This window comes from Labeo rohita, chromosome 6, assembly GCF_022985175.1.
Source record: "Labeo rohita strain BAU-BD-2019 chromosome 6, IGBB_LRoh.1.0, whole genome shotgun sequence".
NCBI lineage: Eukaryota > Metazoa > Chordata > Actinopteri > Cypriniformes > Cyprinidae > Labeo > Labeo rohita.
In genome coordinates this window covers 11,208,085-11,329,980 of record NC_066874.1, presented here as the reverse complement: position 1 = coordinate 11,329,980, position 121,896 = coordinate 11,208,085, and the positions used below count along the sequence as shown (strand labels likewise).

Below are 121,896 nucleotides of genomic sequence, written 5' to 3'. Positions count from 1 at the left end.
GTTGCATAGCCTGCACTGCAAATAAGATGAGATCTGGATGTCACATTTTGTGCTTTATTGTATGAAGGATCAGCCACTGGAGAGTGCATTCTCAGAATAATATAATGAGTGAATAACATGTTCTGTAGGTGGGATATAAATTTTATATCTGCATTATGTAATTTGAATCAGGTGTTGTACAGAGCAGGAATTCAATTATTTCACAGATGTTTTTACAAATGCCTGACCTCAGCATTGCCTTTAAGTGAAAACCTGATATTCAGGGGAGCCTGTGTAACCTGAAAACTAACTCAAGGAGAAGGAGAGACCTATTTTCATGAAAAAACCTTCTGTCCAAATAACACACAATCTCTGGAGAGCAACAATCTAAAAAATCAAAGCAAATTATAATTTTTAATGATAATAACTTATAAAATACATATATTACTAATCTAACTTTTTCACATAAATGACAAATACTCTTCCTGTTTAAAGCATAGGCTCATCATTGTACACGTCTTGTAAAATATGTCTATACAAATGTCTATACAAAACAATAGTTTGACAAAAATGCATCATTTTTGTTCTAAAGTGTTCTGTCAGAGAGCAGATTCCTTTATGTGACTGCGTACACACAAACACATTTCGTTTCATGTTTTATGGGGATATTCCATTGATGTAATGATTTTTATACTGTACAAATTAAGTATATCGGGTTAGGGGTAGGTGTAATGCGGGCTATATTGTCCCAATAAGGCGGCATCCATTTGGTAATTTTAATACGTATAATTATTTACACTCTACACTACCGTTCAAAAGTTTGGGGTCAGTACATTTTTATTGTTTCTTTCTTTTTTTTTTTTTAAGAAATTAATACTTTTATTCACCAAGGATGTATTAAGTTAATAATTAAAAGTTTATTAAAAGTTAATAATAAATAATTTACATTGTTATAAAATATTTATATTTTGAATAAACACTGTACTTTTTAAACTTGTTATTCATGAAAGAATCCTGAAAAAAAAAAATCACAGGTTCCAAAAAATATTTGGCAGCACAACTGTTGATATTATCCAACATTGATCATTCTAATAATAAATCTGCATATTAGAATGATTTCTGAAGGATCATGTGACACTTAAGACTGGAGTAACAGCTGATAAAAATTCAGCTTTTCATCACAGGAATAAATTCTATTTTAAAGTATGTTAAAATAAAAAACATTATTTTATATTGTAAAAACATTTTGCAATATAACTGTTTTTTGAGCCTTCTTTAAGGACTTTCTGAGCCTTCTTTAAGGACTATTACAAGTCTTACTGACCCCACACTTTTGAACGGTAGTGTATGTTACTATTGCATCCTGTACAATAGTACCTGCAAATAGTATATACCATACCATAACAATACCATACCTATATATATATATATATATATATATATGGACTCTTTGCACATACAGTATTATTGCTGCTGAATTATTTTATAACACTGTTTCTCGTGGCCACGTTAACCAGTGATTCTCAATTCCAGTCCTGGAGACCCACTGCTCTGCACATTTTGTATGTCTCTCTTATGGGACATAAACATAAACATGACATAAGCAATGTTTTAAAGCTAAAATTTGGGCTTTGTACTAGAATTAATGGTCTAACAATATTACTAATTTTAAATAGCTTTTACTGCACCAGGCCTTTTAAATGACTTTAAATGTGCATATCTATATAAATGACTTGTCAAAAATGTCAAAAATTTGGATTTCGTTAGACCATTACCTCTGGTATAAGTCCTCAGCTTTAATGCATACTCTGTAGTTACCAAGAAAGGGAGCAGGAGATTCCGTTGTGATGTGGCTTTTCCATTGTGTTGTGGCAATTATATTCTGTTGTGTCTTTTCTGTTGTGTTGTGCTAATTTAGTTGTGTTGTGGTTGTTTGGTTTAAATGAAGGAAACTGTTGAAAATGAATGGGTTAACTCAGGTATGGGCAACATTGGTCCTGGAGGGCTGATGTTCTGCAGAGTTTAGTTCCAACCCTTAAAAAAAAAAAACTCACCTGCCTGTAGATCTAGTAATCCTGAAGACCTTGATTAGCTTGTCCAGGTGTGTTTGATTAGAGTTGGAACTAAACTCTGCAGGTCTTTGGCTCTCCAGAACCGATGTCATAGGCACTCCAGTACCTATCCTGGGGCTAACTCATAAATAAGCACTCTTTCAGATGTCATCATTTTTAGTCATGTCCAAAAATCTAAATGAACTTGAAAATACATCAAATTATGGTGTGAATAAGTTTGTTTTTAATTACCTTTAAGCTTAGGTTAAAGGGGACACCAGATGCCCATTTTCCACAAGTTATGATTTTTTTAGGATCTTGAAATGTCTGCAACATACTTTGGTTAAAATGTCTCAATCTTCACATAAAAAAAAAAAAAAAAAAAAAAAAAAAAAAAACACGTTTTACCTTGTCAAAAACAGTGACCTGTTTTGGTACTTGTCTCTTTAACGGATAATGAGCTACTGCTTACCCACCCCTCTTTTCTATTTTATTGTTTATTTGGTGGCGTGTTGCCATTAAAAACAAAACTAATCCACTGTATCCTCAGTGGCTTTGATGTCAGAAGAAAATTATGCTCACTTTCACATCCAACTACACAACACCTGCATTGCTTACGAAACACTTGTATAGCCCTTGCATTTCTTGGGAGGTAATGTCTATTTGTGGATGTTATATAGATTTACTTAATTTTGCTTCCTTGTTTCATAGTGTCTCTGTTTTATAGGGAGGATCTTTTGTTTAGGATCTTTCAGCATTAAAGAAAGGCTGAACTTCAGCAATAAGGTTATGACTTGAAGGATATTTGAGTTTCTGTCTGGGAGTCTTACTCTAAGGACTGTAATTTTGAGTGGCAGCAGGTTTTCATTGTTTCTTGTGATAGCCTTTGCAAATGTCCATAGCAGGTCGGGTTGCAGTCCCAGTCTCGTTGGAGTTTGATGATTAGTATGGTAACCTGGGTGATTAGCTTTTTTTCCCCTACTATTCCAGGCCATCGCTCAGTAGATGGAGAATAGTGGTATGAATCTTCCTGGCTCCAAAGCAACAACAGACCTTTCCAAAGATCTCTGCCTTAAAGTCATAAGCAAAAGATGTGGATCTAAACATCCTGATGGCATCCAGCTCAAGGTAACCAGTTCCTCAGATGTCTTAAAATCTTTGCCACTCAAAAGTGGTTGGTCCCCACCAATCCATAGACCATCTGCAGAATTTTAGGTTTTATATAGCTGGACACCATTAGCTGCAGGTGAGTAGCTTTCCCACTTGGCAATTACAATTGGTATTACTGCAGTCTATAATGAAAAGTAAGTGGGTAATCCTACTTGGGGTAATTGACAATATGCACGGATTACTTCCTTGTTTTAGACAAGCCAGCTCAGTCATTTATGGTCAACTGCACTGTGCCAAAATAGGAGTGTCCTTTGCTCGTTTTCTGTACATAAAACATTCACAATTCAAAGAAAAGTTTTGTTTGTCTCAGGACCAAACGTCCATGTATACCGTTTCAAGAATGACAAACGCGAGTGTAAAACATTATGCTAGTAAATGCATGAGTCATTGCTATGATTGACAGTAATAACCGAATGAAACATCTGACAAGCCGATGTCAAAAACAGAGCTGTGTATTAAATGATTCAGACTAAATTCAGAGTAAGAAAACTATAGCAGTAACAAGTTTGTGTTGGTTGAATATAGGCTATTTAATAGCTTTTACAGTTCAAGATAAAACTTAAAAGATGTAGTTATTAAATTAAATATAATATATTTCAAATTTATATTGATTCACATTGAATGCATTATTTAATTCTTATACCATTAATATTTAACTTATTTAATTTGTAGTGAACTATATATAAGTATTTAAATAATTCACCCTTATAGTCTGTTTGTGTCTGAGCTTATTTATTCATTTATTTATTTTATTGACTTTCTGCAATTGCTATACAATATACTTAAGCGCGGTAAAAGTACTAAAATTTGTTATATTAGTAATTTTATAATAAATCGAAAATAATAATAAGTGATCCTCTACTGCCATCTTCTGGTTATAAGGGTAATTTCATATCATTTTCATCTTAAAAAGTTGTTGTTTTCCATGAAAATAATTTTTTTTCATCTTGTCTTCATGAATGAAATGTGAATTTTGAAGTGAATTTTACTGAAAAGATGTAGAGTTGCAAAATAATAAAGGCTTTAAAACATTACAAGATTTTAAAAATGTGGTCATGACTATGAAGAAAAGTTATTGATTATCAAGAATACTATTAAGATGTCACTGAAGAGAAGCATCGTTGGTTACCTAACATTAGCCTAAACAGTTACGATAGTGTTTAACTGTCAGCATTTAAATGTACAACTATGTGTCTAGGTACTCTCCTGGGATTACCAGGCTCGTTATATGTTGTTAAAAAACATGAAACTGAATGTTCTTGCTGCTATCAGTATTTACAATGTCGCAGTTAGTATTTTTTTCAGTTTTTGATAAGAACGAGACAGGAGGGGAGTCTCAAGGGTCTCCACTTACATACAGGTGCATCTCAAAAAATTAGAATATTGTGAAAAAGTTAATTTTTTGTTTGTAACTTATTTCAAAAACTGAAACTTTCATATGTTCTAGATTTATTACATGTAAAGTAAAACAAAGTTGTTTTTTTTTTTATTATTTTGATGATTAGAGCTTATAGCTCATGAAAGTCAAAAATCCAGTATCTCAAAATATTAGAATATTTACATTTGAATTTCATTAAATGTCCATCCCTACAGTATAAATTCCGGGTATCTCTTGTTCCTTGAAACCACAATAATGGGGAAGACTGCTGACATGACAATGGTCCAGAAGACAATCATTGACACCCTCCACAAAGAGGATAAGTCACAGAAGGTCATTACTGAAAGGGGTGGCTGTTTACAAAGTGCTGTATCAAAGCATATTGCTTCTGAATCAGAAACAATGTCAGAAGCATCTTACCTGGGCTAAGGAGAAAATGAACTGGACTGTTGTTCAGTGGTCCAAAGTTCTCTTTTCAGATAAAAGTAAATTTTGCATTTCATGTTGAAATCATGATCCCAGAGTCTGGAGGAAGACTGGAGAGGCACAGAATCCAAGCTGCTTGAAGTCCAGTGTGAAGTTTCTGAAGTCAATGATGATTTGGGGTCCCATGACATCTGCTGGTGTTGGTTTACTGTGTTTAATCAAGTCCAAAGTCAATGCAGCTGTCAATCTTCCATCTTCTGACAAGCTTTATGGAGATGCTGATTTCCTTTTCCAGAAGGACTTTAGCACCTGCCCACAGTGCAAAAACCACTTCCAAGTGGTTTGCTGACCACGATATTACTGTGCTTTATTGGCCAGACAACATGCCTGACCTGAACCCCATAGAGAATCTATGGCTTGATATTTTCAAGAGAAAGATGAGAAACAGTCGATCCAACAATATACAGACGATCTGAAGGCTCAATAGTGCCTCAACAGTGCCACAGGCTGATTGCTTACGTCACGCTTTACTGATGCTGTCATTTGTGCTAGGAGCAAGGAATTTGCTGTAATATGTGCTGCCGACGAAGTATTGAGTGTGTAAATGAACATACTTTAGAAAATTTGGACTTTTCTGTTTTGCAGATCTGTTTTTTGATTAATCTTAAGAAATTTTCTAATATTTTGAGATACTGGATTTTTGACTTTCATGAGCTGTAAGCTGTAATCATCAAAATTAAAACTAAAAAACTTTAGAAATGTTTTACATGTAATGAATCGAGAATATATGAAAGTTTCAGTTTTTCAAATAAGTTACAAACAAAAAATTAACTTTTTCACAATATTCTAATTTTTTGAGATGCACCTGAATAGCACATATAAAATGAGCTTCACTGAAAGTTTACGAGCTGGCTTATCATTATGCAGAAGTTTTAAAGAATGTTCCGTGCATATGGTCAGTTGGCCTTCAGGAGGTGTCAGGTTCCAAAGCTAACACTTCTTCCCACTCTGCACTCTGACAAAAAGGTGAGTAGCTGAATTAGCAGACTTTGGTTCACAATAAAATACAGACCTAGAAAAACAAATTCCAATGCTGATGGGCTGTCCAGAATGCCGCTGAACATGGAAAATCATAAACAGTCCTGTACTGAAGAAGCTCCATCTGAGGTAATTTCCAGTGTGACGAAAGTGTTATTTGCAAATAGAGATGATAGTGAGCCATGGTTGTGTCCAGCAAACATGCATTACCTGTAGCACAAATATCCAGTGAGACCCAAAGAGGAGGATCTGTTCATCTTGCAGTATCTGAAGACATATCAGTAGCCTAGGGTAAAAAACAGTGATGAGACCACAACGGCATTCATAGGTTATACAGCTGGTACTGTCTAAAAATTTTCATAATTTATTTCTCCAACAGCTACACCAGGAAATGGGTCATTCGGGAGTGGAGCTGACACTTCACTTAATCAGGAACCATTTTTATTGGCAAACCTTTCAGAGATCCAGTTACCAACATTGTGAGTACCTACCCCCTTGAGTCTCTGTCCATTGATTTCCAGCATTTAAAGAGATGTAAAGGATGCTATAAGTATATACCTGATGGACCATTTTACCTAGTTCGTACAGGCTTATGCTTGCACTAACAAAGCTGTTAAAAGTGGGGCAGAGGAAAGGAGAGGTGTGACAGGAAGGTTCATGGATGCAGAGTTTTTGTCCGAAATCTCACAGAGAATGGTGATCCAGATCTTTCTGTGAGGAAACAGTTTATATAGTAACTGAAAACAAATCCAGAAAATAGTGAAAACAAGTGCTTCATGGAAATCTGCTGCTACATCAATAGAACTACATCAATGGAGTTCCACTGGAGTCTCTGATGAGCAATCTCAGAGTAGACACAGAGGATTCCAGCCACGAAATGCAATGACAGCCATAGAACAGAATGACTGGGATAGAGAACAGCTCCAGACAACATAAGAGAAGGAAACAAAGAGCATCCTGAAAAGGAAGAAGAGGAACTACAGAAGGACACTGTATAAACAAGCAGGTTGAAGAGGATGTGTAGCTGAAATTCACCTTGGACCAAGAAGAAAGAAAGAATACAGAGGATTAAGAGCTTACCAGTGATGACAGTCATGAAGAGCACTATCAGCAGTAAAAGTATCCTTTGAGAACTAGAAGAAAAAAAAATTTTTTTTTACATATTATATCGTAGGGAAAAACTGTCATTTACAGTTAAAGTGTAAAACTCAAGTTCTTAGAATAGAAATGTATTTATTGTGTTTAGTTGCCATTAATTATTTAATGGCCTCTATTTAAAGTTGCTGAATGAACATTCATGTTAATTGATGCAATTCAGTTTCTGTAGGTGCTGGACACAAATTCAAGATGACATAATGTGATTGTATGTTGCAATTTGTGAGGTAAAAATAATAATAATAAAAAATATTCAGGTCAAGAGATTAAACCTATTTTCAGTATGAGTACATTACCTGTTAGCATTCTATTGTGAGTGGTGGTTTATCATAGTGCATGATGATACCTGCGACAAACATGTTACATTGAATGGGGTTAAACACAATTTGAATATGATATGAATCTGTAGGCAGCACTCAGCAATTGACTCCTGTAACCTGTTTTTATCATTCATTAGAAATGTCAAGGACATGGTGTGCTGAGATAAATGTATAATAATGTCAGGGTGACATTAAAGAGAGTGGCAACCATTGCAATAATGGTGACAATTTGTGAACCCCACCTTAAAAAAAAATTACAAGTGCACGTTATTTTAATTTGTTATTTAATTTAATTTATTTTAATGTTATTTTATTTGCAGTGATTCATTCGTTTTAATTCAAGGTCATTGTGAATAGATATACAGCGTTAACAGGCATAGGTTGGCCAGCTAGAGAAAAAGTTTCAGGGTCCTAAAGACTACTCAGTAAAATGTGTGTGAGAGATGGGCCATGTTTGTGCTTCGTTTTGTCATTTTTGTTTTGTTTAATAAATGCAAACGTAGTCTTGAAGAAGAATGCCAAAAGAACTATCACCAGAGTGACGCAAGAAGTCATTTATGCCTACTCTTACGTTGTGACTGGCGGGATTAGATGTACGTTTTCTGCCCAAACTTTTGTTTCAGTAATCTTCATCCTTTTAATGAAGCACATTTTTCAAAACCCCAAAAGAATCTATTCCAAGGCAAATCAGATCTGCAATGCAAATGTGTGGTACATGTCATCTAGACTATGGTAACAGGCAGCTTTATTGGCAAGGGAGCTTGGGAGATTCATGTTTCTCTGATCTGGCACAAGGTCTGTTCATATAAAAAAGCACCCCACGTTCAAAGTGAATGTGACAGCACAGTCAATATGGCGGCACACTGATTATGGGAGTCGGTTGTGTTTAATGATAGATTTAGCTTGGATGAAGTAGATTCTGCAGCTGGGCTAAAAAGCGTACATGCAGCACTCAATCACATATATTTTCTGATGTTTTACACCCACTTCCTTGATTCCGTTTTTGTCTATACTTACTGATGATATGGTGTTCACTAGTGCCATGGAATTTGTCTTTTTAAGGGGAATCCATATCTGTAATAGAAAAAAAAAGATATTGGGGCAAATGAAGAAAAAGAGAGTGTTTGAATATGCATCTGTATCTCTTCCCCCATTTCTGCCTTTTCCTCTTGGCAATTTTTGGCATCTCTTTTTTTCTCAGTCTCTGCTTGCTCTCTACTAATCCTGTCCCCCTCCCCCCACCCTCTATGCAGTGAGAGGGTACGTTTGTTAGCGAAGCGTGGCGACTCTGCAGTGGTGCGGTGCACCTGCAGTTGGATGAGCACTTGACACCAGAGAACGTATTACACAGAGCTCACACATGCATTCACAAAGGCACACATATAGAGGTAAAAGAAGACACACATAAACGCTTTCCACAGAAACCCAGTTGCACACGGCACGTTATTTGTCCCCCCTTGTTCGTACAGCCTCGTGTGAGGCTGCATGTGTGCGTCTGTGTGCATGTATGCGTGTGAGGCTGCCTGATGACATGCACTCTTTATCTGCTTTGAAATTCACTTTATATCTGGCTTCCTCACTCACTCTCCCTTTTGCGCTCTATCTCTCTTTTCCCCCTGTCTTTCTGTATCCTAGCCTACCTCCTATCCTGTTTTCATCTCCTTTTTTTAAAATTGTGATGCCTTGTTTTTCCTGTTAATTACTGAAATGTTTTCTCCTTCAAAGCGTATTCCTCTCTCACACGCATTAATTTTCTTCTCAAACCTTTTTCTCCTTTTCTACCTCCTCCTCATCAAAAGCAACTTGCCTCTCTGCTATTTCTAGTTTTTCCCACTGCATGTTCCGCTCTCTCTCTCTCTCTCTCTCTCTCTCTCCCTCCCTCTCTCTGCTTTTTTCTCTCACACCCTCCCTCTTTCCTCCTCATCCTCCTTCGACAGACAGAATGCTGCAGCATCCACTGAGTAAGGTAACGTGTGTGCAGGCAAGAGTAGGGTAATTCTTGCTACCTGCTCTGCAGCTAAAGGGATCTGTCCTCCCGTCAGCTCTCTGCTATTGGATTTACCTGGACAATAAGCACAGAATAGAAAGGGCGATTTTAAGGAAGCAAAAGAGTGATAGAAGGAGGCAACCATGGCCCGGCTGAACTGGTGTCTGGCAGCAGTGATTAGCTGGGGGAAGTTCCTCTTCTCTTGTTTCTTTCCATTGAGAGCAGCTAGAAGAGACAAGGTAAGGCTGCATTTGTTTGACCTACTCTGCACTGACTCGTTCCGATACATACAACACAAACTGGGGTCACCTTTCACAGCTGATTGTGAGTGCTACCAGACAACAATCTGGTCATTTAGACATGCCCTATTTTCTAAACCTTCCTTTACCTGTGATGGGTTTTCAGCTGCTCAGTGCATCTTAAAATCTGTCTAAGCAAAGTGTACTTTGTGGTCCTGTCCTGCTTCCATTGGTTTCCAGAGTGCTGTGTTCAAGAAACTGTCCTATTGTACATTGTGTATAGTCACTTTAATTTAACTCTTCTTGAAAAAATAGTGTTACTAGTGACAAGTGTTGAATCACATATCCAGTTTTGCTGATATAATAACAAAACCTGACAGGTACAACACCCCCACTTCCCCACTTTCCTCCACCCCCATTTTTTGTTATTGCCAACATTTTAGAGATTCAAAGGACACTGCCGCAAAGACTCCCTTAGGTTTATGCTGAGTTAATGGCTGCCATTTTTAAAGAAGGAGAAATTCTGAGGGTACATTGTGTATCCTTTGCACCAGATTGTTTGGTTTTCTTAATGCAGTAGAGTATTACGGGGTGTTTTTTTCCGAACCAACCTCAGAGCATGTTAGGAGAGTGTTTGGTGGTGCCTGCTAGCATTGTAGCGTGAGATTCCCAGTCTGAAGTTAATGAGAGCGGTCAGATTAGGGGTCAAGTTTTCATTATTTTGCTCATTTCATGCCTCAGTGGTTTTGTCAGTGCTGATGTGCCTGCAGAAAAAAAAAACCCTTTTGCCGCAGAACCACTGCTTTTTCTTGTACCAATCACCCCACCCCCAAATTTCAATCTGTCCCAGCACACGTTCCCATCCTTCAGATCTTGCCAAGACCATAACCCAGCGTTATTCATCCAACTTCCCCTATCACAGCAACAAATCACCATTTCTTTCTCTTCGTAGACACTTTTCCTTCATCCCTTACTGAAGCCTCCTTCTTCAGCTACAGTGTTGTGTTGCAATACTTAGATCTCAGTCAAATCAAACCACTGGCAATATCCTAACCATATTACCAGTTATTACCATGATACATACACAGGCAAATATAGGAGGAAAAAAAACTGCATTACTAACAACTCTATCAATCTCTATTAACAACAGTCCTTGAAAATATGCAAAGTGCATGATATGGATTAATTTTAAAAACCTTAGACCATAAATTCAGTGCTGTTAAATAAATAAATAAACCCCATTAAAATGTTAAATTATGTGTCAATTTTTTTTTTTTTTAATTTTTTGTCTGCTTTAGGGCCTAGGACATTATACCACATTATTCTCAAACCTGTTTGAGGAGAAAAAGAGGGTTTTGAACTGCTGTAGGTCATGCTTAACCCCACAAATACAAAACAATTAAAAAAATTCTGAAGAAATTGCCATTTTTACAGCACTGTGTGTATATATATAAATGTATGTATGTATGTATATATATATATATATATATATATATTACTATGAAGTCTCAGTAGGGATATTCCACCTGCATAAAGATCTTTCCTGAAAAGAAAAGAAAAGAAAAGAAAAGAAAAGAAAAGAAAAGAAAAGAAAAGAAAGAAAGAAAAACAAAACCGATCTGGAGACATGCATTACATAAAACGTCATTCTGAACTACAGTACAACATTTTATATTTAAACAGATGGCCACATACCCATGCTAATATAAAATGTACAACCATTAAAGCATTTTGAAGTGCAAGCAAACATGCACAATTATTGTTAATATTATTATTATTATTATTATTATTATTATTATTATTACTTTCATCAGCATGGCAGCCGACTTGAATAATAAGTAAACTGATGTCTTACCTAATGCAGCAAAATGGCATCAAATGTGATTATATGCAATCACCACTAAAAATGAGGTTACAAATTTTTTAAAGTAGTAACTTCTAGAGGTTTAAAACTAATTGTCTGTTATTGCGTTTATTGCAGTGCAACAGTGTAAGTGATAACAGGCTACTTTAAAGCTGGTACATATTATACAATACATGGTACAATACAGTGAAATAGTTGTTGTGCGTCCAGCTCACACAGAGAACAAGACTATTTGCTGTATAAAATTCCTCTTTGTAGACAAAAGTTAAATGGTCATAGAAAAATGCTGATTTCTCAGAATAGGTTTTTAGTTACATGTGCTGATATATATCTAATATATACTGTATATATATATATATATATATATATATAATCAGACAAGTTAACCATTTCATTTGTGTATCAGTTGTAAAGACTAGTAAGAAAAGGCCAAGAAACAGAAACATCAGCATCTAAATCTGTTCAATACATATACACAGTAAGTTACTCTTTCCACGTTTTTGTAGCTCTACTATTTATTTGGTGAAAATCTATTTGATTTTCACAGACAGGCCAGCTTTATTGTCATTTCAGCAATATACCGCTTGCATATGGTGAAATGATTCCTACAGTTACTCCGGTGCATAAAATCAACACAGGACTATGGGACTGAACTAGACTATACTGACTAAATTAGATTAAATAAACTAAATGAATTAAATAAGAACTAAATGAAAACTAGAAGTAAGAATTAAATAAACTAAGAAATAAATTAGATAAGATTGCACAGTACAATTTCACAGAACAAAGTCCAGTACAAAAGAACATTGCAAGGTAGCACTAAGGTTAAATCTGATCATCAACAGATATAGCAGAACAAAAGTAGCAGTTTGTTTACTATGTTGTGGCAACAATTTTCAGAAGAAATGTGCAAAAATCACAAGTGGAGTGGGGCTAATAATCAGTGAGTGTGAAGACATTAAATCTGCAAAAATGCTAATGTAAAATGTGGCAAAAGAATGTTGCTGGAGTAAACTAACGTAGGTGTAAATATGTGAATAATATAGACAAAATAGTATTACAAATTTAAAGCAGAAGTGTGAATGTTTGCAAATTTTATGCAAACGTGCTAAAGACTTTTTAAAGCTCTTTTTCTGTGACTTTAATTCAATAATGTTATCTCAGCCTTGTGCTCAAATCATGTAGTTTATTAGTAGTTACAGAATCCATCAGTGGTTTAGGCTGGTTACTAAAACCCGCTTTAAGTGCAAAGAATTCCATCACCTTTGTGTGTAGCTCCACAGAAGTGCTTTGTTTAAGTATTTAGTTTGAAAAGGCCTTGCAACCATCCTAATGCAGACTCACACTCCAGTCTGCTAACTGCACACATTTAATTTACATTGAGTCAGGCTGGATATGACTCTTGTCTACCCTGAACTTTACCTCTCATTGCTTTTCTGCAAGAGGAGCTCTTTTGCTAGAATTGGAATGCATGCCAAAGAACCACAGGCAGACAGGATTTGGCTAGTAGAGTAGAAATGTACACCTTGTGGGTGGTTAAAGATCTGTGTTGTTATACTGCGTTCAGATATTTGAAAGGGATCCATAAATATGACACTCTGAGCTCAACTACCATTAACGTCCCTTGAGCAATCCATTTAACCTCGGGCTGCTCAGGAGGGATTGTCCCTGTTGTAAGTGCACAGGATAATAAAATCTCCCTTCTCCCAACCCCCCTTTCTTCAACCTCCAGTAGAGATCTGTCAGCCCATTCATCCCAGAACTTATTTAATTATGTCAAAGAGAAAGACAGAGTAGACTCCATCCCAGATGTACTAATCACTCTCACTGGGAAGGAGGAGGTTTGGTAAAAAGTGGGAGAGGGAGTTAAAAAGGGAGGGGAACTAAGATGCATGTTTATTTTTTAACCCTGAAAATAAACTGTCTGTCCATTAAGAGCTTTGTGAAATCTCCCACTACACATCTCTCCCAGTGGCTAGTTGAACAAACTCTGAGTTTCAGAGTAGGTTTAGAGTTGACAAAACCAAAAAAATCCAACCCCAAGTTCAGTAGCCTCACAATGCTTGCTATAAACATTCCATCAACTCAGGGTTTGATCCAGATTTTTTAATTAACTGAATTTATTTAATTAATAATTTATATGTTCAACAAAGAGCTTAAAAGAAATTATTTAAGCCTAGTCATTTTCTAAGCTTTTTATATACTAAAGCATATTATTATTATGTACATATTTAATTTAAACTAAACATTTAATATTTATGTTTAATATGCAAATGCAATTTGTTGCAAGAGATACAAGGGGAGTCACTTTTTTGCATCAGATATGTCACTTTGCCCACAGCTGATTGGTCAAGTTTTGATTCGTGATCTCCCACCCAGAATAAAACCTTCTCCAGAGTAGGTTGGCTGTGTAGTGTAAGTTACAATGGTGATAAACACTGCTAAAAATCTATCTACTTTCTTGAGTTTGCTCAAACTAAACTCAAATGTAACTGAGAAGCCACTTAAATGGCTTTGTGCAAACTGTTGTTCATGCTTATTTTCATGTTATTAATGCTTATTTTGCAAGAAAATATTTTATCAAAACTTGTTACACACCTATAACGAACTAATGATAACTAATGATATGTTAATGCTCATTAATATAATACAAATAAAATATATATCCTAGTATATAAAAAAATGTAAAAAATAAAAAATAAAAAGAAATCTAAATATGATTTTATTTGCAATAATAAATTCTAAAATTTAGCATTATCACCTTACATTTCGTGCCATCAGTCATGATCGTACTCAAATTTCGAGAATCTCCCATTCCTGGCACATTTTGAATCAGACTTTCATTCAGTAAACTGTAAACTGTTAACTGGAGACTTGTTTGACTAGATCATTTGAATCAGTTAGTTGTTGACTTGAGAACACATGTAATCGAATCAGTCCAATTCACAAATTAATCGTTCAGTGTGATTTGTGAACTGATTTACAAATCAGACACCGCTATCACGAAGAAAGGTGATTTAAGTGTCTTGAATGTGACATGGTTGTTGGTGCAGGTGGGCTGTTCTGAGTATTTCAGAAACTGCCATCTCTGGTTTACAGAAAAGGAGAAAATATTAAGTGAATGGCAGTTCTGTGGGCAAAAATGCCTTGTTGATATGAGAGGAAAATGGCCAGACTCAAATAACCTTTTGTTACAACAGAGGTATGCAGAAGAGCATCTCTAAGAACAGGAAACTGAGGATACAGTTCGCTCTGGCTTACCAAAACAGAAAAAAGGTTAACTTGTCTTGGTCTAAACAACATGACAGCATGGATCCATCCATTCTTGTATCAACAATTCAAACTGTTAGTGGTGGTGTAATAGTTTCACATACTCTCAAGTGGCCAATAACACAAATGTGGGTATTTGGACAAGCCCTTTGTCTCTGGTAGCAGAGACTATAGGATTGACCTGAATATGATGTCTGTGATCAATCCTGCTCCTGGAGAACTAATATCCTGCAGAGTTCAGCTTCACACCTGCTTGGACATGTCTAATGATCCTGGAGACCTTGATTAGCTGGTTCAAGTGTGTTCTAAACTCAGGATAGTGGCCCTCCAGGAACAGAACAGAGCACCCCTCTTATAGTCAATGTTAGGAAAACATTAAAATACATAAGTCACAAAATATTAAACACAACGATACTCAAAAACTATTAAGAAATATTAAGAGAGATATAAGAGTTATATAAAAAAAGATAAAATAGCAATATATAGGCTAGTAAACACTGCATTAGACATAAGGTACAGCTTTGTAGAACTTTACACAATTATTTCAGATATGACCAGAATTGTTTATGTAATACAGGCTTAATTACTGTTTGAGTAATAGTTTGTAATCTAGAAATATATAAAATTAGTAAACCTTTTTTCCCCATTCATAGAAATTCTTCCTTCTACTAGTGGAACTGATTTTGTAGAGACGTTGTATAAGTCAAGGAGTGCAAACAGATCATTTTTCAGTCAATAAAGTTACTCATGATACTCATGAGTCATATTAAAGATAATCATGAAAGGAATTACCAACAAGGTTTTACTCTAAACAGTACTGCTCCAACATATAATAGGGGTGTAATGATACATGAATTCGCACCGAACGGTCACGGTCCAGGCATTTCGGTTCGGTGCATGAGGCCTTACAACAAATACAGGCAATTCAGATTCAATTCAGAAGGGGGCGCCCACAGTAATGCAACAAATGCCAGGCCCACTTGAAAACAAAGCCCACTAGACAGTGACCATGTGCTGATTCTGAACACGTCTCTCACTGCCAAGGGAGTATAACGTTACTTTAAAGGCTTGAGCACTCAACTGTTTGCGAAATGGAGCTTTATGCTCTTGTATCCTACCTCTCTCATTCGGCACAAATCTAAATATTCCATAATATTTTCATACTGACCATGTATCCAAAAGCTAACGTGTTCCTACGGTGACACCGTGAGGTGGGCGCGCTCATATATATGTTTTGTGTTTGTGTGCGCCGGCGCGATTACTTCAGCTTTCCTCATACCAGCAAAATCAACTTAAAAAAACAACAATAACAACAACAACAAAACAAATAGGATGTCGCTTTCTGCCATTTGAGTTTCCTTTCTGTCAGAAAACTGAACTGAAACTCAGCAAATATAGGCTACGTTACATGTTTTTCCCCCTTGTCTAACAGTTAACTAAATTAAATATATGTCAGGTATTTATTCCTTGTATGTATATATGAACTGCATATTTTATAGCTTTATATATGATGTTATAATGTGATATAATATTAAGTATTTCCACATGTAGGTGGATTTTTTTTTTATTTGTACTACTGTCTCTTAAAAATAAATGAAAAGAAATCTAGCACAGTAGATTTGTTTTTTTGTTTTTTCTGTTGTACCAAAATTGTATCGAACCGTGACCACCGAACCGAGGTACGTACCGAACCGTGACATCTGTGTACCGTTACACCCCTAATATATAGTCAACAAAAGGTAGTGCTACATATGTTTGATATCAAAATAGCTAAAAATGAAATAAATAGCTGCCAGCAGCACTTAGAGAGGCAAGCATGAGTGGCCTAAATACAGACCCCAAGTTCCATTTCAGATGATTAAATGGACAGTGCTAAATACAAGTGTATACACAGTCCAAAACATTTTTGATCCAGTTACTGAAACAACATATACTGTAGGCTGTGTTTACACTTGGCATTAACATGCAATCACCGTGATCTGATCAAGCCGATCGACTTCTCCATCTGGATATCCGATAGGATCTGTCTTTCCAGTACAATATTTAAATAAGTCTGAAGAGGATGGCCCTGGTGCAAAGTTGACCTGAAGTGGTGGGTTTTCTTTTGAAAACCATTTTCAATCACGGGACATTTTACAAACCAAATAAGTGTACAATTCTCACTAACGCTCCACGGCTTGGTGTTCTCCATCTCTATTCTGACAGTTCAGGAGAGAGTGGGCAGGGTTTTGCGTGACATCGACCTGCGAATGCAGACACAATGGCTGGATTGTGTTTACATCACACTGAGATCTGATCACAGTGTGTCCTCGACCACCTCTGGACCAGCACACGCTGATCGGATAACATTCCAATCAGAAGTGTGTTTACACTTGTCTTTTTAATGTGTATGTGGACAACATTCGGATACAGGCCGCATGTTAATGCCAAGTGTAAACACAGCCATAGAGGTAGTCAGAAACACATTTGACAACATTGCATCTATAGTTTAAGTGAGCCTTCAGCAGAGACACCTGTGTCATCCTGGGAAATGATGATTTCCCAAGCAGAGCAGCTTAATTATCCACACCTGCACTGCATCTATTTTAACACTCCACAAAGAACACATTACTGAGCACTGTCTCCAGGTGAACTCTTGTGTCTGTCTTTGTTCTGTTCAGACTGACCATGCACTTTGGAAATCTACCTTCTCTAGCTTACCTATCTTGGAAAATTATCTCCACCTCTCTACCAGACTTCTAACCAGAATACTCTACCAGACTTTCTTGTCAGACAGTCCATCCGTTCTTGACAAAACTCAAACAACAATGATAGGGTAGCATACTTCAACATCTTTAAATGGATCATCATGAGCGAGAGGTAGGACTATTAAGAGTGGGTGGATATTATATCTCTTTCTGGAGTGGCTCAGTGTACTTTTAACACAGCAGACAGCAGAGGACAATAATGTGTCGTTTATCAATGTTACTGAAGGAGTACACACCAGGGAGCCCAGGGGTAAATAGTTGTCAAGTAACCTTGTATTAAATACCCAAGTCGGCATACCACAGGGGACCCACCGGCAGAGGTCTGGGCTTCTGAACATCAAACATATTATCCCATACCCAGTATTGTGTTTAGGCACCACACAAACCACGCAATTGCGTGAAGCCCCGTGGTCCAGGGGTAAACACCCCTAGAACGTATAATAACGAAGGCATAATATTGGATCACATGCTTCCACTGACCTAGATTAGAGTAATGTCAAGCTGTTCTGCTGGTTGCAAGCTGCAAGGGGTCTGCCACTAAAGGTTCCTCAATTACCTTTATGCTTTCCCACTAATACCATTTCCTATTATCACTGTGCCCTTCATGCATATAGAAATGGATCTAATATGGCTGCTACAACTACCACCAGCTTGAACTGTTGATACAAGGCAGGGATGGAGTTGTTTACCATCTGAATGTCACAGCAGAAATCAAAACTTATCTGATCAGATAACTTTCTTTAATCTTCTATTTTCCAAATTTTGGTGAGCCGGTACAAACTATGGCCTCAGTTTCCTGTTCTTAGCTGACAAGAGTTGGCCCCAATGTAGGCTTCTGCTGCTGTAGCCCATCTTAACTTGTTGTGCAATTGGAGATGCTCCTGCATAATGGTTGTGTGTGAAAATCCCAGTAGATCAGTTTCTGAAATACTCAGACCAGTCCATTTGGCACCAACAACCATGCCATATTCAAAGACACTTATATCTAATTTTTTCCCCATTCTGATGCTCACTTTGAACCTCAGCAGATAGTCTTGACCAGGGGTGTCAATATCACGTTCTGGAGGTCTGCAGCCCTGCAGAGTTTAGCTCTAACCCTGCTTCAACACAAATACCACATAGTTTTCAAGTAAGCCTGAAGGACTTGATTAGCTGGATCAGATACATTTAACGCCTTAGCGTTCCTGTAAAATTGAACTAAATGCAAAGTGCACCAGTGCTACAGTGGAACACTAACAGGTTAATTTCAGCTTCTGCGATTTTCATAAGTTATTGCAGTCTCTACCGTCAGAAATTGATTCAATTTGTCATGTGTTCTCAGTTTGTCCTTTTGTCCATATATACCTATGATGGGTTTGAAATAGAAGGCTTTTAAACCAGTGTGAAGTCCTAAAATTTAATTGGTTTATTCAAAAGGTTGTGTCTGTAAAGCCTTTAAGCCCATACTGTACAATATATTTACCATTTCTCAAAGAGTCTGCACCGAAGACTGAGGCATTTATTTAGTAGCTGGTTAAAGTATGACAGCGATTAATTGTTTTTACATTTACCACATTTATATATTTCCATTTACTACTAATTACACACCTGTCTATTTGTTTATTTATTTATTTGTTGGTTTGTTTATCAAATTGTATCATTATAAGTAGTAGTAGTAGTATGATACCAGATTGTGTTGTCTGATTGATTGATTGACTGATTTACGTACATACTTACTTTCTGCATTCTGTGTTTTGTTTTAATTGTCACCAAAAGTGATGGTAATCAAACAGATACATAACACTAATCAATTAAATAAATTTAATGAATAAAAATATAGCAATTGCTTTACAACAAAAATTTTATTTAAAACAATATTTCTGTGTGTATTTGACAATAGTTTTTATGAAACTAAATGTATTTGCTTTTTTATATTTTTTAAATATTTCTTATTATTTTTATTTTATATTTTTTTAATCATTTTCCTGTGAGCTCACAACAATAAATAAAACTCAAAGGCTCATTTGATTTGCATATTTATAAGGAAACGTGGGGGAGTAGTTTGGTAACTGTGGTATTGTAGGTGTTTCCACAATTGGTTCTGTTTATTTAAATACTTTTAACTCCAAAAAATGTATCTTTGAAACAGACAACACTACAGATTTGGCTATGTAGTGACAAATCAATCATTTGCTGAAGGTGACGATGCTTAGTTTTATCAGTAGTTAATTATTCTGAGTGAGAATTCCTAATGGTTGCACAGGATGTTGATAAAGCATCAGCTTGCAGAAGGGAAAAGCCTTCTGTTCAGTTAATATACTTCTTTGACAGAGACGGTAGCTTCCATTCCTCTATTCCTTTTTTAAAACTGGCAGATGCTTCAGTGATGGGCTGCTCAGGGAATTCAGGCAGGCTAAGCAGAGGAAGGAAAGAGAGTATCAAAAGATAGCAAGTAGAGGGGCAATGAAAAATTTAAGTAACGTTAGCAGGGACATAAGCAAGCAGGCATGCAGGCGAGATGGAAGAAAGTGAGGCCTGGCAGAGAAGGGAGGAGGGAAACAGAAAAAGGGAACTAAACATTGGGGGTGGGAAGCTTAAAAGAAAGAGCTGCACTTGAATAAGAGAGGAAAAAGAAAAGATAGAGAGAGAAAGAGAGAGAGAAAGAGAGAGAGAAAGGAAGGGGAGAGGGAACACACAGAATAGGAGTGTAAAGGAAAAGGGGAAGGCACAAACAATGTAGCTGCCTTGTCTTTGCTACATCACAGATCTCTTAAACCACAAATGGATGTTTTTTTGCATTTGATTCAAGAGAATATTGACTTTTTCAGAATGCCACCAGTATCTATGGGGGTGTCATGAGCACAGGAATGGAACCTGGGTCTGCATGCATTGTCATCATCCCAACAACATGGATGGCCAACATAAGTGGGAAAAAACAGATAGTTTCTACCTTCCTAAATGAAGAACAAATTTGTTGCCTATAACAACCACTTCAACATTTTTAAAGAAGGGCTCAGAGAACAGTGAAGAACACAATACACCTTTCCTAGAGGATGATATCATTATGATGTCCATGGTAACTGTAAGATAAAATGTCCAACAGAGCCACAATATAGCAGACTCTTTTTGATTTTGTAAAATATATTATTTCTATAATCACCTAAGGACACATCTTTCATTAAACCAAATTTTTTAAGAAATTCATTAAGGGCAATTTTTCCACTTAAAGATCTACTGGCTAAATACAAATTGCTATACAAAAAGTAAGAGCTGCTTTTGTCCACCTTTGTCCGCAGATTTCAGCTTTAACCCTAATGAAGCACCTGAATCAAGGTGTTCAGTGTTACTTGATAATTACAGGCAGGTGTGTTGGAGCGGGGTTGGAACTGAAGTCTGTTTGTGTGTGTAATTAGTGAGCATTTTGCCCCCTTTATGGAATATTATACAAAGCAGTTAGTCTATTGAGTCTTTATACACAATTAAATTATACACTATTATACAATCTTTGGTGTAACAAATGTTTGTGCTTACAATAATGCAATCATTTCTCTTCTAGTTTTGTTAGTCTATATGAATTACGGAGTAAGAGAGTAGCTGTCTTTAAGTTATTTTTGTTCCATTCTGCTCGTGTATAATTTAATCTGCTGGTTGCTGTTTGCACAACACAGAGTGCACTTTGTCCACGGGGCTCGCAAACCCTAGGAGACAGCCAGGGCCGAAGGGCAAGCAAAAGGGACCCATTATTTCCAGATTCTACCCTGTGCATGAACTGCATCTCCAGGGCTGATCTGAGAGTTCATTTCATGTACATTTCAACATCTCATTTGAGAAAACTATAGTCAAATACATACAGAAACACAAAGAACTTCACTACAACAGTTTGGTTTAACTTGAAGAAATTATGACAGAAAATAATGTACATAATCGTAAAACAGTACTACAAATACTCATAAACAGTCACTAAATACTTGGGGTGATCCAATATTCAGTACTGGTATTGCTCAGATACTAGCATTTTCTTTCAGATCAGGGTATCGGTCACACAAGACCAGTCCAAATCCGATATTGTGCGTATACTATTCTGTGTTATTGTTCATCCCCACAAAAGCCACAAACGCACCATAAAGCACCATAAAGTTTTTGTGCATTGTATTTCAAGTGTTCTAAAGCTGTTTAATGTCTGGTACAGATGAGTATTTAAGTCAAGCCTGTCATCCTCCATTCCGCATTCAAACTGTGTGTCACGTTCGGTTACAACAGTCAAGGCGATAAAACTCTCTCCACTGTTTCTATTATACTTTATTTTGCATAAAAGGACTTTATCTTGCTGAAGTTTACTGTTAAATCATATTACTTTCTACAGAATGTCTGTTAGATCACAACACTGGATTAGAGAGCACTATGTTCTTCACAAACACAGTAACTGAAGTAACTGAAAACTATTAAAAGAAAAGGCTCAATCAACTATCGCACAGAGTTAATACACTACGGATTAATATCTTGTCACTTTGTACTTTGAACTTTTCTATGTGGAACGCTGCGCACTGTGACTCTGTGTTACTTCGAACACATTACACATCGTTTTGTGCCGCTCTGTATTAGAGCCTTTCTTATTATAATGTTTTTGATAAAAACAATGAAAGATAATTAATAGCCTTTCCTGTTCATCTCATCTGTCATTGTCACGCCTTTAAACTGTCTGTGTGTGTGTTTTTTTTCTTTTTTCCTCGCATGGATACTTTGGCTGCCTTTACCCACCCTGAATACCTTCTTCTCCTGCTGGAGCAGGGGTAGAGACTTCTCAAGGGCCATACCAGACTGTTCCTGGAGATCGCTCACCACACCAGCTACACGGACAGCGCACTCTGAGTGTTCCATGACGCTAGTTTGAACACCGTGTGCATAGCGCTGTCGTCTGAAGATGGCCCTCAGGAGATTTCGCCTTTTTTGGATTTTGCCGGAGCTGTTTGTAACATCAGACCAGGTGCGAGAGCTGGCTACAACACCAGCCACGAGGGAAAAAGCCGTGGAGAGCTCCGCTCACTGCACCATGACAGAGGATGAGCTTATTGTGGATCTGGGGCTGTTGGAGGTTGAGGGGGTTTCTGATATGGACATGTATACCAACCTGCCCCCTCTGTTCTCACCTTCGTCTGAGCCTCTTGTCAGTCCTGTTTCAGACATGTAGGCTGTTTGTGAGCTGTCTGCCCACCAAATGCCCACCAACCCTCCCGCTCCTGCCTTCTTCACCGCTGTCGTCTGACAGCCCTTCTGCTCACCCTCAGCCCAATATCTGTGCAGTGGCATCATTGTGGATCTGGCAGTCTCCATCGGTGTCTTGGCTGGAGGATCCCCTGTCTCCGCCTCCAGCCTCTGAGTCCAGAACTCTGCCTCGGCTTGTCGATCCAGCGGTTCCACCATGGCTTCTAGCTCCCTCCTCTCTGCCATGGCCCGGTAGTCCACTGGCTCTGCGGGGCTTCCCTGTCCCTCCGACACCTTGGTTTGTCGTCGCCCATCCATTGGATCGGTAGCTCACTCCTCTGGCTGCGCCTCGTCCCTCCAGCTCTGTCAGGCTCCTCTTTCCCTTCGGCTCCACCTTAGTCCTCTGTCGCTCTGGCTCCACCACGGCCTTCCAGATCCACGCCTCCGCCTCGGTCGCCTGAGCAATCTGTTCCACCTTGGCCCTCCTCGTCACCCTGGCTAAATACAGTCACAGCTGAATATTTAGCCATAACTATCAATATAACAAGTTAATGAATACAGCCTTACGTTAGTTTTTTTTTAATGATTGTAAAAAGGATAGGGAAGAGCTAATGAATTACTATAGAAACTAATGATGTTAACTAAGGGGACTGACAAGGTAGGCAACAATACAAAGGAAACACAAAGTAAACATTTCAGGAAGTATGAGAACACAGGAACAACAGGAACCCAGAAACATTTAAACACTCTAAACACACCTGTCTGTAATTATCAAGTAGCCCTGGACACCTTGATTAGCTGATTCAGGTGTGCTTAATTGGGTTTGGAGCTGAAATCTGCAAGACGGTAGATCTCAAGGAGAAAGGTTGGTAACATATGTCTAGGAGGGTGGTGGAGTGGAAGCAGACCATAGGGAAGGACATAAGGCCAGGCCTGCAAGGTGGAAGAGGGTCTGGAGACACAGATAGAACATTTAACCAGGGTGAAACTGGAGGAGCTCGTGACCAGGGCGGGGCTAGAGACCAATGTGAAGCTGGCAAAGCAGGATGCTTAGGTTAGGCCAGCAGAGCAGGGGACAGAGTAAGAGGCCAGGGCAGATCAGGTGGCCAAGGTGGAACTGGAGACCAAGGTGGAGTCAGCAGATCAGGTGGCCCAGACAGAGCTGGAGACCGGGGCTTCGCCAGAAGAAAAGGAGACCAGGGCAGAGCAGAAAAGAATGTAGACTCCTAGAGTGGAGCAGAAGACCATCGCAGCAGAGTAAACAGGACTAAAGATCCCCATAGAAGAGATGACCACCAAGGCAAATCAGATGGAGCTTTCAGTGGTTGTCTTCAGTCTTCAGAGTTGATGGTGCTGAGGACCATCAAAGTGGAGCAGGTGACCTCCATGGAGGGTCATCACAGGCAATACAACTGACAGAAGGAGAACCACCAGGTTTGAGAGTGTTGAGGACACAGGGACGCCGGCCACTTGCACGACATCATTGGTGGGTCCATCACACTGGAATCAGTCTCAATCACTTTGGTAGCTTGGTAGCTTCAGGTGCAACGTCCATGACAGCTGAGGACCCTGGCTTGGTAGCCATGAAGGCTGAGGACTATGGTTCTGGCATGTTGGCCATGACAGAACAAGGCACTGGAATGGTAGCCATGACGGGACGAGATTCAGGACTGGCAGTCATGTCATGAAGTTTCTTGCTTGGTGGCTATGAGAGGACAAGGCTCCAGAGTGGTAGCTATGACAGGACGAGACTTTGAAGTGGCAGTCATGAAAAGACGATGCTCTGTAATTGTGGCCACGTGAAGGTCCTCCTCCACCTCCCCTACATCCACAAAACTGCAGAACAAAGTCAATATACAGTGCAAGGGTGCAGCTAGGACGTTCCTCTGGCAACTTTAGGCTATTGTCCAAATATAGTCCACTCCAAAGACAGTCCCTCAATAAAACCTCCTCAACGTAGTCTTCAGTGGCATGGCAATTTTATAAAATGGTACAGAGATGATGCAAAGGGTCACCATTAAATCCTGCTGATTCTACACTGTGGTCAAATATTGCTGCTAGATCCATACTGGTACTTTGTTCTGTTATGTTAGAGCAAGAGAATCTAATTGCAGCAAGACTAAATGAAGAAAACATGCAAAAACAGAAAATCCAGACAGGGTAGAAAATCCAGAAGAGGGAAAATCCTAACAGTAAGAAAACAGAAGACAAGACAAGTCCCAGGTTGGGTTGAGAATAAATAGCCATGCCAGATGAAGCCTCAATTCAAGGCTTGTGTTGTTAATGTAGAAATTTCTGTCCAAATTACATGCGCGATTTATTTTGTGTGTCAAAATGTTCGAACTCCAAATCTTACTTAATGAATTAGTTTTGATTCAGACTTATTTAACCACATTTTTTGGGGGGGAGGGGGGTTAAGACAACAACCAGCAACTCACAACTGGGTATAACAGCAGGGTATAAATACACAAGGGGAACAAAAGTATTAATGAGTTGTCATGGATAGTAACAAGAATAGGGAGGAGCTAATTAATTACTATAGAAACTAATGAGGGTAACTAAGGAGAAAGACAAGGTAGGCAAAGAACAAAAGAAACAGAACTAAACATAGTAAGTATGAGAATACAGAAACAATAGGAACCAAGAAACATTTCAACATAAAAGCCCTAAACACAAGACAGGGGAACACAAAAGTTTGAATTTAATAGTTTAGACTCTGCTGTTTATTTTAACTTTTAATATTGTGGTAATGTACCAACTGGCGGGGTATCTTATACAGTAGCTGATAGATTGTGTTCCTGTACTTCACTTGATACATATCCAAACAAACTGATAATGAATCAAATTGAAATCAGAATGTAATAAAATCAAAAGCTTGTGAATCAGAATTAAAGCAATTCATGAAATGTGCCAATACCCAGCCCTAATGTTTATGTGCTCAAGGAGACTGACACCTATTGCATTATGGTCCAAAAAAAGAGATCAGAGTCAGGCTGACCACAAGGCCATGGCTCAGATAGTTGAACTATTTCATTATTTAATATTGATGCAAATTACAAAATTAGGGGGTGCTACAAAGAAAGAAAGAAAGAAAGAAAGAAAGAAAGAAAAATACTTCCCAACTACTTGATTGAAAAAGCTGGTCAAAACTCAGCAGCGAGTTAATCAATTAATCATTGTCTTAAAACTTTCAATATACATGCAGGTTGCCTGAATGACACTGTGTACTGGACTAGAATCTAAATTCCTCTTTTAATAATTGATTATGCCTGGAGGTTTTCAACTGTTCAAGAAAAAAATTCTGTCATTGTGAACTTGAAATCCTTTTTTTTAACTCTTCCAAGGCCAGTTGCCCAATTTAACTAGAAAAAAAGTAAGCACTTCAATAAGGTCACTATAACACACAGATCTTTCCCATTCTGAATAAATGCTGTGGTTGATGGTCCTAAGTTAAGCAAAGATAAGCATATTTTAGTGAATGTCCAATGAGTGTCCACCCTTCCCTCTGGTTTTCCACAGCCAAGGTCACCCATGCCAGGCTGTGCCGTCCTGCATTTAATGGTCTTGTCAATGTGTGACAAAAGTCATTAAGATTTAGGGAGATAGTACAGCTGAAAATGCTGAGGATCACACTTTTCATTACCTTGACCAAATGGCTTTGCAGCACAAGGACTTAATACATGTGTAGTATGTTTGTGTGTGTGGAACAGTAATGTTTACTTCTTTCTGTCATTCTAACCAAACAAAACAAAACAAAACAAACAAAAAAGACATCTGTGAAGTTTTGTAAAACTTAAAATAGAGATACAAGGTTCCAAAACTGAATTACATCAAAGCGCTTGTTCCACTCATTGAATGCATTTCTCTCTCTCTCTCTCTCTCTCTCTCTCTCTCTCTCTCTCTCTCTCTCTCTCTCTCTCTCTCCTTGCCCCTTTAGCCAGAAGACTTTGAGGCTGTTCATTCCCACACCTTCAAGGCTAAGTCCTTTAAAAAGGCCAAGAGTTGTGCAGTATGCAAGCAGGCTTTGACGAAGGAGGGCCTGGTCTGCAAAGGTCAGTACTGCCATCAGAACAGATTCTATTACGTTACTAATATGTTGGTGATATACAGTTCTAGACTATTTGTGTTTTTGATATAGATTTTCAAAAAAAAAAAAAAGTTAAACAACAAAACACCCATATTTTTATTACGTTTAGTTATATCTGTGCGCAACTATTAGCCATACATATGTATGTTATTAGTTGCATTAGCCTGCTGTTTTACCTTACCTAGTGTTAAAAAAAAAAAAAAAAAAAAAGGCAGACATGCAAGATTGAAGTGGGGTAGCTACTGTAGCTTGACTAAAACACCACAGAGCTGGACTAACTCACTAGCCATCTATTACTCTTTTGTTCCTTCCATCATCACACTGTCCTTGCCTGTTTTCTCTTTTTTCTACTAATTGATAACATTTGTGATACAGTGAAGTTTATTAAAATTGATGCAGAACAGAGATTCAAGCACAGCAGAAAACATAGAAACATCTGGGACCAGATCTCCTTAACAGTGCAAATTAGCATCAGAGTGCAATCCCATAAAAATGGCAATGGGAGTGGAAAATTCTACTAACAATGTGGAAAAAGAACACAGACGCAGCCAGCACATCTCCATAATGACGAATAACTGAATCTATGAAAAACTGCACAAATTAGAGGACGTCCCAAATGAGCAGAGCCGATGATAATCAGTTGCAAGTAATGTAACAACACAGGTGCAAAATGAGCTGAGACATACTTTTTTTGGGCTTTAGATAATGGCACAAAAACCAGTAAGCTGATTACTCTAAACTTGATAAATCACCTTGGATGATTCAATTAAATAGTCTCCTCTCATACATTTTTTTTTAAAAGGAAAACTTCTACAATTGCATATGCAAGAGCGTTTAGTTTAATGCCAAAAGCTGTTGGTAAATCTGGTCCCTGGAGCATTATTGTAATGTACAGCAAGTTTAAATTATTTTGAAACTAACAAAACAACAAATGAAGAGTTTGGTTCCGAAATGTGATAAATGGCTTTTTTTTTTTTTTTTTTTTTTTTTTTTTGTTTAATTGAGTTTCTGCCAAATTCAATATTGTGTCTGGTCGGTATTAAAAGGTCTATTTTTAATTTTACGCAAAATGCGATATCCGCCGTGTTATTCCGTTATGTTTTCTATCTCTTTCCAAACCATGTCAACCAATCACAGCGCACCATTCCACGCACAGTAAACAGTAAAGGCGTTTTGAATACACCTGGCATCCTAGTTTTCCTCATCTACTTTGTACTTTGTAATCAACAAACAAAAAATTTATAATTTGCGACTGAAAACTACTGCATACGACTGTGAAAAAATATTTAGGAGCACAAGTGCAACTGACCCAATCAGCATATTTGTGTTTGCGCTGAGGGGAGCTTCAAAGGTGTCAACGTGTTTTTGCAACGTTGAGTAACGTATCACAAACATATCTGATGAATCCTTTCATAAACAAAGTGTAGAGTGAGTGTAAATAAGAGATTCATTGTGCAGTGTAGAGAGCTTTGTTGATTATAATTGAACTTAATGGAATGTGAGATCACGATGAACTAAGATGAGTGAAAGTGATTTTTAAGGGAGTTTGTAAATGCGATACTGATTTAATACAACAGTTAAATAAACAAGAAGTTAATATTAAGTGACTTACATTGTCTGACTATAACACTATTGCCTATTGACTATTTCGTCGTCAAAAATAGTTTAAAACAAAGTCACAACTGAGCCACTGCGCATCTCCACAGGGCTGTTTTGTTGTAGGAATGAATGTGCGTTTTTAAACTAATCTAGTCAACGACTCAATTACCCATTCATTAAGACAGTCACTTGCTTTATTCCTGAATGAATGAGCCGTTCAAATGAATCAAATGAATGAATGATTCAGTATTTAAATCAGTGACTTACCGCCACCTACTGGCAGTTTTAGGGTCATTTTTAAAGTATCTTTTCAGTTATTTAAATAATTTTATATGTTTAAAACATTCATCTCAACATGAATTTATGAATTTGATTGCAAGCATGGCATCACTGAGCCTCGTTAAACATATGAAAATACATCTACAAGCCATTTTTGTGTTCTTCTGTGCCACCTCGGTAGTACAAATTAATTGTAATACTGATTTCATTTGAGTAGTAACTTATTCTTATTCTACTTGTTCTTATTCTGTTGTTTAATTAGAAATTTTAAAAAGCTTATAAAATATGATTTTTCCCTTTAATTCACTTTAAGGAGTCAAATATTACGTTGTAATGGGAAGGCTAATTTTTTATCTGATATTTTTTTTTTTGTTTGTTTGTTTTTGATTAGAAGGTGCTCCTAAAATTTTGACTGTGCTTCTAAATTTTTTACATTTTTTGATCCAAAAACAAAAGTAGGCATAGAGCCCTGATGGATTTATTGCATTTAAAAAAAAAAAAAAAAAAAAAAAAAATAGTTTTTATAATAAATCTTTAAAAATCAAAATCTGGATTTGAATTTTTTATGTTATTTTTTAATTTTTTGTGAAAGTTTGAAACACAAAACAGTTATTTTCATCTTGCCACTTTCTTGGTAAAGAAAATACTCAATTTTTACTCAAATTAATCAAAATGGATTTATAGCATTTTAGAATCAAACTCTTCTAATCTTTTAGGGATTAAATCTATTGTTTCTGATTTGTTTTCATGAGAATTCAAGGAAGAGATTTTCTTATATGAGAAGATCCATTGCTTTAACACTGGAGAAAGCAAGTTTACAACAGTCAATCAATATTTATGGCTATTTTAGAAACAAATAAGTAGTGTCATAAACTAAATTGTTCCTCACTTCCCTTGAACATTTTTCAGTGTAAAATAAATATTTGCGAAAGACTGAAGATTAGCGGACACTCTGTCAATTCATTAACCCTTTAACTGTCGCTCCCTATCTTAAACACAGACATGAAAATGCACTATCCAATGTTACATTTTTATAATTCATGAACGAAAACATTTTGTAATATGATTTTGATGTACAATTTCCATGGTAATGCAATGTCTGATTTTAAAATGGTTTTAAGTTTTCAGTTGATATATAATTTCTTAAGAATTCTATTGCATTATAGGGAAAAAGGCAACAAAGAAAGTCTTTTTGTGGCAAAGGTCAAAATTCCTGTTATAATGTAGATTTTTGAGGTGCACTCTTGTCATAAATTAATCTATTACTTTTCCTACATAATTTGTAACACAAAAGAGTGGTAAAATATCTATTTAGGAGTCTTAGAACTTCCCAACGATATATAGTTTGTCATGATTAGAATTTATTTGTAATATGGTGAAGTAAACTTAGGTGTCCCACAGAGCGGACTGTGACAATTAAAGGGTTAAACAATAAGCTATTTCCTCACAAAAGTAGTTTGTTCAGCTTACTGATTCTCTCCTCAACATTAGGGATAGGCATGAGAACATGAGTACTCAAGTACTCGGAAGTGACAGCAATGAATATGAAAAATGAAACAATTAATCCAGGACAAAAATTTACAGATAACTTGCTCACCCCCTTGTCATCTTTCTTCAGTCGTAAAGAAATTACGTTTTTTTAAGAAAAACATTTCAGGATTTCTCTCCATATAGTGGACTTCTATGGTGCCCGCAAGCTTGAACTTCCAAAATGCAGTTTAAATGCAGCTTCAAAGGGCTCTAAACGATCCCAGCCGAGGAAGAAGGGTCTTATCTAGTGAAACGATTGGCTATTTTCTAAAAAAAAAGTACAATATATATACTTTTTAACCTCAAATGCTTGTCTTGTCTAGCTCTGCGTGTACTCTGTGTATTCTGGTTTGAGACATTTAGGGTATGTCGAAAAACTCCCATCTCATTTTCTCCTCCTACTTTAAAATCATCCTACATCGCTGTTTTAGCTTTTTTTTTTTTTGTTAAGGGGCGTTTGATCTTCTTTGCACATTCACTTTGTAAACACTGGGTTGGTACTTCATTTAGGATCGTTTAGAGCCCATAGAAGTCTACTATATGGGGAACATTCCTGAGAGGTTTTCCTCAAAAACATATATATATTTTTTTATGACTGATGAAAGAAAGACACCTTGGATGACAAGGGGGTGAGTAAATTATCTGTACATTTTTGTTCTGGAAGTGAACTTCTCTTTTAACTGTCTGCTCTACCCTGAAGTCACCTCGAAATGGCTCAAAATGGGATCTGACGAAAGAGCACAGAGAGTGGATTGCCTAAGGCAGCTCTACACTCTCATGCTCTTCCAACGTCGATTGGCAAATTACCGTGTCAACTATGCTAGTCAACACATGCTACTTCCGTTGAAAGACTTTTGCCGCTGAATCTCTAAGAAATTACTTTACCTCTTAGTCGGGTCTCCTAAGGAATGGGTTGATCTACCTTCAGTGTAAACCGGAGGAGCTACTAAGAGAGTGGGGAGCTGTAGTGCCTCTCCAAGTTTTCTCTCCCTCATGGCCCTCATTAGCTGATGGTTGTGTACCTCCTCATCTGGACTTAGATACTATGTCTTACCTTGTTGAATTGGAGGAGGGTAACAGACAGATCAGTGGGACGCTGAGCGGCGAAGCTCAATCTTCCAATTCTGTAACTACACCTTCTCTTGCATATCACATGGGAAGTACTTCCATCCTTACGAATGTAAATACATCAGATGCACATCTCCCTTCACACTCCAAAAAATGGCAACTGCTGAGGAAGTGGAACGCAAGTGGCAATATTGCTTAGTTTCTTCCACTGTCCCCTATGTGATAACAAGGGAAACACATTAAAACTTCCTCCATACCTTTCAACCTTATTTATCATATGATGCAATATGTGCGTACAGAGGGAGCGTATAACTATCACTCCCATACTGCCAGTACAGGAGAGGATGTCAGACAAAGGAAATGGGATGCAAGCTGTGGCAAGGATACTGAAACTGTGTAATGTAAGTGGTGACATTGCCAAATTTCTTCATCAGAACTTGCACCATGCTGCCTCAGCAGTAGCAGAACCTGAACCGCAGGGTGTAGTCGCCTGGCTCCCATCCTCCTTAAAGAGAGTGAAGTGGGAGTGGAGCTTCCTTACTGTGAAATTGTCACAGAGCACACAGCCCACAGTCCAAGCCTGCACCGATCCTAAAGAGATGACACACAATTTGTGTGTATCATTTGCTGTAATGCATCTTTTGCATGGCGTGACACACTTCCTTAAAGTGCTCCTATTATGCCTTTTCAAATATGATCCTTCATGTAGTGTGTCATGTAGCTGTATGTAAACATAAACTATCTGCAAAGTTGTGAAGCCGACAGTGCACGATAAATAATGTTATTGTCTATCAAAAAAAGAGCCGGCTCACATTTGCCTGAACAAGTCGTCAGGAATTAGAATCTTTTTCTGTTACTGCCGCACATCACGAAGTAACGCATTTGCATAATATCTACCCACGTTCTACGTCACGAACAACTTGCCCGCCCACAAACTGTAAAATTTACATGTGGTTTACATCACATGGAAATTTACACGTACATTATACAGAAGACGCTGTATCCTACGCTGTGAGTAAAAGTGTTTTATATTCACCTCCAAAAGATAAATCTACAAAGATTGTATTTTCTAGCGATCATTCAAAATATGTAGTTGTGTATGTTATGTTGTGTAACAACCCTGCACATGTCTTGCTAACTGGCTAACTCATGCTTCTGTAGTTCTCTTGTTCAGCTGTGGACCCACTGTAGTCTGACAATTTGTGATTGATGCAGCTTGACTGTCTGTCTGTGTCATTAGTTGGAGTAATGTTAAAGGGTGGCGCATGAAGCGGCTTTTACACTGAATGCGGAAAGCGCTGTGCTATGAAACCCATTCGTTTCAATTGTTTCTGCCCCGCGAGGATGGCTTGTTTCTACATCGACCAAAACGCACGTGCAGGCACGTCCTGATTTTGCTGAGTTAGATGTGTTCCTGGGTCAACACATTTTGTTGACCCTGGAACAACATTTTAATCCAAATATTTAATTTAAACATTTTAATCAAATATTTATTTAACCCTTTAACTGTCACCCCCCCATTTTTTAAAATAGGCTTGAAAGTGCACAGGTTGGTCTCTTTTTAAAGAAGGCAGTCAGCAGATTATGTCTTTTTTTTTTTCAAAAAAATAAAATATTAATAAGTTATAGAAGTTTAAATTTACTAAAAAGAAAATGCTCTGTACCATTTTTATTATATTTTATATAAAATACAACAGGTTTTACCCTAAATTTGATATCAAATTGAAGCCTTATGTCTAAATAAGTTATGTTCCAAATTTGAAGTTGATATGAAAAAAATTGAGGTTCCTGTAAAAGTTTGTTTAGGGCGTTATACCACAAACAGCCACCGGGTGCCATACAAACTCTATAGATTTTCTTAAAATGCATTTTTCTGTCACAAACGTCTAAATTTCTCTGTCAATTTTTCTTCTGTCACAAAATAAATTAACCAAATATGAAATCCTGAGACTTTCCAATGACGTGTTTTTTGTCAAGATTATAAAAATTTTGGATTCTAAAAGACCATAATGCATTTTGTAATTTGATACTTTGGCTGCTAAGGGGGAGGAGACCGCCAAAAGATTCAGTATCATGTCCATGGTAACATCATAGAATGACTCTTGGGCTTCTAAGCTTTCAAATAATATATAATTTGTGATGATTGAAGGATAATGAAAAAAAGAGCGCCAAGCGTCCCACAGGTGGGACGATGACAGTTAAAGGGTTAAACCACATCCCTACACCTAAACCTAACCTTACCCATGAGTAATCCCTAAAATCAGAGGAAATGATAGATGAATGACACTGATATACAAGCACCAAACACTGATTGTAAGCCTAAACTTCACAAAAACTATAAACTCGTTTTTTCAAATCTGACTGGTTAATCACAATGTTGTTCCAGGGTCAAAAGGGTAAAATCAGGTTCTGCGCGCGTGCAGCGGAGCGCGAAAGGCGCACACGCCGCCGACAAAGTCCAAATGAGTTGTTCAAATGAACTTTTGCCACTGCGCTCTGAAGGGCTGCACTGAACCCAGCGGCCAGCGCAATGCTTTCCACGTTCGGTGTGAAAGCCACCTTATTGCGTTATACAATGTTGAAGTTTACAACATAGAGGTGTGCCAGATTCGCTTGTATAAGCAAATTGCGAGCACTTTCCACAGTAGTCCGTGCTAACTTGTGGATCAGCCACTTCAACCGTTTCATTGTCAGACTCTGGCTCGAATTGGTATGGTAAAATCGATGCCATCTTTTCTATGTATTGACAAATATCCAGGCCTGTCAATCAGTTATGGCAATGGGCGTTTCGTTTTCCGACACGCTGTACGCGGTAGACCAATCATAAAGGACTGCCCAATCTGACCAGTCACAGCAGTGAGGGCTCACGGAAAGGAGGGGTTTAGAGAGACTGATTCTTCGAACTGCTTCGCACGAGTCATTTACGAAATGGGGTAAAATTAAATCTATTTTTGGACAAAACTGAAGTGGTAAACATGTAAACCTGTTTTGGGAGTCTATTAAAACAATATTAGCAACATTTAAAATGGCATAATAGGAGCACTTTAATTTTACAGACAAGGCTGATACTTTGTTTTTCAAACACACTGTGTTCTTTACACACACACAAGAAACATAGTTTCTAAAGACAAAATAGCTGGGGATTCCATGACATGGGTGCTCTTTTATGGCACTGCATCCGCGTCATGCTCTGTCATGACTGCCGTCAGCCAGTTGAATTGGCATGTTTGCACACATGCTTCAGACACCAGCATCTCTTTCCCAGCATTCTCATAACATCTGCCCTGATGCAGTATTGAAGTTCCACTTTGAAAAGGAAACAAACATATTCCAATAAAGTTTCTTTTTCAATAGTAGTGCTATTTTTCCTCATATTTGTTAACAGTATGGTGTAAAATTTTACCAAATTTAACAAAAATAAACATCCCTAGTTAAAAAAAGCACCCTTGTCAGAACCGACATTCTTGTCGGCAAATTGCTCTTCAAACAAAAGTTCAAGTCTTGGCTTGTGGCCCTTTACAGATCCCGTACCCCTCTCTCTACCACCTTGCTTCCTATCAGTTACTAAATGCTAAACCGCCTGATTATGCTGTTTATTCAACATTGTGTAAGGTCATGTAAATGCCTGAACTTTTTTTTTTAAATCAGTTATAAGGTAACTAAAAAAAAAAATTTCCATGCCAAAAACATTTTGATAAAAATTATTGTCATCATTTTGAGTAATAATAGTACTTAATTTTGAATGTTTAAAATAATGTACACTCAAATAAGTTACAGTGCCTTGCAAAAGTATTCATTTTTTCATGTTTTGTTACATTGCAGCTTTATGTTAAACTGCTTTAAATGACTTTTTTTCCACATCTACACTCCATACACCATAATGACAAAACACAAAACTGATTTGTGAAAACTTTGCAAGTTTATTATAAATAAGACACTGAAATAAGTACATTGCATAAGTATTCATACCCTTAACTCAGTACTTAGTTGAAGCACCTTTACAGCCTCAAGTCTCTTTGTATAATGCGACATGTTTTGCACATCTTCATTTGGCAATTATCTGCCATTCTTCTTCTCACCTCTTCACTTCTCAAGCTCTGGCAGCATGAATGGGGCTGGCAGACACTTTCAGTTTTTTTCCAGAAATGTTTGATTGGGTTCAAAACCAGGCTGTGGCTGGGCCACTCAAGGACATTCACCAAGCTGTCTATAAGCCATTCTTGCTGTGTGCTTAGGGTCATTGTCCTGTTGGAAGGTGAACCTTCTGCCCAGTCTGAGGTTTTGAATACTCTGGACTAGGCTTTCATTAAAGCTGTCTCTATATTTTGCAGTGTTAATCCTTCCTTCAACTCAGTCTTTTAGTCCCTGCTGCTGAAAAACAGCCCAACAGCATGAAGCTGTTACCCCCACACTGTACTGTTGGGATGCTACTGTGCAAGAGATAAGCTGTGCCTGGTTTCCTCCATACATAAAGCTTGAAATTGAGATTTATCAGACCAGATAATCTTGTTTCAATCTGAGAGTTCTTTAGGTGTTTTGTTGCAATCCATGGGGATTTCATGTGTCCTTACTGAGGAAAGAATTGAGTTTGGACACACCACCATTAAGCCCAGATCTGTGGAGTGTTGCAGTGATGTTTGTCCCTCTGTAAGTTTCTCCTATCTGCATATATGATAATGGAGCTCATCTAGAGTGACCATCAGCTTCTGGTCACCACTCTAACCAAAGTCCTTCTCTATCAGTTGCTCAGTTTCTGCTCTAGGAAAAGTCCTGGTGGTTCCAAACGTCTTCCATTATGGATAATAGAGGCTACATGCTTCTGTGAACCTTCAACAATTTTCTTCTGAACTCTTCCCCAGATCTGTGCTTTGACTGAATCCTGTCTCTGAGCTCTACAGGCAGTTCTTTTGACCTCAGGGCTTGGTTTTTGGTCTCATATGGATTTTCAGCTGTTAGACCTTTTTATTGAGAGGTGTGTGCCTTTCCAAATCATACTCATTCAAATGAATTTGCCACAGGTAAACTCTGCTTGAAGTGTAGTAACATCTACAAACAGTATGAATGCTCCTGAGCTAAATTTCAAGTGTCAAGGATGTATTGGATGAATACTTATGCAATAAAATCATTTCAGTTTTTTATTTCTTATAAATTTGCAAAATTGTTACAAACCTGTTTTTGCTTTGTCATTATGGTGTATGAAGTGTAGATTTATTGGGGAAAAAGTTATTTAAAGCAGTTTAACATCAGGCTGCAACAACAAAAGTGGAAAAAAATGAAGTGGCATGAATACAAGGCACTACACAAGGCACTGTAAAGGTTCCAGTCACATCAGAAGCCTAATGAAAGCGGTTTTATTTAATGTGGAGCAGGTCACCTCTAGGGACTGGCATAACCAGCTGAATTCTGTCCACTTTTTTTATCCTGTAATATCCATGAAGAACCATGGCCAAATAGCACATAAAGTATATAACTGTAGTTAAAGTAGTGCATTTCTACAATGGCAGGGTACAGTTTTTTTTTCTTTCTTTCTTTTTTTTCAGTAGAAACACAATACAATAATATTCAACATCAAAAATAGAATAATTATTATAGATGTAATATTTGTAAGTTACATATATACTAAGTCTAACTATACATGGCACAAGCTCTTAGGTCCTTGACTTCTACTTGCCAATCAGCTTTCTTGCTCCCTCTTCTAATATTTATTTATCATTTTGGTAATTTTCTAGTAAGCTAGTAATACGTTACTTATGGTATTAATCTGAATCTATTATAAAACCCAATATTCTTTAAACTAAACTCAAATAAACAACAAAAAAATATAAATTCTGCTTGATGAAATGATTGCTAGAAGTCTTTTTTCAGACACTAGATACAATAGATGCATATTGACAACCTGGCTTTCTAGAGAGCAGGTAATGAGGGTTGTGTTTTATGTTCAAGTGTGTATTTTTGCAACCACAGCAGCATGTTGACATGCTAACTGGTGCATGTTTGTGCATGTGTTAGCAGTTTTGTAACAGCTTTGTACTCGACATGTATCAGCAGCATAAGCAGATCTAGTCCACTGTAACCAGCCCTACTAACTTGTCATATCCATAATGACATGCTAAATTTTTATCATGAGAGTTGTCATTACTGCATTTTTTTAAATTAATTAATTTATCTATTTATTTATTTATTGTTTGATTGTTAGAAAATTCTGCATGGTGCATGCTGATCGGTTTTTCACTTGTAACCTGCTGGCTAGTCACAATAAATACTTACACTGTGTAAGCTGACAGGTCCTTAATCTGTTAGTCAAACAGTTTTTCTTTTATTCACTCTTTTTCACTCTCACATTTGACAGTTTTGCCTTGAATATTCCTTTGATGGTAAGCTGATCTCACTGTGGCTTGTTACGGGGGTTCTCTCTCTGATATCATTTCCCTTCCCAGCACCACTTGTGTAGATCTGCTTTTGGAAATTTGGGTACTGTATGTCTACTTGTTCAACTAAACAGTGTAAGTGTGTTATGCACTCACTGCAGCATATCTGTGTATGATATGTGACGTAGCTTGAGCTGTGAGAATATAGGGCATAGCAGCTAGGCACATCTCAGTGGGCCTCATTCTGTTTGAATTCTTACAGACAACCAGAATTCACACAACCACAGTTGCATACATATATGGGCACAAGCTCATTTACGGTTTATAGGAGAATACTTCAGTCTCATCTAACCCAGGTTATGACTGTATCAGTGCAACACTTTTTGTTCATCCAGCCAGATTCTTTTATTCCCATCCTTTATGGAAATCAAGTTGCCAGGATCCAAGCAATGAAAGGAACCCTGTATGTTTCCTAGACATGCAGGAGACTTGCCATTCAATTTGCAGCAAGCACAACTCTTTCATGAATAGGAAATAACAGGCAACAGAAGGCAACCCTTCTTTCATTGAATTTTTAGTTGTGAAAGGAAAAAAAAAAAAAAAAAAAAAAAAAAACAGAGCAAGAGAGAGTTTGAAGCTCATGCAAATAAACATTTCAGTAAGCAAAAACATATCAGCCATTACAGTGGATTCTGAAAATGTTGTTACTGTCTGCTCAATTAACCCTTAAATGCATGAATGTTTCACCAATTATTATTATGTATCTGGGTCTTTAGCAACCCGGACCTATGTCTAACACAGATATGCTAAGAACAGCAAGGATTTAAGTCCAAAACCTGACATAAACCTAACAAATTAACAAATCAATCGCTAAAGTGGTTTTATAAAATCTCACTAATTCGACCCAGATTCAATGAGTCAAAATAATTTGATGTGGACTCTATTCTTAAGCAACCTTAAATGTTGATCATGGATCAGATCGATCTACCATGGGAAACGGAATATATTTGAGCTTTTTAATGCATTAGAGACATTTAGTTTTCCTCAGTGCATTACTGACATGTCACAGGTATATTCTGTAAATGTTAGAAAGCCATGCAAATATATCCATTTTGCTCTCTGGAGTGAACAAGGCTTTTGTGAGTGAGCGAGCATGCTGCGCACATGCACTAAACTAACACAATAGAATAGGAATGCAATCATTTAGAGTAAAATATAATTTTTTATAAAATGTTTGTTGTTGGACATTAAAATGTGCCTCATGTACAATTTTAAACCTACAAGTAACTGTATTTTTATGATAACAGTAACTGTAAAGGTACTATTGTACTGGGTAAATCAAACATTAGCTAATACAGTCCTAATTACTAAGTCCTAGTTAGTGTGTTCTGCTGATTAACTGAATGTGCAAGAAGCAACCATGTTAAAATGTTTTCATGCATCTTAAAACAATGTCATAAAATTATGGGCGCAACACATTAAATTCAGTCGGTTGTAGCCTATTTTTTATTTGATTTATTACTTAAGTTTATTTTCTGTATGCTAATATTTTTGGACTGATAGTGGTCAATAAAGTCAAATAATTGCATGTGAGAGAGCCAGTGGTAATATCATTGCGTTTCTGTTGGTTAGTGTTAGAGGCTTAGCCTGACACTTAGTGAGTTTAAATTGTTGTTTATGGAACTGCTTTAGGTTATTTAAAGGAGACCTATTATGCTCCTTTTTAAAATATATAGTATACACTGATCAGGCATAATATTATGACCACCTTCCTAATATTGTATTGGTCCCCCTTTTGCCACCAAAACAGCCCGTCAAGGCATGGCCTCCACTAGACCCCTAAAGGTGTGCTGTGGTATCTGGTACCAAGATGTTAGTAGCAGATTCTTCAAATCAGGGGTGCTCAGCCCTGGTCCTGGAGATTGACCTTCCTGCAGAGTTTAGCTCCAACCCTGACCAAACACACCTGAACCAGCTAATTAGGATCTGAAGGAGCACTTGATAATTACAGACAAGTGTGTTTGATTGGGGTTGGAACTAAACTCTGCAGGAAGGTCGATCCACAGGGTTGGGCACCCCTACTTTAAATCCTGTAAGTTGTGAGGTGGGGCCTCCATAGATCGGACTTGTTTGTTCACCACATCCCACAGATGCTCGATTGGATTAAGATCTGGGGAATTTGGAGGCCAAGTCAACACCTCAAACTCGTTGTTGTTCCTCAAACCATTTCTGAACCATTTTTGCTTTGTGGCAAGACGCATTATCCTGCTGAAAGAGGCCACACCCACCATGGAATACCATTTTCATGAAAGGGTTTAGGTAGGTGGTACGTGTAAAGTAACATCCACATGGATGGCAGGACCCAAAGTTTCCCAGCAGAACATAGCCCAAAGCATCACACTGCCTCTGCCAGCTTGCCTTCTTCCCATAGTGCATCCTCGTGCCATGTGTCCCCTAGGTAAGCAATGCACACGCACCCAGCCATCCATGCGAGGTAAAAGAAAATATGATTCATCAGACCAGACCACCTTCTTCCACTGCTCCGTGGTTCAGTTCTGATGCTCACATGGCCACTGTTGGTGCTTTCGGTGATGGACAAGGGTCAGCATGGGCACCCTGACTGATCTGCCTCTATGCAGCTCCATACACAACCAACTGCGATCCACTGTGTATTCTGAAACCTTTCCATCAGAACCAGCAGTAACTTGTTCAGCAATTTGAGCTACAGTAGCTCATCTGTTGGATCGGACCACACAGGCCGGCATTGGCCATCCATGACCCTGTCGCTGGTTCACCACTGTTCCTTCCTTGGACTACTTTTGATAGACTGGCCACTGCAGACCTGGAACAGCCCACAAGAGCTGCAGTTTTGGAGATGCTCTGACCCAGTTATCTAGCCATCACAATTTGGCCCTTGTCAAACTCGTTCAAATTCTTACACTTGCCCATAATTCCTGCTTTCAACACATCAACTTTGAGGACAAAATATTCACTTGCTGCCTAAAATATTCCACCCACTAACAGGTTCTGTGATGAAGAGTTAATCAGTGTTATTTACTTTAAGCCAGGCTCATTAGAAATACTTACTGATGTAAGACGCAGACTAAATGGAGCGAGGAACAGCACTACTCTATATCTGGGGATGTGGAAATGGAGGATGACCAAGAACAAGGCATGGGCACGAGTTTTCTCATCAAATCTTGAGCATCTAAAGGTGGAGGTGCCACTCAGATTTCACGACTGAACCTGCGGTCCTTCTCAGCTTCTCTAACAGGCAGCCAAATTGTTTGAGCCTCATACTCTTGTCTTCTTTTCTGTGTGCCACAGCCACTGAACTGTGTAACAAGATCTGGTGATGTAAAGTACACATATGGACTGACCCAAGGGCAGTGCTACATATGGGGAAGAGACTAATGCAAAAGCTGGACAGAAGCAACTCTGTCACGGGGAAGACATGGGTTTACCAAGAGGAAAGCAATAACATGGAAGGAACACATAAGGGATCACCTAAAGGGAATCACTACATGGGTGGCACCAAGCTCAGTACAGCGACTGTCCAACAGGCATGCACCATAAGTACTGAGCCTGACGTCAGGCTCCTCTGCTGAGCCTAACAGCCGAAGGTGCTGGAGGAACCTCAATCCAGGGTTCATCAATTGAGGAACACGTCTGGCAAGATAGATAGCACTTGCATCCCCAGTTGAGGGGGAATGGCGCTGCAAGCGAGACACAGAGTCAGTTTCCCTGTCATTTACCTAACACACAGAAAGAAATTGTCTCAACTTGGAGATTGTATAACCTCACAAAGATGTTAGGTGTCACCCAGCCTGCAGCTCTGCAGATATCTGCTAGAGAGGTCTTGGCCAACACCCAAGAGAATCCAACGCCTCAAGTGGAGTGAGCTCTTACACCTAGGGGCACGGCTCACCTTGTGTTTGATAAGCCAAACTGATGGCATCCATTAGTCAGTTGGCCAGCCTCTGCTTGGAAACATCCTTCCCCTTCTGCTAGCCTCCAAAGCAAACAAAGAGCTGTTCAGAGCTTCTGAAGCTCTGTGTATGCTGCGCGTGAAGTGTTAAGAGTGTGAACAGGTCTCATCAACACAAGGCCTGGGTCTGCCTTCTTCAGGGGAAGTGCTTGCAAATTCACCACCTGGTCCCAGAAAGGAATGGGGCAATCTTTGGGCATGTAACCAGGCCGGGGTCTCAGGACAATGTGAGAGTTAGCCAGCCCAAATTCAAGGCACATTTCACAAACTGAAAATCTCTGCAGGTCCCCCACCCTCTTGATTGTGAGTGCAGTCAGAAGTGCTGTCTTCAGAGACAGAAACTTGTTCAACTGACTTTAGCGGTTCAAAAGGAGCCCTCCGAAGTCCTGCCAGGACCACAGAGAAATCCCAAGAGGGGACAAGACATCACCTAGGAGGGATTTAGCCTTCTGGCCCTTCTTAGGAACCTGATGACCAGGTCATGCTTCCCCATGGACCTGCGGTCCACTGCATCATGATGCACTGCGATAGCAGCAACATACACTTTCAAGGTGGAGAGGGATAGCCTCTGCTCCAACCTTTCTTGCAGTAAGGAAAACGCCACACTGATCAGGCATTTTCTCTGTTAAAGCACAGACTCCACTTCAGGGCATCAGCCTGCCTAGTGAAGGGGGTGATAGAGTGATAGACCACTTAAGTCCTCCGCGTCCCATCCAGGAGCCACACGCAGAGGTTTCAAAGTTCCAAGGTCACCCTCTGCAACTTGAAGATGCGGGGAGACAGGGACAGCCTGAAGAGGAGGACTTTGTACTGGTATGCCTGACCCTCAGACACGGTCTATGTCAAGACAAAATTGAGATGTGGAAGTTCGCATCCTTCAGGTCGATAGCTGTAAACCAATCTTGGGGCTGTAAGCACATAAGAAGGCTTTTCTGTGACAACATCTTGAATGGGAGACTCTGCACAAATGGCACCAAAGGGACAACCGACAGACCTGTGGAAGGGCAGTGAGGGGGAGCACTGAGACCCAACCAGGATGTCAGCACATCCCTGGTGAGTGTGGGGTATTCTGCGGTCCCATGAAGGGCTGGCTATAGATGTGTGAGGAGGTACCACGTTCCATAAGCCAGTGGTGTAATGTAACAAAACAATAATACTTTGTTACAGTACTTAAGTATTTTTGGGAGTATCTTTACTTTTTATTTTTCTGTACGTTTTTATATTTCAGTCTACTTTTACTTTTACCACTAGATTTCCTAATTAAAATGTATACTTTTACTCTGATACATTTCCCAGAAGCATATTTGTTACATACTACAAAATAGTCAAAAGAACACTGACTGCAGGAAAGCAGGTTTGACGAATCAGTGGTATGGCGCTTACAAGTTAGACTCCTAAAAACACCTTTGCTCATGTCCAAACAAGTGCTCTCGCTCCGGCAATGGTTGGTGCTGTCCCTTCCTCATCGGGTTCTGGCTCACTCATCGGAGCAGGTGATCTGTTGGGGGTGAAGTCTCAGCAGTCGTTGGTGGTGGTAGGTTGGGCTCTGGCAGCAGTCTAGATCAGGGCTAGGCACTCTCCAGACGCTCTGTGTGATTTATTTCAATTGTGTATAGGAAGTCTCTGAATTTGATATCTGATTTAATGGGTTCTGGTAACTCGTTATTGCAGAAACTAGTGTTCATTCAGATGTAGGGTGGTTGATAAAACTGAACTAAGCTAGTTATACGGGCATCCATTTTGTATGTATATCTATGAGGATGACAATTTTTTTTTTCCATGAACACACAGTAGTTCACATGTAATCTTTAACATGGTTTATCAGATCAGTTTCAGGAGTTAGGCAGGGCTACTGCAACCATATTCTTCTGCTTCTAAAAGGATTTTACTACATTTTACTACACATTCTGCTCTAACTTTGTTCACCACACACAAGGTCTACATTTGTGACACCCACATGTCATTGGTTATTGTTAAATCATTATTGTCTCAGCACTTCTTGTCTCGACCTGTCTTGGGAACTACCTCTTGTGCACCCCAGAGCACACACTTTATTTTTTCTTGTTGCAAACTATGCTCCATCTAGTTCTTGTTGTCTAACAACTCTGCACCATCTCTTAGTCTCACCCTCACTTGACTCTCTCACTCTCTCCACTATTTCTGTTTTCTTTCTTTGGTAATGGGAGGCAGTTCATATTAGCATTTCCTTAAAGGGGTCATCGGATGCTAAGTTCACTTTTTCATGTTGTTTGAACATTAATGTGTGTTGGCAGCGTATGTACAAATCTACCCTATAATGATAAAAATCCATGCAGTGGTTTTTAATTAATCTATAAAAATATTATCCCCTTTTTCAAATCAATCTGTTCTCAGATGCCTGACGGTGTGCCGTCACACCCACAGAGGCCTCTCCCACAGTAGTTGATTGACATGAGCTCTTACCTCAGACCAGCTGTCACAGTCCAGTAACTTTCCTTGTTTCGATGCCGAAGCAGTGATGTAAGTTAGACAAGAATATCTCCGATTGAGCGATTGAGGTGTTGTGTTGCTGGAAGTAATAATAAACATAGTGGTCGTCATTTACTCCCGACATCTGAGCAGCTGAAGATGCAGTAGATTACATTTGTTTGTGAATGGAATGCACCTCCCGATCTACACATATCCGTCTATGTTCACGTGATTCATTCATGATCCAGCTTTACGTACAGCAGAAGCGCGTATAAGCGTTTTTTATGAATCTTTGCAATCATCTTTCTTTATAATGTGGTAGTTAGGAAGTTTAGCGGCTAAACGAGGCTAAATGCGGCTAAAGTAAACAAGATTGTCATTCCACAGAGAGAAGAGAGGGGCGGGGCGAGCAAAGCTCATTTGCATTTAAAGGAACAACCCCTTAGAATGAGATGATTTTTTCTGAGCTCATTTTGACAAGGTAAAAAGGGTGTTGTTTTACAAAACCATTGAGAATTTTTAATCAAAGTATATTAGAGACTTTTCATTAAGACCCTAAAGAACCATATCAACTTGTGGAAATGGGCATCCGATGACCCCTTTAATTGTTTTCTTGCCATGCAGATGATATTGTACTCTTACGCTTGCAGTGGTACTGCTCATCCTTGAATTCTTGGAATAGTCTTACAAAAAAGGATAGTGTTGATGAATCTGATGGCACCACTGTGCCCAGGTGTACAAGGTGCACAACTGTGTCCATGGTTACAGTTGATTAACTTATTAGTCTGAATGTCACCAGCGACATCAAAATTCACTCAATGACAAAAGAACGTTTATACAATACCTTTCACTGCATATAGTAAACACAGCAATTTTACTGTATTTTAAATATAGTCTTGTAGGAACCACTAGTTTAGGGACCAATTCTCACTCAACTAGTTGCTTATTAGCGTGCATATTATTAGCATATTGGCTGTTTATTAGTAGTTCTAAAGCACATATTAAAGGGATCATTAACTGCATTTTTTTTAATTACTTTTTAATGTTCTCTGAGGTTCACTTATAATGTTTGTGTGATTTTACATCCAAAAAAACATCATAATTTAGAAGTAATAGCTTGTTTTCTATCGTTTTTTCCCCCTTTCTTTCTGTAGAATAGTCTGTTTTAATAGAGAGGTACATTCAAGACTCACAAGTAAACACTCACTGCTATGATACTCAGCATATGTGACTCAAGCTGACAAAATGAGTCAGCATTACAGTATTTATGTAGGCTATTCACACCAATATAATCTGTTGTCTTAAGTGAACAAATTTTTGAAAATTTGCTCATTGTGACTAATTTTGCCAGCACAGGTCACATATATCAAACGATCTGAAGCAATGTAATAGTCAGTGTTGGGGGTAATGCATTACAAGTAACGTGAGTTACGTAATAATATTACTTTTTTCAAGTAACTAGTAAAGTAACGCATTACTTTTGAATTTCTAAGAAAATATCTGATACTTTTTCCCCATTTATTGATTGACAAGTCTCCTGTCAGGAAATTGGGAGTAAACATAATGTTACTGTATTCTAGACTAAATGTGAACATGCATTAATTCATCTCACTCACAAAAAACAGATTCAGTATTCCTCGAAATGAATAAAAACTGTGAAATGCAAACTCAGAATATTACGCAGCCCTACAATAATTAAATATGTTAAATAAAACAAATATCCTTTATGTATTTAATCCCACTTAATTAACCAATGTCTTTGCTGCTGACCTTCGATGATGCAATTCAACCATACTAATAAGCAAAAATTACTTTAGATAAACTAACATTTGTGCTTCATTTTTTTAGAGCTGAAGAGTGATCTCCTGCATAAATATACTTTTCTTTCAGCCTGAGGTGAATTAATTTCACTTTTGGTGTAAAAGGGCTTTTACATTAGAATTGTTTTATATTAAAAACAAAGAAGCAAGCCCTGCTCAGATTTAAAAAGTAACGCAAAAGTAGCATATCGCATTACTTTCCATCAAATGTAACTAAGTAACAGAATTAGGTACTTTTTCAGGGAGTAACGCAAAATTGTGATGCATTACTTTTAAGAGTAACTTTCCCTAACACTGGTAATAGTGATATAAACATGTTTACTCACACTTATGTGTTGTGACAATATTGTTGGATCCAACAGTTAGACTTAGCATCATCTTGTACTTTCAGTCTCTCTAAAAAAGCCTGCATCATACTGTCTTATTTAAAAATGACTCCATAGTACAGTACAGCAAAAAATAAATAAATAACTGATGCGATCTAGAGCTCTTTTCTAATTTTACCCCATGTTTACACTAGACATGAGTGGTGCAACATGACTACGCTGTTCTGACTACGCAACAGAACACATTAAAATTAGTTATTCTGTCTGCACTGGATGCAGCACGGATTGACACAAATCCCCGAAGGTTATTTAATGTCTCATTCTAATTCAGACATACTCCAAGCATTTGTGCTGCTGGATGGTTCACAACATGACGCAACATTGCTCGCAACATTGCTCGCGTCCGATCTAGATATGGTGTTAGATCACAAGGAAGGCAATTCAAAAACTATTTTTCACAATTTACATTACACAGTGTCTTGTAATCGTGTAATGACATCTGTATGGTTTTTTTGATGGAGTAATCCTTTGTTCCTCTTTCTAGTATTTCCTCTCTCCTACTACAAGAGTGTATCAGTGGGCATGGCTAATGAGGCAGTGATGTAGAAGTAGGCATTCTCCTGCAGAGGCGGGCTTTCGCCTCACTATTACATTATAAAGTGGCACATTCCAAAGTGAAGCATTTTCTGATCTTGGCTTCATTAAAAACTGTTTTTAAACTAACGAGAAAGTTTTCAGTTTTGAAACTTACAGGATGTTTTTTTAGTACATTGTCCTGTTAAATGTCAAGAGATCATGGGAAATTTTATTTCTCAGTTCATGAGCCCTTAAATGCCTTATTCTGCATGGTATTTTATATCCCTTAATCCCACCTTTCTAACTATTAATAAGCAGCAAATTATGAGTTTCTTGAGGCAGCAGTCATAGTTAATAGTTAGTTATTAGTGATAATTGGTCCCCAAAATATAGTGTGACCATTTTGAGAAATCTAAATAAGCTTTACAGATATTTATTGGAAAGGTTTAAAGAATGTTCTTCATGCTTGCTCAATGAACCATAACCAGTTATTGCACATGACACTAACAGTTTACAGACGGTATGTAATTAAGGTAACAGTTACAGTAGCGTAGGACAGTGGTTCCTAATCCTTGTCCATGTAGTGGCAAATCATGTGCAACCATGCCCCACCCACATACAATGCACTCTTCAAACATAACCGTGAGTCCTTTCTTGTCTGTGTGCAGTTTGTTGACAATGTATATTACATAAAACCAGTGTTGCACTGCCATCTTGTGTTAAAGAATTGCCCCTAACCCATTCCCATGTGAGGTCTCATACAGTCCCCTCTTTTTAGAGGTCATAGTGGACTAAGGCTTCTGCCGACTAATTAATTTCTTTTGACTGCTTAAATGCATGCCCTTATTCAACACTCCATTTCCACTTAGCCTCTTTGCCCAACAGCTTGTGAACAGGACTGTGGACAAATTTTGGCAGAACCTTCAGCTCTGTGAGACACTGGAAGGTATGAGCGCATTCTGTTTTACTCTTGCCCTGGATGCAAACCCGCTGCGTCCACCTTGTGTCCTATGAATACTGCTTGAATGTGCTTCTCGCTTTAGTCGTAGTCCTGCTCTTTGCTGTCTTTGCAGTACTGTGGCAAGAGTCTGGAGGTGCTAATGGTCACATCAGCCAGGTCAAAACAGTTGTTAGTTCGGGTACTATGGGTGCTACCCATTCTGAGTTATTCACTGGCCCTATTATTACAGTTTGTTCTGGAATATGTGTTGTGGGCAATTTATGCTCCTCACTTCATCCATGAGTCTCTTCGCTGTTTCCTTTGTATGAGATGTGCTCTTTGCACTTTCCCTGTTAGCCTGTCTTGTGCACTGATCTCCCAGCCTCCCCTGTTGACAATTTTGATACGCGTACCTTCAGCATGTGTCCTTTTTTGACACACGCCATTTTTTTCCTAATTAATGATAGCCTCACTTCTGCTGCTTACCCCCACATAACATGCTTTATGTAACATGCTTTATGTTAATCCCCTCTTTGCTTATAGCTCATGCCTGGTTGAAGCACCATTTCTGCACCTTCATGGCACATAAGACATATGCATGTTGGGCCTGCAAATCCCTCACATTTGTGTTTGCTGTCTCTATTGTTCTGTTTCTTACAATAAACTTGTGCTCAGTGTTGACGCTGCATATTCCACAAACCAATCTCTCTCAGTGCATTTCAATTGATTTGCCTCCATAATTGCAGCCCTGTTTTAATTTCCACAGCATCTTTTTTTCTAGACTTAACATATTTATCCTTATACTCTGTCTTAATTCTGACTGAAGAAAAATTGATTTTCATCTTGCTGCAGCGCTAATATTTGACTGACTTTTGAATGTCATTATACTGCCTACCACGCTAGCCACCTACTTTCCCTTGCTTAACAGCTTGACTTCACTGTTTTCACACATTAAACTTAATCTTTCTGCTCTAGAGACTTCAGTCTTTTTCTCTCTCTCTCTCTAAGTCAGGATGTGAAGCTATTCCTGTGAAACTGAGAAGCTATCCCTTGCAAAAATATAGCATCTGGCAAACTTATAGTGGATATTGCCACAAATTTTGTGGCTAAAAGTTTGCAGCAAATTTGCGGCAGACATTTGTGGCAAGTCTGTGGTAAACATGAGTACAGTAAAGGTGCTTCTACTTTTTGGTGTATCTTCAAGGTTTTTTTTTTTTTTTTTTGCGATTATTTTATATATACAAACCTCTTGGCATGAATACATATTTGAATACAATACAGATCTCAACGCAAAACCACTGTGTAAAGTATTTAACAAAAATATTTATCTTTAACATGTAGAAACACAAAGATATTAGCCTTAACAAATTCAGCTGATCAGTGTTAATATAAATATTAAAACGATATTAACTGTTATGAATATATAAATAATAAAAAACAATATTATTTTACCCTTAACCATTAAATACTATTAAATTCATCCATTTACTTGTTTTCTATCCACATATCCTAATAAGCATGACTACTCCCCTACAGGTGTAAGTTCACTTCTTTGTTGAAATCTGCATCTTTCATTTTCAGATGATCTGAAAATGAACTGAAAAAGAGAGTGGAACTAAACTGTATCATGGGGTGACACAGAACATTAAGCATGTGTTATTCATTTCATTGCTCAGACTTTATTAATTTTAACTTAAATGCTGTTGATGTCTTGCCATACAGATCACATGATTCTTAAAGTCCCTCCATGAGTTTGTGAATGGTGAAGCCTGGGCCTTCATGCTGGAACCACTCAAGAGTTGTTACAAGCCATGTTTTTAAGACTGCCAATGACTTCAGTATCAGGGGCAGGCTTCATTCTCTTTCAGGATCAACTGGTAAATAAATGAGTTTCTAAACAATCTACTGTATATATACAGCTAATACAGAATATGAGCATGAATATTCATCTAATCACATCTAACATCATCAGCAGGCAACATATTTACAGACATTGAAATGACAACCTCACTAATTCTTCAAAGTAAATTTAAAGTATAGGAAAGAAAAGATAGATTAAATATGATATAAGTGTCAAATATTTCAGTCCTGGTCAGAAATATTGGCACCTTTGGTAAATATAATCAAATAAGGCTGTGACAACAGAGCACAACAATCTAACCTTTCAAAAAGTAAAACAAATGAAAGTGAGGGTTGGGGTGGGGAGAATCACATTATGAAATAAATGTTTTTTCTAATACATGTTGGCCACAATTACTGGTACCCCTAGAAATTATTATGAGTAAAATATCTCTAAAGTATATTCCCATTCACAATTTTTAGCACACCACTAAGACTACATAAGGACAATGATGTAAAACAAACATCATAATCAACCAAATCAATCAAAATGTGTCACTGAGCATAAAATTAAGGAGTTTCCATGGCCATCACAGTTCCCTGACCTAAACTTATGAGGAGAATGTATTAACATGGACTTGGGAAACTGAAGGATCTGGAGCAAATCTGTATAGAGGAGTGTTTTGTCAGGTGTTCTGCAAACTCATCAGGCATTATGGGAAAAGTAGGTTGCAAAAAATATTGAATTAAAGGGTTAATTGTGGCCAGTGTGTATTAGAGAAAAACATTTATTTCATAATAAGATTTCCCCCAATTTCAATTGTTTTAATTAAATGAAAGGTTAGTTTTTGTGAATTCTTTGAAAAAAGATCAGTAGGATTAACAATGCAGGGATATTTCACAGGCTTTGTTCATATTCACCAAGGCTCCCAATAATGATAGATAGATAGATACATACATACATACATACATACATACATACATACATAGATACATAGATAGATAGATTCTTAACAAATTTGTTATTTTGAAAAAAATCACTTACATGATTCATGTAGATCTGAAGAACTGTCACATTAGCAGACCTTCAGTCATATCTATTGACATTATGACATATATTTCATGCTATTTTCATATTTTTTGTCATTTATATATTTTGTTATGAAGTAAAAGTGCCTCACTTCAGAGAAACTCACTGCTTTTAGGTTGCTGCAAATTTGCCGCAAAGTACCAATAAGTTAGCCACAAAGAAATGTTTTTGCAAGGGACATGCTATTTACATTGTAAATAGTTTTACAGTCTAAACAGTGGTAGAAAATGTTTGCACCAAACCTAGCAACAAACAGAATCTTGTTTGCATTAAGTACAAAAGTATAAATAGAAGTAATAGGATATTTGTAATAGTGGGCAAAGATAAATTAGCCATGGGTACTTACACCTGGCTTCTACAATACACAGATCAGATTATCTTTATAAAGACCTTTTATAGAGTTGATTGGTAAACTGACTGTTTATATTGAACCTTGAATTTAACAGTTCTATGATTACATTTAATGCATTTTTTCTTTCCTTTTTCTACAGCGTGCAAGTTGTCCTGCCATAAGAAATGTGAGGTAAAGGTAAATCATGGATTTTTTTCTCCTTTTTCTCTTTCTTTCTCTCTTTCTTTCTTTCTTTCTAAGAGGAAGATCACAAAAGAATATATTATTATTCTCTATCTAGCTGTGTATCATGCTAGATTTTGACATGATGAATTTTTCTTGATGCTTTTTATTCCAATGACCTTCACTGACCTCTGTGTGTTAGAATCACACTTGAAGGCATGGTCTTTGTACCCAGGATTAGGAAACCTTGCCCCGGAGCAAGGTTAGCACCACTTTTGCAGGGTTGACAATATGTTGTGATGATAAATGTGAAACAATGTGGTATTAAAATTTTATACTGATGCTCACAGACATCCCATCAAAAACTAAACAGCATGTGTCTTATATTGCAAGGTTTGTACAGTCACAGAAGCCGTATGTTGTAAAAGCCAAGGAGGATTTACATGTCGACATTTTTACTCACTGGAATGAAAGCACAAGACAAGCCGGTTATTTAAACCACTTGCACACAGTATTTATCCAATCATGGTTGCTGATACTGCAGATATGCAAATAAGAACTTGATGAGCAGTGTGAAACCTGTGGTTTAAAATGACCAAATTTTATGTGTGCTTTTTTGTTTTTGGTTGCTTCCTGTCCCCCCTTGCACTATGGACATACAGTACCCGCTGTTAAATTATTATGCATTGAGCAGGGAAATTTCTCCCTTGAGGCATATATGGATGAATTCCTCAACCTAACCCATCAGTCACCCTTCCCAGACAATTGCCTCTGCTTCATTTTTGAAACCATTAGACTGTGAGGAGCAGCAGTGTGAGCCCACCTCAAACAGAGAACCCGACTTCACTGTAATTGATGAGTCAGCACCAACAGGAGCGACTGAGTGGAACATTGCCGCAGAGCCGAAGTTACGTGTGTCTGACCAGGTCTACCCAAACATAATGTTTTGTGCCAGTCCCTCTGTTTCTCCTCAATCCCTTCTCCATCCCTCAGCCACTCCTGCATCCCAGTCCTTCGCTGTCTCCCATTAGCTCCTCAGTTCCTCCTCAGCCTCCTCTCAGTGGTATGGCAACACCTTGGGCCTTATGTGAACCAGCACCTCCTGGGTGTGGGGATCCCTCGGCTTCCGATTCTACCTAGTCCAGTTCCCCTGACTCCTTGGCCTCCACTCCTTCCTACCTGAACTCCAGCAGCAATTATTGGGCTTTCAGCTCTGTCAGGCTCCTTCGGACCATCAGCTCCACCTGGGTCAGACACTGTCATCAAGTGGCTCCATTTGACTCCGCCCTCCCTCAAGCTCCACCTCTGCCCTCGCTTACTCCAGCTCCACTTCAGGCCTCCAGTACCCGCTTCCATCTCGGGTGGATATTGCTGTGGCTTCCAGGACTTTCATTGCTCCTTTGGCTCTCTGTCTGTGCTGAGGGCTCCTCCTCCATTGTGCCATTGCCTCTGCTCATCCCCATAGTGACGTTGAGACCCTCAGCACCATGGCTCGTCCCTCCAGCAACTTTGGCCTGGTTTGCCATCCAACCGTGCTGGTTCAGGGCCTTTCCCTGGATCACACCACCCTAGACTTTCTTTTTTTTCACCCCTCTCCTGTATTCCCGTCCTCCACCTGAGTATGGACTTTGTTTTGCATTTGCACCATTCCCCTGCCTGTGTTTGTCATCATAGTTATCTATTTGATTTGTCATTTCATTCAGCTGTGTTGCTACTAGTCACCTCATTTGCACTGTGTATTTAAGTTCTCTCTTGTCTCATTTCCACTGAGTGGTACTGTTCAGTATAGTACAGTACGGTACACAATTATTTCTGTATCCATGGTCATAAGTTGTAAATAGTACCAAAATACCAAACCGTACTGTACCACTTTTTTGGGACCCTTCCTTTGGGGAACCTAGCACAGTAGTTTGGTACCTAAAGGGTGTAACTAGACTCACCAGAGTTTGTTGATTGGTTGACAGAGAATCATCACTTGTGCATGCTACAAGGGAAATAACAACACATGGTAAATGAATTGTCTCCTTTACTTGTTTCGCCATGCTACTCATGCATGTTGGGCTTGTTTACATGAGAGTGCGCAAACACAAAAAATGTAACAGTGTATTCTAGAATTTTAGACAAATATACACAGACTATGGAGTGCCTTCTTCACGTGAGAATGACGTTGATTGCTACTTTCAGGCATACACCACACCTTTGAAGTAAAGCTATTGTTGGTGATGGAAACAAGTCGGATCAGGGTGTACCACTGTACCATATTGTACTGTGCTGAATCATGCTGCTTGGTGGAAACGAGCCATGTGTTTCAATTCTGTTGGTCTGGCCTCGTCAGTGTTATGTGTACCTTTTAGAATCTGAATTTTTGTCTATGCACATTTGTGTACAGTGGTTGTGACAGCAAAAAGTATAAAATTGTATGTAAGTGTACAGTTTTTCAAACTAGAATTATGACTATATTTTTGAAAAAGTAAATATTTTAATATTTGCAGATTTGGCTGCATTTACTTCCAAAAATACGTCAATGATTTATTATGTATTTATTTATCAAGAAAAGATGAGACAAATTAAAATTCTATCCATGTATGTCATGCTTTATATTTTCCTGCTATAATTTACATTTTTACAAGTTTTATCAAGTTTTATCTTTATTAAAAAAACATGGCTCACTAGCAAACTAGCTGGTTTCAGTGTTGACGAGTTGGTGATGTTGAAAACACTGCACCCAGACTGCCCTTTTTAAATGTTTGTGAAGTGTTGTTGCATAAAAATCTATTTTGAGTCTGATTGATAGCTGTTTGGGCAGTGCTTTGACATAAGGCCCAGTGGCATTTTAACTGAGGCTTTGAAGTGAGGCCTTTAAGACATGTAAGTGAAATATACTGAGACATTTTGCTCTTGGTTGTTTTCAGACATTATTAATGTATGCATCACCATCAGTCATATGACCGATCCCCTGCTGACCACATTAGATGTTTGCCTGATTTTATCAGTGACCTAACATGCAAAAAAAAAAAAATGGAATGGCACTAGCAATGGCAAAGGCAATGATTCAACTCCCAGCAAATGCATGAACTTATAAAACACATGGACCTTGTATGCAATTAAGTTGCTTTGTATAAAAGTATCTGCCAAATACATAAATGTAATGTAAATGAAGAAGACAAATCAATAATAACAAGCACAGTTTATTTTCATAATCTGACATGAATAATAATCTATTTGCAAATTAAAAGAAATAAAAGAAAAGTACAAAAATGTAAAATACATTAACCAAACATTTTTGTTAAATGTCTTTGAAGGAATGTGGAATGTGAGGTGAAATGTTCCATGCAGTGACAGAATGTATAAAGTATATGTCTGAAAGGAGTGTCATGAATTAGGAAAAATATTTGTAAATGGTTTGTTGTAGGCTTACAGTGAAATTAGATGACATTACATGCACATTCTATGTACATACTCAAAATAAGAACTTCGGCTAGTGCCAGTATTCACATTTGCATGTAGTTAATTCATTGCCAAATTTGATTTCTATGAGCTTACTTAAAATGGCATTGATGCCATCATTGATCATGGGGACAGAAACATAATGAAGAAAGATCAGATATCATGTTTTTGATCTTGTACCTATTTGCACTTATTTCCTTCAGTGTATATCTGTCCCTTTAACATTGTAGAGAGAATAGAAGAAAATATAGAAAATGTAACCATAACACTGATAGGTTAAGTGTAAATGAGGTCTGTAAACATATAGATCAACCTAAGATTTCTCAACTACAAGATAAAAATGATGTAGAGATCTGTAAGAATCTATATATGAGGCCCCAATAGGGTTCATCGTCACATGCATCACTGGATATGACAAGGTCGTAAACATTGGTCAGCAGGTGTTGTGTACAGAGGAAGAGAGAGAAACAGGGGTGCACATATACTTTTTACCAGACAGATTGCTTTACATGGAAAATGGAGCAGCGCCAGCAGGATTGTGGACCTGTTTCAGAAATCTTTGAAAAATAACATTTGGATGATAAATATTAGGTTTCGGTAGATGTGAAATGTTTGTATTATGAACTTATTAAACTTATGTTCTTGCCTTGATACTCAACACACATTTTACGAAAATAACGAAATATATTAACGTATAAAGTCTAATGTTATTTTTGTATTTGTTTTTAATAAATTGCTAATATAATGTTATTTACTGTGTTAATTTGTATTTATTGCTTTTTTCAATTAATTAATTAACGGGAATCTAGTAAAAACAGTTTGAAAGAATAAGGCTTTAAACTTTCAGAAAGGAAACTGAATTTGGAAACAGCATTTTTTGTAGGGCACCCTAAAGATCCAGATGACATTCAATGATGGGGGTGAGTTTTTTATTTCAAGTATTCCTAGGCATAACCATTATGACTGGACCAGAGTGTCCAAGCTTTCCAAGCTACCAAAATCTAAACTTGTTATGACCCAATGTCCATTCAGATGATTTTCTCACCCTGATCTATATGTTGGTGTCATGCTTGGGCCTCATGGGCATTCGAGACTGTGAGAATCAAGTCTTTGCTCAGCTCCTCAGCAGTCAGCATACTGTCTGCACAAGAAGTGCCCTCCAGGAGAGCTTTTTCTAATGGCCCTCTCTGGGATAATGTTTACTTTAGTCCCCATGATCCCAAGCTTGTGCTGCCTCTGCCATTTCCACTGCCTTCACTAGTCCATTCAGGGATACTGGGTTTCCAAAGCTTACCTCTGTGACCATGGGAGTAAGCACATGAGCTTTCCTACTATCACTGAGGCAGAACAGATTCCAGGTGCATTTCCTAGTCGCTACTTGCTGAGTGAGAAGTTGTTACTCATCTTTCTGGTAGTTCATCCACTGGTGATAATGCAGAGTGTTCACAGGTGCTTTCACAGTTGCTGCTGCAGTTCCAACCTCAGGTCTTCATGCTCTTGTGCTCAAATGTGCAAGAACCATTTTCTTTGGTAAAGGCAACTATTATGTGCTGTCCACATGTGCAATGACTTCTAGCAACAAAGGGACCTCGAAAGACATCTAATTTATTTTGAATGAACTGGCAACTTCCAGTGACATGCGACTTGACGTGTGCAGTGACTTCAGAAAGTTGATAAAAGTTTAATTTCATGCAACTGAAGAGCAGCTTTCAGGAACAACAACCAAGGAATGAAGACTATGTCTATGGAGCTCACGTCACCCATTTTAAACACAGGCAAGACAGAACTGAGAAGTTTAGGCACAATTTCAATGTTCTATATGATTTTTTTGTAGCCATATCAATGGATAAATCAATTGTGTGTAGGAAGAAAAAAAATGGTGGCAGTCTTAGTGAGTTTGATTCATACACTGATAGTTCATACTGATGATTAAATGAAGCAATGAGCAGTTTAGCACTTCTGCAGTTTATATTAAAACACCTTCCCCTTGCCTCATGTTCATTATTAGAGACAAGGAAAGGATATTATTTGAAACAGTTGTATTCTTTTAGACTTTTGCCCTTTGAAAATTATGAGTGCATAAGGTTTAATTAAAAATGTGATGATGCACATTTTGTTTTTAATATTGTTGATTAAATAAAACCCGTCATTATAAACATTTGTCTGTCATAGTTCAACAAGCGAGGTTAAACACAAAAGAAGATTTTAAAGAATGTTGGTAACCAAACAATTAACAGTAGCCATTGACCTCTCCCTACTGTGAAAGTAAATGTTAATTGTTTTGGTTACCAATATTCTTTAAAATATCATCTTCTTTGGAACAAGTGAATAAATGATAACAGAATTTTCATTTTTGGGTGATCATGTGTTCACATATTTTTATTATTATTCTCATTCATAAAATAAAGAAAAGTAACAGATATTTGTTGTTGTTTTTAAGTGTTTAATATTTCTTTTAAGTAGATATGTAGACATGCACTCTTTGCTGATCAACACTGCTCATTAGGTTAAGCAATTACAGACTGAGAAAATGTTTACCACAAACCACAAACAGTGTGTCAGTTTCCCACACACCACAAACAGCGAGTGTAAGTGCATGTGTAAATGCATATGTGTATACTTGCATCACTTCCATATGTTCTGTAGATCTATGTAGGCCTATACATCCAATAACAGGTCCAATCTGTTTATATGTTAAATGTTGAATTAGCTATTGTATCTCTGTGCAATTGAAATTTTAATTTATAGTAAGTACAGTGATTCACAATTATATAAAACAAGGTATAGAGCAAGGAAAGTTGTTAAAAACATAATTGTTGCATTCAGTCTGAATTTTTCTCCCTTTATCTCCTCCTCTTTATATCTGCAGGTAGCCACAGCATGTGAATCTACAGCTGCTACAACGACTACAACGACTACAACTACTACAACTAACTACAATCAGGTAAGATCAATCAGGTAAGAATCAAACAAACTGCCCAGAAGTCTGTTTTGTTTAGTTTTTTGTTGTTGTTGTTTGTTTTGTTTTGTTTTTTGGTTTGTTTTGTTTTGTTCTGTTCTGTTTTTTTTTTTTGTTTTGTTTTGTTTTGTTTTGTTTTGTTTTCAGCACACAGTTCCAAAGTTTTTAGCAAAAACATAACTTTGATTATTACAGTGGTTGTTATGCAGTTGTGTTTGTGTTGGTGGTAAAATTTTATAAAAGTTTTGAGGTTTTCTTTAATTTAAATTATTGTGCCCCTTGAGTTATACCAAGGAATTTGAGTTATAGTAAGGGAAATTACTGAAGTTTAGTCTCCAAATGTCCTATGGTAATGTAAACAAAAATGTGTAGGTCATATCTGCATACATTTTTATATTTATTAGACTTTGAAAATATGTATGCAAGGAAAATTACAGATGTTAAATTAAATTGCATGTGTGTTTTCTGTCATCCTCTAGAACCAGGGAATCACAAAGTCTCCCAATATGGATTCAAAACGAAGACCATCCAGGTATGCATGCTAATATATACTGACATCACATCCTGGGGATCTTTAGAGAAATAACTACTATAAGTCATTTTATCAGTGCATTAAATGTTATGGAATACTGGCTAGTAAAGCGCATTAGTGCCTGTATAATCTGGATATTTGTCGTTTGGCATAATTGGATCACATTATAGCAGTTTCAAAAGATGAATCAGTAAAAAGTAGTGTTTCTTTGTGACTAAACTCCAGATGATTCCACATGTGTTTGGCGTGTGTGCTTGTGCAGTAATAAGCTCTGTCTGGTACTGTATGAACTCCCTTATGACCCGTATTTTTGCAACCAGTAAAATAACATGCTATGATGCAAATTAACAAATTAACTGTAAATTCCTATGTCTAAAAATCAATGGGAAACAAACAAACAGGTGGAAAAAGAATATCAATCAGTTTATCTGTATCTTCTTTTAGTTAGTAATTTCTCTTTCATCTAAGGACCCTAAGTTTGATGCAAAAAATGGAGGAAAATAATGAAGTGGACCTGGTCTACATCACAGAACGCATCATTGCTCTGTCTTTCCCTGATGGAACAGAGGAGCAGAAATACAGTGTACACCTGAGGGAGGTGACCAGCATGCTCCGTTCTAAACACCAGCAGCACTATCTAGTAAGGATCCTCCAAAATTCAGAGCAACTGACCGCCCTATAATAATTCTCCAAAAATGTTCTAGCAGATTCTTTATGCTGAACTAGGGTTTCTCTGAATGACTATTAATCGGTCATTATGTAATGTGATGTGATTTGATGTGATGTGATGTAATGTGAAGTGATGTGATGTGATGATCACTTTCTGTGTGGATGTTAACTGCTAAGGCATCTCTGTCTGTGAAAATTATTGTACTTGGGTTTTTTTTTCCAATTTCAGCTGCTTAATCTCAGTGAGCGGAGACATGACATCACCAAGCAGAACCCAAGGGTGAGTTAGTTAGCTAGTTAGTTAGCTAGTTAGTTAATTAGTTAGTTAGTTTTTTTTTTTTTTTTTTTTTAATTTATTTACCAGTTCCTTTCAGCTTGTGGTCTTAAAGCTGATTTATGCATGTGTGCGTTTATGACAGGTGCTGGACTTTGGTTGGCCCGATCATCATGCTCCTGCTCTAGATAAAATTTGCAGTATCTGTAAAGCCATGGACACCTGGCTTAATGCAGACCCTCACAATGTGGTGGTATTGCACAACAAGGTAATAATCATATCGCTTCTGGGCTTTGGGCACCCAATCTCCACCTCCTTCGCGTTGCATGATTGACCGGACTGTTAAAATTGGTTAAATTGTTTTGATTAAGTAACAGAAAATATATGTTGCTATGACCAGGGCCGTCCTTAGGACGAACGCAATTGCGAATGGACTGAGGGGGGCCACACTCCCTACCTTGCAGAAGGCCCCACCCCAGCTTGGGACGGCCCTGGCCATGATTTATTGGTCATATCTTTTTTTACATGTTGTACAATTGGAACTGGATTTAAAATGAAGACACATAAAGTTACACTGTCAGAAAAAAGGTACAGTTCTGTAACTGGGGAGGTACCCTAAGGTACAAAAGTGAAAAGGTACAAATATGTACTTTTAAAGTACTAATACATGCCTTTAAAGCAGTGGTGTATAAAATACCTGAAAGCCATACTTAAGTAAAAGTACAGATATCTTACCAGATGTACCAGATCTACCAAATGACTTTGGTAGAAGTTGAAGTCACTGTTTAGAATATTACTTAAAAAAGTCTTAAAGTATGCAATATTTATTGTACGGAAAGTAATAATTTAATAATTTAATCTTAAACATACTAAACATAGTATTGAAAGTAAAAGTACAAGTAAATGCAAAATGGAAAAGAAGCAAATAAATATATATAAAATGTTCATACACAGCTTGAGTAGCAAGATTGTGTTCAGTTTGTTCAGTTTTAACTCTTTTGTATTTTTGAGTTAGATTAAGAAGCACTTCATCCGGTCTTCATGTCTTTCTCTCTTCAGTTGTAAAGTAATTATGTTTTTTGAGGAAAACATTTCAGGATTTTTCTCCATATAATGGACTGATATGGTCCAAGTTTGAACTTCCAAATTGCAGTTTAAATGTGGCTTCAAGCAATGCCAAATGCGGTTGTAAACGATTCCAGCCGAGGAAGAAGGGTCTTATCTAGCAAAACAATCAGTTATTTTCATAAAAATAATACAATTTATATACTTTTTAATGTCAAACGCACGTCTTGTCTTGCTTTCCCTGAACTGTGTATTCTGGCTCAAGACAGTTAGGGTATGTTGAAAAACTCTGATCGTATTTTCTCCCTCACCTTTAAAATTGCCCTATATCACTGTTTTACCTTTTTTTTTGTTAAGGGTGTTTGATCTTCTTTGCATGTTCACTTTGCAAAGACTGGGTCGTAACTTCTGCACCGATGTAGGATGATTTTGAAATGATTTTTGAAGTTGAGGGAGAAAATACGATCAGTTTTTCGACATACCCTAACTGTCTTGAGCCAGAACACACAGAGTTCAGGGAGAGCGAGACAAGACACGCGTTTGTGATTAAAAAGTATTTAAATTGTTTTTTGTTTAAATGAAAATAACCGATCGTTTTGCTAGATAAGACCCTTCTTCCCCGGTTGGGATCGATTATAACCACATCTGGGATCATTTGAAGCCGCATTTAAACTGCATTTTGGAAGTTCAAACTCGGGGCACCATATCAGTCCATTATATGGAGAAAAATCCTGAAATGTTTTCCTCAAAGAGCACAATTTCGTTACGACTGAAAAAAGAAAGACATGAACATCTTGGATGACAAGGGGGTGAGTACATTATCTATAAATTGTTGTTCTGGAAGTGGACTTCTCCTTTAAAAGCACATTTTAGTTTATACACTGTAAAAAAAAACAATTTAAGTCAACTTCAAATCATTTGTAACCTTTGTGCCTTAGAATTTTAAGTTCAGTCAACTCAAAAAAAGTTTATTCAACTTGAAATGTTAAATTATACTAAGTGACAACTTAAAATTCTAAGCTGATTCAACTCAAATATCTAAGGCAGCTGGGTTACTTACCCATCTGTTAAGTTTAGCAAACACAAATATCTAAGTTGTTCCTTAGTACAACTTAACTTTTCAAGTTGACTAAACTTATTTTAGTTGACTGAACTTAAAATTTTAAGGCAGCAGGGTAACAAATTATTTTAAGCTGACTCAACAAATTGTGTTTTTTATTTTTTACAGTGTAGGGCCTATTAATAGTGTCTCAAAATAGCACAGCTGAGAACACTATAGATGTTCTTAAGATTATCTTACTTGAATATTTTTTAGTATATTAAGTACAATATTAGTGTGTGAAAATAGAGCACTAACATTATTTTTTTCACCTGGGGTAGGTGGTGTTACACAGTGTATGCTCATACACTGATTACATTACTTGACCACCGCTTTCACTGACGTTTAGCATTTTTATAGAAATAAAAATCATTTAGTTCAGTTGGAATATATATGCTACAATTCTAAACTGAGAGCATCTGTACCAACGTCATCTCATGATAATTCGTTTGTATTTTATTTGGATGTTAAACAAGACTACACTTTAAACCTTTAAAATAAATAACTTTTCTGCAATCGTTTAACCATTCATGTAATATTTACTTTGTTTGCTGTGGTGGGACACAAAAGGCATTTTCTCCGACATGATGTGACTAACAACAGAACCATACAATACACCAAAACGCAACATAATTACAAAATTAAGCGATTTTATTTGTGCGCTGAACTCCAAATCTTCAGAATCCATACGACTGCGAGGAACAGACCCAAATTCAAGCCTTTATCTGGCGATCTTCACCTCCATCCCGAGCAGCGAATCCAGCGAACAGCAATAAACTAGTGATGGGTCGTTCTTGAACGATTCGTTCATTTTGAACGAATCTTTAATGTGACTCGGGACGAACGAGTCGTCTCGGGGAGTGATTCGTTCAGTCGCGCATGCGCAACGTCCTATTAGGTCCTGTACTGGAATTAGTTCACCTGTTTTAGAGTCGTTCGTTCACCTTATGGGGCTGTCACGTGATGAACGAACGACTCAAACCCGAGGACTCGAGAGATGAACTAATCAATTCTCTTTCCGGCTCAGACTGCATAGGTTAACATTACGGGGATGTCACGTGATGAACGAACGACTCAAACCCGAGGACTCGAAAAATGAACTAATCAATTCTCTTTCCGGCTCAGGCTGCATAGGTTAACATTACGGGGCTGTCACGTGATGAACGAACGACTCAAACCCGAGGACTCGAAAAATGAACTAATCAATTCTCTTTCCGGCTCAGACTGCATAGGTTAACATTACGGGGCTGTCACGTGATGAACGAACGACTCAAACCCGAGGACTCGAAAAATGAACTAATCAATTCTCTTTCCGGCTCAGACTGCATAGGTTAACATTACGGGGATGTCACGTGATGAACGAACGACTCAAACCCGAGGACTCAAAAGATGAACTAATCAATTCTCTTTCCGGCTCAGGCTGCATAGGTTAACATTACGGGGCTGTCACGTGATGAACGAACGACTCGAACCCGAAGACTCGAGAGACGAACTAATCAATTCTCTTTCCGGCTCAGACTGTGTTGGTTAGCTAATTGGGCTGTCAGGTGATGAACGAACGACTCAAACCCGAAAACTTGTCAGATAAGAGGTGAGGTGAGCGAATCATAGACTAAAGACCCAGGTAAACAATGAATTAATATTTTCTGTTTCTTATAGCATTATAGTTTTGCTTTGTTTGCAGTGTGATCAACGTTTGTGTAAGCAGTAGATGTGTTAGGGAAGTAAAACGTAACATTTTAATTATATTTTGCTAAAATGAACAAAATGAACGAAATGACTCGAAAAAAGATTCGTTCATTTTGCTGAACGAGACTCAAAGGACCGAGTCGGTAAAATGATCCGAACTTCCCATCACTACAATAAACCCATGCTGAAGTGCGTTTTACAAACTCAAATATTGCCGCGCCAAGAAACCACAAGTTTTACTGCAGGAAAATCGAACCCTCATTGGCTCTCGCCTGCATTCGTCACAGATTACGACACGCACGTGTTTCTGTTAGGGTGTGTTTAAATGATGCGCGCGTGCCTTCACGGAATGAATAGGGAAATAATTTAGAAAATAAAGATGTAGCCTACCTGATAATGTCAGATCGCACATCATTACAACACTTACCATATTATCGCAGAAGATATACTGTATATCGCACACCCCAGACTTAACTTGAGTGGAAAATGAAATGAAGTCATCCACGTTTGTGCGCGCACTTGTTTGCGCATGACATGAGCAAAGGTCTTTTTAGGGGTCTAACTTACAAACGCCAGACGACTGATTCGTAAAACCTGCTTTCCTGCAGTCCGTGTTCTTCTGACTCGTGACTATTTTGTAGTGAGTAGCGAATGTGCTTCGTGGAAATGTATCGGAGTAAAAGTATACATTTTGATTAGGAAATGTAGTGGATTAAAATTAAAAGTTGGTTGAAATATAAAAACTCAAGTAAAGTACAGATACTCCCAAAAATACTTAAGTACTGTAACCAAGTATTATTACTAAATTACATTACAACACTGCTTTAAAGTACCATTATGTACATTTAAAGTACTAAAATGTACCTTTAAGTTACTAATATGTACCGTTTAGTGGTAGATAAGGTACAAAGATTAACCTTTTCACCTTTTTACCTTAGGGTACCGCCCCAGCGACAGAATTGTATCTTTTTTTTTTTTCTGAGAGTGTACTTGTCTTATCATCTCAGTAATCAAAGAACTGTTTTCTAAACACCTACTTTCAAATTAAGGTATAGAAGACAATGATGACCAGAGGTGACATAATTCATTTGCATATTATCCTGCATGTATGGCACATGTGATTGGCTCAAAATATTCTGTGGTCCAGTGATCCAAAACAACATATTTCAAATGTTGTAATTTGTGCCAGACAAGCAACAGCCACTGAGATGAATAGGAAATACCAGGTTGGAAAATGAATGGTGTCCATTCAGAGCACCTCGAATGAAAGGAATAGTTCACCAAAATGAAAATGGCATCATCATTTACTCAACCTGTATGCATTTTTTTTTCTCCAGAACACAAAAGAAGATATTTTGAGGTCCAAACAAATAACAGTGGACCCAGTTCACCCAGCTGGAGGGGGGAGGGGGGATTGCCTTTGTACAGGCATTTTTAAACCTAGCCAGCATTAAAACAAAAAATAGGACATAGTAAACAAATAGCCCGACTGAAATGCCAAAATGACAGTGCCTGCTTTGTTTTCACTTTGTGTGTTTTCTTGATAATCTGGTCATTTGGAAACATTTCTTGCAGGGAAACTGGGGGAGAACTGGTGTTGTGGTGGGTGCCTATATGCACTACAGTAACTTATCTTCCAGGTAGGATAGGTTTATTGTACATTGTGGTGCATTTAAGATACATTAGAGAAGACGATGTATTTGAGTAGAGTGTTTACATTTTGTATTCATGTTTTCAGTGCTGACCAGGCATTGGACCGGTTTGCCATGAAGCGTTTTTATGAAGATAAAGCCATGCCCATGGGCCAGCCTTCCCAGAAGAGGTCAGCAATGCACCACACATACTTATTTTGACTCTACACCAAAATATCCATGCAGACTTTCAAATGCTGATCCTGGAATCAATGTTTTTTTTGTTTGTTTGTTTGTTTTTTTGTGAAAAATGGGTAGTTTTGCTTCAGATATCTGTGAATCACAATGTTGAGTCAATGCGTTTGCAGTTTGGCACCAGCAGGTGCTACCAAAGTACACTAAAGTCCAGTGCTAAAACTGGAATTGCAGTGGAACATTAGAATTAAAACTAGTCATGATGTTAAGTGTCAACCAGTGTGAATAAAGATTAATAATACTTACATTCTCTAAAATATGAGTGACATTTGGGGAAAGTAAGAGGAAGATATATATATCATATACAAATATTTTCTCTTAATGGCTCCAAAGCATTAAAATGATGGTGATCATTGGTAAGGGGTAATATATATATATATATATTAAAATATTTACAATTGCTGTAGCATTTGCTGTAGCATTTTTATATATTGCGTTTTGTTTTGCTTTTCCCCATCTTTTCCCTTCCATAATGCTATGTTTATGCATAGATATGTGCATTACTTCGCTGGTCTCCTTTCCGGCCACATAAAAATCAACAACAAGCCCCTGTTCCTTCACCATGTCATCATGCATGGCATCCCTAATTTTGAGTCTAAAGGAGGTGAGCACACACTGCTACAGATTCAATTCATCATTACAATTTTATGTTTATGTATATGATACTATACTAAGTACAAGCAACTGTAAAATTATAAATGTGTTGTACTATATCTAACCATGTCAGGTTGCAGACCTTTCCTCAAAATCTACCAAGCAATGCAGCCTGTGTACACATCTGGAATTTAGTAAGTAAATTGCTTCCTAGTGTGCATGCTAAATAATTTTATTACATAAAGTATGGTGACCTACTGTAAAAGTATCATCAGTGTACATTTATCTGCCTATTACATGTTTTTTTGTTGTTGAAGAGTGGTTAGGTTTTAAAAAATAAAATGTATAAATGTTACGTATAAATAATTCTTGTGATACCAAGCTGAAAGTCTGCATGCTGTTTGTTGTATTAGTATATGTGTGTGAGAGTCTAGTATAACATCTGTTGCCCTCTTGTTAAGGGATTAACCCATCTTAATCTGCACCTGTGTGTGTGTGGAGTAGGTTGGCAGATAGAGTGACATTTTATTTTCTGGCATTAATATCTTGTGTAACACCAGACATTCCACTGCTGCAAGTGAAATAGTTAAATGTTCATGTTCTTGTTCAGTAGATGATAATATTTTAATAAGCTAGTCATCCATTTAGGCATAGTCTGTATAATTCAGCATCGAGACAGCTTGAAGTATGCCTGTAATAACCCCATCCATCATTTTTCCTTTCCCCTCCCCACTGTGTTTTACAGTAACGTTCAAGGCGACAGCCATACAAGCATCTGTATCACCATTGAGCCTGGCCTGCTACTAAAAGGAGATATACTGGTAGGAAGTACAATATTGACACAGTGCAATGGTAAAAAAATATTGACAGAAATGATGAGCAAGAATCCATTAAATGTTTTTTTCATATTATCTTTCATTGTGTTCTGCCTGTTTTGCATATTATCCATCCTGAAGCTGAAGTGTTATCACAAGCGTTATCAAAACCCCAGTAGGGATGTGATCTTCAGAGTGCAGTTCCACACATGTGCATTACACAATTTAGCTCTGGTCTTTACCAAAAATGACCTTGACGAGACATTCAAAGGTTAGTTTGTTATTCGTCTTGTGATGATTTATGTTTCTTTTTAATTGCGGATGAGACGGTTTGCAGACTAATCACAAATATGTGATTTAGCAGATGAGAGATTTCCTGAATATGGGAAGGTGGAGTTTATCTTTTCATTCGGTCCAGAGAAAATCAAAGGTGGGCTTAAATTACCAAAACTGTAAATTGTATATATCTTTTCATCATCATAAAGAGATGATTTTGATGAGATGAGCATGCTTCAAGGCCTCAACTCTAAAGTTCTTTTTTTGTCCCTCTAAGGGTTGGATCATCTACAGAATGGACCTAGTGTCTCTGTGGACTACAACACCCAGGATCCCCTGATTCGCTGGGACTCTTATGAAAACTTCAACAGGAGATGTGAAGACATTAAAGATGGTGAGAGGCACTATTTTTTGGTGTTTTCTTGCTGACATCTGTTGTCAGCTGAATCCTGACGATTTCGAGATTTTTTTAGTTTGAACTGACTTTGGGGCAGGAACAAGGTTAAAATGTATGCGCCATTTCTCATTTCCTTTAATGTGCTGGTTTGGTCATGAAATGTTTGTGTTCTTGGTGAAGGCAGCTTCATTAGGGAGCTGGAGGGGGTCAGTAACAGTTGTGCTAGCTTGCTAAATGGCATAAACAGCCAAGTGAACAAGGAGGGCTAAATGGGATATATAGATTCTCTTCTCACTGCTGATAATAATCTCTTCAAGACTCCAGGGATGCCACTTGAAACACTGTCTGCTTCATGGTTTATGATTGTTCTTTAGGGTTTTCGACATATTACCGATTTAATTTGAAGCAGAAGTAATTTGACTCTATGGTGGTAACTCAATTTTTTAATTAATTATTTATTTATTTATTTATTTATTTTTGCTAGCTTTCATCTATTCAAGGTGAGAAAATGGTGTCTCAGGTCATTACGACACTTTTCCCTTGGCTTAATTTTTTTAAACCATGTGGTCTGCCATAAAGATCCCTTCCCATGCCTCCTGCCAGTCAGAGTTTTAAATAGCATCTGGAGAAATAGAAGGCGTCAGTGGCCCTGCTGGCAGCCCCAGGGAGGGGTGGAAAACTGACACTCCTCTCTTCAGTGTCCTCTTCTGGGAGGAAGGGCTGGTGGGTAAGGCCAGGAGACGTGGGTACCCCAAAACACACACACCCACACATACTTGTATACACAGTGAATACAGTGGCAATATGAAAGATTGGTGCAGTTTTGACATTGGCAGGACACTGAAAAATGGCACAGAGCCCTGAGGAGTTTCAACATTACAAAATCCAATGAAAATTAATCAGTAATGGAGCTCCTTAATAAATAAATAACTGCAGCTCACTATGTAGATAATCTTCAGATCTTTTGTAACTTGCTTGGGTCGGCAATAGATGAAAATGTACAATAACCATGCAGCCACTGTGTCAGCAGTTTTGCTCAGGGATCTAGATACACTTTATTGCCAAAGGTATTTGAACACCCCCTTAATTAACTGCTGTGGTTAATGCAGTTCCAACCTAGACAATTCTTAATGCTATATCATACACGTTCTGGAATTGTGTGCTTTCAAGGTCGTAATTGGGAATGCTGTGCTTAGTAACTGTATATCACTTTGGGATATAATGAATATTACTCTTACAACACATAATCCCATCAAATACATTATTATGAAAGACAATACAGCTATGCTGAGAATGTACAGTTAAGGGTACATCAAATTGTTAGCACACACCAATGTGTGTATTCAAACAATCCTTATGAAACGTAACATCAGAAAAATACTCGAGAACAGAATCTGTCCAAAGTACAAGTAAACAACCACACTGTAAAAAACAATTTGTTGAGTCAACTTAAAATAATTTGTTACCCGGCTGCTTCAAAATTTTAAGTTCATTCAACTCCAAAAAGTTTAGTCAACTTGAAATGTTATACTAAGTTACAACTTAGATATTGAAGTTCCTTCAACTTAAAATTTTAAGGTAGCTGGGTATCTACGTTTTCACTTAGTACAACTTAACATTGAGTTGACTGAAATTTTATGCAACATTATTTTAAGTTGACTCAACAAATAGTGTTTTTGTTTGTTTGTTTATTTGTTTGTTTGTTTGTTTGTTTTGTTTTTTACAGTGCAGTATCAAACTGACATAGAGCAGCCTCCATAATTCAAGGTGAAACAAAACAGACTTCAAAAACAGACTTCAAGAAAAACAAACAGTTTCTTCTTGCCACTTTTAATATATATGATAAAAGCATACTTCGGGTACAACAAACATGCATGTAAATAAAAATAGAAAAAATGTGGTTCAAATCTCAAACCTCTTTCTACACATTTCTATTTGTGTGTTTCCAGTTACAACATGTATGGTGTATGTATTCCTATGACAGAGACAGAGGGGTGCTCTGGGACAGTATAGCCACCAGGGCTTGTTTACAGCTCAGGCTCCCATATTTGGCTGCTGCACAGCTTCATGGCATTTTTGGAATGACTGAGAGGGAAGTGTGTGGAACAGAGAGAGAGACAGAGAGGTGACTGTGACACTTAGTCAGAGTGACTCACAAAAGAGAGCAACTCTGATTAATGAACTAGACACAATGATCTCACATCAAAGACAGAGAGACTGGCAAAGTCTCCGGTGAGCAGTGCTTTATAGACTTGTTGGAATCAGAACTGAATTTGAATTTGAGTTTCCATTGGGCTTGAAAGTAGGTAAGTGTTACAGTGGAACTTGCCTCATTCAAAGTATTCTACTCATTCTCAATGCATGTACTGTATCTGTGTGTGTTTAATTACTAGGTGTGATTCTGTGTTCAGCTACAGTGTTTCTTTATTGGATCTGTTCTTCAATCTGATACTAAAATTTCTATAATGTAAAAACAGCTTTAGATTTGTGATCAATTCCTCTAGGTTGTACCGTGCATTTATTAAAACCTTAAGAAAATGATTTACAGTACTGTTTTTAACTGTACTTTTTTTAGTAGAAGATATTTTATATGTTCTTTGTGCTCCTTAAAAACACTTTTGCCAGTGTGGTTACAGATTTAAGCTTTTGTATAGAGAGTCTTGTACAGTACAGTTGTGACCTGTGATATGTTTTGTGATACTTTTTTAAGGATGTTTACAGTTTCTTTGATTATCTTAGAAAAGAGGTAGGAAAACAGTGTTTTTTAGGAGCATGCTTTTTTTCCCCTTTAGGCTTCTTCTATGATTTGTAAAGCTATGCAAGTATGTTTTTACAGTGCATTATCATCATTGCTTTATAACTTAGAAATTCAAAAATTTTTACTAGATCATTATTTCTCTCTCACAAATGTCCTAAAGTAAATGTCCTTTGTAAAAGACATCTTGCTTCCACTGAAGAATGCAAGATGCTTTTTGGAATATTCTCTAATGCTAAGATAGCATGGACCATCAGGTTTGGCATTAAGTTATCCATGCAAGTTTGAGTGCATGCTGTGAATGCTAATAATTCCGCAATTCATGTAGTTTCATGTGTTTTTCAAGTACTTTTGTGGACACCAACTGAACACTGTTTGGTGCTAGCTCTGTATCTCAGCCCTCTTAAAAATCTGAGATTAAGTCAGCTGTCAGTACCCGTAAAATCTGTAACGATCATCAGCAGAGCTAGGGATGGGTCAGAGGGGTGCTGGACCAGGCAGAAACTTTGATTGGCCTCTTTGGTGCCCCAATCCTGTAAAATTATTGGCAATAGGAAGCCAAATCAGAGATTCTCTGGCCAAACGCTACAAAATTGAAGCAAAATTTCACTGCCAATGACAATGTTGTCTCTCTAGACATTTGATCTGAAGTAATTTAGTCTTGAATCTTCTCATTATCAGATGTTAAAAACATTAAAATTTATATTTAAATTAAACATGTTTGCAGCAAGTAAAAAATTCAAAGAATATGAGTAGTGTCCTGTGTTCGTACGTATGTGATGATAGGATGTTATGCTGAATGTGAATGAGCTGTGCTATCTTACTGAGCAGCAGCCAGATCGCTATGTGACTTCATGTTGAATATAAACAGCCCACCCCCACCTTAACTGTTTTAACTCTTACAGTAACTTGGCTCTTAGGCTTTCTCATGTCATTGCCATTTCTGTCAGCTTACCATCTGCCTATTTCTTTAAATTGTCATAATACACTCACCCCCCATGTATGTCTGTCTATCTCTCTGTCAGTCAGTCTGTCTGTCTGTCACTTAGCCATTCTATATTTCTGCCTAGCTGTCTACATGTCTGCTTCCCACTTCATATTCTTTTTTCAAACTCTCCCTGCTGTCTGACTCCCATATGTCTGTCTCCTCTCATCCCGTGTGCATACATTTTTTTTACTCTTTGTCCTTCTGTTATTTATTAAGATGAACTTATCTTTCATTCTCTATTTATACATTTGGCCAGTATAACATGATTATGGTATGTTGAACCGCAGTGGCCCTCTCTCTCTTGACCAACACTTTGGCATTATTTACCTATGATATCATTCCCTTGGCCCTAACCTAATGCCATGGCTGTTGCTAGACAGACTTAGTACAACTTGGCCATCATCACGGCAGGCAGATTTGTGCATATTTTCTGAACCCCAAATAACAATCATTCATTAGTTACACAATACAACTCAGGTTTAAGTTACATATCTTAGCATGTCCTTTTCCAATTTACTAAGGCAGTGTGCCAATTACCATGGCTGGGAGATGAGAATACTGTGTATTGCACATTGATGATTGGGTAATTGCGGAAGCTTAAGGTGATGATACACTGGGCAACTTTTTGAGCAATGTTGCCGGGCAGTGTTCCCATCAAAGGGCAACCAGGTGAGACACAGGGCCCATGACCAATCTAAAGTATCCAGATGGAAATTTGTTGTCCATTCTCAATGTGAAAGTTGCCCGGCGACATTGCTCAAAAAAGTTGTCCCTTGTATCATCACCTTTATACGATGATCAGGTATAGTTGCTGTCTCATTTGCTTCGGCTCAGACCGCCAACTCAAACCTATTAGCCCATTAGACCTCCACTGTCAATGATTTATAATTATTATAAGCAAAATATTACAGTAAAATAGTTAGTTAATAATTAATCAAATTGAAATTAAATATACAATTAATTATTGTAACGTGTAGATGGAAACTATAAATAACAAAGATTGAAAACAGACACAAAGGAACAAAATAAAAATTAAAAGTGCTTAAAACCTTAAATGTAACAGTCTCTGAAACACAACAGAACAAAACACATTACAATTATTACTACTGCTGCTGTTGCTATTACTACTTATAATAATAATAATGAAAACAGAAAAAAAAAACAGAAAAGCAATGACAATGATATTACATGATCCGAATGACCTCTGTTACTGTGCAGAGTATAGTTGAAAGTGCAGTAATTAATTTTCATTTCAAGTCAAGTCAAACCTACCTATGAGGATTACCTGAAAAACAGTTGTGATTGGGTGTATGAGGTGAAGCTGAGAATTATCTGAGAGATTTTTATTTTTTTTTGGTGGAAGATAGAAGTCAGAGGGAACAAACCTTGTAAAGAGAGAACAACAGAGGCCCTAAGATGGATCCCTAGGGAACACCACATGTACGAGATGATGATGAGAAAAAAATCTCCATACTAATATAAAATGTCCTTTACAATCTATACTAGCCAGAGAGCAAGAGACTGAAAACCTGCCTACATAATTCCAGTCGTTATGATGGATTTCAAAAGACTATAAATCAACATAGAACTGCCAGCTATAGCCTATGCTGTAGCTAGACAGCAAAGGACATCAGTGATTACTGTCTGCATCACTCTGTCAATTTTAGACAGACTTTAAAACTATTCTTACAATTTAATCATTATCCTAACAGTTTTAACATTGGGTTGGCAACATTGAAAAATGTAGTCAATACATTTATTCAATACACACAAAACAGTTACTTACAGTGTACTTACCAAAGAAAGAAATGGGTAGTATAAGGTAAGTACGTGGGTTAAGGTTATGTTTAGGGGTAAGTTCAGGGTTAGTACCTAGGTATTGCCTAATTATTGTAATTGCTATAATAAGTACATATTATGTACATGTGGAACAGGTTTGTAAAATAAAGAGCGACCCACACAACTTGTATACCATATATACTATATAATTAGATATTTAGCATTATGTACATTTCTATCACAACAACTCAATAGTTCAATGTGTGACAGTATTAATGCATTTGGTCTTAACGGAATATATCTATTATGCATGCTGCTGCTGTTGATTATTACTGTTAATTATTGCAGTTGCAGCAGAATAAGTATGGAGACTTGCTACTGCCAGTACATACACAGACACCCCACTGAGTGTATGTAAGACATACTGCTGCTGCACAAATAGCATACATGAAATTATCCATAACAAATCTATAGTGATGGAGCTGGGGGAGGTTGAGGATTTTGCACTCCAAGGCTTAACAAAACAATTTAAATGTTGAACTGCATTGCTGCAGATGGAACAGAGACCAATCTGCTTCTGTCATGTAGTAAATAATGTGATAGCAGCAGATTGCATTAATGACCTATTAGCCTGCACAATCTAGAATTTCATGACAGAACTGAACATTTATTTTAATGACATGAGGATACATTCCCATATCTGAATCTTGTTTCTATCAAAGATTTTTCTGTCTACAATCTAAACATCTTTTGAAGTTTTATTCCTAAACATACATAAATATAATAAATAAATAAATGTAACTCTGGACCACAAAACCAGTGATTTTATTTCATGGGATTTATACAACATTTGTTAGGATAGGACAATATTTAGCTGAGATACAACTATTTGAAATCAGTATTTAGTCAGATGTAAATAAAAAATTCAAATATGGTTCAGTTAACTTATTTTCTGAACCCCAAATAACAATCATTCATTAGTTACAAAATACTACTCAGCTTTAAATTACGTATCTTAACATGTCCTTTTCCAATTTACTAAGGTAGTGTGCCAGTTACCATGGCTGGGAGATGAAAATACTGTGTGTTGCACATTGATGATTGGGTAATTGTGGAATCTTAAGGTAATGATACACTGGGCAACTTTTTGAGCAATGTTGCCGGGCAATGTGGCAACCAGGTGAGACACAGGTCCCATGACCAATCTAAAGTATCCAGACAGAAATTTGTTATTCATTCTCAATGGGAAAGTTCCCAAGCAACATTGTTAAAAAAAGCATTTTTATAAGGGTGAGAAAATCAGTTTCATTTTTGAGTGAACTAGAATAGAGATAATGGTTTCTAATTAAAAAAAAAAGTGATTCAATGTTCATGAGACCATTTTTATAACCTCTTTTTCAGATGTTGCTCATTCCCAAGGTCCAGTAGACGGCAGCCTTTACGTCCGGGTTCAGAAGAAAGACTCTCTTGAGGGAATTGTGTCCGCCAGTGGTGCTTATTCAACTGACCGTGCTCCTTCTGTAGCTGAACACGCACTTCCTCTTCCAGTTGCCAACCATCCGCTACCAGCTGCAGATCACGCCCTTTCTGTCAGCAGTGACTCAGGAAACTCTACGGCTTCTGTTAAGACAGACCGCACAGATGATGCTCAACAGTCTTTGTCATCTTCAGGGCCTGTGAGCCAAGCTCCTCCTGAGACTGCAATTAGCCCTTGTGAGAACCGGGAGTTGGAACAGCTTCTGAGTGGGTCAGAAGGACCACCACTTCTCCCTCATCAGAATTTCCTCTCTTTTGCCAACACAAGCCCAGGGGTCGGAGTGCGTCACCTTGTGCCCGCCCAGGTCCACGTGAACGGACAAGCAGGTGCTGAGCGTGAAACTGACATTGTTGACGACGAGTTACCAGAAAGCCAGGTGGGAGATAACAGTGCAGGCAGTCTTGGCACACTCTCCTCCTTCGGGGGTCAAGATACACCAGCTGACAGCAAACCAGTCGCTGAGTCCACTGTAGTAGAAGTAGACAGACAACTTGGGAATTTCTTAGAGCGGAGGCCTAAAAAGGAGATGCCTGTGCACCAGCTTCGAGGGTCGTCATCAGCACATGGACTGATAGAGTACAGTGGGCAGAACGAAGGAATGTATCGCTCACAGTCGTATGGTGGCCTGATGCTGGATGGAGGACCTCGGTACTTGCCACAAGCTCCTGAACGTAACACCAGCAGCCGAGAGGCAGTGCAGCGAGGGCTCAGTGCTTGGCATCAGTATGGTCTAGTGGACGACCCCTTCTTTGGCTCAAATGGTGCCTTGCCACGCTTCCCAACTCGTGGAGATGGATCACAGCAGGATGTAGAACAGTCTATAGATGCCCTAAACATGCTCATGCTTGACTTGGAGCCTTCACATACACCATTTCCTAAATCTCAGAGTGCTCCCCCAGGTGAGAACATCTCAGCTTTCCATCCACCCTTTGCCCAGACACTAGCCAGACCTTCTTACCAGGCTGACCAGGCCATCTATAGTGTCACTGGTGGCCCACCTCTCTCTTCCTCTGCCAGTTTTGGCCAGTCCTCACAAAGATCATCACCTGCTTACCCCATGACTCCACTATCTGAGCAGCATCAAAGGGGTTACCAGTCCCCTCAGGCCCTTTCACCTATCTATCAGCAAGATCCCTACAGTATCCGTGGAGGTTCAGTTACAACACCATCCCCAACTTTACCTCTTCCATCTCCTATCAAGCCCCAGTATGTCTACCCAGGAAGCAGTGAGGTGTCTTACTCTCCAGACATTCAGGGCACATTCCCAGGCCCTCAGAAAAGCTACAGCACATCATCATCCCCACTGCCCCCTGTTACCGTTGCAAAAGAACCTGAGGAGGAGACGCTAAACCTCGAGGGACTTGTGGCCCATCGTGTGGCAGGTGAGGAGGAAGAAAATTGTGGTCTGAGTGCAGACTTTTTGCTGCATGCATAAGATGACTGAATTTTTAAAAAGTCTCCACTAAAGTCTGTAAATGATCTATAGGTTATGCAATGCATTTTTGGTTTTGCCTGTTGTTGTAGAGAAATTTTTTAAAAGCTGAAGCTGGCATGCATTTATTATGTTTCATTATTAAAGTTTGTAAGTGACAGCTTGATGGATAATCAGGATGTGACTCTACCCAGCCTCATTTTGATGTCATTAGAGCATGCATTTTAGTTTCGACTGCTCCTGGCTTTATTTAACAGCCTCATATAGACTGCAGGATCTAATATCAAGTCATATTCGACACAGAAAGACAATACACCAAGCCCTGGTAACCTAATGGAGCCATAGTAATGTCAACAATTTTGCTCATCACTTGATTTAGTCCGTAAGAGATAGACCAAACATAAACATTGGAAAAAATCCCTGCAAGTATGTCCCACTGCATAGATAAACAATGAAGACATGTTCTAATACTGAACTATAAAGTTGACCTACACACTAAAGATTGATGAAAGAAGATTATAGGGGTGTCATCATTTCTCTTGTGGTTATAGAGTATTCTTGGCAGACACTCACACTGTTTATGTCAACACAACAGTTCTCTGTGTAGGACTGAATAGCTGCATAGATGTAAGTCACCAGTGGCCAGAATAGACCTTACCACGCTGTGCTTCAGCGATCCATGCATTCTCTGGCTTGAACAGCAGACTGTTGACATTACAGGAAAATTCATAGGAGCACCACCCTCTGGCAGTGAATGGAATTGCTGGGACAGGATTTCTGTGTCTCTAGTGCTTCTTACTGCAGTACCACTAGCAGACCACTATATCATTTTGGTTAACTGATTATTTTCTACATATGGAAAGCCACATACAATTACACAAACAAATCCATGTCTAGTAAACAGTACAGTTTGTAATGTAGCACTGTATTTTAAGAAATATGTTCAAATTCAGGATTCAGATTTACACTTTTGTTCACACTTCTTGTTTTCCCCCCCATTTCTGTTTATCTCTGCTGTGGTATATGGATCACCCCTCACACCATTGATTCCTCACCTGCACCTTCATACTACTCCTCTTCTTCTGCTTCAATCCACTCCATCATTCCTCCACCCAGAGTACAACGCCCGCATCCGGGGCATCTCCAACAGCATGTCCTTCCAGCCTGCACATCATCGTTCCTATTCCTTTTCTGGTTTGTCCCCTCTGACATTCCTCCACTTCTCCCTCTGTCCTCCACTCCCTTCTGTTCTTTTTCTACATCTCTGTCATCTGATTTTGCATTCTGCCTGGTTCTTTGGGTTTTCTTTGATCTGATAATATTAAGGGACCAATCATTGAGTGTATGCAGGAAAATATAGTGAACCTTTAACTGTAAAGCATTTTGTCAAAATTATTATTAGAGTCAGAGTCTGTTTTTGTCATTATTAGCACAAAGTCATCAAGAATATCACATTTTTGTGTATAATTTCTAAACCATACTGTATATTCAGTTTTATAGCACTGGAAATCCTTAGCTCAAGCTGAACACAATTTTTTATATGAGTTCTTGATTGTCTTTCACCATATTAGATTTTGCCAAAACCTTTCGTTACCTATTTTTTTTTTACCTATCTTTTTGTTACCGTTTGCACCAGCTGAAACAAAATAATGTAGGAAGAGTCTCAATATCAATAATTATCAAAAACATGTTAAAGTTTAAATTCAACATGGATGTTTTTAATTAAATGATTATAACTTTTAAATTGAACCAGCTATTATTATTAGCTACACATACTGTATGTAAGGCCCAAATCTAAGGAGGTTTTATTCATCAAACACATGGCCACTAGTGGCCAAAGAATGATGTAGGACTTGACCTATTTTAGTTAAACAGCTATAAGTCTTGATATAATCCTTAATCCACTGACACTATTCGGCTGAAAAGTTAAAATTGCCAAAAAGTTGTAAAATTGTATCCTTCTTACACATGATTTGCATTTGCTTGAAGAACTTAGAACACTTTTCCATGTTCTTTAGGATCACATTCACGTACAGTAACCCCAGATGAAGCCATGCCAACTACCCGCCGACGAACTACCAGTGAAAGTCAGTACCTCAGCAGCCAAAATGACAGTGGAGCCCACAGGGTGTGCTCTCCACTAAAACCTGTATCTCCAGACTTTGCGAACAAAATTGCAATGAACCCAGGTGGACAACCCAAGGAGGTATATAATAATGCATAAATTGTGGAGATAGGTGTTCACTTTATTATTTAATTAAACAATTGAATGTTTTAAATGTTATTTTACTTCTCTTAGTTATATTACCATATATAGTACAAGACAATATTATTGTGATACATTTGTACTTTAATATTTTGTCATCCTATACTGTATGTTTCCTTTTCAGAAAACTGTGCATAGCTACAGGGAGGCCTTTGAGAAGATGGAATCAACTCCTTTAAGTCCTACCCGCAATAGTGGTGGTGAGACACATCTCCTAACGCCCACCTTTCCTGAATTACCCAAAACCTCACCACAGACCCCCTATTTTAACCCATGTAAGTTTAGCCTCCCTGCAGAAAGTGTGTTCAATCACAATATTAAACATAACAATTCAAAACATATGTTAATAAACAACAAAAAGCTATGTTAAATAAACAACAAAAAATACAGATTATGAACTGTTACAATTTTGTCATGACATTAGGTAAGAAAAGTAAAGCTAAATGCAGAACTTGCACAGAATTGTATACAGAATCATTAACTCTGCTCTGACAGGGCAGGTTGCAGATACTATAGAAAAACTATTCTGTGGCAAGGTTAAGGCTGAATTCTTAATGCTTAAATGCCTTTACCGCAACATTGATTGATTGATTGATTGATCGATTGACTGTCCACAGTCTTTGATAGTATAGTAATAGTAACTGATGTTATTGTAACTAATTCTCATATTAGTTAAATACTTGCCATATATATATTCTGAGTGGTTTAGCTCCTTGACACAAAGGGAAATCTCTTGTAAGTCACTTATATTTTACATTTTTAGCACTTTTGTAGTTCATTTTTGTGCCTTTTTTAACCTAACAAAGTCTTTTTGCTTAAATAGGCCATTCTGGTCAGGGTGCTCTTTCAGCCACAGGCCTGAAGGCACAGAACCCTGCAGAAGCTCTGGTACAACAAAGCAGTCCAGGTGAGTGCCTGTAAAGTACAAGTATGGTCCACTGTCCACTTATGTATTTTCCAATTTTGTCATCATATGATATGTAGACTGCTTGGTTTATTAAGCATTACATGGCCAATAGCATTCAGAAATACCCCTTTGCCCTACCCCTCTCATTCATCTACGTTGCTAATTTCTGTCACTGTCCTCCTGCTGTGCATTTCCACAACATTCACACTGTTATTATTCTCTTCCCATTTAAAAAAAAAAACTGTCACTGCTGCTCTTTCTCTTTTTATGCCTTCTACTGCTGTCAGATTCTGATTCTAGTGATGATATGGAAGGTAAGAGTATTTTGAAATGACAGTGGAAACCCCTACAATAACATGTTCATTATCTCCATCATTGCTAAACTCTCCTTACTGCACATATTCGCTCCTGTTAACTCCTGCAAACCCTCATGTTTATGTGGGCTTGATTGACATTTTATTTTAGTATTATAATGTCAACAATATTCTACCAAAAGGCTCTGCTCTGTGACTCTAGAAGTTTTTTTCATATTTTAAATTCTATAATAAATAATCAGGTTGGCTAAACCTGCTCCTGAAGATCTACCTTCCTGCAGAATTCATGGTACATTCAAGTCATGTCAGATTGTATTTATGAGTTGAACGCAAACTAATGTAACCACAAAGTGGTAATTACGAGTGGGAAACTCAGAATTTTCTTTAAGCCCAGAGTTTCTGAGTTGGTAGTGTGTCAGTGGGAAACATGTTGGATCCAGCCAATAACTACATAGCATATGTGCTGACCATAAATTTGTTGAAGTTAATGAAAAATTGGGGCTAAAAAATTAGATCTCCATGAGCAGGGTGGCTACACTTTATGAAGACCAGTTTCAGGACATCACTAGAAATTGTTCAGAAAATCATACTTCTAATAATATATATTTCGTACATTATGTGGAATAAAATGATACCCAGGTCAGCCATATTGCCTGCCCTCCATTTTAAATTTTGTTGAAAACGGTTTTGAACTCATCCTAGAGTTTTCATGAGATCATTCAGTTTGTGTCAAATAATTTAAAGGCAGTGGCAGTCATAAGTTTTGTTTTTTTTCCCTGTAGAACAACATGGTTCCATGGGAACAGGAGTCAGAGGAGGAGGATTGATTTCTCCTTTACAGCATCAATACTCTCCTGCTTTTGAAAGACCAGTTCCTCCTTCCCACACTTTCAATCCACCTCAACCAGTCAACAATGCTAGTTCTGATGGGTAAGTGTTATCTGACCACTGTCCTTTTTTTCAATTTCAAAATATATGTACAGTACTTGTTTGGGTCATTTTTACATAATCAGACTTTCTCTATTTTATCTGTTGTGCTCTCTGACAGTTTTGGAAGGCAGCCGGCCTTTGCATCTTTTCCATCTGAGCCCGTCCGGGCTCCACTCTTCCCAGACACCTTTACTTACCTTAACCCTGATGAGGCCACTGTTAATATTGTGGGTGTTCATCACGTCCCAGGAAGCCCCAACACACTCCACCGTACAGTTGCCACCAATACACCTCCAAGCCCTGCCCTTCAACGTAGGCTTGGTGGTCCAAGTAGCCCTGCTTTGGGTCGACGTCTACCAACATCCAATGGCGGCAGTGAACCAACCACTCCCAACAGCCCTCTTTTGGGTCGCAGTGGCAAGTTCATCCCGCCAAGCCCTGTGCTGGACCGCCACCAATCATTTGCCCCAGTTGCCACTAGCTCAGATCACAGAGCCCCACCTAGGGGTCAAGCCACTCCAGATGAGAGACATGGGGCAGAGTCCAGGCAAAGCACCACTTCTTTGGTTCAATCTGGACCTGCAACCCCTTCATTTCCCCTAGAGCAATCCTGTAGTCCCTCACTGTTCTTGCCCCTGGACATAACAGCAGGATCCATTGCAGAGAATTCTAAAAGTGTTCCGACAGACAGTACAGAAAGTAGGAAAACTCCCACTCCTACACAAGTGCCACCTGCGATCGCCTCAATATATGGTAAGGAAAGAACTGCAGCTAGAAATCTTAAAAAATAAAATCACTAAATGTAACAGATGTGTGTACCTATTTGATCAACTATTTAGCAAACCACTTGTTCTTTTTCAGCCGATGGACCTCCAGATATTAGAATCAATATCAAATTTGTTCAAGATACATCCAAATTTTGGTACAAACCGGAAATCTCCAGGGAACAAGGTGAGAGATTTGATGCCAGTTTTCACACTCGGTTTTCTCTAAAATCTGTGTAGAGTGGAGCCCAATCAATTGACCATTTTTCAGTCGATATCAGGACACCATTGTGAACATTAATGTAGTTGCTGTGTTTGCCTTTGTAGGAATGTATGGATGACTAGTAATGCATTAACTCTTTTGTGTTTCAGCCATTTGTATTCTTAAAGATCGTGAACCAGGAGCATTTGTCATTCGAGACAGTAACTCGTTCAGAGGAGCATATGGCTTGGCCATGAAAGTAGCCTCTCCCCCGCCAATGGTGCAGCAGAACAAAAAAGGTAATTACAGCTGCATGGATCATGCAAATTACCACTGAACAGAACATCCTCATTTATCTTTTGTCCTTACTTTGAAGTTGGAGACATCACAAATGAGTTGGTACGACACTTCTTGATTGAAACCAGTGCAAAGGGCGTGAGACTTAAGGGCTGTCCAAACGAGCCCTACTTTGGTAAGAACAAATTTTCAGTGGTGATGCTTTTATGGTTTTCTGTCTGCTGTTTATTGTACTGACTTAAATTGATACCCTTTGAATTGCAGTCTATAGTGTGCCACCCATCAGCTTGTTTGTGTGCTATAGCTTGTCATTTGTGCGTGTATGTGTTTACAGGGTGTCTGTCTGCTCTCGTATATCAACACGCCATCACACCTCTGGCTCTTCCATGCAAGCTTATGATCCCTACAAGAGGTGAGAATACTATTGTCACCCAATTCCTGTGGCCTGTAGTACTGACCTCTTCTCAGTAGATGCCATTTTTGTTTATTTTCCTTAACCACTGGCTGTCCTTCTTGTCTTCATGTCTGACCTTTTTGTGAACAGATCCAAATGAAGAGGCCTTGGAGCTAGCCACACCAACAAGTTCAACCATGGATTTATTAAAGCAGGGAGCAGGTGAGTCTCTCTTTATATTTCCCTCATTGCTTTTTGTAAATATAATTTGCCTCCTAATTTCTTGTCAATTTTTTCTACCACTTCAGGACCTCCTAAACCTACTGAAGATTTTTATGGTAAATATGGCACATCATTTCTTAGCTAGCATTTGTGTCACTGTTTGTATGCTAATTTTATATAGTATTTATGCCTGTGTTTTGATTTAGTTATGCAGCATGTAGAAAGTGTGTATTTTATGTTAAAGTAAAAGTTCCATAATAGGTTGCAGACACACTTGAATTTTCAGACGTGCACTCTCAGACTTGCACTCTCAGATAACAGCACTTCCGGAAGTCTTTTTTAATTTGTATTTTATTTTATTTATTTATTATTATTATTATTTAATTGAATATCTCAACATTTTACAACAGTAGCCAGGTGGTGAAGACAAGAAAAGAGAAACTAAATTACAGTGTCACTCACAATTGCAACTTGCACTCTCTGCTACCTGTGACACCACTTGCAATCCACACAAAGACAAGACGCTGTCGTGGTTAAACGATTAAAACGAATTTAATAGCAAAACGTACAGGGTCCTGCAAGTCATCTGTAGGAGATAAAGACAAGACCTGTAAATCCGTGGCCACAGAACAGCAGAATATGAGCGCAATGCGCAAAGTTTCTCGTTAAGCTATTAAAAACTATTAACACTTAATATGGCTTAATGTATTAAGATATTGCTATTGAATGTAATAAGATAGTGCTATTAAAAGACCAAATTCGATATACAATTTATTAAAGGAGAAGTCCACTTCCAGAACAATAATTTACAAATAATTTACTCACCCCCTTGTCATCGAAGATGTTCATGTCTTTTTGTCTTCAGTTGTGAAGAAATTATGGTTTTTGAAAAAAGCATTTCAGAATTTTTCTCCATATAATGGACTTAATTGGTGCCCCGATTTTGAACTTCTAAAATGCAGTTTCAATTCAGCTTGAAAGGGCTCTAAACAATCCCAGCCGAGGAAAAAGGGTCTTATCTTTTCTAAAAATAAAAATTTGTATACATTTTAAACACAAAAGCTTGTGTAGCACAGACTCTGGGATGCGTGTCCACGATGCTGCAAATTAGTGATGGGTTGTTCTTGAACGATTCTTTCATTTTGAACAAATCTTTAATGTGACTCGGGAAGAACAAGTCGTCTTGGGGAGTGATTTGTTCAGTCGCGCATGTGCAACATCCTATTAGGTTCTGTACTGGAATTAATTCACCTGTTTCAAGTCTTCGGGTTTTTCGAGTCGTTCGTTCATCTTATGGGGCTGTCACAAGATGAACGAATGACTCAAACCCGGAAACTTGTCAGATAAAAGGTGAGGTGAGCTAATCATAGACTAAAGACCCAGGTAAACAATGAATTAATCTTTTCTGTTACTTATAGCATTATAGTTATAGTAGTAACATTTTTATTATATTTTGCTGAAATGAATGAAATGACTTGAAAAAAGATTCGTTCATTTTTCTGACTCAAAGGTCTCAAAGGTCCGAGTTGGTAAAATAATCCGAACTTCCCATTACTACTACGAATCATGTGTAAGTTCATCGTCTTTGTACTGAGTATGTCGGAAAAACTCCATCTTATTTTCTCCTACAACTTGAGAGGACATCGTTGTACCTTTTCTGTTTGTAAACAGTGTTTACAAACTTACTTGCACTTTCTTAGTCTTTGCGCGTTCGCTTTGTAAACACTGGGTCTGTGGTTCCGCCTACGTTCCGCATGACCTTTCGGCATAATTCAATAGTACGTAGAGTCGTGAACGTGCGTCCCAGAGCCTGTGCTACATAAGCTTTTGTTCTTAAAAAGTATAAAAAATGTATTTTCCGAAAAAAAATGACAGATCGTTTCGCTAGATAAGACCCTTCTTCCTCGGCTGGGATCATTTAGATCCCTTTGAAGCTGCATTTAAACTACATTTTGGAAGTTCAAAAATGGGGCACCAATGAAGTCCATTATATGGAAAAAAATCCTGAAATGCTTTCCTTAAAAACCATAATTTCTTCATGACTGAAGACAGAAAGACATGAACATCTTGAATGACAAGAGGGTGAGTAAATTATTTGAAAAACGTATATTTAACACATTGCGTTCTGGGCACGTCTGCTTGCTTATATGGAGTTGGTCCTTTTAATATCACTTAATGCATTTCTTATTGCGTGTTCAAATCTGCCGGTATATTGCTTGTCAACAATGAGGTTTATACTGAATTTGGTCTTTATCATCTTAGTCCGTTTTGCCACATTAAGTAATTAAAGTAGGTATAAAAGTGAAAGTTTGCACATTGTATTCATGGTCATATGCTTGCCTTGAAGTACATTAAATTAATAAACTATATATCACATTTGATTTTTAATGGCACTTATTGTATCTTAATACATTGAGCCATATTGAGTGTTTATGGTTTTCTATGGGAGGAAAACGCTTAACGAGAGACTTTGCGCATTGCGTTCATATTCAGCTGTTCTGAGCCACAGATTTGTGGGTCTTTGTCTTTATCTCCTACAGATGACTTGCAGGACCCTGTACGTTATGCTATTAAATTCAGTTTAATTGTTTAACCACCACAGTTTCTTGTCTCTATTGGCAATACGCACGATTTGTGTGGATTGCAAGTGACCTTGCAGGTAGCAGAGAGTGCAAATGATGATTGCGAGTGACATTGTAATTTAGTTTCTTTTTTCTTGTCTTCACCATCTGGCTATTGTTGTACAATGTTGAGAGATTCAATTAAAAATTATTCTTCAATTATTTCTAGAACAAAAATTTACAGATAATTTACTCACCCCCTTGTCATCCAAGATGTTCTTGTCTTTCTTTCTTCAGTTGTAAAGAAATTAGGTTTTTAAGGAAAACATTTTAGGATTTCTGCCCGTGAGTTTTCCAAAACTTCCAATGCAGTTTAAATGCAGCTTCAAAGGGCTCTAAATGATCCAAGCCATGGAAGAAGGGTCTTATCTAGCAAAACGATTGGTTATTTTCTAAAAAAAAAAACTTACAATTTATATACTTTTTAACCTCAAATGCTGGTCTTGTCTAGCTCTGCATGTACTCTGTGCATTCCAGTTAAAGACAGCTAGGGTAAGTCGAAAAACTCCCATCTCATTTTCTTCTTCAACTTTAAAATCGTCCTGTATCGCTGTTCTACCTTTTTTGTAAAGGGCGTTTGATCTTCTTTGCACGTTCACTTTGTAAACACTGGGTCAGTACTTCTGCAGCGATTTTAAAGTTAGAGGAGAAAATGAGATGGGAGTTTTTCGACCTACCCCAACTGTCTTGAACTGGAATACACAGAGTTCATGCAGAGCTAGACAAGACATTTAAAGTTAAAAAGTATATAAATTGTAAATTTTTTTTAGAAGATAACCAATAACTTCGCTAGATAAGACCCTTCTTCCTCAGCTAGGATCGTTTAGAGCTATTTGAAGCTGCATTTAAACTGCATTTTGGAAGTTCATACTCGTGAGCACAATAGAAGTCCACTATATAGAGAGATATCCTAAAATGTTTTCTTCAAAAATACAATTTCTTTACGACTGAAGAAAGGCAGATCTTGGATGACAAGGGGGTGAGTAAATTATCTCAAATAATATCTGTTGTGTACTTTTTTCATTATATTCCTTTTACAAATTATTGTTTTGATGTTGTTTAAGACAAACACATTTGTAGGTGCAACCTCTATTTCACACTTACTTTATCTCTTTCTCCCAGCATGTAATGTTTGGTACATAAACTCTGTGGATATGGAATCGCTGACTGGTCCTCAGGCTGTTGCCAAAGCCATCTCTGAAACACTTGCTGCCAAATCCTCTCCTACAGCAACTATTGTCCACTTCAAAGTGTCCACACAGGGCATCACACTCACTGACAATCAGAGAAAGTGAGTGGATTTAATATGATTGATTTTTAATGTTACATAGCCAACTGTTAAGTGTTGTGTCTTGAATCAAGCTGGGTGACTTTGGAATAACTAGGACTGTCCTTGACCAAAGGTTTTTCAGGTCAACTATTAATCGTTTATTTTAAGCATTAGTTGACTAATCGCACATGCATTAATAAACCATTTAAATCACAATAATAAGTCTATAATTGCCTACATAGCCTAATAAGAGCTCAACCGCACACATTAAACTTGCCACAGGACACCGGCAGAAGTAATGATTATGAATGTGTCAGGGAAAAACGGCAAGGAGACTGCATTAAGTTTTTAATAATTTATTGAAAACTAGTGCTTTCGTTGTTTTCGGCTTAAGAGATAAAGCCGGCGACACTGACTCATCATTTCCGAACCTGTACGCATGTTTCATAGTGATTACATAATTGGAGAATATTTGTTTTTTATTTGAATTGCTTTTTTAAAGTCGACATTTCACTCTCTCTATATATTTAATTTCCATATCTGATGTATTACTTCTATCTGTATGACCAAAAATGAGGGAGTATTTTAAGTTCAAGTAAGCACAATAGCGTCTCCATCTGTCATGCAGTGAGTGCACTGCTATTCAGCTTCCACACTCCGCGCAGACACTTTAATAGCACACATTTTTCTAGATTAAAATTAGATTGAGTGGCCATGTAAAGTTGCTACTACTTACATGTATCAAATGATAAGCCATATTTAAGGTCGATGAATCCATCACGGACTGCGTGACTTTGCCACTTCCTGTGGATTTATAATTTTTTTTTTTTTTTCTGCAACTAAACGACTAATAAAATTTTGGTTGACCAAGCCTCTTCTTGTTGACTAATGGTTAGTCGAGTATTCGGGGACAGCCCTAGGAATAACTAAACTTCAATTTTCTTGCAGGGTTTTTTTCCGTCGTCATTACCCAGTCAACATGATCACTTACTGCAATTTGGACCCACAAGACAGAACGTGAGTATTTTATTTAGGTATTTTAGTTGGCTTTTCATGGTTCATGTACTACATTTCACCCTTTCACAATTTTACATTAAATTCTTATATATACTCATATCCCTTTTTTCACAGATGGAATAAAGCAGAGGGTGGTGTAGCAAAGTGAGTATACCACATTTAATCAATGTTAATAATTTTGTCACACACTGAGAAAAAAAAAAACTGACTAATAAAACTTTACTCTGGTTTACAATACAGACTTTTTGGGTTTGTGGCTCGAAAGCAAGGAAGCACGACTGATAATGTGACTCATCTGTTTGCTGAGCTGGAACCAGACCAGCCTGCTTCAACCATCGTCCATTTTGTCTCCAAAGCCATGCTGAACATCCAGAAACCTTGAGTGACCACCTGGCAACCATCTTGGTTTCTCCATGAGTCTGAATTTTCTCACCAAAGAGGATTTGGTTATACTTATCTTATTTTTCCAGAGTGGATTATTCTTTTTACATACATTATTACTTTCTTTTTGTTGAATAACTCTGGTGGTTGGGCTTTTACTCTTTCTTCTTTATGAAGATTTGAAAATGATGCTGGTTTTTTGAGTGAAGATCTTACTGAAAAAAAGCAGATTAAGAATATGTCAGGGTTAAAGTACTGTAGCAAGTGTAAATGACAGGGATAAATATTGTCCCTCTGGCCTTCTTTATCAGGAGGCAGGACTTAAAATACAAATAAAAAAATATAAATAATATTTAGAGAAAATGCTAATATTGTGATTGAACAACCAAAGGTAGAGTTCAGAAAAAAATTATGTCTGACAATTATTTTCTTTTTATTTTGTAAAAAAGAAAAAAGAAAAGATCAGACAAGTCAAAAACTCCAAATTCTTCTTTCTGTGTCCTCCTGTGAAAAGTATGAAGAAGCCATTTTGCATGTTTGCTTGCAAGAATCATAAGAGTAAGTCATTTTCTCTGAATTCAGAGGACTTTAGTTTGCTCTGCTGTTACTCAGAAAAGCATTTTGCAGAATTTAGCTTTTCACTTCAAATAACAGACCAAATCTGTTGAAGTAAATGAAGAAAAAAAATGTGGTCCAAAAAATGGCAGAAAATCACCTTGCCAAGTTGATCACCACATAAAGACTTGCTACACTTGCCTGTGGACATGGAACTAGCAACTACACTGCAGTCACTGGAAACTTTATGCTGAGATTCTATATCCATATGGATAGTAAAGAACACACTGGCTCTACCCACAAATGTCCTGGCTGTGGTAGTAGATGTTTAGCTTTTTCTGAACTGTGCTCAACATCCCATTCACAGCTTTGCCCCAGTCAGTGACGAATATAAGACAACATTTTGTTGCATACTATTTGAGTGCATGGGTAGGTCCATTTTGTACTTGTCTTTAAAATGTATTATGACAAACCATGACATTTAATGAATATTTATTTTTGTTGCAGTATTACTCATGGGTAACTAATATTTAAAAATAGTGTATAGTCTACAGAAGAAGAAAAAACTTGACTTAAAAGTTAAAAATGAATTATTTTAGCTAAAATATCAAAAATCAGGTTTTGAGAAGCTCTTGATGTAAAGTGTATGTTGCAATTTTTGTCTTTATTTGAATGTGTGTTCACTGTGTCACTGTGTTAGGTGATTTAGAATGAAAAGGCATGAATGTGGAAGAAACTGCAAAAAAAAATATTTTAGATTAAAGAAAAACACCAATATATGTATAGAAATTTGCCATGAGTGCTGCCATTATGTGTGTGATTAAAATAGCTCCTGGATTGATATGGATTATGTTATTGGTCGAAGGGAGGTCAGCTATTTGCTGTTTTCTGTGGAAATGTAAAAGAGGAAATGTAACAATATGTTTGCCAAATGTATATAGAATTTCATGTAATGCACTTTCCATCTTGTCAATGACAAGGTTATTATAGTAGGTTCATTCTCTGTTCACCATCATTAAGTGCTTTATAATCATAGATGGGGCAAAACAGATTGAACATTTAAAAAATATCATCTAAAGTAAATGACAGGATGAAAAGTGTTTTATTATAGATTTCTCTATTACAAGAGGCAATGTTGGTACACTTAAACTCTGAGTTAGGTAAGCCATTAGTAAGAAAGTCAATGAAGATCACCTGAAATGTGTTAGCAGTGCAATATTTACTGTCAGGTTTTACTGTCTTTCAAATGTGAGTTCTGGAGCTGCAACACGTTCCACTGTTTCAAGAACAGCGATCATGGATGAAATGAGAGAAAATGTGGGGTTTACAGTCAGTTTTGTCTATTTTCAAATGGTCAAAAAGGAGCAGTTTGACAGACCATGTGCAGCTGAAAATAAAAAAAAAATCTTAAAGTGAACTGTTTGGTAAACAGTGATCATCTTGAAATACTGTATGTTTAAACTGCTGTTATTTTGTGTTATTATTACAATCAGTTTGTGGTGCTGTATAATGTTAGTTTCTCAGCAGATGGCAGTGTTTCACATAAAGGGCCACATTAAGCGCTAAACGTCGAAGCATGGCATTAGATTCAGCAAAGGAGAAAATATTTTTGTTTCACAGTGATCAATGCAGCCTTTAACAGCATAATCTCAGTAACCACCCTCTAATTTAGACTGAATTGTTACATCACACCACAGACTAATTCAACAGGTGACTTAATCAGAGCTTAAACAAGACTTCCTTCCATCATGATGCTGAGTGCAAGGACAGCTATGAGAGACAGATGTGAGTGTTTAGATTCAAGTCAGATTAACAGATTGGTAAGTAGCTCAAATTGGATGACAAAAATATAAAAAGAAGGATCTGTGCCAGATACTTGGCTGATAGTGTAAATTCAGTCATAGATCTGTTTGATGTTTGTACTGACTGAAAATTTCCATGAAAAACTTTAAATGAAAAACATCATTTTAGATATTTTAAAATAATATAATTAATTTGTAATTATTTAATTGGGGAATGCATCATCACCTTAAGTATTAGAGAGGCCAATAGATTTCATGATTCAGTATATAATTGAATGAGTTGAGAGTAGGTTTACTAATGACAAAGTTCTCCACGTATCGCCATTCTCCAGCTTGGGTCATTTCTATTCCAGCATGACAATCCTGTGCACAAAGAAAGGTCCGTACAGATATGGTTTTCTGCATCTGGTGTGGAAGAAGTACGGACCTGTACATCAGTGCACCTTTAGGATCAACTGGATCTCACTGATGCTCTTGTGTCCGAATGAGAGTATTTATCCATTTTCCAACATTTATTCTAACAGTAAGCCTTTCCAGAAGGATACCAGGTGTTAAAGCATAAAAAGGGAGGAATACATGGTTAAATTTGCCTTATTTTTAAGAATAAATGCTCAACAAGACATGTAAGACAAATACTGTTTGTTGATGGTAGTTATGTGGTTTAGTATTGATCAACTTCTTAAAGTGTGTGGTGGGAATGTTTGTGTTCCTAATTTACAGCACATATTGCTTTACTACTTTATAATTTCAGTGTCATTCATATTTATTTTTTTGTTTAAGTTGTACATTTCATTTGTTTTATTTCAAGTAAATATAAAGTTTTGACATTTTCTGACAGGAGCATGCTTTTTGTTACAATTTACAGAGGGTAGTTATAAATCACAATTGGCATGATATACATAATGTTTAAAAAAGGCACAAAGGAAATTTCTTAATGACTGCTTTTTTGTAGAAACATTTTAATACATTTAACTGCATGAAACCAATATGAAGATTAAAAACAAACAGTACATTTTTTAGAAACTGTCATATGTTTGCACCTTTTTAAAGGGGTCATTGGATGCAAACTTCAGTTTTACATGTTGTTTAAACATTAATGTGTGTTGGCAGTGTATGTACACATCTACCCTATTATGACAAAAATCCATGCAGTGGTTTTTAATTAATCTGTAAAAATAATATCCCCTTTTTCAAATCAAGCCATTCTCAGATGCCTGTCGGTGTGGCGTCACACCAACAGAGGCCTCTCCCATGGTAGTTGATTGAAATTAGCATTTTACCTCAGACCCGCCTTACATTCGCTGTAATAGTCCGACCGCCATTGTTTCGATGCCAAAGCAGGGATGTAAGTTAGACAAGAATATCTCCGATTGAGGTGTTGTGTTGCTGGATGTAATAATGAACATAGTGGTCGTCATTTACTCCCGTCATATGAGCCACTGAAGATGCAGTGGATTACGTTTGTGAAGGGAATGCGCCTGACAATCTACATAAATGCGCCTGTGTTTGCGCAAATCATTTGTGATCCAGCTTCACCTACAGCAGAAGTGAGTATAAGTTTTTTTTTTTTTTATGAATCTCTGCAATCACCTTCCCTAATAATGTGCTAGTTTGCAAGTTTTGCGGCTAAATGCGCTAAATGCGGCTAAAGTAAACAATCTCTCAGAGCAGCAGAGAGAAGAGAGAGGCAGGGCGAGCAGAGTTCATTTGCATTTAAAGGAACACTCCTTCAGAATGGGATGATTTTTGGCAGAGCTCATTTTGACAAGGTAAAAAGGGTGTTGTTTTACACAACCATTGAGAATTTTTAACTAAAGTTTATTACAGACTTTTCATTAAGAGCCTAAAGAATCATATCAACTTGTGGAAAATGGGCATCCAATGACCCCTTTAAAAATCTCTTTTTGTACATCATCTTAGTCATTTCCTATTAGTCATTTGACCCACAAATAATGTGTGCAGACAAGATGCTATTCAAATACAAAAACAATAGTTTTACTGTAAACGCTGTTAAACTCAGACTGTGTCTTTGACTCTGTCTGGTCAACTATGACATTTCAGTTATTTTATTTTTAACATAAAAGCTTTTTGTTCATGTTATTACATTAAACTAGCATATTTGCTGATTCAGATAAAACACATGTTGTCATTCTGAAGTTCTTACCTCAAAATTGTTTTTGTCCTGTAAATCTTTTATATTAGGACAAAACTTTAGCACATAACTTGTCCTGCACTATAGACCCATGAATGAGGTGTCAAATCATGGCAGCTTATTGAGGAGAGGTGTGCTACAACATTTTTAAACAATCAGGTGTATGATATAAAATCAGACTAAAAAAAAGTCATAGATTTAACATTGGCGAGGAAATTGTGAGATTATATCTCTGTATGACAATGTTATAAAGATTTGAGGGTGGGCTCATAAATTGTAAGTTGTAGTGCCATACCAACTTCTTTGCTATGCCTTTGCAGTGAACCAGATACAGCAAACCAGCAACACCTTCCACTCAAAAAGGGTAAGCGAATATCTCAGGATCAGAACACCACAGAGACAAGAGCGTGGGATGTTTTTGACAAGCGGGTGGTATGTCTGAGTGGTGGGTAGCCTGACAAATATCCAGCCTTGCCCTAGCTGTCATATACACGCCCAAACCTGCTACTCCAACCACCCACCACATGAGGGACCCTTCTCCTGAATTCTGATTTCTTGTACACCTGATCATCTTCTGCCTCTTACACAATAAACAGACTCTCTGGTTCTTTCATTTCTTGCAAAGTCTTGCCATTACTTTAATTGTATTTCTGAGCATTTTCTATTATTAAATTTTTCCTGTGTTTTTGACCCTTGCCTGGCTTGTTATTACGTCTCTGGTTAGAATTTTGGATTTGTTGTTTGGACTCGTTTCCTTTTGGTTTTGACCCTACTGTGGACCCTACTGTGTCTTCAATCTCCAGCATAGTTACACTAGCAACCAGAGAATTAAATGAACTGTCCGTATCACGGCACCAGAACATCGCAAAGACCTGGGCCCTCATTTATCAACAGTGCATACGCACAGATGTGTGCGTAATGAGTGCATAGAACACAAAGTGTGGGATCTACTAACTTGTACTTATACGCAGGAACGTGTGTAAATATAAGCACAACTCTGAGCATGCTTACGTAGAGAATCTAGTGGTAGAATGGTGATACTACAAAAAAAAGTGCCGCTGCTTGTTTCCTGTGTCCTTTAATTGCAAATACTCAATTAGTAATTTTATTAAGTTATACATTTGCATAATTGATGTGAAAATCTATAAAAGACATTGCAAAAAAAAAAATAATAATAATAATAATAAAAAATAGCATAATTGTAAAAAAAGGAAAAAAAAGGCTTATCTTACTTAGAATTTTTGTCTTGTTTCTAGTGAAAATATCTAAAAAGACCTAAATCAAGATGCATTTACTAGATAGCAAAAAGATGTAAGTAAAATATTTTTAAACCATCATTTTTCTTACCTCACTGGCAGATAATTTTACCTGTTTTAAGCAAAATTCACTTAATTTAGATTTTTTTTAGAAGCAAGACTTGCATGCTTGTCTAGTAAATGCATCATGATTTAAGAATTTTTTTTTAGATATTTTGACTAGAAAAAAAGACAAGTCTATTACTGTCACCCTGATAACTACCTAGTCACCTACCTAGTAATCAACCATATGGCAGCGTAAATAAGTCATATTTCATCAAAACATCACACAAACATGAACATTGGCTTTTCAATTCAAGAAACCAGTGGGAAACCAGTCTGGAAGTATTACTCTGATGGGTGCTTAGCTTACCCTAGCAACCACCCAGATCAGCTTAGAAACCATATACAGGTGCATCTCAATAAATCTGAATGTTAGAAAAGTTCTCAAATTGTGAAACTTGTGTATTAAATAAATTCAATGCACACAGACTGAAGTAGTTTAAGTCTTTGGTTCTTTTAATTGTGATGATTTTGGCTCACATTTAACAAAAACCCACCAATTCACTATCTCAACAAATTAGAATATGGTGACATGCCAATCAGCTAATCAACTCAAAACACCTGCAAAGGTTTCCTGAGCCTTCAAAATGGTCTCTCAGTTTGGTCCACTAGGCTACACAATTATGGGGAAGACTGCTGATCTGACAGTTGTCCAGAAGACAATCACTGACACTGTTCACAAGGACGGTAAGCCACAAACATTCATTGCCAAAGAAGCTGGCTGTTCATCCAAGCATGTTACCAGAAAGTTGAGTGGAAGGAAAAAGTGTGGAAGAAAAAGATGCACAATCAACCGAGAGAACCGTAGCCTTGAGAGGCTTGTAAAGCAAAATCGATTCAAGAATTTGGGTGAACTTCACAAGGAATGGACTGAGGCTGGGGTCAAGGCATCAAGAGCCACCACACACAGACGTGTCAAGGAGTTTGGCTACAGTTGTCATATTTCTCTTGTTAAGCCGCTACTGGCGTCTTACCTGGGCTAAGGAGAAGAAGAAATGGACTGTTGTCCAGTGGTCCAAAGTCCTCTTTTCAGATGAGAGCAAGTTTTGTATTTCATTTGGAAACCAAGGTCCTAGAGTCTGAAGGAAGGGTGGAGAAGCTCATAGCCCAAGTTGCTTGAAGTCCAGAGTTAAGTTTCCACAGTCTGTGATGATTTGCAATGTTATCTGCTGGTGTTGGTCCACTGTGTTTTTTGAAAACCAAAGTCACTGCACCCGTTTACCAAGAAATTTTAGAGCACTTCATGCTTCCTTCTGCTGACCAGCTTTTTAAAGATGCTGGTTTCATTTTCCAGCAGGATTTGGCACCTGCCCACACTGCCAAAAGCACCAAAAGTTGGTTAAATGACCATGGTGTTGGTGTGCTTGACTGGCCAGCAAACTGACCAGACCTGAACCCCATAGAAAATCTATGGGGTACTGTCAAGAGGAAAATGAGAAACAAGAGACCAAAAAATGCAGATGAGCTGAAGGCCACTGTCAAAGAAACCTGGGCTTCCATACCACCGCAGCAGTGCCACAGACTGATCACCTCCATGCCATGCCGAGTTGAGGCAGTAATTAATGCAAAAGGAGCCCCTACCAAGTATTGAGTACATATACAGTAAATGATCATACTTTCCAAATGTTGTTGGGTGTTGTTTTTTTTTTTTTTTTTTTTTTTTTTTTTTATTGGTCTTATGAAGTATTCTAATTTGTTGAGATAGTGTATTGGTGGGTTTTTGTGAAAATGTGACCCAAAATCATCACAATTAAAAAAACCAAAGATTTAGACTACTTCAGTCTGTGTGCATTGAATTTAATACACCAGTTTCATATTTTGAGTTGAATTACTGAAATAAATGAACTTTTCCACAACATTCTAATTTTTGCACCTGCTTATTTTGATCATGAATAAGCTATATCTCAGCACTAGAACACTGTGGTAACATAGGTTTGTCTTTGTTTGACCTAGGGACTATCTATGGCAACTAGCCTTGCATTCACTGAAAACGATAAATAATTAATAGTTAATGTCAACTATGTTAAAGGAATAGTTCACCCAAAAATGTAAATTCTGTCATTATTATTCACCCTGATGTCGTTCCAAACCCGAAAGACCTTCGTTCATCTTCGGAACACAAATTATGAATTTTTTGATGAAATCTGGGAGTTTAGTCAGCTTGCAAACATTGCATAGTCATCAAGGTCCAGAAAGGTAGTAAGGACATTGTTAAACAGTCCAAGTGACAGCAGTAACTGTAATGTTATAAAGCTACAAGAATGCCTTCGCCGTGTGTCTGGGAGAGTACCACGATGCATGCGCATGCGATCCGGCGTTCATTATAATTCATTAGAATGTGCTACAATCACATCATCATAGCATCTTCTAAAATTAAGGCTTAATATAAGATTTTTTAAAAAATCTAGAAAAAGGACACTGATTAAGTCATTTTATATACTGTCTTTCACTACATCTTTTATTCTATCAAACTGGACCTTTGAGTAAATCAATTAGGAAATCTCGCTCCAGTACTTAATGAAATGACTCTGATGTCATTCTGGCATTGTCATCTATTTAAAATTACTTAGTATAGTATCGATTTTCTAGCACTACCAGACATGCATATGGATATCAGACCCTACTTCATACTTCAGACCCTGCCCAGATTAACCTTAATGGAATGTATGTTGAATCAGAAATGGTACAGATGCTTCTAACATGTCAGAACAGAGTCCCTAAATATTACAGTCACCTTCTATTAGTTCTGCACCTTACAGCCATCCTGTTATTATGAGCCCTGGAGTGGGAAACAGCCATAAAGAACTATTATGCTAAAGAAACGACAGTAAAGGCGAAGACAAGCAACCCATGGCAATAACAAACAAACAAATCTGGTTGATGTGAAGAACGCTGTGAACTAAGAATAAATGAATTAATATAATTTATAGTTTTATGATTTTATCTTTTAAAAGAACATTTTTGGTGTAACTCTAGTGACTGTAGTTGCTACTCATATTTGTGTTCAGCTCAATTTCATTAGCGCGTTTTATTATACACATATCCCAAAATAGCTTTAAAGAAAAAATGAAAATAAAGATGATAAAGGAAAAGAAAATAGCAAACACTGTACGCTTTAGGACCCAGGTATATAAATACACCTCGTTGAAACACTCATTAGAACAGCTCTACTGTACAGTCAGTCTAAGATGAATTAATATCAATCGCAATTCCCTGAGGACAGTCAAGCGATGCGCTCAAGATTTGCGTTCACGCCCCTCTTTCTGTCTAACAATGTTTTCAGTGTTTATTGGGCATGCATGACTTCTCCACTGATGCTGTTAATTCTTATATATTTTTAATTTTAGAGGAGTTTTGTAGAAATAGAAGCACGTGACAAAGATGCGATCTCTTTGGTTTATATTGGGATTATTGCTTTACCTGGTACATGTGGAGAAGGTATCGGAAGCTCAGCGAGCAGGTATCAAAATCGTCTGTTCTTCTTGTAGAAATGTTGCAAAATTTCATTTGGAATGTCATTTGTAAAACATCCATTCTCACTGGAGATTAACCTGCTCTGTTTTGTTTTGCGTACTTCTGGGTGTCCCTTAGTTTTCAGTGTGAACGTTTAAATATTAATTATCCACTGCAAAGGTGCAATATAATTCTTAAGTGGTAAAACCTAATTGATATGTTTACACGTGTTCATAATTCGAAACTCCATGATTTCAAAATGGCTCAGGAAGTTTTAATATTTGAAGCCACTTGCTGTTCTTATAGACCTATAAGTTAATGCATGATTGTTTACAGTGTACATGAGTTGTTTACATTAGCAACATTGCACTTTATTGAACAGTAATTGAAACATAATTAACCTCTTACATAACTCTCTGTCATTATGGTGCCCTTGTAAAGTTTGAGCAAAAAGAGTGATTGATTCTGCATTACGTTTTTTTGTTATAGACACATACCATTTTTAGATTACATTTAAACAACTCTAACATCTTCTTCTGAATAGAGAGAGAAGTTTTTGTTTTTTGAATATAGAAATTTGCTTTTGATTTGTTCAAAGTTTGATGGAATGTAAATTTCCAGCCTGCAAGGCATGCTTTCATTATGTTGACTTTTAAAAGCTTTTTATTGTTTATTTTGCTTACAGTATGCAGAGTTGTTCCAAAAAAAAAAAACTTTAAAATAGTGATGTCAGAGTAGAATGTTGTTCACTGTATCCTTCAAACTTGTCCAGTTTGAATCTTGCATTAGAATAACCCCACATATCTCTCTAAATTCACCTGAATTTAAAACGATATTAAGAAACTACAACCTTTTACTCTATGATACAGCAAATCTTGGCCCTTTCCACTTGCACAACTACTTAGAGCTTGTGGAAATTTGTGGGTTCATGTGTTGAATAGATGTAATATATTTGTTTACACTTATTTACACAGGCTATATCATAAGTGGTTCAGCTCTTGTAGACATTTCTATGGTCTACAATCTACCAAGTGTTACAATAAACCAAGGCCAGGTTGGCTAAATGCAGTAGTGCAGTAGTGCATATTGATACTTATAAAACTAGTTAGCCATTCCACAACTGGCAAAGAAAATCCACTAAAAGCGTTATATAAACAGGGAACTTATTTCCTGTTATGATAAGGGCAGTACTGGCAAGGGCTATCCATAAAACTTTGCAAGGAAGATACAAGGCTTTTTCCAACAAATTTTGTTTGAATTTCCACACAATTTGTGTTACTTTCGAGTAAAGAACTGGGAAAACCCCAAAGCTTTCCACACAGACAAAAGAGTAACACATCACCCACGGAGAAGAGTCATGGCAATTATAAATGCTTTTTAGCAAGGATGGAACCCTCATGGTCAATTTTGCAATTTACAAAGCATTGTTATTGAAGTGGTCTGTATATGACCAAAGCTGGACTACCACATACTTTTCTACTTTTCATTAAGTTTGAATGCTTATGGTCACCGTGAAAACAGTTGAAAAGAATTCTAACATGCACAGTACAAAGTGCTTAGAATGCATGATTTCTGTGGAAGTATGTATCTCCATTTCGATGCATCATATTTAGGTGACAAACATTGTTATATTCTTTGTCAGTATTCTTTTGTTCTTTCAGTTCACTTGAATCACTTCAGTTAAATTGTAAAGGAGAGGATTTTGCCTCCATATCCTTCTGTTCTGATTCTGATGAATGCTGCATTGTGAATTATATGGAACATTCATTCCATTACCTCACTTAGCCAAAATCCCACTCTTCTATAAAGGCATACATGATAAAATTGTTGTGAGAGAATGATTCAAAGTTGAGAGAAAATAGAGAAAACCTTTTATGGCAAATACTCTGATGCACTAAAACAGAGAGAGAGAGAGAGAGAGAGAGAGAGGTGTGTGTCTGTGTGTGTGTGTGCATTTTCAGTCTGTTTTATTCTTCAGCAGTTTTGCTACAAGCGGTTCATAACAAATACTACTGATGTAATGCATCCAGCAAAATAAATTATATATTATAAATATATTGACCAGGCAAGACAAATTGTATATTACCACATTACAAGCATTGATTTGAAGCCCAAAAATATAGTCTCTTATGTTCATTTAAAAAGGTTTTGGCAGGTTTGTCTTTAAAGCTTACAGGTTATAGTTAAAAATGAATTCCACTGTGCAGAAAATTATATTAAGATATTAGTTAAGATTTTGGTGGTCTGTCTCAGCACACAGGTTCAGGAATAGTGTGCTTTATTACCAGCAGATGGTGCACTTTCTAAAGTGAGAAGCAAATGCAATGTCTCTGACTATCAAAACATCATCACTTATTGTTTTTGCATTTACAAAAGATGTTTAAGGTCATTAAGCTTTTGGGGCAATATATGTCCAGCATTTTTTGCAATTATTGTTTTAGACTCAGCACTTTTACAATACAGTGTACATTCATATCCTTAATTTAGGTTTCCTGTACTGGTTTTACTGCTAGGATGTAGGCCTGTTTCCTTTGGAGATTCCCTTTTTGAGACAAACACAAAATCTCATGGGTAACGGTAACTTTGGTAGAATAAAGAATATGGCAAAAACTAAATAAGCTCTACGTCAAATTTGGTTGTCAGGTATAAAAAACAACTATACATTTGAGTCCAGTGGTTATGTCAAGTGATGCTGGTTCCAAATGGTAACTAAGCAATCTCTTGAATATAATCAAATTCTGTGTCATTAAGGGATCTTTAAAACAGTGATTGGCTGGCCTTAAAATATTTGTGATTCTTGTCTGTAGAATTAGCATCCGTCAGCATTTTTGAGTGATGTTACTAGTGTGGGAAAGCAAGACTCTGCTGTCACTGGAATACAGTTAGTCACTAATAACAGTTATAGAGTCATTAAGTGTAATTAGACCATGCTATGGGAAAAAATGTGGGGGGTAAAGTGTTTACTTCTCATTTCTTTTTCTCTTATGGATGTTTAATGATATGCTCTCCATTTTAGTGCCTATTTCATAGAATAGTTTAGTGGAGAGCATAAGCATAAAGCCTCAACCAACTTTTTATTACGTTTGGTAACAACTGCAGTCACTAGAAATAATGGTACAGTATGCCTTGTTCATAGATTACATTTGTCTCTACAATCACCCAAATCTACACCCATGGAATGCAGTGCTCTTATAAACAGTAAATGCACTGTATCTGCATCTGTTTTAGTCATGTGACCTTTTCTTCATAGCTGCCATATGTATGACCATCTGTGAAATACTTCTTCAATTGTACCAAGTCCCATGAATAATTTATACAGATCTGTAGTCATCACTGCATTGCAGAATCAGACATTTGTCGATATATACATTTATTTAACTCCATATGACAGAAAAACCTGTGTTTTGTAATCTGAGGTTGTCTTGAAAGTACTGTACAGTCATGCAAAAGTAAAACATTTCTGTTACTGATGGCATTTTTTTTTAGAAATGCTGTATTCACAGACAGCCTCAAATAGTTCATTTCACAAACAGAAGTGTCATCTTAATGATTGTGCAAGACTTTAAGCATATATTTTTTAAGTATTATTTAATTCTTATGTGTACAAAAAGTACTGAGTGTACGTTGAAATAAGTAGTGTGAAATCTTGTCTTCAAGTGTGGTCTTTCTGTGTACTCCACAACCCTATGAGAAGTTGTCCAGCTGAACAGGATTATTAGAAAATAAACCTAGCATACGCATAGGCCATTAAGACAGCTGTTCATGTTGCGTAAAGTGTTATTTGATTAGCATTTACATAATGTCACTATGCCAATGTAAAAGTCAATTACGGAACAGCCTATACAGTGGTTTTCCCATAATTTATAGATCTTAAGATGTCAATCACAGCTTTGTGTTCTTTGTGCTCTTTTTTTAATTTTCATTCCATGACTTATGTATAATACTGCTTATCAAAATTATGGCAAGACAGTGGAGATCTGAAAGTGTCTCTCAAACACAGACACACATGGGTCAGTGTTTGACATGTGGGCATCATGTCAAGCAGTTCAGTATTGTTTTATAGTGAATTTTGGAATAGGGAATAGGCTGCTGACCTTCTCTGCCTTCATAAACATTGAGCACTTTATTAATAATACCTCAGAGTGGGATAAACTTATCCAGCACTGGTCTCATGTCTGGCCCTTTGGATGTTTGTCTGCCCAGCGGATGCTCATGCTTTTTCATTCCAAGTTTGTGAGAATCAGAGGATGTTAGGGAGGATATTATGACTGAATTGCTGAATAGAGTATATCCTTCAAATGACTATGTGCATGAAATCCCTGATGGCAATTATATTATTGTTTCCCAGGCCTGTTTCACTGTCAGAGGTGATAAAAGGTCAAGTCAGGGTTAACAGTGCAAGGGCTAAGAATTTTTCACTACATGACCACTGTGGAAAAAGTCCAAACGTTTGCACATATTGCATTACGTGTGGTCAGATTCTATCATGAATTGTTGTAGTATATTGATAAAGATAGATAAAATGGATATATCTTTGGTACTTTTTGAGTTTTTGATTGTTTTGGTTAAAAACGGCTTTTGGGCACTTCAAGGTTAAGAAATCTGTTAGTGAAGCAGAGTTGGGTTATCAACCAGCAATGATCTGAAACATCCAAGCAAGTCTACATCATCATCATGATAATTAAAAAACAAGAAAATTAACATTTTAGAATCATCTTGGAATCGCCTAGTCAAAGTCAAGATTGATACCCCATTTAAATGCCATGCCAGAACCTGAAATGTGTAGTTCATGCTCAACCTACAAAATTTGAAGCAGCTCTGCTTAGGACGGAGCCAATCATTTTAATGTTTTTTATTTTTACTTTTACTTATTAGTAGGGCTGTCCCCAAATAGTCAACTAACCGTTAGTCAACGAGAAGAGGCTTGGTCGACCAAAATTGTATTAGTCATTTAGTCTCCGAAAAAATAAATAAATCCACAGGAAGTGGCGAAGTCACGCAGTCTGTGACGGACAGATGGTTAACGATGGTTATCTGTGTGATAATACAGTACATTGGGCAGGACATACAAACGCTCACCTATCATTTATCAACCTCAAATATGGCTTATCATTTGATACATGTAAGTAGTAGCAACTTTACACGGCCACTCAATCTAATTGTAATCTAGTACAATATGCACTACTGAAGTATCTGTGCGGAGTGTGGAAGCTGAATAGCAGCGCGCTCACTGCATGTCAGATGGAGGCGCTGGTGCAGTCACTTGCTCTTAAAATACTCCCTCATTTTGGTCATACAGATAAAAGTAATACATCTTTCGAATCTGTAAAGACTCTACATGTATTTGTATGCACTCACAGTAACAACGAAACGTTGCCGTTGACGTCTGCCGTCTCAGTCTCTGTAAACTTGAGCGCAAGTGTTTACTTGCCTTACAAATATGAAAAATATATAGAGAGTGAAATGTCTTTTAAATTAAGCAATTCAAATCGAAAACAAATATTCTCAGATTATGTAATCAGTATGAAACATGCATACAGGTGTGATGACAGTGTGTGTCAGTGTCGACAACTTCATCTGTTAAGCTAAAAACAAAGAAAGCACTAGTTTATCAATAAATTATTAAAACCTTAATGTAGTCTCCTTGCTGTTTTTCCCTGACACACTCATAATTTGAATGTTATTTCTGCTGGTGTGCTGTGGCAAGTTTTATGTGTGCGTTTGAGCTCTTATTAGGCTATGCAGGCAATTAAAGGCTCATTATTGTGATTTAAATGGTTTATTAGTCAAGTAATGCTTAAAATTAACGAATCCTAGTCGACCAGAAAAATTCAGTTGTTTTCATCTAATCATGAAAAGTTATTTAGGGAAATCAAAATTGATTTGAATAGATGGGACGTACTTCCACTTTCTCTCCTAGGAAGAATTGAATGTATTAGAATGAATGTTCTACCGAGATTACTGTTCATATTTCAAAGCCTCCCTGTTTTTGTACCACAATCTGCATTCAAATCATTAGAAAAATGCATTTCAAAATTCATTTGGCAGAACAAAAGGCCAAGAGTGCGCCTTAAAATTCTGATGTCAGATAAGGATAATGGTGGCCTGAGGTTGCCTAACATAAAAATGTATTATTGGGCTGCCCAAATAAGAGCAATCGTGGCCTGGATCATTCGTGATCCAGAAACAATATGGGTCTCCATGGAGGAGGAGTCAATGCCTGGAATATCTCTATCGTGGCTCCCATTTATTGGTCTAGAGACAGAAGAAAATGAAGATTGAAAATTTATGGGTTAAAAATACTCTAAAAATCTGGAACCAGGTACAAAAACAATCAAGAGAATTGGTGGCCCTCTCGCGAGCCATGTCCATAAGCAGGAATATTGAATTTCTTCCATCTCTAACGGACAGGGGCTTTGATAAGTGGGCGGAGAAAAAGCTTATCACTGTAAACGAACTCTTTGAGGGAAATGTAATGAAAACCTTCGCCCTACTAAGAAACAACTTTAATCTACCCTCAGGGGACCATTACAGATATTTACAAATAAGGGACTATTTAACAAAACATAAGGACTGGGATCAGCTCAGAAGAGAACCAACAAACAGAAAAACATTTGATTCATCTGATTGAAAATAATGGTGTAATGAAAAAACAAGTGTCCTTAATTTACTGCAAACTGATGATGGATATGTCGGATAATACCCAACATATAAAACAACAATGGGAAATGGAACTCAGTGTGACATTGGATGATGATACTTGGGTAGGTGTTTGTTCTGGTTGCCATAAGGGGGTGGGGAGTCAAATGTGGAAAATCCGATTTTTCAGGACACCACTAAAGTCTTTCCGCTCTGGGAGTTGGGGTAGCAATAAGTGCTGGAGTTGTGGGTGATCAAACGCACATATTTTGGGACTGTCCCATTGTTCAACACTTTTGGACTGAAGTTAAGGGGCTAGAAAAGGTCCTTAAAGTGAATCTTTCCTGGGACCCTTTAACGTGTCTACTGGACAAATTCCCGGATTATCTGTCCCATGATCAGAAAACTTTGCTACATCTCTTACTAATGGCTGCAAGAAAAATGATAACAACTTATTGGTTGAAACCTGAACCACCCACAGTCTCACAGTGGATACAAAAAATCAGACAGTTATATTCAATGGAACAGTTGACAGCACAGCTACAGCTGAAGACTCACATCTTTGAAAGAAGATGGGGACCAGTTCAAAGTCTTGTTGGATAGGCCACTTATATCTCTTTTAAGTTTGTATTTTTGCTCGAAGTTTGTCTATTTATTTTTATTTTTTCCTCAGATCTTTCTTGTAACCATATATATCTTTATTTGAGAGCTCGGGCCCAATCTCAGGACTGTTGTTATTGTTTGTATTTACGTTGACTGTTGTCAATAAAAGTTCAAAAAAAAAAAAAGTAATGCATTGCAGTTTTGCGTTACTCTCTGAAAAAGTAACTAAACTTAAGTAACCTAACTTACATTACTTAGTTACTTTTTATGGAAAGTAATGCATTACATTACTATTGTGTTACTTTTTAAATCTGAGCAGGGCTTGCTTCTTTGTTTTTAAATATAAAACAATTCTAATGTAACACCAAAAGTGAAATTAATTCACCTCAGGCTGAAAGAAAAGTACATTTATGCAGGAGACCACTTTTCAGTTATAAAAAAATGAAGCACAAATGTTAGTTTATCTAAAATAATTTTTGCTTATTAGTATGGTTGAATTGCATCATCGAAGGTCAGCAGCAAAGACATTGGTTAATGCGATTAAATACATAAAGGATATTTGTTTTATTTAACATATTTAATTATTGCATGGCTGCGTTATATTCTGAGTTTGCATTTCACTGTTTTTATTCATTTCAAGGAATACTGAATCTGTCTTTTGTGAGTGAGATGAATTAATGCTCACATTTAGTCTAGAATACAGTAACATCATGTTTCCTCCCAATTTCCCGACAGGAGACTTGTCAATGGGGAAAAAAGTAACTGGCGTTACTTATTTGAAAAAGTAACTCAGATATTTTCTTAGAAATTCAAAAGTACTTTACTAGTTACTTGAAAAAAGTAATATTATTACGTAACTCGCATTACTTGTAATGCGTTACCCCCAACACTGTTCATTAGTGGGTATTGGTTAACGATTTTGGCTGAAGATCAGTGTGATCTAGATTGAAGGGATTTTTTTACAGCATTGTGGTTGTATGCTGCTGTAGCTGTAAATTTCTTTCTTGTTTTACTATGTTCTCTATTATTATTATGAGCAGCGACATCTCAGTATATTTGTTTTATGTCAGATCTTACCTTTATTAGTTTTGTATTTAGGCTAATACTTTTAATTTAGAATTAATTAACAATTCGTACTCCCAGAAGTCCAAATAACACATTAGCTAGGTTTTACTGGGTCAGTGTGTTCGCCCTGTTGGCAACACCCTGGCGGTGTGAACTAGCCTGGAAGATACTGTGAATGTGTCTGTGTGCTTGTGCCAACTTCAAAGTTTGCGTGTAAGAAAGACAGGAACTGTGAGAGTGTGCAACAGAGGGAGTGGAAAAGACAAAGTGATTGTTAGAGGGCCAAGTACCCATGGTGTGATCAGGGTGAGCTGAGAGCATATGTTGAGTGGACAGCTGGACAGACAGTTTGAGATTTTGAGCAGAGGAGTTTCAAGCATGGTCAGAATCAGAATGTGGGAAAACTGCTTTTCACAATGGTGAGGTTATGGGTTTCCACACGTACGTAGGCTGAGACATCCACCAGATCAGATATGCTGTCAGCTGCTATGTGTCCATCACTCAGACCCACGCCAAACAGCCCCGCTGGCATGAATAGATGTACTATAAGCTCACAGTACAACCAATGAGGGACTGAGAAGAAATGCTGTGTAAACCATTTGCTTGGTTTTCCCCTTGAATAACTGCAGTGCTGTTTTGTGCAGATGCTGTAGAATATATTAAGGACTAAACAGTGTTAATAATGAGTAAAAAATGACTGAAGATCATACACAGTGATTTTAGGACAATAATAAAAATGTATGTATTGATGTATTAAAGAGTAATGAGGTTTCTCCATACAATGAAAGTAAAAGTAAAGTCTAATGCTGTTTGGACCCCAGCATTCTTCAAAAAGTCTTCTTTTGAAGAAAGAAATCCATAGAAACTTTTTTTGGTATAGTTAAAGGAGTTGTATATTTTTGTGACTTTTAAGAATTTACTATTGTAAATATATCACTGCTGTAATTACTGTTGTGACACACATGCACATGCAATTTGCCCTTTTCCTGGAATTTTGTACCCACTTACCAAACTTATATACTCCCAGAACAGACATTTGGTGGGCAAGAAACCATTTTTCTTATTAGAAGTCTGAAGATGTACCTTCAGAATTATTTTAAATTGCTAACATACAATTGCTTTTGTAAATTTATTCCAATTATAGTTTCCACATTAGGCATTAAAGTTCTGCAAGCAAACAAGTAAACTAGATAAAAAATTTGAAGGGGTCCATATACAGATTTTATTCTCAGAAGAGGAGCATTAGGAAAACTGATGCTGCACATCTGTGTTCTTGGAGCGAGGTCTATTGGGACACAGAGGGAGGTTAAGTATTTCTCACATTTTGGAGGGCAAAAGTAGAAGTGGCCAATGAGATCCAACTTATATTTAAGAGAACACGCCTTCTGTCTCTCTCTCTCCTTGTTACAATAAACTAAAAGAAGGAAAAGATCATTCAACTTGCACTGCATTGTTGGTTTTGCTACTTTTGCAGGACGTGCCTGATAGCATGTTCTGAATGACTTGGGCAACAGAAGGACTAGTGTATGTGCAAAGATGAGGTTCAGCTTGGGCTTGTCTTTCCTGTTGATTTTGTATGTGGGTCCTCTTAATGCTTCACTTTGGTGGAACAGTCCACCTGTCACAAAGGCCCCCACAATGGACAATGATACTTCAGTTAACGGAACAACCGGTAAGGACGAGAACGTTACTGATGTAGTGTCGGAAATCTTAGATGTAGCCAGAGGGATTCAAGGATTTGTGAAGAACTGGGACGAGAACTCAACTGTGAATTGGAATAACAGTGTCACAGCGACGACACCTGTCATCTCTCCGAAGCCTGGCCACTCTAAAACGGGTAATGATAAGTATTTATCAGAAGAAGTTGAACATGAAATGAATGTCAAAGGTTCCTCAGGTGTTGCCACTGGGTCAGGCTTAGGCTCAGGGCCCACTTTGGATTTGGCTCAGGAAGGCATAACAACAGCAACCAACCTTACAGGGACAAGGGTCACTGACAGCAGGATTAGCGTAATTAGCACTGCCGCTTACCCTGAGGATTCCACAAACTGCTTATCAAGGGGCTCTGACTGGCCTTTCTGCTTATCTCACGGTGAAGTCACGTTTTCTGTACCTAATTTTTTTAACCACACCCAAGCAGAGGATGTGGTAGCTGTGTTAAATGAATGGGGTTGGCTCCTGCGTTCAGGCTGCCACCATGGTTTGGAATGGTTTTTTTGCCTACTATTGGCACCAAGATGCCATCAGCCCTCTGAAAAATCTGGGATAGCTCTGCTACCCTGCAGGACTTTCTGTGAGGTGCTGCTGGACAGCTGCTGGACAGTCCTACAGGAGAGGGGCCTGCCTGTGGCCTGCCACACCCTCCCCGAGGGACCAGAGCCCAGTCAGCCATGCCTAACCGTTAGTAACCACAAAGGTAAAACTGTGATGCATCTCAAGCTTGTGCCACTTGTCCTGTCACTATGTGTTTTTATTGGTGTGCTTTCTACCGTGAGAGGCACAGGTCACTTCCTGTCAGTTAGCGGTTGCTCTGCTCTGCTACCGCTTTGCCAGGGCTTAGACCAACACTTAGGATATGCTAACCAGCAGAAAGTTTACTTATGCGCATCTGCTGTGATGTGAGGTCTGCGTCTGCATGCGTGGCTTAGTGTGAATCCATTAGAATTACATGCGTGCATGAATACTAATTATACCATCATTCTAAACATTTTCATTTTAAAGATCTGTTTTTAACCCATTGCTCATATTTTTATGTAGACTTTGTGCAAACATTTTCTTTCAGAAATAATTATTCATTAATATGAATGCATTAAAATTTTGTTTCCTAATTTAGTATGAATTATAGATTCACAGTATTGCAAAAAAAAATTTATTTTGGTGGTTTAAATTTTGTTATTATTAGAAACTGAATAATTAAGTGCAAAAATGTTTTTTTTTACAAAATTATTACAACATTTTACAAAAATTTAAAATTCTAGTCGATCAGGTGTAGTTGAGGCCTATATAAAATAGTTTATTGTATTTCGACTGATTTTGAAAGTGACACACTTGACTTTGCTTGGAGAAAGTTAATAACACAGGAGAAAACTGTGGTGTGGAAAACCTTTATGGGTATGGTTTGGGCACATATTTTGCTTATTATTGTGTGCACATGTTCCTTCTTTTAGAATATTCCTGATTCATCAACATAAGAAGGATAAGAAAGAATTGTGTCAGTAATTCCTTTGCGCACATAAGACACATACTGTATGCAGTTATAAGTGCATGAGACCAGTGTGGGGATTCTGCTTACTGTACACCTTCTGTTTATGTCAGAATTAGGTTTTATAATCCGTGTTTACTCATTTAGGTTGGTTCTGGTGAGCAAATTGCATTGCCAAATCATCATCTTAGAATTAGAAGGTTCTATCTGACATTTTTGTCAAAATTGAGTTATTTACATATTCTTATTCTATGACAACTTATTTACATTATGTAATGTTTCTTTTGTAAGCTGTGTACATTCTAGGCATTTTTTTAGAAAACAAAAATGGTTCTATCTACAGATGTCTATGGAATGCAAAAACTTTGAAGCTCAATATCTCAAAAGTGCTCAGAATGCAGATAGAACCTTATAATTCTAAGGTGACGAAATTGTCTCCCATCCAAGTACTAACCAATTCTTGATGAACTGAATCAATTCTTGATTCTTCAAGCAATGCTTTTGTTTTATTTCTATTACTAGAGACTCCTTAGTCTCTAGTTATCTAGCGTCAGAATGATGTTCACCGAATAAACAATGCTAATGTTCCCCCAATCCTATTTTCACTGTTGGTAACGCTTCAAGATGCAAGATGGTTTCAATGACATACTTACGTTTGCCTGACAGGTCACAGAGAGTTACGAGACACATGAAATCTTCAGCACATTCTCATGACAATTCGTAACTATTTAATGTTTTGGCAAATTGGTGGTGAATTTGCATGAATTCATTGAATCCCAATAATACACTTTCTTACAAGCTTCTTGTGAGACACTAAGGGTTGGTTTTAGAGGTGAGACTGCATGATGGTAGTTTTTTTTATAGAAATTGTTTTTTATATGAATCCAAACATTAAAAAAAAATGGAAAATGGCTTTGTTTTCTAACGATATTGGGTTGGAAACCCTGTTGAAAAAACAGCATATGCTAGTTAGGTATGTTTTGAAGCAAGGCAGTTGGTTTAAGCTGGTTCTTAGTTGGTCGTGAGCTGGTTTAACCTGGTTCTGAGATTGTAATGAGCTGGACCCGAGCAGAAGCTAGTTGCTTAGGACCAGCTTAGCACCAGCACATGACTAGCTTATAACCACATTAGGACCATCTTAAACCAGCTCAAACCAGCTGCCATGCTTCAAAACCTACCTAACCAGCATATGCAGGTTTTTCAACAGGGAAACTGCTGATGGTATATTATAGCTCAACCATCTATCACAATAAAATAGATTTTTTACCATGCTGAATCAGCATTTTTGTCAAACACAACCCTAGTTTGACCACCATCTACATCAGGGGTCACCAAACTTGTTCCTGGAGGTCCAGTGTCCTCCAACTTTCCTCAACACACCTGCCTGGAAGTTTCAAGTATACTTATAAGACCTTGATTAGCTGGTACAGGTGTGTTTAATTAGGGTTGGAGCTAAACTCTGCAGGGACACCAGCCCTCCAGGACCGGGTCTGGTGACCCCTGATCTACATGCATATGTGTGAGTTGTGGCTGATGATCTCAGCCATATTTGCTGGAAAGAGGCACTTGGACAAAGAGGCAGATCTTGTGTCTCTTTGTTATTAATTAGACAAAGAACCTTCTTAGCGTGCTGAGTATAACAAGGTTCCCTCTGAAAATGATGAGACACAGCAGAGAATCCACAACCAGATTTACGTGTCTTTATTTTTAGCTATGAGGGACTTTTTTTTTTGGAATGATGTGCAAGAAATGCTGGTAGTTGACAGAAAAAAGGATTCATTGTGAAGACAGTTGTGAAGATCTCTTGTGGGGGGAGAGCAAATCTTATCTGAAACAAAGTCTTCCTTGATCGTTTAATGGCCTTGCGTATTTATGACTAGCACTGGCATTGCACTGTGATGGTAATTAATAAGGTTGGTGTTTTGATCTATCACTGTGGTCTTGGAGAAAGCACCATGAAAACCGCAGAGTTCTCAGAAGCAAGCAACTGCCAAAGAACATATTAAAGACTATCATGCAAACCATGATGTAAGAGGGTTTTTTCTTTGTTACGCATCTGGAACTGCATCCAGATTTCATCATTTAACATGTATTAATTTGTTTCAGTGCATTCTTTTTGGATTTAGGCCATTTAGGCCAGTTTTCCTTTATTTACCCTAATTTTTTTCAGTATAAGTTTAAAAAGAGCTGAATGTTGGCAGCTGTTTCATGCTGGTCATTTTCTTGAGTTACTCTTTGGCTTGTCTCTTGGGAAGCGGGGGCTCAGATAATTTTTTGAAGGAAAAGTTTATCTTAATTAGTCCTCTTGGGAGCTAAAGAGGTATCAGTTAACAGGATCCTCCATTTTCCATCTTATTCATGTAACTTCCATTTACCTATCCAGCTGTCAGTGGACTTAAAAAAAATATAGAAAAAGATTCTTGGCAGAAGGCATTTCAACAAATAATTTTAAGGAAACAGAGCTGACAGAGCTCTTTTTTTGTGTGATTACTGTGTTATCAAAATTGTATTTTTTGTCGCTATATCACAAAAATTTTATTTTGATTAGTCTCATCACAGCTGTAGCATGTATATGCATGTGGAAGACAGTCTGAAACAGCTGGCCAATAACGCTGAAGCCCAAGGGACAATTTATTCATGAGCATTTTCACATGTGTTGCAGTACTACACATGTTCCTTGACAGTAATTACTTAAGCATAGATAAATAGTTGAAGTAGTTCAGAGTGAACATTCACCAGTACTTTAAATATAATTTCCCGTAATCGTGTTTTGAAAAGATGTCTTGTTTACGTTTACGCTTTTGAAATATGGTTTATCACATTTATGTGGCAGTTAAGCTGTGCATTGATTATGTGGTTAAATTTATTATGTCTTGTGTCATGGCTTTATGAGAAATCAATTTCTGAATGATACTGGAATGACGCACTCTCACTCATAGTGTCATCTGAAGTCTGAACTTCATGGTGGTTCCAGAGTTGATGTTATGAGGTAGAATGCAGGAGCAAGTGGACACATCTGGACAAGATAATGGGCTATCCTCCCAGAATCCCCTGTGTGAGTGTTTTGAAAAAGGGTGACAGCACAGCACAGGAACGAAATGAATGCTGGCTGAGTGGGTGAGCGAATGGACAGCCGTGTCAAATGAGAATCATGGTGTAGTGTGGAAAAGCCACTAAGCTGCCATTGCCGTTGAAACATGAGCCTAGAATTGAACATGCCGTTCCCACAGTCAGAAGCGTTAGCTTGGTTCAGCCCAAATCTTTCTTTATGCAAGAGTTTACAGTATACACAAGTATAGATGTAGAAAGTAAAGAACCTATATAAACCTCTTTATACACAGTATGTTAGGGGTAATGTCTGACAGCTGCAAGGTTGAAATAATACAGCATTAAAATTTTACTTAAACAAAGTGTACTGTTTTGAATGTGCACTTGTAGTGTAGTATTTTTTTTTAAAACACTGTACTTGCAAATAATATAATATTAATAAATAAGGCCAATAGTGTACTGAAAGAGAGTAATACATTTATGACACTTACACTTTTAAAAAAGTGCACTTTTGTCAAAGTTTGTCAATTAGAAGTATACTTTAATCACTGTTTTAATAAACTTTTGTTATATTTTAAAGTACACATATTTTTGATGTGTTACCTAACAGACTGTAGTTATAACATTTAACTAGTGTGTTATTTGATATTTAATATGTCTTAAATGTACTAAATTGGAACTTAATTTACAAATGTGTAATTACAACTGCTTTAAGTACACAATATACAAGGTTCAATATAAATGACATTAACCATTTTATCTGATATTAACCGTCCCAGCTGTTGTCTGTTTTCCCTATCACATATTTTAGTAATCATAGTAAATTTGAAAGCTTAAAAATTTGTGAACGCGAACATTCTGTAACCATGGAAACGGTGCTTTAAATTCTTTTAGCGGGCTCCTCCCCTTTGGGCAGTGTCAGGTGTTATATTTCAAAATTTAACAATCAAAACATTTTTATAATCTTGACAAAATACATATCACTGGAAAGGTGTGAGTCTCAATATGTGTAGTTAGTTTTGATAGAAGTAATATTGACAGAGAAATTTAGACATTTGTGACAGAAAATGCATCAAAAAATTAATGGAGTTTGAAAGGCACCCAGTGGCTGTTTGTGGTATAACGTCCTAAATAAAATTTCACAGGAACATCAATTTTTTTGTATCAACTTCAAATTTGGAACAAATCTTATTTAGACATAAGGCTTTAATTTTATAGCAATTTTTTATATAAAATAATACATTTGTACAGTGTATTTTTTTTACAGTAAGTTTAAACTTCTATAACCTTTTTGATACTTTAATATTTTGAAATGATTAAAGTTAAAGTTGGTTAAAGTAAATGTGATTAAAGTAAAATGAGGTTAAAGTGTATTTAATAAATGTATGTCACTACATTCACCAGTAAACATTACATCTAGATGCATAAGTTTATACATATATAAACTTTACATATATAAACTTAACAGATATACAACAAACTTAAACTTACAGACTTTAGTTCTACTTAAGTTGGTTGAAAAAAGTTGGTTGCAAGATATAATACATTTTCACGATGGTGGTCTAGCATAAAACATTTACACTAAACAATGGTAATGTTTTTACAAGACCTACACTATTTTTAACTGTTGTGAAATAAATTTCTGTGATCTGACAATGGTCTTCCTATACTCCATCATCAACCCTGAGAAAGCAAAATTTCACATAATCAGCATGCTAAATTTAGTCTGACTCTCCCAGGACTTTTTGTAATGTGCACTGTGAAGTATTATTCCACTGTGTCTGACTGTTTCTCCCTAGGTTCTGTAGACATGGTAATAATCACCAGTCACCATTTTTGACAGTCCCCAGAGGCTGCAACATGTTGATTTATGAGGCTGAACCAGTTGACTTTCATGAGTTATGCAATTTTACCTTACATGTATTGCAAAGAATTATATAATAACTGGCCATTTTCTAAAAGACGCATGTTATTTTAGACACCAGTAAGAACTGAATGAAGATAGAGGCATCTCTTTTGAATAATTCAATGGCAAATGAACATTTCAGTAATAACTAAATTCAGACATTTTCACTTAATGTATATATATATATATATATATATATTATTTTAACATTACTGTTTACTACATTCATTTCAACTGCTGTACTGATTTCCATTATTTTTTGTATCATAAAAGAGAGTGGAATCACCCTGTTGCAACTTCTTGGAACGTCTTCACCTGAAGACATCAGCCGGGTTCCTGGCCCAAATGGACAAACTGCTTACCGCTTCACAAATGAATCCATCACAGGGCAGATGGCACGTGCTCACCTTCCCACACCCTTCTACCGAGACTTCTCTATTGTCTTTCACTTGAAGCCCACCTCTGATAATGCTGGGGTCCTCTTCTCCATCACCGATTCCAATCAAACAATCATGTATTTGGGGGTCAAGCTCTCTGCAGTGGAGGATGGCAAAAGAAAAGTTTCTTTTTATTACACAGAGCCCAATTCAAATAAATCTCAAGAGGTGGCCAGCTTTGAGGTGGAACACAAGCCACTGGAGTGGAGTCGCTTCTCACTCGCTGTTAATGTGGATCAGGTGTCTTTCTATGAGGACTGTGTATCTGAGCCCAAGATGGTAAAGTTTGAGCGCTCATCTGATGACTTGGAGCTGGAGACAAACTCTAGGATCTATGTTGGACAAAGTGGAGCTGATGACCCAGACAAATATGAAGTATGTCCTGTGTATCATAAAAAATTGTTGCCTTTTTGTCTGTCTGTCTGGCAAATGATCAACTGATCAGTCAGTTATCTCAGACCAATATGGTATAACTGCTGTATCTATGCATCCATCCTTCCCATTATCTGGAAAGACATTTATGTTTATATATAACTACAGCTGATATGTTGACTGATGTTGACTCTGATGTTGACCTGTTTTTTAGGGCCTGATCTCAGAGTTGAGGGTGGTTGGAAACCCACGAGCTGCAGAACATCATTGTAATGATGCTGATACTGATGATGATGATGATGACTATGACGTAAGCTGCGTATAATCTTAAGACTGTGTCATTCTTAAAAATAATTCTCCATTTACATTTGAAATGAATTGTTTATAGTACACAGATAAATATTCTGCCACTGTATATTTTGATGGCTTACTAACTAAATGCTAATGTGGGAAAACTCTGATAATGCTTGATTCTCATTATTTATAGGGTTCTGGAGACAATGGAAGTGGATTAGAAGACAGTACGGTCATGGATCTTGATTTAGTAGGTATTTTTTTTTAACATTAGTTATTGTATTTGTCTGACTAAAATACAGAGAGATAAGTTTTAATTATTTTTATTTCCCCATAGTCTGCAGCTACTTTACATGTTCCTTTTAAATATATTTATATTGTCTAAAAATACATTTTCAAAAAAATTGCTTTTACCCAAGATGTGATTAAGATTGGAAACCTATTTCCTTGCCATTTTAAGTATGTGTTGTAATATATTTTGCCATTTGAAGGTTCAAACTAAATATATTTAATTTGAAAAATATATTTCTGTGAGCCACGCTATGTACAGCATATATTTAACATAAATATATGTTAAATGTGTATTTTCACTATGTACTATTAACCAACAACTGATTAAAGGCACCGACTTCATATTAAGTGTTCTTAATATGAAGCTAAAAGTAAGTATATAGTAAAACTACTACATACTTTTAAATGAATAATTTGATACAATGCACTTATTGTGTAAATATGTTTTTACTTTGTACTTATGTTTGAAAATACAGCCCTGTAATTACATCTGTAAATAGAGGACCAGCACCGAAGGTGCTTAGGCACCTATTGTATCCATTAGTCTTCTTTTTTTTCTTCTTCTTTGTCTTCGTCTTCTACTTCTGCTTTGGGAGTCTGTAGAACCGCCTGCAGGAAAGTTATGAAATTTGACACAGATTGAAGACAGTCCCAATTTTAACCACAGCAAATTTGGAGTCTCTGTCTCAAACTCTGTAGCGCCACCAATAGGCCAAATTTGCCCTCATATTTCTCGTCAGTTTGGACAGTTGGACAGTTTGTCCAATTTTCACCAAAACTGGCGGCTCAGATCAACTTTAGAGCATTCTGCCAAAAGGTATCAAAAGCTTTTTTTTAAAGATTTATTTTTGCCATTTTTTGCCTTCATTAGGATAGGACAGTTAGTTGACAGGAAGTGAGGAAAGGTCCTCAATCAAGGACTCAAACTCGAGATGCCTGAAGCACAACAGCGCTATATGTCGGCGCCAACTATCAAAAGCTTTTTGATATACCAAACTGTTTTTGTAAAGTGTGTTAACAAATTGGACTTGAGGCTATATATCCACAACACTTTAGTGGAATCTGACCAAACTTGAATCTGACAAGCATGTGCTGAGGCCTTATAAGTAGTTTCAGCCCAGCACCACCTACTGGTCAAATGATATAAAAAAACGGTCCTTTCTGCTTATAACTTGTGACCAGTTTGGCCAAAAATCATAAGATTATCTTATTGAATTTGTAACAGTATACCAAATCGAACGATACCTAATTTTTGTACTTTTTGGACGTTGGCCATTTTGAGTTTTGTATCAACCAATGGCTGTGTTTACACTTGGCAATGTGACACTTAACATGCGACCCGTATCCAGTGTAAATTTGCTTCTGATTGGAATGCGATCCGATCAGCGTGTCATGGTCCAGAGGTAGTTGAGGCCACATTGTGATTGAATCTCTGTGTAATGTAAACGCAATTCAGCCATCATGTCTGCATTCGCAGGTTGACGAATCGTAAAACCCGGCCCCCTCTCTCCAAAACCGTCAGAAAAGCGCTAGTGAGACTCATACAGACTTTTCGTTTGTTAAATGTCCGCCAACTGAAATTTTTTTTTAAAAGAAAAAAAAACTTTGCACTGGGGCCATCCTCTGCAGACTTATTTAAATATTGAATTTAAGTATGCAAGAAAGTTGCTCTCCAGCTCTCTGTACTGAGTAATTAAAAACAGCTCCTTAGCTCTTCATTTTAGCTCTGTTGTGCTTGGTCCATAAATTGTTGCTTGCAGCTATATTTAATTTCTGTAGTCATATCTATAATTACACTGTTGACCCTACTTCTACCCCTTAAACCTAATCATACCACCAAAACTGTCCCTAACTTTACCCGTATTCCACCTCAATAGCAGCAAAAGCATTTTGCAATTCAACATGAACACAATAGGTACATTTACTATTTTATTATTAAGTACTTATTATTTAAAGACACCTAATATAAAGTGGGGCCAATTAAAAAAATAGTAACTATTTTTCATACCTCCCAGAGAACTACTCAGAACCTAAAAATAGTTTTGTAATTGTAATCGTAGTTTTAAATTTTTTGTTAATAATTACTTATGAAAGATGAAATAATGCATTAGTAATACTATTAAGTAATGATTACTAGTGGGCTTACAATAGTTATTAATGAAGACCTAATTTAAAAAAAAAAAAAAATTCTTCTAATATTAATAATGGTTAGGAAAGATGGGTCACTTGTTTATAGGTAATTCCAGAATTGCATGAAAAGAGTAGCTATTTTGCTTTATTCTGCCTTGTGTCTTGTTTGGTCATACATATAGCGATTTCATCCTTGTAGTGGTTTTATAATCTCCTACTACTCCTGCTACTGCCATATTGGTTGCTGGTTCGATTGATTTTTAGTGGCATAGAAAGCATTTATTCTGCTTAATGTTTTGAACTGTGGAACTGTGTCAGACAAAAAAAACTGAAATAGATGTTTAAGTAATGTTTAAGTATGGTAAAACAATTTAGCTAAAAAACATCTTTTATCAACCACAAGCTATGATAGTCTCTTTAAAAGCTGTCTTGAACAAACTTAACTGGTAACAGTTATGTGTTTTCTATTTAAAAGGGTTCTGCTCTGCCCCCCCTGCCTCCACAACCTGCTTCTACAGGGAGAAAGCCTAAACTGGACACAGATGAGGACTTGATAGGTCTGTGAAATTAATCCTGAAGAAACTGGAACTTTATAGAACTGAATTTATAGAATGTTTTGTGTTAAGTGATAGTAACGTTCACTATTAGTGATGCTTACAGTGGGAACTGTTCTTCAGTTTTTAGCCCTGGCTTTAGTAGGAAATATCAGTTTACATTTCTAAACATTCATTTTGCCATTAATTATAATAATCCAGTGAGATTTTTGTATGGAGCACAGGCTGTTGTCAGACTCCTTGTGCAAACAGAGATCTGATCTCTCCATCATTCAATCCAGTCTGTCTTAAGAAACAGAAAAAGATGCTTTAAGAGACCTATACCTACAAAGCTACAGTACTGTTAAAATTTTAGGCAGTTAGGCACATAAAATGAGGATGCTGTCAAAAAACAATGTCGTAAATAGATTGTCTTTATCAATGAACTTCTATTAACTAAAATAAATCAGCATTTGATGTGACCATCCTTTGCGTTTAAAGTAGCTTTTGCCCTAGGTGCACTTGTGCATAGTTTTTCAGGTAGCTTTGCAGGTAGGTTACTTGAAACATCGTGGAGATGTTGAAACAGTTCTTCTGGATTTAGTCTGTTTCCGTTATTCTGTTTCTTCATGTCATTCCAGAGACAGACTGGATGATGGTGAGATCAGATGTCTGTGTGGAGCACTGGTTGTTTTCAGACTGCCTGTGCAAACAAAAATCTCACTAGATTATTACAATTAATGGCAAACAGAATGTTTGGAAATGTGAACTGATGTTTCCTACTGACACACTACAGCAAAAGATAGAAATAACTTACTTTAAACCATTTTTTAGCTGGTGAAAATACTAGTGGCCTAAGACTTTTGCACAGTACTGTACATTTGAAAATTGTGGAATCTGTGAAATGTGGTCAACCTATGTAAGTTGAGCACAAAATATGATGCTGACATAAGAATGCAGGCAGAAATTGCTTCAAACTGAATGCAATGATAATGCTGTAATGCCATCTTGTGGACAGTATTTATACAGAAACTTTTGTGCAATAGAAAGATTCTATGAAAGTTAAAGGTTCTTCATGAAGCCAACAATGCCAGTAAACAACCTTCACTAGAAATAAAGCCTTACCATCACAGGAAAAATAAAATAGAATGTTTTAAATTGAAATAATTTTTCAGAGCAACTGTTTGTTGTAATTAAACGAGCAAGCAAAAAGCTCTCCTCTTTTAATTATGTTTACTGTGTTCACATGATGTAATTGATCATCTGTCAAAACAAATTCACCGCTAAACACTTATAAGCTATATGAATAGTGAGTTTTTTTTATTTATTGTCACTGTAGTTAACACAATTATAATTGTTTAATTAGCTCATAGTAATGGAATTGTTAACTCGATATTAGGAGTGAATAATTCTCACTGGGTTAGGTCACAGAAAATAGGAAAATGCCATTAATTAAGTGCTTTAAACCAACCTTTATTGAACATTAATTGCATTCATATTCAGTCTTCTTTAAAAATGTTTACAAATACGTTAAGTTCACACACACATATATTGGCATATGTGGTTTACAGGGACTGTCCATAGGTGTAATGGTTTTTATACTGTACAAACTGTATGTTCTGTTTTATTTTTTTTAAAGGAACACTTAATACTAATGCAATTAATGGTCAGTAAAGGTAGGTTTAAACTTAATTAATGACATTTTCAGATTTTCTATGATCTAATCTAAAATGAGAACAATTTACAGGTAATATTTACAAAGCATTATCTAACTCTTATATGAGCTAATAAAAACCTTGATTAGCTTGTTCAAGTGCGTTTGATTAGGGTTGAAGCAAAACTATGCAGGGTTGTGGCTCTCCAGGACCGACGTTCGCCACCCCTAGTATTGTTTATTAACTATGAATTAACTATAAATTAATATTTTGCAAATTATTAGTCAGTATATACCAACCAGATCTCACAGCACTTTGTACATTTTTGACAAGGTGGCTAATTCGTACGACCTTACTCACTCTTGCAATTTAGTACATTTAAAATATATTAATTTGAAATGTAATACTGAATACACTTTATGCTTTATTAGTCAACAAAGCAAAACAAGTATACTTTAAAACATGAAAAAAAAGATTATTAAGTGAATTAAGAACCTTTAATTTGACATTTAATTTTAACCCATATATTTAATTTTTTTGCTTTATCAGCAACAAGTTTTGTTGCTTTGTAACACAGTAAGTAAAACTGTTAAACAGTAAGAAAGGGGTTACACTCTAAAACATAACAAGCACAAAACAGACACGCCTACTCAAACACATACTCGCTTACACACACACACAACACACTGTTATAAACACACAGATGAACTGGTGTGGCTGTAACATTATGACAAAGTTGATACAGAAGTCTCAAATAAGAGGTTGAAATCAGGTCAGACCCAGGATTCCTAATCATTTTTGTTACATTTTTATTGAATTCTGACGTTATGTGTAACAAAATGTCCTCTGTGTTTTTAACGAATCGTGTGAATCAATGATTCAAAGGCCCACTCATAAAGAGAATGAATCAGCCAGTTTAACCAAACGAATTAATGACTCATAAAGACATTTACCACCACCTGCTGGCAGATTTAGTTTCTTATTTAGAGTATCATTTCATTTTAAAAATAATAATAATAATAATAATAATAATAAATAAATAAAAACATTAAAGGGGTAGTTCACAACAAAAAAAATTAAATCTGTCATCGTTTACTCACCCTCATGTTGTTTCAAACCTTTCTTTTCTGGAGCATAAAATAAGGTATTTTGAAGACTGTTGGTAACAAAGCTGTTCTCTATCAGTCAGTCACATTTGACATTACGTCGACTGACATCATGGGGTCTCGCTTGGGAGCCCAATCACCTCTGAGCTTAAGAAGAAAAGGCCAATCAGAATTGACGAGTGAAATTTGCATGCCAAGCCACTCCCCCATACATACAGGGTTATAAGATGGAGGCGTCCATCCACTCATTCAGATTTCTGCTTCTGAGCCAATTGCTTTGTGAGCTGTGACTATGAAGGAAGATGCCTTTTTATCGCTGCAGGAGTTTATTGGCTGTGGGGAACTTCCCTTTCTTGCACTCAGTGGAGAGATAGCCATGTGCGCACAGATGAGTGCCATGGTCCTCCCCTGGGCGATTGTTGAGAGTGTCTTTCAAGTTGTCTCTCCGTCGAGGCGGTTGCACAGTCGGGGTCCAAGGCTCAGTTGACGGCCATGCTCCTCCGGGCAGCCTGGACCGTCGGGTTGGAAGTGGACTCTCCACCTTCTCCCGAGCACTCAAGGCCTGATGATTGGTTTATGGTGGCATGCCATTCACATTCCAGGAGAGCTGAATCATACAGCTGATGCGTTCTCATGACAGCTCACCCTTCCCGGGGAATGGAGACTCCATCTTCAGGCGGGCCAGTTCATTTGGAGTTGATTCAGGGAAGCTCAGGTAGACCTGTTTGATTCCCAGGAGTCCTCCCACTGCCAGCTGTTTTTCTTTTTCTGCTTGGAGGTCAGCAGAAGAGGAATGCTGTCTCCAAACAGAGGTTGGCTCATTGGGTGGTAGATGCCATCACCTTGGCATACCAGTCCCAAGGTGAGCCGTGCCCCCTGGGAATGAGGGCTCACTCCACTCAGAGTGTTGCCTCCACTTAGGCGTTGGCGCATGACATCTCTCTTGCAGACATTTGCAGAGCTGTGGGCTGGACATCACCTAACACCTTCGCAAGATTTTAAAATCTTCACATGAAGCCCGTGTCCTCCCGTGTGTTTGTCCTGACACACTTGCCTGTCAGCATTTGTACCTCAATTACGTAACGCATTTCAGGATGTGACATTTTCCATAAGGACCCTATGACGTCAATCGACATAATGTAGAACGTCACTGACTGATAGGGAACATCTTGGTTATGTATGTAACCCTCATTCCCTGAAGTAGGGAATGGAGATGTTACGTCCCTCATACCACAATCTTAAACTGCGTTGAATGGCGGGATGCGTCTCGGCTCTTTAGCACAAACCTGAATGAGTGAATGCATGCCACCATCTTATATGCCCGTATGTACGGGGGAGTGGCTTGGCATTCAAATTCCACTCACCAATTCTCATTGGTCTTTTTTTCTTAAACTCAGAGGTGATTGGGCTCCCCAGTGAGACCCCATGACGTCAGTCTCCATTCCCTCCTTCAGAGAACGAGGGTTCCATATGTTACCAAGACGTTTTGGTTATTGTGACTTTCATTGTGTGAACAAAAAAGCTTTATAAATAATTTGGGTATTTATAATGGGTATTTTCACAGCCAAATTTAGTTTGTGATTAATTAGATTAATTAATTAGATAAAACATTTTAATCGACTGACAGCCCTAATATGTACATACACATAGAACTTAATAATCCTTAATAACCTCTTTATATAGAGCTATATATGAATCTAGTGGTCACACCATGGCATTATATGCTTTTTGGGGTTTTGGGATGCTTATGGGAAATGCAACCCTGGTCTTTATTTTAACACAGAATACTGCTTTGATATTCACAGAGGCAAAACATGATTCAACCACACTCTCCAGCACAGGTGGAACTCATGAGGAGAAGGTACAGTTCTGTTTTGGGGTATTTTATAATTAAATGTATTAAATGATTGCCGCATTAAGCATATGTTAAAGTCTAAAAAAGAACATTTAATTATATAAACTGTCGATTACATATTTCAGTTGGATGAGGATATGCAATTTGTATAGTACATCATACATTCATTTGCCTTGTGCTGTGTCCTAATCAGGTTTGACTAGATTTTTTTGTTTTTGTTTTGTTTGTTTTTTTTTGTCCTCTTTGCTTCCCCAGGGTGATCGTGAAGAGAAAGGAATGAGGGTAAACAAGATTTATTTTAGTGGTACACACACACCTTTCACCAGTGCAGTGAATGGATGATGACTTCTTTCTGATTTCAGCTAGGTTGATGAACACATTACTT

At 37.4% G+C, this 121,896-nt stretch overlaps 2 protein-coding genes across 12 annotated transcripts in view; both read left to right on the top strand.

The window, feature by feature from the left end:
• The first annotated feature begins 9,457 nt into the window (after positions 1-9,457).
• Positions 9,458-89,027, top strand: tns1a (tensin 1a). Of its 8 annotated transcripts, none has more exons than XM_051112406.1 (34): positions 9,458-9,743; positions 26,743-26,857; positions 51,255-51,286; positions 57,594-57,668; positions 58,163-58,215; positions 58,684-58,855; positions 59,114-59,164; positions 59,304-59,426; positions 64,587-64,651; positions 64,750-64,833; positions 65,389-65,501; positions 65,625-65,685; positions 66,237-66,312; positions 66,448-66,577; positions 66,668-66,736; positions 66,860-66,976; positions 73,903-75,420; positions 76,587-76,664; positions 77,489-77,676; positions 77,861-78,011; positions 78,560-78,643; positions 78,931-78,957; positions 79,740-79,887; positions 80,006-80,640; positions 80,749-80,838; positions 81,024-81,152; positions 81,230-81,325; positions 81,485-81,562; positions 81,695-81,766; positions 81,853-81,882; positions 85,510-85,678; positions 86,606-86,674; positions 86,789-86,818; positions 86,915-89,027. In XM_051112406.1, the coding sequence occupies exons 1-34, from the start codon at positions 9,648-9,650 to the stop codon at positions 87,054-87,056; spliced, it is 5,166 nt and encodes a 1,721-aa protein (XP_050968363.1). In that variant the 5' UTR covers positions 9,458-9,647; the 3' UTR covers positions 87,057-89,027. The 8 variants fall into 8 exon arrangements, with proteins under 8 accessions (XP_050968363.1, XP_050968362.1, XP_050968365.1 ...); XM_051112405.1 differs by having other exon boundaries at positions 51,255-51,292; positions 66,671-66,736; XM_051112408.1 differs by having other exon boundaries at positions 51,255-51,292; positions 77,861-77,936.
• Positions 89,028-96,167: 7,140 nt separating this feature from the next.
• The window catches only part of col18a1b (collagen type XVIII alpha 1 chain b), a 48,805-nt gene continuing 23,076 nt past the window's right edge, over positions 96,168-121,896 (top strand). For 2 of the 4 annotated variants that reach the window (XM_051113118.1, XM_051113117.1), the window contains exons 1-7: positions 106,531-107,098; positions 113,112-113,650; positions 113,862-113,957; positions 114,135-114,191; positions 116,838-116,919; positions 121,462-121,517; positions 121,767-121,793. In XM_051113118.1, the coding sequence (XP_050969075.1) occupies positions 106,558-107,098; positions 113,112-113,650; positions 113,862-113,957; positions 114,135-114,191; positions 116,838-116,919; positions 121,462-121,517; positions 121,767-121,793 (1,398 nt within the window). In that variant the 5' untranslated portion in view covers positions 106,531-106,557. The other 2 variants (XM_051113120.1, XM_051113119.1) reach the window with 2 other exon arrangements.

Coding starts and splice junctions, on each gene's coding strand:
- tns1a (XM_051112404.1), top strand. CDS start 9,648: ATGGCCCGGCTGAACTGGTGTCTGGCAGCAGTGATTAGCTGGGGGAAG. Junction 65,686..66,236: donor GTGTACACATCTGGAATTTA/GTAAGTAAATTG, acceptor TGTGTTTTACAG/TAACGTTCAAGGCGACAGCC. Junction 66,578..66,667: donor CCTTGACGAGACATTCAAAG/GTTAGTTTGTTA, acceptor TATGTGATTTAG/CAGATGAGAGATTTCCTGAA.